The 144,179-nt window shown below is 43.3% G+C and overlaps 3 protein-coding genes and 1 long non-coding RNA gene across 11 annotated transcripts; all 4 read right to left on the minus strand.

Moving 5' to 3' along the window:
* Nucleotides 1-2,262: 2,262 nt before the first annotated feature.
* On the minus strand, nt 2,263-49,552 carry LOC101110131 (zinc finger protein 845-like). The gene is made up of 7 exons (XM_042231406.1): nt 49,462-49,552; nt 48,006-48,111; nt 47,521-47,590; nt 23,419-23,627; nt 18,512-18,587; nt 14,827-14,953; nt 2,263-8,367 (listed from the first exon to the last, which is right to left on the minus strand). The coding sequence occupies exons 1-7, from the start codon at nt 49,550-49,552 to the stop codon at nt 4,268-4,270; spliced, it is 4,779 nt and encodes a 1,592-aa protein (XP_042087340.1). The 3' UTR covers nt 2,263-4,267.
* On the minus strand, nt 11,579-13,588 carry LOC132657783 (uncharacterized). Its single transcript, XR_009596424.1, has 3 exons — nt 13,243-13,588; nt 13,020-13,071; nt 11,579-12,650 (listed from the first exon to the last, which is right to left on the minus strand). It is a non-coding gene; the product is annotated as an uncharacterized LOC132657783 (long non-coding RNA).
* Nucleotides 49,553-61,909: 12,357 nt separating the features above from the next.
* On the minus strand, nt 61,910-74,287 carry LOC105605861 (zinc finger protein 347-like). Its single transcript, XM_060398967.1, has 3 exons — nt 74,242-74,287; nt 67,828-67,954; nt 61,910-64,762 (listed from the first exon to the last, which is right to left on the minus strand). The coding sequence occupies exons 2-3, from the start codon at nt 67,899-67,901 to the stop codon at nt 63,802-63,804; spliced, it is 1,035 nt and encodes a 344-aa protein (XP_060254950.1). The 5' UTR covers nt 67,902-67,954; nt 74,242-74,287; the 3' UTR covers nt 61,910-63,801.
* A 5,825-nt stretch (nt 74,288-80,112) lies between these two features.
* LOC114117868 (zinc finger protein 665-like) lies at nt 80,113-119,702 on the minus strand. 8 transcript variants are annotated; one of them, XM_042231138.1, is made up of 5 exons: nt 119,602-119,702; nt 111,960-112,233; nt 99,613-99,683; nt 96,261-96,387; nt 80,113-85,330 (listed from the first exon to the last, which is right to left on the minus strand). In XM_042231138.1, the coding sequence occupies exons 3-5, from the start codon at nt 99,667-99,669 to the stop codon at nt 83,058-83,060; spliced, it is 2,457 nt and encodes an 818-aa protein (XP_042087072.1). In that variant the 5' UTR covers nt 99,670-99,683; nt 111,960-112,233; nt 119,602-119,702; the 3' UTR covers nt 80,113-83,057. The 8 variants fall into 8 exon arrangements, with proteins under 8 accessions (XP_042087072.1, XP_060254937.1, XP_042087071.1 ...); XM_060398954.1 differs by having other exon boundaries at nt 111,930-112,233; XM_042231137.1 differs by having other exon boundaries at nt 119,573-119,702.
* Between the last annotated feature and the right edge of the window lie 24,477 nt (nt 119,703-144,179).

The following is a 144,179-nucleotide window of genomic DNA, read 5'->3' on the forward strand; positions in this document are numbered from 1 at the left end:
ACATCAGTTTGGGTAGACTCCGGGAGTTGGTGATGGAAAGGGAGGCCTTGCATGCTGCGGTTCATGGGGTCACAAAGAGTCGCACATGACTGAGCGACTGAACCTAACTGTTGGATCATTGTAAAAGCAAGAAAGTTCCAGAAAAATATCTACTTCTGCTTTATTGACTATGCCAAAGCCTCTGACTGTGTGGATCACAAAATCTCAGGAAAATTCTTCAAGAGATGGGAATACCAGACCACCTGACCTGCCTCTTGAGAAATCTGTATGCAGGTCAGGAAGCAACAGTTAGAATTTGACATGGAACACCAAACTGGCTGCAAATAGGGAAAGGAGTATGTGAAAACTGTATATTGTCACCCTGCTTACTTAACATATGAAGACTACATCATGAGAAATCCTGGGTTGGATGAAGCACAAGCTGGAATCAAGATTGCCGGGTGCTGCTGCTGCTGCTGCTACTGCTAAGTCACTTCAGTCGTGTCCGACTCTGTGTGACCCCACAGACGGCAGCCCACCAGGCTCCGCCATCCCTGGGATTCTCCAGGCAAGAACACTGGAGTGGGTAGCCATTTTCTTCTCCAATGCATGAAAGTGAAAAGTGAAAGTGAAGTTGCTCAGTCGTGTCCGACACTTCGCAACCCCATGGATTGCAGCCTACCAGGCTCCTGCGTCCATGGAATTTTCCAGGAAAGAGTACTGGAGTGCGTTACCATTGCCTTCTCCGATTGCCAGAAGAAATATCAATAATCTCAGATATGCAGATGACACCAGCCTTATGTCAGAAAGTGAAGAACTAAAGAGCCTTTTGATGAAAGTGAAAGAGGAGAGTGAAAAAGTTGGCCAAAAGCTCAACATTCAGAAAACTAAGATCATGGCATCTGGTCCCATCACTTCATGGCAAATAGATGGGGAAACATTTCAAACAGTGGCAGACTTTATTTTCCTGGTCTCCAAAATTAATGCAGATGGTGACTGCAACCATGAAATTAACAGACACTTGCTTCCTGGAAGAAAAGTTATGACTAACCTAGATAGTATATTCAAAAGCAGAGACATAACTTTGCCAACAAAGATCTGTCTAGTCAAAGCTATGGTTTTTCCAGTAGTCATGTATGTACGTGAGATTTGGACTATAAAGAACACTGAACACCAAAGAATTGATGCTTTTGAACTGGTGTTGAAGACTTGTGAGTCCCTTGGAATGCAAAGAGATCCAACGAGTCCATCCTAAAGGAAATCAGACCTGAATGTTCATTGGAAGGATTGATGCTGAAGCTGAAACTCCAATACTGGTGGCTACCTGATGAGAACTGACTCATTTGAAGAGACTCTGATGCTGGGAACGATTGAAGGCAGGAGGAGGAGGGGATGTCAGATGAGATGGTTGGATGGCACCACCGACTTGATGGTCATGAGTTTGACAAGCTCCAAGAGTTGGTGATGGACAGGGAAGCCTGGCATGCTGCAGTCCATGGAGTCGCAAAGAGTCGGACACTACTGAGTGACGAAACTGAACAATGTGGAAGTCTACCATGATTCAACTAGAAAGCTTCAGCAGTTAAACATTCTCTTAAGACTTTAACGTATGGCTTCATCTATCTCAATATCCAAACTAAACTTTGGGTGTGGTTCCACCTTCTTTCAGTGACTGCAAAGTAATAAGAACCATGTTGGGAACTGAATATATGAAATTTCTAGTTTATCAAACAATAAAAATTCCCATCATATAGTGTGGATTGTAAACTATTTCCGGGTTTTCCTTGGTGCTCAGTGGTAAGGAATCCACCTGCAAAGGAGGAGACATGGGACAGATCCCTGGTCTGGGAAATTCCTACATACTTTGCAGATATCCCATGAGCCACGACTATATGACCAATAACAAGTGAATAATAAAAAATTTATTTCAGAATGCTCCCAGCTCCCTTTTAACCTTATTTCCAAAACTTTTTATTTCCTAATTTTTGTAGTTTTTATTCCTATTTTCACTTCATGTAAATTAGGCACACGCTATTAGTTTCATTTGGCACAAGAGGACTCAGGAAATATAACTGCACCATTATGTACAGAGTATGGAAAGAATAACTCAAGTGCAAATTATTAGAATATAATCCCAAAATTGTCTATTGTTTGATTTAATCATGAAAAGAAATTCTCATAGGTTCTTCAACCTTGAGAGCCTTTGGTGCATTGCTAGTTTCTGTTATGAAGTACTGAGATAGTGAAAACTGTGCTGTTGGAAGAAACATGATCCATTCAGGGTTATGGGGAAAATTACACAAATTTTATTAGAGCACAAGACTTATGATACATTCTGAAGAAAACAACGGTACAACAGAAATGGCAACAATCAATGATGAAACAGATACGCATACTTTTCTGGTTCTTTTGACTCAAGTTTCTACACAATAACTTTGCACAAATATTGTATTAGTGGTTTATCTCCAGGATATATGTTCTTAAATACCTAAAGAGTGAGCAGTAATTGTCACAACTGCCATAAAATTTGCATTCCTAAGTATCAAGTATTTGGTGAACACTGAGATACAGGGAATACCTAAAAGCCTTGCCACATATTCTACACTGGTAAGGTTCTCTAGTGTGGATGATCTGATGGATGCTGAGATGTGATCCGGAGTTAAGGTTTACATACTCATGTCACTTGTCAGCGTTCTCTACAAAAGTAGTTCTTTACTGAAGCCTGACTTCAGATTGTTGCCTAAAAACCCTGACACATTTATTATTACACTGATACAGGTTTTATCTAGTATGAATATTCTCAAGAAGCTTAAGGTATAAACAAAAAACCTGGCCATACTGATAACATTTGGAAGGTCTCTCAAGTATGTGTCACCTGATGTATTTAGGCCTGAATGGCACCTGAAGGAATAATGAATTTTCCTGATAAAGGGAATGATCCGCCCATTATTGAAATCCTGGCCACAGACATTATTTTTATATGTTTCCTCCAATGGAGGGATTGATTGTGCTCTGAATGTATGGATTCTTGCCAGTAGGTAGTTTCTCATGTTTTGTAAAAAACTGAACACCTTCCAAAAGACTTACCACATGCACTACGTGGGTAAGATTTCAATTCACATTAATTACCTTATGATCAGTTAGGTCTGAACACAAAATCAAAGCTTTACACATCTACCACATTCATGCAGTTTTCCTCCAGTTTGACTTTTCTGAAGGCCCAAAAGTTCATATACTTTACTTCATTCACTACATTTGTAAGTTTTCACTGCACTACTGATTCTCAGATGATCTGCAAAGTCATTCCTTGTGACTGCAGGCTTTGTCATATAAATCCCATTTATGTGGCTTCTCTCCTGTATGAACTGTCAAAGGGTCAGTTATGGCTGAACGTGAACTAGAAACTTTGCCATATTCATTTTTACACTTTCTATACAGTATGAATTCTCTGATGAATTATAAGGCCTGAGCTAAGATTAAAGGCTTTGCCATACTCATTACATTTGCATTAAAATGTCTCTCACAGTTGTTCCATTTGTAACAGTTTTCTCGACTACGAATTATCTGATGCTTCTTATGATGGTCATTTCAAGTAAAGCACACACATCACATTTCTATGCTTTCTCTCCTGTATGAACTCCCTGATGGTGAGCTAAGACTAACTGTCCATTAAAACGTTTGTCACTATTGTTTCAATTGTAAGGTTTCTCTCCAACATGAATTCTCTGATGAACCATAAGGTTTGCATTTAGATTACAAGCCCTGACCTTGAGATCATATTTATGTGTTTTCTCTCCAGTATGATTTCATCTCCAGATGAATTCCAAGTTGTGCACATCAAGGAAAGCATCAGCCACAAACATTTACATGGTTTCTCTCCAGTATGATTTTTGGATAAACTGCAAGCTTACCAATATGACTAAAGGCCTTGCCAAAGACAACACATTTATATGCTTTCTCTCCAATATGAATTTTCCAATGAACTGCCAGGAATGCAGTTTGACTAAAGGCCTTGCCACATACATCACTTTTACATGGTTTCTCTCAAATATTAGTTCTCCAACGAACTGCAAAGTAACAGCTGGAACTGAAGACTTTGCTCCAGATACATTTCTATGCTTTTCTCTTGTATGAACCGCCTGATGGAGAGACAAGGATGACAGTGCACTGAAACCTCTGTCACCATTGTTAATTTGTAACGTTTCTCTGCAGTATGAATTCTTTGATGAAATGCAAGGGTTGTTTTGAAACTAAAGACCTTGCCACATACATCACATCTATATGCTTTCTATCCAGTATGAATTTTCTGATGAGATGTAAGGCTTCCTTTTACTCTAAAGGCCTTGCCACATACATCACATTTGTATGGTTTCTCATCAGAATGAATTTTCTGATGATATGTAAGGCTTCCGTTTAAACTAAAGGCCTTGCCACATACATCACATTTATATGGTTTCTCTCCAGTATGAATTTTCCGATGAGTTGCAAGGCTTCCATTTATAGTAAAGGCCTTACCACATACATCACATTTATATGGTTTCTCTCCAGTATGAATTTTCTGATGCGATGTAAGGGTTCCGTTTACTCTAAAGGCCTTGCCACATACATCACATTTATATGGTTTCTCTCCCGTATGAATTTTCTGATGAGTTCTAAGGCTTCCATTTACACTAAAGGCTTTGCCACATACATCACATTTATATGGTTTCTCTCGGCAATGAATTTTCCGATGAGATGTAAGGCTGCCATTTACTCTAAAGGCTTTGCCACATACATCACATTTATATGGTTTCTCTCCAGTATGAACCCTCTGATGAACTGCAAGTTGTGTGCTTCGAGTATAGCCACGGCCACATACATCACATTTATATGGTTTCTCTCCAGTATGAAGGATCTGATGAACGGTATGGCTTTCTTTGCGAGTAAACGCCTGTCCACACACATCACATTTATATGGTTTCTCTCCAGTATGAGTTCTCTGATGAACTGCAAGATAACACCTGGAACTGAAGACTTTGCCACATAAGGTACATTTACGTGCTTTCTCATCTGTATGAACTACTTCATGTATTTTTAAGGACGCCCGAGTAAAAAAACGTTTGTCACAGCTGTTACATTTGAAAGGTTTCACTTCAGTATGAATTCTCCGATGAATTCCAAGTTGTCTGTTTCCCGTAAAGCCACGGCCACATACATCACATTTATACGAATTCTCTCCAGTATGAATTCTCTGATGAATTCCAAGCTTTGACTTTCGAATATAGCCACGGCCACATATATCACATTTATATGGTTTCTCTCCAGTATGAAGGATCTGATGAAGTGCATGGCTTTCTTTGCGAGTAAAGGCCTTTCCACAGACATCACATTTATATGGTTTCTCTCCAGTATGAACTCTCTGATGAATTTCAAGTTGTGATTTTCGAGTATAGCCACGGCCACATACATCACATTTATATGGTTTCTCTCCAGTGTGAAGGATCTGATGAAGTGCACAGCTTTCTTTGCGAGTAAAGGCCTTTCCACACACATCACATTTATATGGTTTCTCTCCTGTATGAGTTCTCTGATGAACTGCTAAACAACACTTGGAACTGAACATTTTGCCACACAAGTTACATTTACATGCTTTCTCATCTGATTGAACTGCCTGATGTTTATTTAACGATGACAGTGCAAAAAAAAGTTTGCCACAGTTGTTACATTTATAAGATTTCACTTCAGTATGAATTCTCTGATGATTTCTAAGTTGTCTCCTTCCAGTAAAGTCACAGCCACATACATCACATTTATATGGCTTCTCTCCAGTATGAACTTTCTGATGAATTCCAAGTTGTGACTTTCGACTGTAGCCATAGCCACACACATCACATTTATATGGTTTCTCTCCAATATGAATTCTCTGATGAACTGCTAAGTAACACCTGGAACTGAACATTTTGCCACACAAATTACATTTACATGCTTTCTCATCTATTTGAACTGCCTGATGTTTACTTAAGGATGACAGTGCAAAAAAACGTTTGCCACAGTTGTTACACTTGTAAGATTTCACTTCAGTATGAATTCTCCTATGAGTTCTAAGTTGTCTGTTTCCAGTAAAACCACAGCCACAAACATCACATCTATAAGGATTCTCTCCAGCATGGATTCTCTGATGAATTACAAGTTGTGACTTTCGAGGATAGCCACAGCCACACAGAATGCATTTATATGATTTCTCTCCAGTATGAGTTCTCTGATGAACTGCTAAATAACACCTAGAACTGAACATTTTGCCACACAAATTACATTTACATGCTTTCTCATCTGTTTGAACTGCCTGATGTTTATTTAAGGATGACAGTGCAAAAAAACTTTTGCCACAGCTGTTACATTTGTAAGATTTCACTTCAGTATGACTTCTCTGATGAGTTCTAAGTTGTCTCTTTCCAGTCAAGTCACAGCCACATACATCACATTTATAAGGGTTCTCTCCAGTATGAACTCTGTGATGAATTACAAGCTGTGACTTTCGAGTATACTCATGGCCACACGTATCACATTTATACGGTTTCTCTCCAGTATGAAGGATCTGATGAAGTGAATGGCTTTGTTTGCGAGTAAATGCCTTTCCACACACATCACATTTATATGGTTTCTCTCCAGTATGAGTTCTCTGATGATGAACTGCTAAATAACACCTAGAACTGAATATTTTGCCACACAAATTACATTTACATGCTTTCTCATCTGTTTGAACTGCTTGATGTTTATTTAAGGAAAACAGTGCAAAAAAATGTTTACCACAATTGTTACATTTGTAAGATTTCACTTCAGTATGAATTCTCCGATGAATTCTAAGTTGTCTCTTTCCAGTAAAGTCACAGCCACATACATTACACTTATAAGAATTCTCTCTTACATGAATTCTCTGATGAATTACAAGTTGTGACTTTCGAGGATAGCCATGGCCACATACATCACACTGATATGGTTTCTCTCCAGTATGAAGTCTCCAATGAATTGCAAGTTGTGTGCTTCGAGTATAGCCACGGCCACATACATCACATTTATATGGTTTCTCTCCAGTATGAAGGATCTGATGAAGTGCATGGCTTTCTTTGCGAGTAAACGCCTGTCCACACACATCACATTTATATGGTTTTTCTCCAGTATGAAGGATTTGATGAAGTGCATGGCTTTCTTTGCGTGCAAAAGCCTTTCCACAGACATCACATTTATATGGTTTCTCTCCAGTATGAACTCTCTGATGAATTCCAAGCTGTGACTTTCGAATATAGCCACGGCCACATACATCACATTTATATGGTTTCTCTCCAGTATGAAGAATCTGATGAAGTGCACAGCCTTCCTTGCGAGAAAAGGTTTTTCCACACACATCACATGTATATGGCTTCTCTCCAGTATGAACTCGCCAATGAATTCTAAGTTGTGACTTTCGAGTATAGCCACGGCCACATACATCACATTTATATGGTTTCTCTCCAGTATGAAGGATCTGATGAAGTGCACAGCTTTCTTTGCGAGTAAAGGCCTTTCCACACACATCACATTTATATGGCTTCTCTCCAGTATGAGTTCTCCCATGATTATGAAGGTGTGTCTTGTGCTTAAAGGAGTGGCCACATACATCACATTTATATGGTCTCTCTCCAGTATGAACTCTCAGATGAATTTGAAGGGCTGTGTTCTGTTTAAAGCTGTGGCTACATACATCACATTTATACGGTTTCTCTCCAGTATGATTTCTCCCATCAACGCCAAGTCTCTCACTATCATTAAAGGCCTTGCCACCTATGTCAGCTTTATATGGTTTTCCTCCTGTAAGGATTTTTTGATGTCTAGTGAGTTCTGAGTGCTGAAGAAAGGCTATGCCACACTCACGAGTTTTGTAAGATTTTTTCTTGTATGCTTCTTGGTCTGGGGCCTGTTCTGAGGGACGCATAACAGGACTCTCATGTTTAAAAGAAATGCCTTTGCGGACACTACAAGTTCTCTGAATTGGCAAAACTGAGGTGCTACTGTTGATATTCGTCACAATTTGACTACATTCAAAAATTGTCCCTTCAGACTGAAGCATCTGCAATTCATCATGAAAGCTTGACCAGAGCCTTTCAACAGGCTTATCTGCTGCATCATTTCTACTCTGATGATCTTTTCCATCAGTGAGATTTTTGTTATGGGATATAGATACTCCGATGTCACTTCTTTCATCATCTGTCCACAGACACTCAAAACCATGCACAGTTTCCTCTATCTTCCTAAGGAAAAAATCTTTGATTTCATGGGTTTCAGCTCTTCCAAACATCACTGTCTGCAAAATTTCTCCTTTTCCACTGTTTGCTTTTGCTTGTAATTTCTTGGTCATATGTATATGAGACACATCTACAAGATATAAAGAACCACAGGTATCCTATTAATTACAATTCATAAATAAATTCTTTCATATTGAACACATGATATTATACCAAAAGTCATACCCATCCTGAACAGAATTAAGAAACTTCCCAATGATAAACTTAGAAATATAAGCAACATTTACAAAGAAATAGAACTCGTTAACCAAAAAATAGTGATCAGACACAATTCAAATTAATTTTAGCATAGCCAAGTTTCAAAGATGCAATCAGGAAAATATTTATTTTATGCAAATTCATGTCAAGTCTCAAAGAAAAAGGTATTTTCCTACCATGACCTCAAAGCTCATTCTACTTGGCAGTAAACACGCTTCTGTCTCATAATTGAGGAGAAAAACACTAAAAATTCCATGGACAGGGAGATTGGCAGGCTACACTCCGTATCACAAAGAGTCAGACAGAACTGAGGGACTGACCAAGCAAGGATCAAAAAGGCAATACCCTGTAATGGTAAATAATCCAAAGGAAGCATTCTAACGAATATTGTAAAACATAAATGGCAGTTGACAACTGTTCAACAAGCACTGCATAGTGAAAATAAAGAATCTGTTAAAATAGCTCCACTAGACTGAACTGAACTGAACTGACCCGCCCCCTACTCCTTATCACAGGGCTCATGAGATCTTACTTCGTTAAACCCAGGATCTCTGCAGTGAAAATGCTGAATCCTGTCCACTGGATGGTCAGGGAATTCCCTAAAATAATTTTAGAAACAAAAGAAAGAACACTTTTCTAAATACCTCCTATAAATCTATAAGCAAACAGACGTATAGACATTTTATAACAAGAAGTGGTTCATGTCAGTTATACTGTGTAAAACATAAAGACCGTCATCTTTTAATGACAAAGAATTAAAAAAGTGAAACATTCTCTACTTAAATAACAGGCATTCAATATAGCAATTGCCTATCTATACAGAATCCTTAACTTACTCAGTTCATGAGCTCCAAGATACATGTAAAAGAACAAGCTTTGGGGACTTCCTTATGGCTCAGAGGTAAAGAATCCGCTATTAAAAAAGGAATATTATTTGAAAACTTATTAACTAGAGTCAGAGGGAAACTCTTGGGAAGGAAATATAAACTAACAATATATAATATGTAATGCAGACAAAGACGCATGCTACAGTAACCATAACATGAAGTAAATAGACATTTTATGTAAAAGTAACCTTTGAGGCAAATTTCCTGATGGTCCAGTGGATAGTTATCACATGCTTACACTGTAGGGTTACAGATTTCATCCCTGAATGGGGAACTATGATCACATCTGCCACAAGGTTCAGGGGGAAAAAAAAAAAAAGTAACTTCTGACCTTTTCAGTAAAACAGTCAAAATTCTATGACACCTCAGAGCATGAATTACCTCAATTTTTCAAATAAAGGTAGTGGATTCACAGAGTTCATGTACACAGCCCCATGGTACATGAAAGGAAAAGAGCAAAGCAGGACTGAAACCCAGACCTACAGATTCATACATGTTCTTAACCACCAGGGCCCACTTGGGCAGAGCAGATCACAAAAGGTTACAACAAACTCCAGGAGTTTAAAAAGATAAGGTCAAGTGAGACACAAGAACTGATCTGTGTAACTAACAGCCTTAATCAGCCATTTCACCTAGAAATGGTTTCCGAGGTACCACCGCCAACATTTCAATTCAGGTCATGTCCTGAAAATGTGGTTCAGTGGATAAGCATGGGTCACTTTGTACAGTATGAGCAAGGAGGGAACACACAGCCTGATTCATATATGCATCACGTGCAAGACTGGGGATCTGAGGACCTCAATGTCCACTGTCCTTACAGGTTTCCTGAGTTACAATCATAGAAGATCCAAACCACATTCCTGTTACACACACCTCTGAAGGTTGTAGTAAATGCAGTAACAACAGGAATAGCTAAGGGTTCTGAACAGGCAGACAGGTTGAAGGCAGCTCTGTGCAGGATCTGAGATACCAAATGCAATTGAAGAGCTGCCTGTCTTTCCCCTTCTTCCAATGAGGTCTCCTAAGTGCAGCAAATAGGAAGAGAACCAGGCTGGCTCCAAGGATTATGGCTCTGGAGGTGTTACCGTTGCTCTACATGGACCAAAAAGTGGACATCCCACGGAATCCAGCACAGAAGGGGGACAAAGAGGAAACAAATCCCTTTGAAACACCTCATTACATGCTCCCCAAAGTGAAGCAAGAACATTAACAGGAGTCAAATGACACACTGTAAAGATCATATAAAGACCTACCCTTTGGGACTTCTTTCTTTGGAATCCAATTTCCATAAACCTCTCACTCTTTTTTTCCTTAAATGACTTTTTTCTTTATAAACAGCCACTTATAAATCAGACCTAATTTGTTTTTCCCTAATAAAATATAATTTTCACATAGGAGACAGATGGGCTACAGGTTGAATATCTACAATCAGTCTCCTCATCTCTGCATTCGCTGAGATAAGACATAGCTGGCCTCCGGTTGAGGAATCTATAGGAATCTATAACAAAAACAGGATAAATGGCCAGTCTTTGTCTCTTACCTCAAGGAAATAATCATGGCAAGGACAAAGAAAGGAAAAAACCCTTTCTATTAACGGAGACACTACACATGTGCAGAAAAGTTCGTTGAGGTCAAGTCAGAGGATAATTCCAGGCCATAACAAGTCTTGGTCCTCCCAGAAACCTTCACTTTGAGATTCATCTTGGCTAGGGTATGCGTCTGCACCCCAGGGGAGAGTGCTGAGACAAATTAACCAGAGGGGACAAAGGAAGGTGACTGGCCCGAGGGGACACAAAGACCTGGAAAACTACCTTTCTAAAGAACTGACACTTCCCAAAGGTGGGGCTCTCTCTCTGAGCTAGCTCATGTGACTTTCTGCATGTACTTTTCCTTTCAATAAACTTTTTCCTTTACTCTTTACCTTGTGCCTCTTCATCTGAATTCTTTCTTGACTCAGCAGGCAAGACTAGGGACCTTAGCCCTAACTGTTGACTGCTGTGGTCCAATGATCAGGACTCTCGGTCTGGGAAACAAAGACATTGCTTCCAGCTTCTGCTCACTGCTATGAGCATCCAAACTCAATTTCATTTCTCATACCTTTTTTACTGAAAACACCCATCTTACTTTCCTTAAGCAACCATGAACTGTGCTTTCTATTAGCATTTTCTAGATTGGTGAACAAAAATACCAGTGATAGCTTCTAAAAAACATTTGCTTTATTATAGACAGCATCTCAGGATACTCATCAATAGTCCAAAATCTCTCAGTGCAATACAACAGAAGTACTACACAATGTGGATGACTCAAGATATGTCTTTATTACATGAGCAAACATTAATACTACATGTTTAATATTGAATATTTCTCAGTCCACGTGAACCTGATTTGTAAACACTGTTTCTTAAAAAAAAATTATTTATTATTTTTGGCTTCGATGGATCATCGTCACTGCTCCATCTTTCTCTCCTTGTGTCGAGCGGGGACTACTCTCTAGCTGTGGTGCATGAGCTTCGCATTGTAGTTACTTCTCTTGTGGACCACAAGCACTAGAGCACGGGGGGTTCAGTAGTGGTGCTGCACAGGCTTAGTTGCTCTGCAGCGTGTGCAATCTTCCCAGACCAGGGATCAAATCCATCTTCTGCACTGGCAGGTGGATGCTTTATCATTGAGCCACCAATGGTAAGCCAAGTGCTGACTTTCTTTTAAAGCCAATTGAGTAAGAGCTCATTTACAAATAAACCTCAGCAATATTATCCAAAATCAAAGACACACACTGAGACATGCATAAATCCAGACAGATTTAAAATGTCTCTCTGACACTACTGGAGTTGACTGCAATTGCCTCCTCCAGGTGATATTTCCTAGCCAGGGACTGAACCCATATCTCCAGTGTCTCATATACTGGCAGGCAGCTTCTTTACCACTAGACTCATCTCAGATCCCTGGTAAAGGTTAACTTCAAGCTTTTCTGTAGGCAGGGCTTTTTAAGAAGCTAGCTGTTTTTATTCCATATGCAAAAAGAAATTGTTTTGTACTCTCAAAAAAAAAAAGAAAAAAGAAAAATTTTAACCAGTATTCTCCAGACTCTAAAGAATATCACAGCAATCTCTGTCAAAAACGTTATCATCCCTTTCTATAGTCACAGTTTTATATCTAAAATACAGATCAAATAGTTCTCAAATTGACTGTGGTAACAGGGGCACATGGATGATGAAAATCTTGGACTGTCCCTCTGGGTAGATGTGGGTCTTCACTTGATCAGAAGAATCTGAAGGGGTAAAAAAATTGGCCAGAGTGGGGACAGCAGTGGGGGAAGCTGGGCCCCCCCCCCCCCCCCCCGCCATCCCCTCACTGAGAGACAAGGGGAAGTTAGCTTCATCAGGGGACTATCTGATGGAGAGGGAGACAGAGGGGTTGAGAGGGGTGAAAGGCCACAACAGGACAAAGATAACAGAGACAGAAAGGGCAGTGGTGGACACTGTTAAAGCTGTGGGCCAGCTCAAGAGGGAGCCCCCTTAAAAAGTGAGGAGCTGATCAGCTGAGATATAATTTGACATTGTAATATGGGAAAATCATCCTCACTAATTGCACAATTCTGTTTCCAGGTGTAACTTCTTTTCCGACAATTTTAATTTACCTTTATGTACCTCATGTTACTTCACTGGTGGCTCAGCTGGTAAAGAATCTTCCTGCAATGAAGGGGAGACCTGGGTTGAATCCCTGGGTTGGGAAGATCCCCTGAAGAAGGGAAAGGTTACGCACTCCAGTATTCTGGCCTGCAGAATTCCATGGATTCTATATTCCATGGGGTTGCAAAGAGTCCAACAGGACTGAGCAACACTCACTTTCATTTTATGTACCTTATGATAGGAGAGGAGGATTCAGACTCTCATCCAGCAGGGCAGATTCTTATCCTTTCTCAATGGGCGAGAGTCACAAATATTCAGTAACTTCTAAGGGTACAGCCCTCTTTATTTAAGGTTTCAATTCTCACACCATCCAGTGTAGATGTCCCATGTATGAGCTAACCAGCAGTAAGGCGAACTTTCACATTAGGGAATAAAAACTTCATCAACCTTAATCTCCTTTTTCCTGCGGAGTGGCATTCTGTCTCACAAATACTGCTCACAGGGCCAATTAAAGTTTTGCCAAACGTTGTCACCTTTGTCTCAGGTTCAAAGATTTGTTAACAAAATTAGCGACTTGTTCTGTAGAAATAAATATATACATACTTATAGAATTATCGAGCTGACTTTCAATATGCTAATAATAAAAGCAAAGAGAAGTAGAAACAGCAGAAGATACATCACCAAATTGGGTTCTGACCAACATCCAGACTCAAACAGTGCTGGGAAGTCCCGGGACACAGCCCATCTGGAGACCCAGTGGGGAAAAGGTCCCAGGCAGCATGTTACGGTCATGGGTGAGACTTCAAAGACTGCAGTTTCGGGTTCCCCCTTATAATCCCAGGATGCTATCTGTTATCATCAGCAATCTGTGAGCAAATAGCACCTCTGTTTTTCTGTTAATGCTATTTGTTTGTCTTAAAAAACCTATAATGTTGCTAAGCCTGCAGCTGAGTAGGCCAAGGCCCCTCCAAGGCCTTGACAATCTCAAGATTTGTCCCCTATCTTATCTTTGGTGCTGCAAGCCTTGCACTCACAGTAAGCAGTCAGGGCACTCACAGTCAGGGCAGTGTCCAGCCACATTAGAAGCAAGCTCAGAGGCCTGCTTTAGAGAGGACCCAGACCTTGTGCCTCCTGCATTGCCAAGTGTAGAATCCCACCTCTTTTGTCAGCCAAGAAGTGATGGACATTACAGAGAGACAGAAAAATATTCACAAATTAATTTACTATCTGCATCCTTCTGAATGCACAGGAAACAGTATAATATACAGTATAATACACAGACACCTGGGCTTCCCCGAGGCACAAAGGTAAAGTATCCACCTGCCACGCAGGAGATGTGGGTTCGACCCCTGAGAGGGAAGATCCCCCTGGACGAGGGCATGGGAACCTACTCCAGTACTCTTGCCAGGAGAATCCCATGGATAGAGGAGCCTGGAGGGCTACGGTCCACTGGGTCGCAAACAGTCAGGCACGACTGTACCAACTGAGCACACAGGCATCCATGTATCTAGTTCCTTTCCAAGAACTACTGAACCAAGAACACAGGGATAGAAAACGGGAATTGGATTTTTCAAAGTTGGAAATCAGCTTTATAAATACTCAAGCTGTGGAGAAACTTGTGTATCACACAGTGCACAGATCACCTGAAGAAAGGATGAGCTTAAACACCTGATGCCAGTCACAAAGTTTTTTCAAGTCGGAATCAACAAGGCTATGAACTCAGTCAAGCAAAACAGGGGCTCCCAAGAGACACAGAGGGAAAATACAGAGATACCCCCACACCAAATTCCAACTTCACAGGGAAGCAATCCTCACCCACAGACAGCAGGTTCCTGTAGGTCTCCTCCATCACATCCCAGTACAAGGCCCTCTGAGCAGGGTCCAGGCATTCCCACTCCTCTGGAGTGAACTTGATGTCCACATCCTCAACGGTCAACTGTGTCTGAAATGAAAGCACATTTCACTAACAGGCACTCAGGAGGATTCTTATTTTCACATGAAATGAGAAAAGGTGAGAGGGGTAAGGATCAATTCAGGTAATGTAACATTCTGATAGATCCATTAAAAGCTATTTGGAACAAACTGTGGCGCTCTAATTTCCTCTTGTTTCATAAGACTATGACATCTTCCAATCAATATGAATTTGTCACTTGTGTAGACAATACATGAAGAATATACAAATAAAATCCAATCAGTGAGTCGTGTATGCAGAAGTGTTACACTCTACACACAGAGGGACATTCACTATCTAGATGAGTTACAGCAAGACCGGTGTCTTCAGAGACGATAAAATCCACAGCGGCTTTCAAAGAACACACATTGTGATGATTACGATGTCATCACACTGATGACAGTGTTTCAGCACTTCCTACACACTAAGCAATACTCTAAAGATTTTACACAGATGAACTTATCATCAACATGACAGTATGTTAGAGAAAGATCTGTGTCCACCTTACTGGAGCGAAAACTCTGTCATTCTAAGAATTCGCTCAGATCACAGTTAAGAAATGAGACAACAGCACCTGAGATCAGGTGGTTGTGACTGATGACTGAACCTAAGGAATCAAGGAGTTAAGTACCAGAGCAGCAAAGTGCATCCAGAGAGAGTTCCCTGAGAATACCTGAAACAAGTTCAAGAAAGCTGAAGTGCAGTGGAGGTGTAGAATCCCAGATCTTTTGTCAGCCATGGAAAGACAGACATGATAGATGGACAGACAAATATTCACAAATTAATTTACTATCTACCTCCTTCTGAATGCACAGGGAGCACTATAATATGCAGTATCATATGTAGGTATCTGGGTTGCCCTAAAGCTCAGGGGTAAAGAATCCCCCTGAAACGCAGGGGACATGGTGTTGATATCTCCGGGGGGAAGATCCCCCTGGAGGAGGGCATGGCAACCCATTCCCATATTCTTGCCTGGAGAATTCCAGGGACAGAGGAGCCTGAAGGGTTATGTATGGCCCATTGGGTCACAAAGAGTCAGACACGACTATAGGATAAATGGTCACTGTACAGGGTCACCCGCTCCTCCCACCAACCACACAATGTCAATACTCTTACTACTGTTTCCATCATTCACATGATGAGGTAGAAAAAACTTAATGGAATGGAAAACACAAGATACAATTTCAACTGCTACAAAGCACAAACATGTTTATGAGATGACGTTCTGTAATAAAACCATGGAATTACAGATTCATGCACTCACACATGCAAATGTAAAACACAACTGGTTGAAACAAGGAAGACCTACTTTTTCTTTCAATTCAAATTTACTGAGTGTCAACGTGGGCCCCAAACTGGGAGTACAGCAGTGAAAATACGGAGCTTTCAGTCTAGCAGCCAGCCACCCAATTACATCCATAATTTTAAAGTTACTATTGCAACCTGTGCTCTGAAACAGGCCTAGTGCTAAGAGAAGATTTATCAGAAAGTCTTGACGTACGTCAAGAAATCACACAAGGTCTCCACAAGGAAGAAACACTTAGGATTGGCAAGGTGGGAAATGGAAGAATGTTGCAAGCAGAGAGAACAGCCTGAATGCTGGCTCTGAGGCAGGAAGGTATTTAGTGAACAGAAAGTCAGCCAGTCTAACTGGGACACAGGGAACAAAGAGGGGTGATGCCAGGTAGAGGCTGCTTTCTACAAGGTGTTTGGATTTAGGGCTTTATTCCAAAAGTAACTGGAAGTCACCAAAGAATCTGCAGGAGGTAAATCAGAGGTTTAGATTTGTTTTTCAGAGCTTACTCTGCTGTATGTGGAGGTTGTTGTTGCTTAGTCGCTCACTCGTGTCAGATCTTTGCAACCTCTTGGTAGCCTGCCATGCTCCTCTGTTCATGGGATTTTCAGGCAAGAATACTAGAGTGAGTGGCCATCTCCTACTCCAAGGTGATGCCTTTTGACACATTCTGGGATGATAGTCTCATTTTCTTTTATTCATGTGTATTTCCGCATCTTTGGGACATTAAAAATGAATCAATTGTACTTCTGTAATTTGTCCACATTCTATGTCTTTTTTGAAAGTTAATTATTTTGGTTTTGCTGGGCCTTTGTTGCTGTGAGGAGGCTTTCTGTATTTGCAGCTGCAGTGCACAGGCTTCTCATGTTTTGGAGCACAGGGTCTAAACTGTGTGGGTTTCAGTAGTTACGGCTCCCGGGCTCCAGAGCTCACGCTCAGAAGTTGTGGCACATGGGCATAGTTGCTCTAAGGCATCTTCCTGGACATGGGATGGGACCCGTGCACCGTACATTGGCAGGCACATTCCACTGTACCACCAGGGAAATCCTCAACGTTATCTTATCCTACTTCAAAAAAATGAAAAACAAGCAGGAAATAATATACAGAAGATTTATTCTAATCAGAATAAAAATACTTGTATTTACAAATAATATAAGGGCTTCCATGGTGGCTCAGTGGTAAAGAATCCACTGGCCAGTGCAAGAGACCCGGGTTTGGTATCTGAACCAGTAACATCCCACAAGCCAAGGGGCAAATAAGCCCGTGAGCCTCAATTTCTGAGCCAGAGCTCTAGAGTCCAGTAGGTGAAACTACTGAAGCCAGTGCGCTCTAGAGCGTGTGCTGCAAGATGAGAGAAGCCACCATAATGAGGGGCCCATACACCACAACTAGAGAGTAGCCACCACACGCCAGAACTAGATAAAAGCCACTGAAGCAATGAAGAGCCAGTATAGCAGCAAAGTATACTTAAATATAATAATATGATATTATTGCTAATGATACATATGTAGTTATTAACAAAATCCAAAGTTTATCTTTTTATTCCATGAGCAAATATTGCCATCAAGATTAGGAAAGTTGGAGGAATTCCCTATCAGTCCAGGGTTTAAGATCTCGCACTTCCACCACAGGGTTTCAGGTTCAATGCTTCCTCAAGGAACTAAGACCCTGCAAGCTGCATCGTGTGGCCAGAAAGGAAGAATGAATAATCAGCAAACTATACCTCATGGTTTAAAAACACTCTCTAGCCCTGAGGTCTGTTTCTGAACTTTCCATTTCACTCCCGAACACTTAAAATTTCAAGGAGGTCCTAATTTAGTTTTAAATGTACTATAAAAAGTCAGGACTGATTTCCTCTCCTTGGCCTCTTTTCCAGATTTCAGCATGTACTGTGCATGTTAGTACCTCACATCTACGTGCAGCTTCTTTACCCTGGTTGACAGAGAGCAGATAGCACATCCAGATGGGCCCTAAGCAATCCCTGCTGCCCAACAGCACTGAGACCCTGTCTCCAACCAGTGGGTGAGAAGTCCTTCCCAGAACGGTGGCCAAGGGAGCCTCCTTACAAGGGCCAGATCACCAGGTCATGGGGAGATGGGATCTAAGTGGAGACGACTGGCCCTGAGAGAAGGCACAGATGAGTATGCATGTTCAGGAGTCAGACAAGACACTTCAGAGTCAGAGAAGATTAGCCAGTCCAAAGACAGGTATTTCAGGAGGGACAGATTGAGAATCAACTGAGAATATGACCTTACCTGAGAAAGAGCCAGGCCTGACACGTTTTCTTTCATCTTCCTCATCTTCTGGGCTTCACCCTCAGGTAACACGAATCTTCAAGGCATATCAAAAAGGTGGAAAACATGGTGTTTAATGCTTAGAGTCAACACACCCCCTTCCTGAGCCCCAACCCCACACACAGGGAAGCCCCCACCATGACAAACAGACAGTCCTCTGTACCCACTATCTCAGGAGGGACTCAGGACAGTCAACTCCTGCAAAGAGTCCACAGGACTTTCCCACACTTTCCCTCGGATCACACTCCCCTCCTGGTGAGGCCTCAAGTACACAGCAGCAGGGGGCACCTCTGCTAACCCCACAATCCCCTCAGGTCACACAGCAGGCCCTGGTCCAGCCCCACTCAGAACTGAGCGCCCTCCCCTCCCCCAGGGCTTGATCTCAGTCTCAGAAGGGGAGGCTAAGAGCCCTGGGCTCAATGTAGATCGGAATCATCTGCGGCCTTGCACATTCCTGGGGCGAGGCCCCACACGAGAACCTGAGGACTGTGTCTGATAGGTGAAGGGCACAAAACATGCCCAGGCAAAATGCCTCATGATCTCATGTGAAGCCTGGGTTGAACACCACTCAAGGATTCAAGTCCAGCCTACATCCCACTTTCTTCTTTACCAGCTTTACTGACAGAGAACAGCCTATCAAGAAGGTGTTGTGTATACATTCCATGCACGTTGTGACCATATGACACAGGTATACACTTTGAAATATTTATCACAAACCACTAACCAGCACATCCATCACCTCCAAATTCCCATGGTTTGTGTGTGGTGACAACACTGACGATTTATTCTCCTGTCAAATTTCCAGTAACACAGGATTATCTACAGTCAGCATGCTACACAGACCTCCCCAGAATGCACTCATTTTACAACTCAAATCTGTACCTTTCGACCAACATCTCTCCATCTTCCCAGCCTCCCACCCCCAGATAACCACCATCCCACTGTCTGCTACTAGTGATTTTCACTTTCTCACATTTCACATAATGGAAGCACATATAGAATCAGTCTTTTCCTGTCTGTCTTAATTCACTTAGCACAATGTTTTCTATTCATCCAATTGTCCCAAGTGACAAAAATTGTCATTTTTATGGGTGCACAATATGTCATTATATATGTGTGTGTTCGCTTGTGTGTATGTTACTGACCTGGAACCTGGGCTCTTTAATCAACTGCATTAGTTAAGAGACCAAAGGAGAAATTCAGGGAAGGCTTTATTTTGACTCCTGCTGCAGTAAGGTGGAGCTAGAATAAGAAGTGTGTGCCCAGCCCACAGTCCTAGTGCCCATCGCACAGTCCTAGTCCTCACCCCGAGAGTGAAATGCTGAAAGCACCTTGGGAGGAACAGGAACACGGTGCACCCTCCATGAAGGGAAAACAGGAGCCATTCCAAATAATTAAAGGAGAAGGGCATGTCTGATGAGGGTGATACAGAGGCAGTAAACATGGCTAACTTGACAGCGAATATCAGAAGGAGATACGGCGACCTCCCTAGCCTAGAGCCAAAGGAACAGAAAGAGAGAGCCACGGTCACAATTTAATGACCAAAGGTATAAGAAAAACCTAAGATCCGAGACAGAAGGTTTTGGTGTCTATGACCAAGGACTAAGTGAATGTGACCAGGACAGACTGACCATGAGAATGGGGTCCGCTCCCAGGATGAGGCTGGAGACACTGGCAGTGACCTGAGGATGACAAAGGGCTGTGGAGCCACCTGAGGAGTCACGATGCTGCCCTGAAGACACGGGGAAGCCAGTGGAGGTGGGAGGCCTCCCTGTACATCAGCCTTTATTCACAAAAAACAGCTCATGATTCTCTCTGACTCTGAGCCCACGCGCCCACCTCCATCCTACAGTTGTCCTTTGCATTGTGGAAAACTGGGATTCATTTCAAATTCTAATAACGAGTGGGAACTCCCTCCCAGAAAAACTGCCACACACAGTCACACACCCAATTTGGCCACTCATTTCAGGAGTCACTTTTGCTCAGCTTCTGGACCTGAGTAAACATCATCAGATTAACTCATAGCTCACTAGTCACCAGACCACATGAGAGGAAAATGGACCATCATACTAACTGGTTAAATCTGGTCCTGATTCAAGAAAAAAGATCACCGACATCCTTACTAAGTACTCATCAAAATAGTTTACAACTATTTACTAGTTACCAGAAAAATGTTTCCAACATATAATGTAAAGAGAAGACAGGAAATGGGCTTCAAATAAATGTGAAACAAACCTAAGTTAATCAGATTATTAAAATTTTTTTCATTGAAAAACTCTGGTGCAAAGTGGAAGAAAATAAAAATCAATTGATAAGACAGCATATTTACAAAAAAATAACATGAACTAACTTCAGGAGACCACCAAATCTTTTCAGATGTGAATAATTGTTTACAACAAAGTAGATATTTAAATGAACTAATCTTTATCCCAAGCTAAAAAAGAATTAACTGTAAACAAAGGAGAAACCAAAAAAGGAAAACCATCACTAAGAACATGTTTAAAGTTCCCTGAAAAGGTACCATGTAGTAACAGACTGTCAATTCTTTAACCACTTCTCTCCCACAACCTCTACTCCACACCAGGAAAAGGGAAGAGGGTGACCCACCTCTCTGAGTCAAGTCACTGCCTTACTCCCCAGTTCAACAGACTCTGCACATGGATGTTATCTTTCAGTACAAATAATTACAACCACCACAAGACTTACAGACAGAAGTATTGCAATCCTCATCCTCCTCTGTATAATTTAAAGGAGCAAGATTCAAATTTATTAGATTATAAAGCTAAAAATCAATATATCATGACTTAATTATTTACTCAATTGATTCAGCACTCTTCTGGATTTAGTCCTCACCACCACCTGCACACTACTTGTTTCCACTTCATTTGGTTTATCTGTTTCCCTACTTCTTTCTGTCTCCCTTTGTCTTCTCCTCGGTTCTCCTGCTGTGCCGCTCCTCTCTACTTCTTCCCTGACTCCGGTCTGGCCTCTCTCTGCCATCTGTTCCCCATAAAGATGCTTTCTCTCCAATCTCCCTGATAATTCAAAATCTCCCTGTATTTCTGCCTTTCTTCCTCCACATCTGCCCTCCCTTCCTCCCAACTCTCTGGCACCTCCAAGTGCAATGCTTCCTTTCAGCTCACTTTCTTTCTCAGCTCCTCCAATCAATCACTCAGTTCTGTTGCTCAGTTGAGTCGGATTCTGGGATCCCATGGACTGCAGCATGCCAGGCTTCCCTGTCCATCACGAACTCCTGGAGTTTGCTCAAACTCCTGCCTATCCAGCCTGTGATGCTGGCCCCTTCTCCTCCCATCTTCAATCTTATCCAGCAACAGTCTTTTCCAATGACTCAGTTCTTCTCATCAGAAGCCCAAAGTATTGAACCTTCAGCTTGAGCATCAGCCCTTCCAATGAATATTCAGGACACATTTCCATTAGGATTGAGCCGTTTGGCCTCCTTGCAGTCTAAGGGACTCTGGAGAGTCTTCTCCAACACCACAGTTCAAAACCATCAACTCTTCAGCGCTCAGCTTTCTTTATGGTCCAGCTCTCACATGCACACATACCTATTGGAAAAACCATAGCTTTGACTTGTGGTGGTTTGTCGGCAAAGTAATGTCTCTGCTTTTTAATACGCTGTCTAGGTTGGTCATAGTTTTTCTATCAAGGAGCAAGCATCTTTTAATTTCATAGTTGCAGTCACCATCTACAGTGATTTTGGAGCCCAGGAAAATAAAGTCTGTCACTGTTTCTGTTCACTAGTACTCCCCTTTCTCTGCCAGCATGATATTGTCTGTAGGTCAAGGTTCCAACCCTTTTCCGGCTCTCTGTGTGAACTGCCTCTCCCCTGTCGCCCTCTTTAGGACCCGTGATTTACAGCCCGTCTCCCTTGAAGGATATAGAAGGAGCGGGCAGAGGGTCATACGTTACACAGCATCCCTGGACATGAATTTGAGCAGACTCTGGGAGATACAGGGGTCGCAAAGACTCACACTCAATACCACCATCTCCATATGTTGCTCACCTTTAACTTTCTGAAGATCCTGCTTTTCTCTAAATTTCTCTCATTTATCCACCGTTACCTTCAAGGCTCTTTCACGTTGCTATCTCTTCGCAAGTCTCCTCACCAATCCTCTTCATTGTCATCGCTTTTCCCTCATGATATTTTCAGTTTTCTATTTCTCTCGAGGTCGCCGTCTCTGCTTCTCTTGACCCCCACCCCCCCGGCCACCTATTTGCAGGGATGGCAACTGACTAAGAAGCCCCCTCCCGCAAGAGCCAAATTCTGGCAGGTTTTATTTGGGACACAGAACCTTGGGTGTCACGTGACTGGCCCAGGCACCTCCCCCGACACGGGGTCGGGGGAAACGGTCTAAGAAACGAATGCCTGAGGGGCAGAACTACCGGCCAGATGAGACGCGACGACTGAGCGGCTGGGAGTCTCAGGAGCGCGGCGGGCTCTCCAGAATCCCAGGACGTGGGAGAGAACCGGGCCTCTCCGGGAGCGGGGGCCGGCGCGGCCTCCTGGGAGCGAGAGCGCGAGCCTGGGGACCGCAGAGCGAGTAAACCCACATCGCCCAAGAGAATTTCACGCGGTGCAGGAAGGGCAGAGGAGTCACTGACATCAGAAATTGGTTTTAAGCAGCAGAGTTGCGAAATGAGGCGTCTCAGGGTTCAAACGCAGGCATCCGCCTCAGAGCGAGTTTAAAGCAAAATGGAGGCGCCTCTTCGCCACACAGGGACATCTGTGTGGGACGGGAGGTGGTGGGACGGGAGCGGAGATTTAGATGCAGCAGGGACCCTCAACCCACGGTACAGAGGAAAGACAACTGCGAGAGGAAGACTTGACTAGAAAAAGAGAAACTCACTTGGCGCTGAGACCTCTGCTCGCAGCTCTCCGCTTCCGGGTGTGTGACGTTCTGCGCACGCGCAGTGAAAAGGCGGAGCGGCCTGGATGCGGCCAGAGCGGAGCCCGGCGGTCAGGGGCCCGGGCCGGAGAGAAGTCAGGCCTGCGTAGGGACAGTGGGAGGATGAGGCGGCCGGGGGGCGACGGCCGGGGCCTCACTGCTGAAGGTGGCTGCAGTCAGGAAATGAAAAGACGGCCTGCTCCTTGAGAGGAAAGGTATCATAAAAGTAGACAGTGTATTTTAAAGCAAAGGTATCACTTTGCCAACGAAGGTCCCTAATGTCAAAGCTGTTGTTTTTCCAGTAGCAAGTACAGATGTGAGAGTCGGTCCATAAACAAAGTTGACCAAAGAACTGATGCTTTTGGATTGTGGTGATAGAGAAGAATCTTGAGAGTCCCTTGGACAACAAGGGGATCAACCAGTCAATCCTAAAGTAAATCAACCCTGAATGTTCACTGGAAGGATTGATGCTGATGCTGAAGCTCCAATACTTTGGCCAATTGATGCAAATGTCAGACTCATTGGAAAAGACAATGATCTGGAAAGATTGATGGCAAGAGGAGAAGGGGGTGACAGAGGATGGTTAGATAGCATCACTGACAAAATGGACATGAATTTGAGCAAACTCCAGGAGACAGGAGTCTGGGATGGGGAAGGACAGGGAAGCCTGGGATGCTGCAGTCCATCGGGTCGCAAACTCTGGACACCACTGAGCAAGGGAACAACAGAATACATATACATATATCCATTCTTTTTAAGGTTTTTTTTCTCCATATAGCTCATTACAGAGTATTTAGTAGAATTCCCTGTGCGATATAGGTCCTCATTCCTTATTAACTTTATGCATAGTAGTGAGATGAAGTGAAAGGTATGTTAATCCACATCTCCCAATTTATTCCTTCACCTCTCACGCCCTGATAACCATACGTTGTTTTGTATGTAAGCACCTCTATTCCTGTTTTGTAGAGAAGTTCATTTGTACCCTTTGTTTAGATTCCACAGATAAGTGATACCATATAATATATGTCTTTCTTTTCTGTCTCTTGTTCATAGAAAAGCTGAAGTCTCCCAGACCCCAGTGACACACAAGAGAAAGGCTCAAGCACCTACTGGTTAGAACAAAAGAACCACAGACTCAGCGTCTAATAAGCCCTTCTGCTACTGCTACTAAGTCACTTCAGTCTTGTCTGACTCTGTGCGACCCCAGAGACAGTAGCCCACCAGGCTCCCCCCGTCCCTGGGATTCTCCAGGCAAGAACACTGGAGTGGGTTGCCATTTCCTTCTCCAATGCATGAAAGTGAAAAGTGAAAGGGAAGTCACTCAGTTGTGTCCAACTCTTCGCGACCCCATGGACTACAGCCTACCAGGCTCCTCCATCCATGGGATTTTTTAGGCAAGAGTACTGGAGTGGGTTGCCATTGCCTTCTCCTAAACAGTGGCTAGTTTGACTCAAAGGCTGAGTCAGGAGTTAACCTCCTGGTAATGTCTGTTGAAAAGCTAAAAGCTGAGTCACATAGTTAATTTTAAAGCTTCAAGATCTGTGCATAAAAACAGTCTGTCATAGAAAGAATACCTTCTTAGTGGCAGTTCAAGTCCTCATTAAAGCTACAGGTAGAACTTTAAACCAACTGTCTTGTGTTTCCTGAGTTAGCTTACACAGATGCCTCTTAATAATGCTATTAGCCTTTTCAGCTTCTGAAGATTGGGGTCTCCAGGAACAGTGTAAGTGATATTCTATTCCTAGAATTTTTGACAACTCTTGAGTTATAGCAGCTTTAAAGATGGAGCATTGTTGCTCTGAACTTTAGAGTTTAAGATCCCACTTACATCAGGAGAAGTCAGTACAGTAAAATTTCACCCATTTATAAACTTTTGAGCTTTATGCATTAGCAAAACAATAGTAACAATTACTGCTAAACCATGTGGCCATAGCCTGTTTTTGTTTTTTTTTTTTTCCAGTAACAAACTCTGATCCTGTGGCAAGCTCAAAGTGACAGCCTGCAAGAGAGCAGTTTAAAGAGACTTAAAAGCCTTTTGAGTCTTTAGGGACCAAACCAGCTTGTTGGTTTGGGCCTGCTGAGTCCCAGTTATAAGTTTATATAAAGGACGGATAAGTCCCCATAACCTGGAATCCAAATGTGGCAGTAGCCTGTAATGCCCAGGATCCTCTCAATTGTCTTAAAGTCATAGGGAGAGGATGATCTAAGATAGCTTTAACTCTAGAAAGCATTCTTCAAATCAATGATTGAAACAGATTTGGCTCATCCAGACAGCCCCATTACTGTAGTAGATCAGGAGGAGCAGACCAGGGGCTTTAAGGAGCAGAAAGTTGCCCTGGTGTCCGAAAGAAAATTGACTGATTGGCCCTCCAGGTATTAATACCTGAGGTTCTTCAGGTGTTAATAGGTTGGGAGCTTGTGTGGGGACCCCCAGGCACCTTTGGTCCCAGTTGTCTTGAGAGTCTGACCCCTGGAACCTAAACCTTGGAGGGCACTCTCTTTTCCAGTGTGGTCCCTTGCAGACTGGACATGGAGCTGGGGGCAATTCTGCTTGAGATGCCCTTCCTTCCCACAGTAATAATAAGCTCATCCCCTTTCACCTGGGTCCCTCTGGACATTTTTCTCAGGCTATTTCAGAGCAGGTCTAACAGCCATTGTTGGGGCTTCAATCTTTTGCCTGGTTCTTTTTTCCCTCCTATTTTCCTCCTCGTATTCTCTACCATAATATACTGTCTGAGCCAGTTGCAACAGATTATCTAAAGACTGATTTGGTCCATACCCTGATTTCATAAATTACGGCAGATATCTGGAGCCTACTGAGAAACCTATCTTTAAGATCATTTCCCCATCTGCAATTTCGAGATCAACATCAGTAAATTTGTGGAGAGCCTCCCATTAGTCTATCTAGGAATTTACCAGGACTTTCTCTATCTCCCTGTTCTATGTCTCCCTGTTCTTTCTCTCCCTATTCTATGTCAAACAACTTAGCATTTGTCAGTCTTAGCACACACTCGCTTGAGTCCTTCAAGAATACATCTGAAAAAGTAGCTCTGTTATAGGAACTGCTTGGCTCCTAATAGGAAGGAGGGCTATTTCATGTTCCCTCTTGCCCTTGTTTTATGTTCAAGCCATTCATCTAGAAAAGTAGCATCTTCTCCAAAATTCAAGTTTTCGAGTCAGGAGTTAGCATCTGTCCCAATACATACATTCAATTCAGTTCAGTCACTCAGTCGTGTCCGACTCTTTGCGACCCCATGAATCACAACACGCCAGGCCTCCCTGTCCATCACCAAATCCCGGAGTTCACTCAGACTCACGTCCATTGAGTGAATGATGCCATTCAGTCATCGCATCCTCTGTTGTCCCCTTCTCCTCCTGCCCCCAATCCCTCCTAGCATCAGAGTCTTTTCCAATGAGTCAACTCTTCGCATGAGGTGGCCAAAGTACTGGAGTTTCAGCTTCAGCATCATTCCTTCCAAAGAAATCCCAGGGCTGATCTCCTTCGGAATGGACTAGTTGGATCTCCTTGCAGTGCAAGGGACCCTCAAGAGTCTTCTCCAACACCACAGTTCAAAAGCTTCAATTCTTTGGTGCTCAGCCTTCTTCACACTCCAAGTCTCACATCCATACATGACCACAGGAAAAACCATAGGCTTGACTAGACGGACCTTAGTCAGCAAAGTAATGTCTGTGCTTTTGAATATGCTATCTAGGTTGGTCATAACTTTTCTTCCAAAGAGTAAGCGTCTTTTAATTTCCTGGTTGCAGTCACCATCTGCAGTGATTTTGGAGCCCCCCAAAATAAAGTCTGACACTGTTTCCACTCTTTTCCCATCTATTTCTCATGAAGTGATGGGACCGGATGCCATGATCTTCGTTTTCTGAATGTTGAGCTTCAAGCCAACTTTTTTACCCTCCACTTTCACTTTCATCAAGAGGCTTTTTAGTTCCTCTTCACTTTCTGCGATAAGGGTGGTGTCATCTGCATATCTGAGGTTATTGATATTTCTCCCAGCAATCTTGATTCCAGCTTGTGCTTCTTCCAGCCTAGCATTTCTCATGATGTACTCTACATATAAGTTAAATAAGCAGGGTGACAATATACAGCCTTGATGTATTCCTTTTCCTATTTGGAACCAGTCTGTTGTTCCATATCCAGTTCTAACTGTTGCTTCCTGACCTGCATACAGATTTCTCAAGATGCAGGTTAGGTGGTCTGGTATTCCCATCTCTTTCAGAATTTTCCACAGTTTCTTGTGATCCACACAATCAAAGGCTTTGGCATAGTCGATAAAGCAGAAATAGATGTTTTTCTGGAACTGTCTTGCTTTTTCCGTGATCCAGCGGATGTTGGCAATTTGATCTCTGGTTCCTCTGCCTTTTCTAAAACCAGCTTGAACATCAGGGATTTCATGGTTGACGTATTGCTGAAGCATGGCTCAGAGAATTTTGAGCATTACTTTAGTAGCATGTGAGATGAGTGCAACTGTGTGGTAGTTTGAGCATTCTTTGGCATTGCCTTTCTTTGGGATTGGAATGAAAACTGACCTTTTCCAGTCCTGTGGCCACTGCTTGTAAGGTGAAGGTGAAGTTGCTCAGTCGTGTCTGACTCTTTGCGACCCCGTGGACTATAACCTACTAGGCTTCTCCATCCATGGGATTCTCCAGGCAAGAATACTGGATTGGATTGCCATTTCCTTCTCCAGAGGATCTTCCTGACCCAGGGATCGAACCCAGGTCTCCCGCATTGGAGGCAGATGCTTTAACCTCTGAGCCACCAGGGAAGTGCTGGCCACTGCTGAGTTTTCCAAATTTGCTGGCATATTGAGTGCAGCACTTTCACGTCATCATCTTTCAGGATTTCAAACAGCTCAACTGGAATTCCATCACATCCACTAGCTTTGTTCGTAGTGATGCTTTCTAAGGCCCACTTGACTTCACATTCCAGGATGTCTGGCTCTAGATGAGTGATCACACCATCGTGATTATCTGGGTCATGAAGATCTTTTTTGTAGAGTTCTTATGTGTATTCTTTCCACCTCTTCTTAATATCTTCTGCTTCTGTTAGGTCCAGACCATTTCTGTCCTTTATCGAGCTCATCTTTGCATGAAATGTTGCCTTTGTATCTCTAATTTTCTTGAAGAGATCTCTAGTTTTCCCCATTCTGTTGTTTTCCTCTATTTCTTTGCATTAATCACTGAAGAAGGCTTTCTTATCTCTTCTTGCTATTCTTTGGAACTCTGCATTCAGATGCTTATATCTTTCCTTTTCTCCTATGCTTTTCGCTTCTCTTCTTTTCACAGCTATTTGTAAGGCCTCCTCAGACAGCCATTTTGCTTTTTTGCATTTCTTTTCCGTGGGGATGGTCTTGATCCCTGTCTCCTGTACAATGTCACGAACCTCATTCCATCAGGCACTCTATCTATCAGATCTAGACCCTTAAATCTATTTCTCACTTCTACTGTATAATCATAAGGGATTTGATTTAGGTCATACCTGAATGGTCTAGGGGTTTTCCCTACTTTCTTCAATTTGAGTCTGAATTTGGCAATAAGGAGTTCATGATCTGAGCCACAGTCAGCTCCTAGTCTTGTTTTTGTTGACTGTATAGAGCTTTTCCATCTTTGGCTGCAAAGAATATAATCAATCTGATTTTGGTATTGACCATCTGGTGATGTCCATGTGTAGAGTCTTCTCTTGTGTTGTTGGAAGAGGGTGTTTACTATGACGAGTGCATTTTCTTGGCAAAACTCTATTAGTCTTTGCCCTGCTTCATTCCGCATTCCAAGGCCAAATTTGCCTGTTACTCCAGGTGTTTCTTGACTTCTTACTTTTGCATTCCAGTCCCCTATAATGAAAAGGACATCTTTTTTGGGTGTTAGTTCTAAAAGGCCTTGTAGGTCTTCACAGAACCGTTCAACTTCAGCTTCTTCAGCATTACTGGTGGGGCATAAACTTGGATTACTGTGATATTGAATGGTTTGCCTTGGAAACGAACAGAGATCATTCTGTCGTTATTGAGATTGCATCGAAGTACTGCATTTTGGACTGTTTTGTTGACCATGATGGCTATTCCATTTCTTCTGAGGGAATTCCTGCCCGCAGTAGTAGATATAATAGTCATCTGAGTTAAATTCACCCATTCCAGTCCATTTTAGTTCGCTGATTCTTAGAATGTCGATGTTCACTCTTTCCATCTCCTGTTTGACCACTTCCAATTTGCCTTGATTCATGGACCTGACATTCCAGTTCCTATGCAATATTGCTCTTTACAGCATCAGACCTTGCTTCTATCACCAGTCACATCCACAGCTGGGCATTGTTTTTGCTTTGGCTCCATCCCTTCATTCTTTCGGGAGTTGTTTCTCCACTGATCTCCAGTAGTATATTGGGCACCTACTGACCTGGGGAGTTCCTCTTTCAGTATCCTATGATTTTGCCTTTTCATACTGTTCATGGGGTTCTCAAAGAAAGAATACTGAAGTGGTTTGTCATTCCCTTCTCCAGTGGACCACATTCTGTCAGACCTCTCCACCATAACCCGCCCATCTTGGGTTGCCCAGCGGGCATGGCTTAGTTTCATTGAGTTAGATAAGGCTGTGGTCCTAGTGTGATGAAATTGACTAGTTTTCTGTGAGTATGGTTTCAGTGTGTCTGCCCTCTGATGCCCTCTTGCAACACCTACCATCTTACTTGGGTTTCTCTTACCTTGGACGAGGGGTATCTCCTCACCACCACCCTTCCTGACCTTCAATGTGGGATCGCTCCTCTAGGCCCTCCTGCGCCCGTGCAGCCACCTCTCTTTGTATGTGCAGCCACCTCTCCCAGCCGCCCCTGGCCTCGGGCATGGTGTTGCTCCTCCTGGCTACCGCCTCTGGCCTCGGGCACAAGGGTGGCTCCTCCCGGCCGCCACCCCTGACCTCTGACTTGGGTAGCTCCTCTTGGCCGTTCCTGTGCCATCGCAGCCTGGCACTCTCGGCTGCTGCCCCTGACCTTGGACGTGGGGTAGCTCCTCTCGGCCTCGCTTAGTGCACCGGTAGCAGCCGCCCACGCTTAGTGCGCCAGTCGCATCCGCCACATCTCTCCAAGTAAGCTCATAAAGTAAAGTTAGTCCCTTAAAGTCTTCTGTGTACTTTTTGGATCCTCTCAATAGTCTCTATTGCAACTGATACTATTTGAATTTCTACTGAGACTGAGACAACCCCTCCTGGAAGGGTGTCCCGACTCTCAGCCTGTTCAGTTGGGAGTCCCAGATACAGGAGCAAAGTAGGAGGACAGGAGGGAGATGAAGGTTTTACACCCAAATCTGCACCCTTAGGACACAAGTCAGGAGTGTCTCGCATAAAAATAAAGAGCGACACATATGGCACTTCTGCCCATTTCTCTTGTTTTCCACAGAACCGGTCTAGTAAAACAGTATTGTAATTAAGAGACCCTTCAACAGGCCAGCGTCCCCAGTCTTCCAAAGAATACTGTGGCCATTCAGTATCACAGAAGAAGATCAGGCATGTCTATTGAAACTCTGGGGATCAAACTTATCCCACTTTTTCAAATACATTTTAAATGAGTGTTTATGGAACTGTTAGCTCCCATCTGTGAGACAGAAACAAAGCAGCATTCACAGCCATGGCTCCTTTCCACCAAAGAGTCCCTCCCTGCTCTAGGTGGGGGTGTAGACAGACTCTCCACTGAAGCTTTCCTTCCCTGGTCGGACTTAGTCTGTCCCTTACTGATGCAGGCATCTTACTCGTCCCTCCCAGTTCTACCACCGAGGCGGACTGGAGATTCACCAGGGGTAGACCTGATGGCATCCCAGATTGATTTTCAGTTCCTTACCACCAAGACCTTTCTTTGATTTGCCAGAGTAGTTTCCCAGAATGTTTCCCAAGCTAGGACTACTAGCGAAAGCATCCATTTTACGTGTGTCTGGGCACATTCCTGAGTACAGTCCTGACCGCAGTAGAAGCTGTTGAGTCATAAAGGGATGAACAAGAACCAAGATGTCCCTTCTGAGTGTCACCACACCAGTATATTTGATCGCAAGAGAGGTGGTGGAGGGTTTGCGGGTGAGGAAAAAGTGATTTTTGTCCTCAAGCTACTAGGACCAATCCTTCCAGTTCATTCCCAGATTCCACAAAAGGAATATCTAGGGTGTTGAGACAAAAGCCACCAGAGCCTCCTCTGATCCACTAACAGTTACCACTACACCAAAGGAAGAAGCCCACTGTACTTCCAATCTGTTCAGATCCTGCAATTACTGATCTGCATCCTCAAAAACCTTACGGTCACCAGCAGTGACCACCAGCAGTGCTTCTATCCATATAGTTAGGAGGCACAGCCATGACAAAGACTCATTTTCAGGTCGCTGGCCCCTTAGGCAGGCAGGCAAGAGAGTGACCTCTAGCCTGAGAGACATTCCTGGAGCCAGAGTTCCACCTTGCTCCATACGTGCTTCTAGTAATTTTCGGCTCTTAGCAAGGCTAGGCACTTCCATACTTAGGGATCTAAGTAAAAGTACATAGTAACAGCATGGATCACAAGTCCCTTGAAAGTCTATGATCCGACAGTGGTTCTAATTCCCCATACAATTACAAAATGGGCAAAGAGACCAGGAAAAGACCAAGTAAGGAAAGTTCAGTCCACACGCTTTGCCCATCTCTGGCCTCTCCCCTCCCAGGGATGTTGGGTGTCTCGGCATTGGCAGGTCGGCACAGACCCCCAACAAGGCTTCCCTTTTGGGGGCTGCCTTCAGTCTTATGAGGCACCACAAAACCACAGAGCAGGGCTCATCACTTGCTTCGCGCAGGGTGTGTCATTCATTCACACAAGTACACCGTAGAGTTAGTAAAGTAAGGCAGAAAATGTGTATATTGAGAAGAAGAAAGGCTAGAGCTCTGAGCCTTCTTACCTTGTCCTGAAGATCCCGGACGAGCCTGCAGGATGACAGCTTACTGTGAACGGTGTCGGATTCTTGATCTCTGAAGAAGACTTAGCTTTGAGAACAGGGACCAGGCTTATTCACTCAAGAGCTTTTGTGCAGCAGAGTTTTATTAAAGTATAAACAGGGACAGAGAAAGCCTCTGACATAGACATTGGAAGGGGGTGGAGAGTGTCCCCCTTGATAGTCTTCAGCAAGGAAATTATTTACTCATTCAGTACAGTTCAGTCGCTCAGTTGTGTCCAACTCTTTGCAACTCCATGGACTGCAGAACACCAGGCTTCCTTGTCCATCACCAACTCCTGGAGCTTACCCAAACTCATGTGAACCAAGTCGGTGATGCCATCCAACCAATTCATCCTCTGTCATCCCCTTCTCCTCCCACCTTCAATCTTTCTGACCGTCAGGGTATTCTCCAATGAGTCAGTTATTCTCAACAGATGGCCAAAGTACTGGAGTTTCAGCTTCAGCATCAGTCCTTCCAATGAACATTCAGGACTGATTTCCTTTAGGATGGACTGGTTGGATCTCCTTTCAGTCCAAGGGACTCTCAAGAGGCTTCTCCAACACCACGGTTCAATACCATCAATTCTTTGACACTCAGCTTTCTTTATAGTCCATCTCTCACATCCATACATGACTACTGCAAAAACCATAGCTTTCACTAGACAGACTTTTGTTGGCAAAATAATGTCTCTGCTTTTTAATAAGCTGTCTAGGTTGGTCATAGCTTTTCTTCCAAGGAGCAAGCATCTTTTAATTTCATGGCTGCAGTCACAATCTGCAGTGATTTTGGAGCTCCAAAACATAAAGTCTGTCACTAATTCCATTGTTTCCCCATGTATTTGAGATGAAGTGATGGGACTGGATGCCATGATCTTAGTTTTCTGAATGTTGAGCTTTAAGCCAACTTTTTCACTCTCCTCTTCAACTTTCATCAAGAGACTTTTTAGTTCTTCACTTTTTGCCATAAGGGTGGTGTTATCTGCATATCTGAGGGTATTGATATTTCTCCCAGTAATCTTGATTCCAACTTGTGCTTCATCCAGCCTGGCATTTCACATGATGTACTCTGCGCATACGTTAAATGACCAGGGTGACAATATGCAGCCTTGATGTACTCCTTTCCCAATTTGGAACAGTCTGTTGTTCCATGTCCAGTTCTAACTGTTGCTTCTTGACCTGCATACAGAATTCTCAGGAGGCAGGTCAGGTGGTTTGGTATTCCCATCTCTTGAAGAATTTTCCAGTTTGTTCTGATCCACACAGTCAAAGGCCTTGGCATTGTCAATAAAGCAAAAGTAGATGTTTTTCTGGAACTGTCTTGCTTTTTCCATGATCCAGCAGATGTTGGCAATTTGACTTCTGGTTCCTCTGCCTTTTCTAAATCCAGGTTGAACATATGGAAGTTCATGGTTTACATACGGTTGAAACCTGGCTAGGAGAATTTTGAGCATTACTTTACTAGCATGTGATATGAAATAAATTGTGCGGTAGTTTGAGCATTCTTTGGCATTACCTTTCTTTGGGATTGGAATGAGAACGGATCTTTTCCAGTCCTGTGGCCACTGCTGAGTTTTCCAAATTTGCTGGCATATTGAGTGCAGCATTTTCACAGCATCGTCTTTTAGAACTTGAAATAGCTCAACTGGAATTCCATCACCTCCACTAGCTTTGTTCATAGTGATGCTTCCTAAGGCCCACGTGACTTTACATTCCAGGATGTCTGGCTCTAGGTTAGTGATCACACCATCGTGGTTATCTGGGTCATGAAGATCTTTTTTGTATACTTCTGTGTATTCTTGCCACTTCTTAATATCTTCTGCTTCTGTTAGGTCCATATCATTTCTGTCTTTATTGTGCCCATCCTTGCATGAAAATATTCCTTGGTATCTCTAATTTTCTTGAAAAGATCTCTAGTCTTTCCCATTCCATTGTTTTCCTCTATTTCTTTGCATTGATCACTGAGGATGGCTTCCTTATCTTGTTATTCTTTCAAACTCTGCATTGAAATGGATATATCTTTCCTTTTCTCCTTTGCTTTTTGCTTCTTTTCTTTTAATAGCTGTTTGTAAGGCTTCCTCAGACAACCATTTTGGCTTTTTGCATTTCTTTCTCTTGGGGATGGTCCTGATACCTGCCTCCAGTTCAATGTCACGAATCTCCATCCATAATTCTTCAGGCACTCTATTAGATCTAGTCCCTTAAAACTATTTCTCACTTTAACTGTATAATCTAAGGGATTTTATTTAGGTCATACTTGAAGGCTCTAATGGTTTTCCCTACTTTTTTCAATTTCAGTTTAAATTTGGCAATAAGGAATTCTTAATCTGAGCCACAGTCAGCTTCCGGCCTTGTTTTTGCTGACTGTATAGAGCTTCTCCCTCTTTGGCTGTGCAAGAATATAATCAATCTGATTTTAGTATTGACCATCTGGTGATGTCCATGTCTAGAGTCTTCTCTTGTGTTTTTAGAAGAGGGTGTTTGCTATGACCAGTGTGTTCTCTTGGCAAAACTCTGTTAGCCCTTGCCCTGCTTTATTCTGTACTCCAAGGCCAAATTTGCCTGTTACTCCAGGTGTTTCTTGACTTTGTACTTTTGCATTCCAGTCCCCTATAATGAAAAGGACATCTTTTTTGGGTGTTAATTCTAGAAGGTCTTTTAGGTCTTCATAGAGCTGTTCATCTTCAGCTTCTTCAACATTATTCGTCAGGCCACAGACTTGGATTACTGTGATATTGAAGGGTTGCCTTAGAAACGAACAGAGATCATTATGTCTTTTTTGAGACTGCATCCAAGTACTGCATTTCGGACTCTTTTGTTGACTATGATGGCTACTCCATTTCTTCTAAGGGATTCCTGCCCACAGTAGTAGATATAATGGTCATCTGAGTTAATTTCACCCACCCCAATCTATTTTAGTTCACTGATACCTAAAATATTGATGCTCACTCTTTCCATCTCCCATTTGACCACTTCCAATTTGCCTTGATTCATGGACTCACTGCAGGTTCATTCCTTGATTCATTCCAGGTTTCTGGCAATATTGCTCTTTACAGCCTCGGACTTTACTTTCATCACCAGTCACATCCACAATTTGGTGTTGTGTTTGCTTTGGTTCCATCTCTTCATTCTTTCTGGAGTTAGTTCTCCTGATCTCTAGTTGCATTTGGGTACCTACCTACCTGGGGAGTTTGATTTTCAGTGCCCTATCTTTTGGTCTTTTCATATGGTTCATGGGGTTCTCAAGGCAAGAATACTGAAGTGGTTTGCCATTCCTTTATCCACTGGACCACGTTTTGTCAGAACTCTCCACCATGACTTGTCCATCTTGGGTGGCCCTACACAGGATGGCTCATAGTTTCATTGAGTTAGACAAGGCTGTGGTCCATGTGATCAGATTGGTTAGTTTTCTGTGATTGTGGTTTTCAGTCTGTCTGCCTTCTGATGGAGAAGGATAAGAGGCTTATGGAATATTCCTGATGGGAGACAATGACTGAGGGGGAAACTGGGTGTTTTTAATTAGTTATTACAATAAATCAAAAACCAAGTTTGTGAAAATTTCACCAGACCCACACCCAAAATTTACATTTTATGATAATAGGATTAGAACTTAACAATAGAAAGAGCCTACTAGACCCACTCGCATAATATACATTCTAAGATATCAGGATTAGTCAGAAGGTTTTCAGGAAGAAGAAACAGTCCTCAAGCAGGATACTTTGTTGTTATATAATCCCTAGTACAGAGTTTAAACTGAGTTGTATGATCATCAGTTCCAGGCTTGAAGAAGAAGGAAAAAAAAAAAACCAAACCTCTTTTATGTGACTAAGACTGAGGAAAGCAGAGAGGGGGAAAAAAAAAAAAAAAAGTCCTTTCCTCCTCCTTGAGAATTCCAAACCCCTAGCTCCTCGTTGAGAACCCCAGATCCCTTTCTACTCGTGGACCCCAGAATTCTTATCAACCTGCCTAGGAACTGACTCTCAATAACATGTGGAGAGAAAAAAGAAAGGTAAGGAAAAATTTTTTTCACTCTCCTCTTTCATTTTCATCAAGAGGCTCTTTAGTTCTTCTTCACTTTCTGCCATAAGGGTGGTGTCATCTGCGTATCTGAGGTTATTAATATTTCTCCCAGCAATCTTGATTCCAGCTTGTGCTTCTTCCAGCCCAGCATTTCTCATGATGTACTCTGCATAGAAGTTAAATAAGCAGGGTGACAATATACAACCTTGACGTACTCCTTTTCCTATTTGGAACCAGTCTGCTATTCCATTTCCAGTTCTAACTGTTGCTTCCTGACCTGCATACAGGTTTCTCAGGAGACAGGTCAAGTGGTCTGGTATTCCCATCTCTTTCAGAATTTTCCACAGTTTATTGTGATCCACACAGTCAAAGGCTTTGGCATAGTCAATAAAGCAAAAACAGATGTTTTTCTGGAACTCTCTTGCTTTTTCGATGATCCAATGTTGGTGTTGATGATCCAATGTTCGATGTTGGCAATTTGATCTCTGGTTCCTCTGTCTTTCCTAAAACCAGATTGAATATCTGGAAGTTCACCGTTCACATATTGCTGAGGCCTGGCTTGGAGAATTTTGAGCATTACTTTACTAGCGTGTAAGATGAGTACAATTGTGTGGTAGTTTGAGCATTTTTTGGTATTGCCTTTCTTTGGGATTGGAATGAAAACCGACATTTTGCAGTCCTGTGGCCACTGCTGAGTTTTCCAAATTTGCTGGCATATTGAGTGCAGCACTTTCACAGCATCATTTTTCAGGATTTGAAATAGCTCAGCTGATATTCGGTCACCTTTGTTCATAGTGATGCTTTCTAAGGCCCACTTGACTTCACATTCCAGGATGTCTGGCTCTAGATGAGTGATCACACCATCATGATTATCTGGGTCGTGAAGATCTTTTTTGTAGAGTTCTTCTGTGTATTCTTGCCACCTCTTCTTAATATCTTCTGCTTCTGTTAGGTCCAGACAATTTCTGTCCTTTATCGAGCCCATCTTTACATGAAGTCTTCCCTTGGTATCTCTAATTTTCTCGAAGAGATCTCTAGTCTTTCCCATTATATTGTTTTCCTCTATTTCTTTGCATTGATCTCTGAGGAAGGCTTTCTTATCTCTCCTTGCTATTTTTTGGAACTCTGCATTCAGATGCTTATATCTTTCCTTTTCTCCTTTGCTTTTCACTTCTCTTCTTTTCACAGCTATTTGTAAGGCCTCCTCAGACAGCCATTTTGCTTTTTGCATTTTTTTTCCTTGGGTATGGTCTTGATTCCTGTCTCCTGTACAATGTCATGAACCTCCATCCATAGTTCATCAGGTACTCTGTCTATCAGATCTAGTCCCTTAAATCTATTTCTCACTTCCATTGTATAGTCATAAGGGATTTGATTTAGGTCATACCTGAATGGTGTCTAGTGGTTTCCCCACTTTCTTCAATTTAAGTCTGAATTTGGCAATAAGGAGTTCATGATCTGAGCCACAGTCAGCTCCTAGTCTTGTTTTTGCTGACTGTATAGAGATTCTCCACCTTTGGCTGCAAAGAATATAATCAATCTGATTTTGGTGTTGACCATCTGCTGATGTCCATGTGTAGTCTTCTCTTGTGTTATTGGAAGAGGGTGCTTGCTATGACCATTCAGAAATCTAAGACCATTGCATCTGGTCCCACCACTTTATGGCAAATAGATGGGGGAAGCAGTGGAAACAGTAGCTGACTTTATTTTGGGGGCTCCCAAATCATAGCAGATGGTGACTGCAGCCATGAAATTAAAAGACGCCTACTACTTGGAAGAAAAGTTATAACCAACCTAGACAGCATATTAAAAAGCAAAGACATTACTTTGTCAACAAATGTCCATCTGGTCAAGGCTATTGTTTTTGCAGTTGTCATGTATGGATGTGAGATTTGGACTATAAAGAAAGCTGAGCGCTGATGAATTGATGCTTTTGAACTGTGGTGTTGGAGAAGACTCTTGAGAGTCCTCTGGACTGCAAGGAGACCCAACCAGTCCATCCTAAAGGAAATCAGTCCTGGGTGCTCATTGGAAGGACTGATGTTGAAGCTGAAACTCCCAATACTTTGGGCACCTGATGCGAAGATCTGACTCATTTGAGAAGACCCTGATGGTGGAAAAGATTGAGGGCAGGAGGAAAAGGGGACGACAGGATGAGATGGTTGAATGGCATCACCAACTCAATGGACATGGGTTTGGGTAGTCTCCGGCAGTTGGTGATGGACAGGGAGGCCTGATGTGCTGCAGTTCATGGGATCACAAAGAGTTGGACACGATTGAGTGACTGAACTGAACTGAACTGAACTGAAGGAAAAACTATTGAAAAAAAATAATAGAGTGGTATGATTTGAGAGAATAACACTGGAACATGTATATTACCATATGTAAAATAGCCAGAGGGAGTTTGATTATGACAAAGGGCACTGAGAGCCACTGGTCTGTGAAGACTTGAAGGGATAGGGTGGGGAGGGAGATGGATTCAGAAGTAAGGGAACATATGTATGCTTATGGCTGATTCATGTTCTTGTACAGCAAAACCATCACAAAATTTTGAAAAAAAAAATTATTACAACTGACAATGAACCAAGGAACATATTATTTGTTTCTATAATGTGACATCAACACTGTAGTATCCTCTGGAAAACTAGACTTCTATTTAGTATTTATTATTTAATAAACATTTCCAAACATATCATGTTCATTCAGTTCAGTTCAGTCACTTAATCCTCTCTGACTTTCTGCGACCCCATGGACTGCAGAACACCAGGCTTCTCTGTCCATCATCAACGCCCAGAGCTTATTCAAACTCATGTGCGTAGAGTCGGTAATGCCATCCGATCTCTGTCGTCCCCTTCTCCTGCCTTCAATCGTTCTCAGCATCAGGATCTTTTCAAATGAGTCAGTTCTTTGCATCAAGTGGCCAAACCATTGGAGTTTCAGCTTCAGCATCAGTCCTTCCAATGAACATTCAGGACTGATTTCCTTTAGAATAGACTGGTTGGATCTGCTTACAGTCCAAGGGACGTTCAAGAGTCTTTTCCAACACCACAGTTCAAAAGTATCATTTCTTTGGCGCTCAGCTTTCTTTATAGTCCAACTCTCACATCCATACATGACCACTGGAAAAACCATAGCTTTGACTAGACTGACTGTTGTTGGAAAATTAATGTCTTTGCTGCTTAATATGCTGTCTAGTTTGGTCATAACTTTTGTTCAAAGGAGCAAGCATCTTTCAATTTCATGGCTGCAATCACCGAATGTAGTGATTCTGGAACCGCCAAAAATAAAGTCTGTCACTGATTCCATTGTTTCCCCTTCTATTTGCCATGAAGTGATGGAACCAGATGCCATGATCTTAGTTTTCTGAATGTTGAGTTTTAAGCCAACTTTTTCATTCTCCTCTTTCACTTTCATCAAGAATCTCTTTAGTTCTTCTTCGCTTTCTGTCATAAGGGTGGTGTCATCTGCATATCTGAGATTGTTGATATTTCTCCCAGTAATCTTGATTCCAACTTGTGCTTCATCCAGCCTGACGTTTTGCATGATGTATCTGCATATACATTAAACAAGCAGGATGACAATATGCAGCCTTGATATACTTCTTTCCCGATTTGGAACCAGTCTGTTGTTCCATGTCCAGTTCTAACTGTTGCTTCTTAACCTGCATACAGAATTCTCAGGAGGCAGGTCAGGTGGTTTGGTATTCCCATCTCTTGAAGAATTTTCCAGTTTGTTCTGATCCACACAGTCAAAGGCTTTGGCATTGTCAATAAAGCAAAAGTAGATGTTTTTCTGGAACTATCTTGCTTTTTCCATGATCCAACAGATGGTGGCAATTTGATCTCTGGTTCCTCTGCCTTTGCTAAATCCAGCTTGAACATCTGGAAGTTCACACACTGTTGAAGCCTGACTTCGAGAATTTTGAGCATTTCTTTTCTAGTGTGTGAGATGAGAGAAATTTTGCTGTATTTTGAGCATTCTTTGGTATTGCCTTTCTTTGGGGTTGGAATGAAAACTTACCTTTTCCAGTCCTGTGGCCACTGCTGAGTTTCCCAAATTTCCTGGCATATTGAGTGCAACACTATAACAGCATAGTCTTTTTTCAAATATAAATTTATTTATTTTAATTGGAGGCTAATTACAATTTTGTATTGGTTTTGCCATACATCAACATGAATCCACCATGGGTGTACAGGTGTTCCCCATCTTGAACCCCCCTCCCATCTCCTTCCCCATACCATCCCTCTGGGTCATCCCAGTACACCAGACCCGAGCATCCAGTATCATGCATCAAACCTGGACTGGCGATCTGTTTCACATATGATGTTATACATGTTTCAATGCCATTCTCCCAAATCATCCCACCCTCGCCCTCTCCCACAGAGTTAACAGCATCATCTTTTAGAATTTGAAACAGTTCAACCGGAATGCCATCACATCTGCTAGCTTTGTTCGTAATGATGCTTCCTAAGGCCCACTTGACTTTGCATTCCAGATGTCTGGCTGTAGGTGAGTGATCACACCATCGTGGTTTTATGGGTCATGAAGATCTTTTTTTGTACAGATATATAATGTTTATTAGGCTACTGTAAAAATGACTTAGGCAATACATAGTAAATAGTAATTTATCTATTTAGTAAGATAGATAAACAGTAAGCCACTACCATCTTCAACAACAGTATGACCAATGGAACATATGTGTACCATAAGGGAATGTTATAGATTCATAGTATGAGCAAACATTCAGTGTTTTCTTACACAGTCTCACTGTGGTTTTTCCATGTTTGACTCCTGACTCCTTTAGACTTCAAAAACAACCACCACTTCCTGTGCTGCCTCTCTGGGCAGGCTGAGACAAAAGACTAAGGCCCCCTTCCTTTGATACCAACTAGTAGCTCACCAGAGTAGGAACCCTCCCCTCCTTGCCATCCGGTAATCATCTTAGCACTCTGAGAATGTCACCATTCCTCATTAGTCAAGTTTTTTTTTTTTTCCCCAACAGCTTGGAAGTCTACTGTGCTCCCACTGGAAATCTTCAGCAGTTAACAAACCTTCTCATAACATTTTAGCATATGCCTTCATCTGTCTCAATATCCAAACCAAACTTTGGATTTGGTTTCATTTTGTTCTTTTGGTGACTGTAAAGTAACAAGAGCCAACATGTTGGGGACTGAATATATGAAATTTCTAGCTGATCAAGCAAAAAGAATTCTCATCATACAGTGTGGATTCTAAACTATTTCTGGGAATTCCCTGGTGGCTCAGTGGTAAGGAATCCACCTGCCAAGAAGGAGGCATGGGAGAGATCCCTGGTCTGGGAAATTCCTACATGCTGTGGAATTATCCCATGAGCCACAACTATTTGACCAATAATAAATGAATAATAAAAACTACATCATTTATTTCAGAATGCCCCAAGTTCAAAAAGAGATATCACTTAAATGTATTCAGGGTTATGGGAAAATGATACAAATTTTATTAGAGCACAAGACTTAAGCTACATTCTTAACAAAACAGAGGCACAACATAAATGGCAGCAGTTAATGACAAAGCAGATACACACTCGTACGTTTCTGTTTCTTTTGACTCAATTAAAAAAAAAAAAACAAACTGCTCTATTCAAGTTCCAAGAATCAGTTCAGTTCAGTTCAGTTCAGTTGCTCAGTCATGTCCAACTCTTTGCGACCCCATGAATTGCAGCACGCCAGGCTTTCCTGTCCATCACCAACTCCCAGAGTTCACTCAAACTCATGTCCATCGAGTTGGTGATGCCATCCAGCCATCTCATCCTCTGTCGTCCCCTTCTCCTCCTGCCCCCAATCCCTCCCAGCATCAGAGTCTTTTCCAATGAGTCAACTCTTTGCATGAGGTGGCCAAAGTACTGGAGTTTCAGCTTTAGCATCAGTCCTTCCAATGAACACCCAGGACTGATCTCCTTTAGAATGGACTGGTTGGATCTCCTTGCAGTCCAAGGGACTCTCAGGAGTCTTCTCCAACACCACAGTTCAAAAGCATCAATTCTTCAGCACTCAGCTTTCTTCACAGTCCAACTCTCACATCCATACATGACCACAGGAAAAACCATAGCCTTAACTAGATGGACCTTTGTTGGCAAAGTAACGTCTCTGCTTTTTAATATGCTGTCTAGGTTGGTCATAGACATAGCTTTTCTTCCAAGGAGCAAGTGTCTTTTAATTTCATTTGTGCGTTCATCATAAGCAGTGATTTTGGAGACCTCAAAAATAAAGTCTGACACTGTTTCCACTGTTTCCCCATCTATTTCCCATGAACTGATGGGACCAGATGCCATGATCTTAGTTTTCTGAATGTTGAGCTTTCAGCCAACTTTTTCACTCTCCTCTTTCACTTACATCAAGAGGCTTTTTAGTTCCTCTTCACTTTCTGCCATATGGGTGGTGTCATCTGCATATCTGAGGTTATTGATATTTCTCCCGGCAATCTTGATTTCAAGAATAAGTTTCCATTAATCATTTATATGCAAGAGCAATTGCCAGTCAAGGGAGAAAATGACCAACATTTCCCTGGTACAGTTTCTCCCATGTAATCAGTCTCCACTAAGCTGTCAACTCTCCTCCCATGAAAAGCCGAACTCCCTTAATGTACAGTTTGCTCTTTACATGGTCAGATGGTACAGCACTCAGTCCTATAACCACAGTGGCCAGTGTACAGAAGGGCATCCTGAACATAATGAGCATGCTGAGTCATGTCATGGTTTGACATGGTTCCCTGTCCCTTACTGATCCTAATTCACACTCCATTGTGTTTGATATTTTAGTGTCCCTGTTTACCCATGAAAGATGGATATTAATGATCCACATCTAATGAAGTCTGTCCCTCATTTTGCTGATTTCTTTGCAGAAACCATCATGAAATTCTCTAAGTTTTCAAACCTGTGGAAATGGCATAAAAAATAATGGTGCCTTCTCAAGAAAACTCAAGTAGTTAAATACATACTAAAGATTAGGGGTCATTTCCACTGATCGTGAAATTTCAACATACTTAACATAATTATACTGCCAGAACACAGTAGGTTAATTGTTGGGAAATTAAAGATTTATTTATTCCTAAAATGAATCGTCTCACGTGATCTATTGTAAAGACTGTCCCCAAATTTTATGAAAGTCATTACAATTCTAAGGATTCTCCCCAATATGAATCTTGAGTGGAATCTTGAGGAAAGACGTTTTCTTAAATGTATTTCCAAATTCAGTGTATCTGTAGTTTCTGACCTGCATAAATCACCTCATTATGCCCAAAGCGTGAATATCTCACGAAAAAATTCATTACCTGTGTAAGCTTACTCTCCATATAAAACCTCTCATGTTTCCATCGTTTTGATCTTTGTGTTAAAGCTTTAGCGTGCACATTACTTCTGTGTGGTTTCTCTGAAAGACATCTATTCTGAAGTCTAGTGCACTCTGAAGCCTGCAGAAAGCCCTTCCCCATCCAATTCCAAGACTCCTCTTTACAATGGAGTCTTGTTGTCTAATACTTCAACTCAAGCTGAAACTTTCTCCACCTCCATTGCATTTGGTTTTTTTGTTTTGTTTTGTTTTGTTTTTTTGTTTGTTTGGTTTTTTTTCTCCATTGCATTTGTAAAGCATTGTTCCAGAATCTTTTCCAACTTTGATGTTTGGGTAAAATTCTTTCCACAAATATTGTATTAGTGTGGTTTATCTCCAGGATATATATTCTTAGATGCCTAAAGAGTGAGCAGTAATTGTGACAACTGCCATAATAGTTGCATTTCTAAGTATAAAGTATTTGGTGAACACTGAGATACAGGGGGTACCTAAAAGCCTTGCCACATATTCTACACTGGTAAGGTTCTCTCTACTATGGATGATCTGATGGATGATGAGATGTAATCCCAAGTAAAGGTTTTACACACTCATGTCACTTGTAAGCTGTCTCTCCAAAATGACTTCTTTACTGAAGCCTGACTTCAGATTGTTGCCTAAAAACCCCGACACACTTATTACACTGATACAATTTTTATCCAGTGTGAGTATTTTCAAGAAGCCTAAGGTGTAAAGAAGAAGCCTGGCCACATTGATTACATTTGAAAGGTCTCTGGAGTATGGGTCGCCTGATGTCTTTTTAGGCCTGAACACTACCTGAAGGATCTGCCACACTCATATTTTTAAGGTTTCTCTGCATTATTAATTCTCTGATGGTGGGAATGATTAGCCCGTTACTGAAATCCTGGCCACACACATTATATGATTTCCTCCACTGGAGTGATTGACTGTGCTCTGAATGTATGGATTCTCACCAGTATGTATTTTCTCATGTTTTGTAAAAAACTGAATGCCTTCCGAAAGTCTTACTACATGCATTACAAGGGTAAGATTTCAATTCAGAATTACCTGAGGATTAGTTAGGTCTGAATACAGAATCAAAGCTTTGCCACATCTACCACAGTTTTCCTCCAGTTTGACTTTTCTGAAGGCCAAAAGCTTCATATACCTTGCTGCATTCACTACATTTGTAAGTTTTCACTGCAGTATTGATTTTCAGATAATCTGCAAAGTCATTCCTTATGACTACAGGCTTTATCATATAAATTCCATTTGTGTGGTTTTGTTTCAGAAACCAGTACTCAAGAAACCAAGCACCACATTCAGAGAGTTGGAGAACTCAAGTTTATTATGTCGGCAGGCCCAGAGGTTGTAACACCCTAAGCTCTGAGCCCTGAACAAAGGGGTTAGAGTTTTTCCACAAGGACAGGCATGATTAAGTAGGTTTGCAGGGACTAGGGCAATTGCAAAGAGCAGGACAAGGGTGAGAGAGATAAGCTCCAGTTCCTAGAACTGTGAGTCCCCAGTTTCTGAGACCTACATGATGTAGACTTTGCAAGGAGCAAGCTGAGTTACAAAGGCAGGAGGAGAAAGAGGTAAAACTTTAACTTTTCCTCTTCATTGCCTGCCGGGAGCCACCACAGGAGACCCCACCCATGACAAGGTCATGTGGAAGAGAGCTGTTAAGCAAGGCTTCAGAACTCAACGGGCTCCCTAGGCTTTCTCGAGCATCTACCCCCAAACCAGAATCTGTCTGTCTTACTATTTCATGACTTTCACCAACTCCTCTGACATTAACAGGGGGCTAACCTTGATCACCTTTCTCTGGAGAAAATTAACGTAGGGCTATAGCTAATAAGTCTCCTGGACATGAGAAGAATATTTCAAATCAAACCCCCTCTGTTAGCATTTTAGCTTGCTTGGCAGTTATATCCAGACTCTTGCAGCTACACATGTGATTATTTACAGCCTCCCAACTGTGAGAGGCACAGAAAGCCTAAAACATAGAGCCTTTCAAAGAGTTAAAAGTTATTAGAGTAGTGCTAATGTAAGATTTCATTATTTGGCCAATGCTTGTTGCTAAGTTCCCATATCTTTTATCCACTGTGCACCTGGGATTGCATTAGTTAACATAGTTGGAAAGTAAGAAAAACAAGTGTAGCCTTGAAATTAACCACATCAGACTTTTGAGTTAATTGGTTCTTTCTTGTAACTCACTGCACCTTTACTCCATGAGAAATGTAACTTGTTTAATACTTTTTGAGGCTGACATAGATTAGAAATATAAGAAAAAAACATTTCGGGGGAAAATAAGTTTTCTGGTTGAAAAGCCTTTATCAAAAGAGGGTCATAAAATGTTCACAGGCCTCCAAGGCCAGAAGATAATGTACACAATATTGTTTATGGGAAAGGTTTGCAGAAAAATCCTGGTTTCAATAAAGACAAAACAGATATAATGTTTCGGCTGACTCTGTATGACTTTGCATCTTTCATTTCCCTCTATGTACAAGTAAAGGTATAAAAGACCCTTTTAAAAATAAAAACAATGGGCCTCACTTGAAGAAGCTTGGTCACCCCGTGTTTTTCTTTTTCCTCTTTTTTTCTCTCTTACTTTCTTTTTCAGGCTTGGAGCATAGAGGCTCCCTGCGTTCACTTATTTGCCCGGGTTACTAAGACCTGAACGGGAAGACGTTCTGCGTCTTCACTCCCTCAGGAGACCGGGAAGGCACCTGTGGCCTCCGTGAACAGGGCAAACTTCTTGTCTCAAAGTTTTATTGGCTTTCTATGTAAATCAGCCTCTTTCTCTCCTCTATTTTCTCATCTATAATACTCTTTCCTTATCTCTCTCTAAATCATCCGCCGACGCGGTTTTTCCTTCAGGTTCCCCTGGATCCTGCGGGGGCTGGACCCCGGCAATTGCCCCTTCTTGATGCTTCTATCGCTCTTTGTACAAAGCATCATCTCATGTTTTGTAGGACATTCAGAGCTCTCCATTGTTTAGGGGGGCTATATTGAGCTATTGCTATTTGTAACTTTATGGATTCTTTCCAAGAGGCTATGAACTGTGTAATTTCATTGAGAATAAAAGGGCCAAACAAGAGCGCCACAAAGAACATGAAGAGAGGACTCGTTAAAGGGAGAAGCCACGATGCCCAGCTCCATATATTGTTCCAGTTAGCCTAGGAATTCGCTAGTTCCTGTCTCCTTTTTATGATTCATTCCCTTAGTTGTAGGGCTATGTCCCTGACTATTCCTGATTGGTTTACATAAAAGCAGCATTCTTCATTCAAGAAGAGGCAGAGTCCTCCCTGTTCAGCTGTCAGTAGCTCAAGCCCTCTCCTATTCTGTAAAACCACCTCAGCCAGGCAATCTAGTTGGTCTTGTAAAGCCACTAAAGATGTGGCTGCTCTCTCAATGTCTTCTGTGAAGTCCTTGGACAGTGTATGGTAGAAGGTGGTTGATGAAGCAATTCTTCCTATTCCCATACCTATCCCAGTCATAATTTCCAAACCAACTAGTAGGGGTATAAACTGGATGGCTCTTTTTGACTACAGATCTGCTGTCAGAGGTACGATGAGAGTCTGGTTGTTAGGGACAATATTCATCTGGGGAGTGAGGAAAGCTAAGGTGCAGATACCCATCCAGTTGATTGGTAGACATAAGCATCTGTCCCACAAACAAAGAAAAGGCCTTGATGGGGGCGGCACCATACTGTGTTTGTGGGAGGACGAGTTGGCCACTCATCCATGATTACATTGGTCCCTGGCTAAACTGCCTACAGGTTCAATTCCTCCATCATTTGTAAAGCATTCTGGAACTTTTTGAGTTTCATTGCCCTTAATGATAACCCTGTATGCAAGACAGCAAAAGAGACACAGATGTATAGAACAGTCTTTTGGACTCTGTGGAAGAGGGCGAGGGTGGGATGATTTGGGACAATGGCATTGAAACATGTATAATATCATATATGAAATGAATCGCCAGTCCAGGTTCAATGCATGATTCAGGATGCTTGGGGCTGGTGCACTGGGATGACCCAGAGGGATGGTACAGGGAGGGAGGTGGGTGGGGGGTTCGGGATGAGGAACACATGTACACCTGTGGCGGATTCATGTTGATGTATGGCAAAACCAATACAATATTGTAAAGTAATTAGCTTCCAATTAAAATAAACATAAAAAAAAAGACTGGCCCTTGTAAGGGTGGATCTATAGGAGTTCCCATGGCTGTTGCAATATTTAATGGTACTGGTATAGCTAAATACCGTGGAGCTCCTAAGGACAAGCAAAGCCAGCAATCCCCGGCCAGCTGGGGGTTGGTGTCATTAAGAAGGTGATGAATTGCGTTGAGAACTTGGTACAGACAAGGGCCTAAGGGGGAGTTAACTCTGTAACCTGCGTCATACTGCCAATAGGCAGAGGCTGACTTTTAGGGCAAAGTTGGTCCGTGATTTCATTTGTCTGCATTATTGTCCCTGTCCAGTAGGTTTTTCCATTTATTTGGCAGACAGACAGCTGTTCTGTGTTGTAACATCTGCTTGGCATTTGGGGGTAGATGGAGGTGCAGGGGCATGGTGGCGATGCCATGGTGTCAGAATACCACCCAGGGTTTGGATCCTCTAGTGGGGGAAATGTAGCAGCAGCGGGGAGCATAACTTGAAAACATTTTTGGCACCAGGGCCCTGGATATACATTGCACGGTTATGAAGGCAGTAGGTGATCAGCCTATGGGATTGGCTATCTATACATTGTTTTAGCTGATGGTTAAGTAAGCGATTTTCCAAGGGTTGACTGTAATGTTGACAGGTGCATGATGGATAAGGAACGGCTGTTCCAGCAAGGGACATCAAAAGGCTGCAAAGCAGCCTGCATATAACAGATAACTGAACACTAGCAAAATGTTTTCTCCGCATCTTTGGGTTGTCACGGCTATAGCAACTGAACCTATTGTGAAGGGGGGGGGGTCAGTTATACCGTGGAGCAATTTAGTTAGTAGGGAGAATTGATCATAAGAGACATCTAATAAGAATGAGGCTTCCCACTACGATGAGCGCTAACTGCAGCTTCTGACCCAAATCCCAGTCCTGGGCTGTGACTGAAGCCAGTCCTGTAGCAAAGAGCACAGCAATAATACCAATCAGATATAGAGGCCAGGGTTGACAATAAATATCCATTGATATTTTGATAGTCAGATCCTTAAGCTTCTGCTGTGTGTTGACCAAACAGCTGCTGGAGTGTGGCTGGAGCAAGGCTGAAGAAGTCTCAAGCTTCTGCCTTGCATGGACTAGTCAGCTTCTGGAGTGACTAGAGCAGGGCTCAGTGTCTTTCGTAGGTGAGGGCCATTGTTTTTGGAACCAGACCTTGAGGGGATTTTCAGGGTTCCGAACTGTTTTCCAGGTGTCCTCATTACAGGAAGCCGCTGTCTTCTTGACTCTGGTGTGGTGGATCCAAGGGATGATGCCTGTAACTTTAACAGCAGTAGGGGTTGCCAGGACAACCGTGTGAGAGCCTGTCCCAACTTGCTGACATGGTTGTTTTTTCCAATCTTTAACCCATACCTCATCTCCTGGGTGATTGGGATGAACCCAGTTGCCCCAAGGAACAGGTGTCCTTTCTAAGGTTTCTCAGGCAATATGGTGCAAGACTTTTGCCAGGATCTGGAGGTGTCGGGACATCTCCAGGTCAGCTAGTTGTTGGGGGTTTCCCTTGAGTTTTCCTAACCCTGGGGGTTTTCTCCATATAAGATCTCAAAGGGAGGATAGCCTGAGGACTCAGGGTGCATGGGGCTTTGAGTAAGGCTGGGGGGTAACATGTTGATCCAAGATAACTGGTCTCCTGACAGAGTTTAGATAAGGTAGTCCTGAGGGTACAGTTCATGCGTTCAACTTTCCCTGAGCTCTGTGGCCTGTAAGCAGTGTGAAGCTTCCACTTGATTCCCAGTGTCCTGGATAGAGTTTGGATTATCTGAGATACAAAAGCTGGCCCATTGTCAGACCCTATGGAGAGAGGCAGCCCATATCTCGGGATCATGTCTCTTCACAGGGCCTTGGCCACTTCTCGTGCCTGTTCAGTGCACGTGGGGGTGGCTTCAGCCCATCCCGTGTAGTAGACTACCACAAGGAAGTACTTATGGCCCCTATAGGGCTTGACTTCAGTAAAGTCCACTTCTAGATCTTCAAAGGGCAGTGTCCCAACAGTCAGCACCCCTGGGTTGGGTCTTGGTTGTTGCCTGGCATTGTTTTGCATACAAGTCATACATCTAGCACTGATCTAGGCACATAGGGTTGGGAGCTTAGAAAAGAAATGGTAGTGGCTCAGTAAGCTCTCCAGTGCAGTTTTCCCTAAACGAGTTTTCTCATGATGTTGTTTTTCCAGCTGGATTTCTGCATTGCTGGAGACAAAGAGTCTTTGGTCTGGGAGCTTCCAGCAGCCCTCCTTTTCTTTTATTCCTCCCTCATTTAGAGCCCATAGATCTTTTTCCTTGGTATATCTCGGGGATGGAGGCAATTCTGTTGCCAAGAGGGACTTAAAGATTGACTCGGGGCCCACTGTGGGGCTCGGATGGGTTGCTGCCTCCTTGGCTGCCTGGTCGCCAACCGATTCCCATTGCTGACTGGATCAGTTCCTCGCTGATGGCCTTTACAATGGATGACTGCCACTTGGGAAGGCTACCAGACTGCTTCTAACAGCTGAAGGATTTCTTTTTTGTATTTTAATCTCCTTTCCTCCCGCTGTCAATAGTCCCCTTTCTTTATAAATGGCTCCATGTACATGTAAAGTAGCAAAGGCATACCTTGCCTCAGTATAGAAGTTGACTCCTTTCCCTTCGGCATGCCGTAGTGCCTGGGCGAATGCCCATAGCTCAGCCTGCAATGGTGACCACCCTCGTAGCAAGGCCTCGGCCTTCACTATCTTGTCAGGTGTTGTTATGGCAGAGCCTGCTTTGTGCTGCTCGTCTTGGATGAAACTGCTTCCATCAGTGAACTGTTCCAGTTTTGGGTTCTGGAGGGGACTGTCCATCAGGTCCAGCTTGCTTGAGTAAATTTCATCTATGAGCTCCTCACAGTTACAATCGGGGTTTCCCGCTTCTGTAGGTAAAAAGGTGGCGGGGTTCAGTGTCTGCACAGTCTCGAGTTGGACCTGTGGGTTTTTGCAAAGCAGTTCTTCTTAGTGAGTCATCCTGGAGTTGGTCAACTACTTATGCCCCTGGCTATTCATCAAGGCAGTAACAGTATGCGGAATCTTTACATTTTGTCCTAGAGTAAGCTTATCTGCTTCTCTGACCAAAACCACAGTGACAGCTAATGCCCAGAGGCATAGCAGCCATCCTGCGGCAACTGGATCCAGTGGTTTGGACAGGTATGCGACTGGGCACTGCCATGGCCCAACTGTTTGTGTGAGGACCCCCCAGTGCAGTGTGATTTTTTTCATGTACAAAGAGGTTAAAGTCCCGTGTTACATCCGGCAGCCCTAATGCTGGAGCACTGGTCAAGACTCTCTTTATCTTCTTAAAGGCCTTTTCCTGTTCAGGTCCCCACTCCAGGGGGTCCTTATCAGACCCTGCTGTGGCTTTAAACAAAGGCTTGGCAATTTTAGAGAAACCCAGTATCCAGACCAGGCAGAATCCAGAAGCCCCAAGGAACTCACTGATTTCTTTCTTGGTGTTCGGCCGAGCTATTGAACAGATGGCTTGCTTCCTCTCATGTCCTAGCTCCTGATGCCCTTTTCCCATGACACCTTGTACCCTGTGGTGGAGAGTAGAGCCAGCAGGGCTTTGGTGCCTCCAGCAGTCCCCTGGGTGGGACTGGCTAGCAACAGCTCATCCACGTACTGGAGTGGGGTGCAGTTGAAAGTTTTTCCGGGAAATGCAGCAAGGTACATGGTAGGTGAGTTTTTGAAGCCTTGTGGCAGTCGGGTCCAAGTCAGCTGTGTCTTTCTCCCAGTGTGTGGATCTTCCCATTCAAAGGCAAACAAGGACTGGTTGGTTGGCTGGTTGGAGGCAGAAGAATGCATCCTTGAGATCCAGCAGGTGAACCAGCTTGTCTGAGCCGGTAAGAGACTCTGGAGAGTGTAGCAATTTGGTGATGACTGCATTGTTGACAGTGCAAAGGTCAACAGTGGGCTGGGTAGTAGTCGTTCCCTCCAGACTTTTTGACTGGTAAGAGCTGAGTGTTCCAGGGAGACTGACATCCGATTAGGATCTCGGTATCTCGTAGGTGCTGGATGTGGTCCCAAATTCCCAGGCGTGCCTCCCTTGGTACTGGATATTGTTTCTAACAGGAGTGGCTCCTGGCCTCAGGTCCACTACAATGGGCATATAGTTTCTGGCCGAACCTGGGCCCCTGCTGCCCAGACATCAGGGAATTCTTTTAGCAGTCTGGGGGGATTTATTTGTTCCCTCCATGAGCAATAGAGATGCCATTCATCTTCCCTGGGCATGGTCACGGCCATCATCAGAGCCAACTGTCTCCCCAAGGTCAGGCTTGCAGGCTTTCTGGGGGCAAAGGTGATTTCTGCCCTCAGTTTTCTCAGTAAGTCCCTACCCAGCAGGGGAATGGGGCATTCTGGTAAGTAGAGAAATTCATGAATCACCAGATGGCCCCCTACCTGACATGAATGGGCCTTGCAAAATGAGCAGGCTGCTATTTTCCCTGTGGTCCCAACAACAGTTGCTGTTTGGCCTGTGAGGGGAGCCACCGGTGTGATTACCACAGTGTTCAGCTCTGGTATCCACCATAAAAGTCATTGATTGGCCCCATAATTTCATTGTGACCCTGGGCTCCCAGGGGCCCAGGATCAGGGATCCCAGTCTTTCCTGGTCTGATTCTGCTCCAGCCAGGCTGAAAAGGTTTTGGACAGTTGGCTCAGGCTGGTACCTTTCTGTGCTGGGTCGACTGAACTTCTTTGACCCTTTAGATGCCCCTCTGCAGTGGGGGCACTCATTCCTCCATTGTCCGGTCTCTGCAATAGGCACACTAGTCGTGGCATAGAGGTAGACTTTTCTTAGTTTCCCCTTTTCGTGAGGAAACTGTTTCACTTGATCTGAGCTCCTCAGTGCTGCTGCTAGCAGGGCTGCTTTCTGTTTCATTCTTTTATCTGCTTCTTGTTGGGCTTCACAGTCTCGGTTCACAAAGACTTTATTTGTTACCTCCAGGAGCTGTATGACATTCACACCAGCCAAAGCCTTCCAGTTTTTGGAGCTTTCGTTGGATGTCTGCACAGGATTAAGCCACAAAGCCAGGGTTAATCATTCATTGATTCTCAGCTGTCTCAGCATCAAACGGGGTCTATGTCTGGAACACTTCACACAGTCTCTCACAGAAATCCGTGGGGGTCTCATGCACTTTTTGGATTATCGTTGTAATTTTGGACGTATTGGTGGGCTTTTTGACTCCTGCTTGAAGTCCATGTAGAAGGGCATCACAGTAGCGACCCAGGGTTTCTTGTCCTTCTCTGGTATTGAAATCCCAATTAAGTCTCATCTCTGGCATTGCTTCTCATGCCCATCCTTCTACATCTAAGCCCCCTGCGGGGGCTTGTCTTCAGAGCCATTTTCGGGCTTCTGTCAAAATGCATCGCCTTTCCTCAGTGGTGGAGAGAGACATAAGGAGCTGATCACAGTTGTCCCATGTAGGCTGATTAGTGTGGAAAATAGACTCCAGTAGGTCAATCATAGCCTGTGGTTTATCAGAGTACACTGGGTTATGGTGTTTCCAGTTTAGGAGATCAGTAGTCCTGAAGGGCTGGTAATAGAAGATGGAGAGGCCAGGCTGGACTAAGCCATCCTCCTTCACTTGTTGAGGACCTTGAGTTTCTTGCAGTGGCATCTGACGGGCCGTGGCCAGCTGGTTAGATTGTCTGTCTGGGCAGAGCCGCTTCCCTGCTGGCTCAGGGCTGGAGTCTTGCTCATGAGGTGATGTGGGGGACACGGAGGGAGGTGAACTGTCTGGCAATGGGCCCAGCACTAGCTGTGCCAGGGCTTGTGGAGTCAGGGGAATGTATGGTGGGGGCAGTACTGGGAGTTCCACTAGATCTCCCTGGAATATAGGGTTTTTTGGTGCTTCTTTTTTCTCAGTGGTTGGGCCACAAATACCCTACTCTGTTCCTGTATGTTTGTGCAAAATCTTGCCCATGGGGCCAGGGTGTGTGCTATTAGAAGCCAGGAGTCTGTGTATGGAAACTGATCTGGATGTCCTGGAGTCCCAGTGACTACCTGGTGCTTAGACAGTGGGCAGGTCGAGAAGGTCCTCTGGCAGCCATCCAATGTCAAAGGATGGCCAACAGAGCTCACATAAGTTATTAAGCTTCCTGGAGGTCATCTTGACTCGGTAATCTCCTAAGAAGCCTTTCTTAAAATTCTTTATCCTGCAATCTAAAACTGTTGGCTTAAAGGAACTTCCATCCATGTTGACAAATCTAATCTACCTGGCAGTGTTTTGAGGAAAACCTATTCTCTTAGATGTTCGCTCAAGGAGTCAGTCGACAGAATAACTGGTAACCAATAATTTTTTCCTCCCAGTGTATCCCACCCTGAGTTGGTGGCACAGAGACAAACAAGGGTGGGTGCCCCCTCAAAGAGACCATTTGGATGCCCATTTGGCTGCATTCCCAGGGGGAACTTAAGTGCCTCTTAGCATTGCCGGATCAGTGTAATGTACAAAATTCACAGTTGGATACATTACATTTTAAATAGTATAACAGGTATTATCCTGCTTTCTCCATATATCACAGTCACTTTTAAAATCTCTTTTTTCTGTCCCATACCCATAGTATAATGCCCATAAACGTGCTTAACCAGTTCTTTTCTTTTAAGGTCAGTATATTAGTTTGTGCTCTCAGTTATTTTCACAAACACATGCGGTCACAAGCTGATATCTGACATAAACCTGTGTACCCTATGCTCCATGCAGGCCCTTTCTTAGTCCTGACCATTCCTCACACCAGTTCAGTTCAGTTTAGGTCAGTTCAGTTCAGTTGCTCAGTTGTGTCTGACTCTTTGCAACCCGATGAATCGCAGCACGCCAGGCCTTCCTGTCCAACACCAACTCCTGGAGTTCACTCAGACTCACGTCCATCGAGTCAGTGATGCCATCCAGCCATCTCATCCTCTGTCGTCCCCTTCTCCTCCCGCCCTCAATCCCTCCCAGCATCAGAATCTTTGCCAATGAGTCAACTCTTCATACGAGGTGGCCAAAATAGTGGAGTTTCAGCTTCAGCATCATTCCCTCCAAAGAAATCCCAGGGCTGATCTCCTTCACAATGGACTGGTTGGATCTCCTTGCAGTCCAAGGGACTCTCAAGAGTCTTCTCCAACACCACAGTTCAAAAGCATCAATTCTTCGGTGCTCAGCTTTCTTTACAGTCCAACTCTCACATCCATACATGACCAATGGAAAAACCATAGCCTTGACTAGATGGATTTGTTGGCAAAGTACTGTCTCTGCTTTTGAATATGCTATCTAGGTTGGTATTAACTTTTCTTCCAAGGAGTAAGCGTCTTTTAATTTCATGGCTGCAGTCACCATCTGCAGTGATTTTGGAGCCCCCCAAAATAAAGTCTAACACAGTTTCCACTGTTTCCCCAACTATTTCCCATGAAGTGATGGGACCAGATGCCATGACCTTCGTTTTCTGAATGTTGAGCTTTAGGCCAACTTTTTCACTCTCCTCTTTCAATTTCATCAAGAGGCCTTTTAGTTCCTCTTCACATTCTGCCATAAGGGTGGTGTCATCTACACATCTGAGGTTATTGATATTTCTCCCAGCAATCTTGATTCCAGCTTGTGCTTCTTCCAGCCCAGCGTTTCTCATGATGTGCTCTGCATATAAGTTAAATAAGCAGGGTGATAACCAGTCTGTTGTTCCATGTCCAGTTCTAACTGTTGCTTCCTGACCTGCATATAGGTTTCTCAAGAGGCAGGTCAGGTGGTCTGTATTCCCATCTCTTTCAGACTTTCCACAGTTTCTTGTGATCCACGCAGTCAAAGTCTTTGGCATAGTAAATAAAGCAGAAATAGATGTATTTCTGGACCTCTCTTGCTTTTTCAATGATCCAGTGGATGTTGGCAATTTGATCTCTGGTTCCTCTGCCTTTTCTAAAACCAGCATGAACATCTGGAAGTTCACAGTTCATGTATTAGTGAAGCCTGGCTTGGAGAATTTTAGCATTACTTTACTAGCGGGTGAGATAAGTGCAATTGTGTGGTAGTTTGAGCATTCTTTGGAATTAGAATGAAAACTGACCTTTTCCAGTCCTGTGGCCACTGCTGAGTTTTCCAAATTTGCTGGCATATTGAGTGCAGCACTTTCACAGCATCATCTTTCAGGATTTGAAACAGCTCAACTGGAATGCCATCACCTCCACTAGCTTTGTTCGTAGTGACGTTTTCTAAGGTCCACTTGACTTCACATTCCAGGATGTCTGGCTCTAGGTGAGTGATCACACCATCGTGAATATCTTCGTCGTGAAGATCTTTTTTGTACACTTCTTCTGTGTATTCTTGCTACCTCTTCTTAATATCTTCTGCTTCTGTTAGGTCCATACCATTTTTGTCCTTTATCGAGCCCATCTTTGCATGAAATGTTCCCTTGGTGTCTCTAATTTTCTTGAAGAGATCTCTAGTCGTTCCCATTCTGTTCTTTTCCTCTATTTCTTTGCATTGATTGCTGAGGAAGACTTTCTTATCTCTCCTTGCTATTCCTTGGAACTCTGCATTCAAATGAGAATATCTTTCCTTTTCTCCTTTGCTCCTCGCTTCTCTTCTTTTCACAGCTATTTGTAAGGCCTCCTCAGAGAGCCATTTTTTGTTTTTGCATTTCTTTTCCATGGGGATGGTCTTTATCCCTGTCTCTTGTACATTGTCATGAACCTCCATCCAAAGTTCATCAGGCACTCATCTGTCAGATCTAGTCCCTTAAATCTATTTCTCACTTCCTCTGTATGATCATAAGGGATTTGATTTAGGTCAGATAGAATGTGGTCCACTGGAGAAGGGAATGGCAAGCCACTTCAGTATTCTTGCCTTGAGAACCCCATGAACAGTATGAAAAGGCAAAATGATAGGATACTGAAAGAGGAACTCCCTAGGTCAGTAGGTGCCGAATATGCTACTGGAGATCAGTGGAGAAATAACTCTGGAAAGAATGAAGGGATGAAGCCAAAGTAAAAACAATACCCAGCTGTGGATGTGACTGGTGATAGAAGCAAAGTCCGATGCTGTAAAGAGCAATATTGCATAGGAACCTGGAATGTCAGGTCCATGAATCAAAGCAAATTGGAAGTGGTCAAACAAGAGATGGCAAGAGTGAACGTTCACATTCTAGGAAATCAGTGAACTAAAATGGACTGGATGGATGAATTCAACTCAAATGATCATTATATCTACTACTTCAGGCAGGAATCCCTCTGAAGAAATGGAGTAGCCATCATGGTCAACAAAAGAGTCTGAAAAGCAGTACCTGGATGCAATCTCAAAAACGACAGAATGATCTCTGTTAGTCTCCAAGGCAAACCATTCAATATCACAGTTATCCAAGTCTATGCCCCAATCAGTAACGCTGAAGAAGCTGAAGTTGAACGGTTTTATGAAGACCTACAAGACCTTTTAGAACTAACACCCAAAAAAGATGTCCTTTTCATTATAGGGGACTGGAATGCAAAAGTAGGAAGTCAAGAAACACCTGGAGGAACAGGCAAATTTGGCCTTAGAATACGGAATGAAGCAGGGCAAAGACTAAAAGAGTTTTGCCAAGAAAATACACTGGTCATAGCAAACACCCTCTTCCAATAACACAAGAAAAGACTCTCTACACATAGACATCACCAGATGGTCAACACCAAAATCAGATTGATTATATTCTTTGCAGCCAAAGATGGAGAAGCTCTATAAAGTCAACAAAAACAAGACCAGGAGCTGACGATGGCTCAGATCATGAACTCCTTATTACCAAATTCAGACTGAAATTGAAGAAAGTAGTGAAAACAACTAGACCATTCAGGGATGACCTAAATCAAATCCCTTATGATTAGACAGTGGAAGTGAGAAGTAGATTTAAGGGACTAGATCTGATAGATAGAGTGCCTGATGAACTACTGAATGAGGTTCGTGACATTGTACAAGGATCAAGACCATTCCCATGGAAAAGAAATGCAAAAAAATCAAAATGGTTTTCTGGGGAGGCCTTAGAATAGCTGTGAAAAGAAGAGAGGTGAAAAGCAAAGGAGAAAAGGAAAGATATAAGCATCTGAATGCAGAGTTCCAGAGAATACCAAGAAGAGATAAGAAAGCCTTCTTCAGAGATCAGTGCAAAGCAATGGAGGAAAAGAACAGAATGGGAAAGACTAGATCTCTTCAAGAAAATTACAGATACCAAGGGAACATTTCATGCAAAGATGGGCTCGATAAAGGACAGAAATGGTCTGGACCTAACAGAAGAAGAAGATATTAAGAAGAGGTAGCAAGAATACACAGAAGAACTCTACAAAAAGGATCTTCACGACCCAGATAATCATGATGTTGTGATCACTCATCTAGAGCCAGACATCCTGGAATGTGAAGTCAAGTGGGCCTTGGAAAGCATCACTACGAACAAAGCTAGTGGAGGTGATGGCATTCCAGTTGAGCTGTTTCAAATCCTGAAAGATGATGCTGTGAAAGCGCTGCACTCAATATGCCAGCAAATTTGGAAAACTCAGCAGTGGCCACAGGACTGGAAAAGGTCAGTTTTCATTCCAATTCCAAAGAAAGGCAATACCAAAGAATGCTCAAACTACCGCACAATTGCACTCATCTCACATGCTAGTAAAGTAATGCTCAAAATTCTCCAAGCCAGGCTTCAGCAATATGTGAACCATTAACTTCCTGATGTTCAAGCTGGTTTTAGAAAAGGCAGAGGAACCAGAGATCAAATTGCCAACATCCGCTGGATCATGGAAAAGGAAGAGAGTTCCAGAAAAACATCTATTTCTGCTTTATTGACTATGCCAAAGCCTTTGACTGTGTGTATCACAATTAACTGTGGAAAATTCTGAAAGAGATGGAAATACAGACCACCTGACCTGCCTCTTGAGAAATCTGTATGCAGGTCAGGAAGCAGCAGTTAGAACTGGACATGGAACAACAGACTGGTTCCAAATAGGAAAAGGAGTATGTCAAGGCTGTATATTGTCACCCTGCTTATTTAACTTCTGTGCAGAGTAAAAACGCTGGACTGGAAGAAACACAAGCTGGAATCAAGACTGCCAGGAAAAATATCAATAACCTCAGATATGCAGATGACACCACCCTTATGGAAGAAAGTGAAGAGGAACTAAAAAGCCTCTTGATGAAAGTGAAAGTGGAGGATGAAAAAGTTGGCTTAAAGCTCAACATTCAGAAAACGAAGATTATGGGATCCGGTCCCATCACTTCATGGGAAATAGATGGGGAAACAGTGGAAACAGTGTCAGACTTTATTTGGGGGAGGCTCCAAAATCACTGCAGATGGTGACTGCAGCCATGAAATTAAAAGACGCTTACTCCTTGGAAGAAAAGTTATGACCAACCTAGACGGTATATTCAAAAGCAGAGACATCACTTTGCCGACTAAGGTCCGTCTAGTCAAAGCTATGGTTTTTCCAGTGGTCATGTATGGATGTGAGAGTTGGACTGTGAAGAAGGCTGAGTGCCAAAGAATTGATGGTTTTGAACTGTGGTGTTGGAGAGGACTCTTGAGAGTCCCTTGGATTGCCAAGAGATCCAACCGATCCATTGTGAAGGAGATCAGCTCTGAGATTTCTTTGGAAGGAATGATGCTAAAGCTGAAGCTCCAGTACTTTGGCCCCCTCATGTGAAGAGTTGACTCATTGGAAAAGACTCTGATGCTGGGAAGGATTGGGGGCAGGAGCAGAAGGGGATGACAGAGGATGAGATGGCTGGATGGCACTGACTCGATGGACATGAGTCTGAGTGATCTCCAGGAGTTGTTGATGGACAGGGAGGCCTGGTGTGCTGCGATTCATGTGGTCGCAAACAGTCGGACAGGACTGAGTGACTGAACTGAACTGAACATACCTGAATGGTCCAGTGGTTTTCACTACTTTCTTCTCTTTAAGTCTGAATTTGGTAATAAGGAGTTCATGATCTGAGCCACAGTCAGTTCCTGGTCTTGTTTTTGTTGACTGTATAGAGCTTCTCCATCTTTGGCTGCAAAGAATATAATCTGATTTTGGTGTTGACCATCTGGTGATGTCCATGTGTAGAGTCTTCTCTTGTGTTGTTGGAAGCGGGTGTTTGCTATGACCAGTGCATTTTCTTGGCAAAACTCTATTAGTCTTTCTGCCCCCTTCTGATGCCTATGTCAGAAGCTTTGTCTATCTCCTTTATACTTTAATAAAACTTTTATTACACAAAAGCTCTGAACGTTCAAGCCTCGTCTCTGGCCCTGGATTGAATTCTTCTCCTCCGGGGGCCAAGAGTCCCAGCGTCGTGATTCAACAACCTTTCATCTTGGGGGATCGTCCGGGATCCTTCTGGACAAGTTTGCTTGTTTTAATACCCTTCAGAGCTCAGGGGCGGTGGCCGAGAGTGCCAGCCTGTGACAAGGCAGGAACAGCTGAGAGGAGTTACCCCTGCCCGAGGCCGGGGGCAGTGGGTGGGAGGAGCTGCCCCACACCCAAGGCCAGAGGTGGCGGCCAGGAGGAGTGACCCCAAGGAGCGGTGGCTAGGAGGGCGCTGGAGGGCCTAGGGGAGCTATTCCACGTTCAAGGTCAGGAGGGGTGGCGGTGAGGAGATATCCCATGTCCAAGGTAAGAGAAACCCAAGTAAGATGGTAGGTGTTGCAAGAGGGCAAACACGCTGAAACCATAATCACAGAAAACTAGTCAATGTAATCACACTAGGACCACAGCCTTGTTTAACTCAATGAAACTAAGCCATGCCCTGTGGGGCCATCCAAGATGGGTGGGCATGGTAGAAAGGTCTAACACAATGTGGTCCACTGGAGAAGGGAATGGCAAACCACTTCGGTATTTTTGCTTTGAGAACCCCATGAACAGTATGAAAAGGCAAAATGATAGGATACTGAAAGAGGAACTCCCCAGGTCAGTGGGTGCCCAAAATGCTGCTGGAGAACAGTGGAGAAATAACTCCAGAAAGAATGAAGGGATTGAGCTAAAGCAAAAACAATACCCAGTTGTGGATGTGACTGGTGATAGAAGCAAGGTCCAATGCTATAAAGAGAGTAATATTGCATAGGAACCTGGAATGTCAGGTCCATGAATCAAGGCAAATTGGAAGCGGTCAAACAGGAGATGGCAAAAGTGAACGTTGACATTCTAGGAATCAGCTAACTAAAATGGACTGGAATGGGTGAATTTAACTCAGTGACCATTATATCTACTACTGTGGGCAGGAATCCCTCAGAAGAAATGGAGTAGCCATCATGGTCAACAAAAGAGTTTGAAATGCAGTACTTGGATGCAATCTCAAAAGCGACAGAATGATCTCTGTTCGTTTCCAACGCAAACCATTCAGTATCATGGTAATCCAAGTCTATGCCCCAACCAGTAACGCTGAAGAAGCTGAAGTTGAACGGTTCTATGTAGACCTATAACACCTTTTAAAACTAACACCCAGCCTCACAGGGAGGAATCAAATCCCCCAGAGACTGGCACCACCTTTCAGCCATATGAGGTCATCATGGAACCACAGGTTTTAGACCTTCTGAGGCTCCGTAGTCTGAGTGCTGTGGAGCTCACTTTTACTTCCTTCAGTCAGCAATCATGCATATGCAATCACTCAGTTTATCACAATATGTCCCTTTTCCTAAGTCCCCAGGTCTCCCTATCTGATGCTCCTTTTCCAAGGAGATGATCAGTCTCCTCTTCTACCCATTCGGGTAGGATCTCCTGACTGGGGACCGGCTCTGTGGCCTTACCTTACCCTGTGGTCATTCCTGGTGAGTCCGGTTGGGGTTTGGCCATCTCGAGTCAGAATGCCGGTCCAAAAGAGAACCTGGAATACCATGAGGTGGAGCACCTCCTCATTTGACTTGGGGCTCCTCTGCTCTGACCCAGCCAAGTCACCAGTCCAGCAACTCAAGGGGGGCTAGTGTGGGTGGAATCTAGCTGGGGCCTCTAGAAATGCTGCACAAACCAGTACTTGAGAAACCAAGCACCACACTTGGAGGGTTGGAGAACTCAGGTTTATTATGCTGCTGGGCCCAGAGGAGTTAACACTCCAAGCTCTGAGCCCTGAACAAGGGGGTTAGAGTTTTTCTACACGGACAGGCATGATTAAGCGGGTTTGCAGGGGCTAGGGTGATTGCAAAGAGCAGGACAAGGGTGAATGGGATAAGCTCCAGTTACTAGTATTGTGAGTCCCCACTTTCTGAGACCTACATGATTTAGACTTTGCAAGAAGCAAGCTGAGTTACAGAGGCAAAAGGAGAAGGAGGTAAAATTTTAACTTTTTCTCTTCAGTTTCTTTCCTGTATGAACTGCCTAATGGTCAGTTAAGGCTGAACATGAAATAGAAGCTTTGCCACATTCATTTCATTTGTATGCTTTCTATACAGTATGAATACTCTGATGAATTATAAGGCCTGAACTCTAACTAAAGTCTTCGCCACACTCATTAAATTTGTACTATTTCTCACAGTTATTCCATTTGTAACATTTTTTTCTACTGTGAATTATCTGATGCTTCCTATGATGGTCATTTCAAGCACCAGCCATACGTCCCATTTTTATGCTTTCTCTCCTGGATGAACTGCCTGATGGTGAGTTAAGGCTGACTGTGCACTAAAACCTTTGTCACAATTCTTACATTTGTAAGGTTTTGATAACTTATCATGAATAGTGTGGGATTTGTGATCTCTGAAGATTAGCTTTGGGACCAGGGACCAGGTTTGATCAATCAAGAGCTTTTGTGTAGCAGAGTTCTATTAAAGTGAAAAAGGGACAGAGAAAGCTTCTGACATAGACATCAGAAGGGGGATGGAGAGTGGCCCCCACTGCTAGTTTTAGCAAGCTGTGTTATGTCGGTTAGAAAGTCATTCATCAGATAAGAGAGACACCTCAAGGCTGAGGGAGTTTCAGCAGGCCCCTCTCCCATAATATGCATCTTTGAGATAGGAGGGCAAGAGGTGTGTCATCCCCCAGCCATAAAACAACTGATACGAATACTGTTTTGTTGAGCTATCATCAGCCCATGGTTTGATGATAGTCTTAGAAGGAATCATTTTGAAGAAAGGCCAATTCCAAAGCAAATACATAGTTTCATTAACATAGCTTAAGAAAAACATTTCCATAAGAAAAATGCTCAAGGTTTAGCTTGAGGTTAGAGAAAAGTTAAGTTCAGGTGGAACCAGGTGTCATCATAGCAACACAGAATTTTAAGAGACACTTGCAGCCTATTTCCTCTTTTGGAGACCCCTGACCTTCCTGCATGTTACCCTCTCAGTTTCTCTCCAGAATGAATTCTTCGATGAACTGCAAAGGATGCAGTTTGTCTAAAGGCCTTTCCACACACAACACACTTATATGGTTTCTCTCCAGTATGAATTCTTCGATGAACTGCAAGGCTTGCACTGAAACTAAAGGCCTTGCCACATACATCACATTTATATGGTTTCTCTCCAGTATGAATATTCCGATGAGATTTAAGTCTTCCATTTACACTAAAGGCCTTTCCACATACGTCACACTTATATGGTTTCTCTCTGGTATGTAGTTTCTGATGAGATGTAAGGCTTCCATTTACAATAAAGGCCTTGCCACATACGTCACATTTATATGGTTTCTCTCCAGTATGAACCCTCTGATGAATTGCAAGATGTGTGCTTCGAGTATAGCCACGGCCACATACTTCACATTTATATGGTTTCTCTCCAGTATGAAGGATCTCATGAAGTGCATGGCTTTCTTTGCGAGTAAAGGCCTTTCCACACATACCACATTTATATGGTTTCTCTCCAGTATGAGTTCTCTGATGAACTGCAAAGTTACCCTGGAACTGAATATTTTGCCACATAAATTACATTTACATGCTTTCTCACCTGTATGAACTGCCTGATGTATATTTAAGGATGACAGCGTAAAAAAACGTTTGTCACAGCTATTACATTTGTAAGATTTCTCTTTAGTATGAATTCTCCGATGAGTTCCAAGATGTCTCTTTCCAGTAAAGCCACGACCACATACATCACATTTATAAGAATTCTCTCCAGTATGAATTCTCTGATGAATTCCAAGCTTTGACTTTCGAGTATAGCCACAGCCACATACATCACATTTATATGGTTTCCCTCTCCAGCATGAAGGGTCTGATGAAGTGCGTGGCTTTTTTTGTAAGTAAAGGCCTTTCCACACACATCACATGTATATGGCTTCTCTCCAATATGATTTCTCTGATGAACTGCAAGGCTCACATTATCATTAAGGGCCTTGCCACACACATCACCTTTATATGGTTTTCTTCCTGTATGGATTCTTTGATATCTAGTGAGTTCTGAGTCCTGAAGAAACATTATATCACACTCATTACATTTGTAAGATTTTTTCTTGTGTGATTCCTGGTGTGGTGCCAGTTCCGAGGGATGCATAACAGCACTCTCTTGTTTATGAGAATTGCCTTTATGGACACTACGAGTTCTCTGAGGTGGCAAACCTGAGGTACTACTGTTGATATTCGTCACAACCTGACTACATTCAGAAACTGTCCCTTCAGACTGAAGCATCTGCAATTCATCATGAAAGCTTGATCTGTGCATTTCAACAGGCTTATCTCCTACATCATTTCTACTCTGATGATCTCTTCCACCAGTGAGGTTTCTGTTATGGGATACAGACATTCCTTTGCCATTTCTTTCAGCAGCTGTCCACAGACTCTCAAAACCATGCACAGTTTCCTGTATCTTCCTGAGGAAAAAATCTTTGGTTTCATAGGTTTCAGCTCTTCCAAACATCACTCTTTGCAAAATTTCTCCTTTTCCACTGTTTGCTTTTGCTTGTAATTTCTTGGTCATATGTATATGAGACAAACTACAAGATATAAAGAACCATAGGTAGCCTATTAATTACAGTTCATAAATAAATTCTTTCATGTTGAGCACATGATATTATATCAAAAGTCATATCCATCCTGAACAGAATTATTAATCTTCCCAATGATGAACTTAAAAATATAAGGAACACTAAAGGAATAGAATTCTTTAAAAAAAAAACAAAACAAAACAAAAAAACAGGAATCACATAGAATTCAAATTAATTTTAGGGTAGCCAAGTTTCAAAGACAGAATCAGGAAAACATTCACTTTATGCAAACTCATGTCAGGTCTCAAAGAAAAAGGTATTTTCCCACCATGACCTCAAAGCTCATTCTACTTGGTAGTAAATACACTTCTGTCTCATAATTGAGGAGAAAAAACAGTAAAAATCCATGGACAGGGAGATTGGAGGGCTATAGTCCATGAGATCACAAAGAGTCAGACTGGACTGAGTAAGCAAGGATCAGAGAGGAAACACAGTGTGATGGTAAATAATCCAAAAGAAGTATTCTAATATACTGTGTAATGAAAATAAAGAATTTGTTAAAACTGTCTCCCTGCCCCCCCACATCATAGGGCTTATGAGATCTTAGTTTCCTGACCATGGATTAAACCCAAAATCACTGCATTGAAAGTGCTGCATCCTATCCACTGGAATGTCAGGTAATTCCCTAATTATATATATAAAAAAAGAAAGAACACTTTTCTAAATACCTTCTATAAATCTATCAGTAGATAGACATACAGGCATTTTATAACTAGAAGTGTTTCATGTCAGTTATACTGTGTAAAACATAAAGACTGTCATCTTTAAATAACAAAGAATTAATAAATGAAACGTTCTCTGCTTAAATAAAGGCCATTCAATATTGCAATTGCCATTCTATACAGTAACCTTAATTTACTCAGTTCATTGGCTCCAAGATACATGTAAAGGAACAAGTTTTGGGGCCTCCCTGTGGCTCAGAGGTAAAGAATCTGCCTGCTGATGCAGGGCACACACCCGATCCAGGAAGCTCCCACATGCTTCGGAGCAACTAAGCCTGTGGGCCCCAGGTGAAGATCCTGTACTCTCAAGTTCGGGATTCACAACTACTGAGCACACTCATAGAGCCCACATACCACAAAAAGAGAAACCATTGGCATGAGGAGCCCGCACATACAACTAGAGAGTAGCCCTTATAACTTATGCCAAAGCTGAAATTCCAATACTTTGGCTACCTGATGCAAACAACCGACTCACTGGAAAAGACCCTGATGCTGGGAAAGATTGAAGGTAGGAGGAGAAGGGGACAACAGAGGCTCAGCTGGTGAAGAATCCTCCTGCAATTTGGAAGTCTGGGTCTGATTCCTGGGTTGGGAAGATCCCATGGAGAAGGGAAAGGCGACTCACTCCAGTATTCTGGCCTGGAGAATTCCATGGACTCGCAAGGAGTCCAACACTTGAGTGACTTTCACTTTCATTTTATGGTAGGAGAGAGAAGGATTCAGCCTCTCATCCAGCAAATCAGATTCTTATCCTTTCTCAATGAGTGAGAATCACAAACATTCAGTAACTTCTAAGGGTACAGCCCTCTTTAATTTAAGGTTCCAATTCTCACACCATCCAGTGAAGACGTCCCATGTATTAGCTAACTAGTAGAAAGGTGAATCTTTGAATTAGGGAATAAAAACTTCATCAACCTTAACCTCTTTCTTCTTACAGAGTGGCATTTTGTCTCACAAATACTGCTCACAGGGCCAATTAAAGTTTTGTAGAAGTTGTCACTTTCGTCTCAGGTTCAAAGATTTGTTAAAAAAAATAAGCCACTCATTCTGTAGAAATAAATAACACAAATTCTTATTATAGAATTATCTAGCTAACTTTCAATACGCTAACAATAAAAGCAAAGAGAAGTAGAAACAGCAGAAGATACGTCACCAAATTGGGTTCTGACCAACATCCAGACTCAAAAAGCGCTGGGAAGTCCCGCGGTACAGCACAACTGAAGACCAAGTGAAGAAAAGATCCCAGGCAGCCTGTTACAGTCATGGGTGAGACTTCAAAGATTGCAGTTTTGGGTTCCCATTTATAATCCCAGGATGCCAACTGATATCATCAGGAACCTGTGAGCAAATAGCAGCTCTGGTTGCATATTAATGCTATTTATTTGTCTTACAAAACTTACAATATTGCTAAGCCTGTGGCTGAGTAGGCCAGGGCCCCCCAAGGGCTCGACAATCTCAATATTTGTCCCCTATCTTATCTCTAGTGCTGTACGACTTGCACTCACAGCAGGCAGTCAGGGCACTCACAGTCAGGGCAGTGTCCAGCCAGGTTAGAAGCAAGCTCAGAGGCCTGCTTTAGAGAGGACCTAGACCCCTGTGCCTCCTGCATTGCCAGGTGTAGAATCCCACCTCTTTTGTCAGCCAAGAAGTGATGGACACTACAGACGGACAGAAAAATATTCACAAATTAATTTACTATCGGCATCCTTCTGAATGCACAGGAAGCAGTATAACATACAGTATAATATACAGTATAATACACAGATACCTGGGCTTCCCCAGGGCTCAAAGGTAAAGTATCCACTTGCCATGCAGGAGCTGTGGGTTCTATCCCCGTGTGGGGAAGATTCCCTGGAAGAGGGCATGGCAACTCACTCCAGCATTCTTGCTGGGAGAATCTCATGGACAGAGGAGCGTGGAGGGCTACGGTCCACTGAGTCACAAAGAGGCACGACTGTACCAACTGAGCACACAGGTATCCATGTATCTAGTTCCTTTCCAAGAACTACTGAACCAAGAACACAGGGGTAGAAAATAGGGAATTGGTTATTTCAAAGATCGAAATCAGCTTTATAAATACTCAAGCTGTGGAAAACTGTGTATCATACAGTGGGCAGATTACCTGAAGAAAGGACAAGCTTAAACTTCTGATGCCAATCACAAAATTTTTGAAGTCTGAATCAACAGGGCTATGAACTCAGTCAAGCAAAACAAGGGCTCCCAAGAGACACAGAGGGAAAATGCAGAGATACCCCAAACCACATTCCAACTTCACAGGGAAGTGATCCTCACCCACAGACAGCAGGTTCCTGTAGGCCTCCACCATCACGTCCCAGTACAAGGCCCTCTGAGCAGGGTCCAGGCATTCCCACTCCTCTGGAGTGAACTTGATGTCCACATCCTTGATGGTCAACTGTGTCTGAAATGAAAGCACATTTCACTAACAGGCGCTGAGGAGGATTCTTATTTTCACATGAAATGAGAAAAGGTGAGAGGGATAAGGATCAATTCAGGTAATGTAATATTCTGGTAGATCCATTAAAAGCTATTCGGAACAAACTGTGGGTCTCTAATTTCCAGATTGTTTTATAAGACTATGACATCTTCCAATCAATATAAATTTGTCACTTGTGTGGACAACACATGAAGAATATACAAATAAAATTCAATCAGTGAGTTGTCTATGCAGAATTGTCACACTCTACACACTAAGTGATATTCACTATCTCGATGAGTTATAGCAAGACTGGTGTCTTCAGACAACAAAGTCCACAGTGGCTTTAAAAGAACACACACTGTGATGGGGATGATTATGACATCATCACACTGATGACAGGTGTATCAACACTTCCTACACACTAAGCATTACTGTAAAGACTTTACACGGATGAACTTATCATCAACATAACAGCACATCACAGAAAGATCTGTGTCCATCTTACTGTGGAGAAAACTTTATCATTCTAAGGAATTGCTCAGATCAAACAGTTAAGAAATGAGACAACAGCACCTGAGGTCAGGTGGTTGGGAGAGACAACTGAACCTAAGGAATCAATGAGTTAAGTACCAGAGAAGGAAAGTGCATCCACAGAGAGTTTTCTGAGAATACCTGAAACCAGTTCAAGAAAGCTGAAGAGCAATGAAGGTGTAGAAGCCCAGATCTTTTGTCAGCCAAGAAATGATGGACATTATAGACAGAGAGAAAAATATTCACAAATTAATTTACTATTTACCTCCTTCTGAATGCCAAGGAAGAGTATAATATACAGTATAATATGTAGGTATCGGGCTTCCCCGGAGGCTTGGCAGTAAAAAATCTGCCTGCAATGAAGGTGACATGGGGCTGATATCTGCATGGGGAAGATCCCCCTGAGGAGGGCACAGCAATCCACTCCTATATTCTTGCCTGGAGAATTTCAGGGACAGAGGAGCTTGAAGGGCTATGGTCTACTGGGTCACAAAGAGGCAGACATGACTATCAGATAAATGGTTACTATATAGGGTCACCCCCTCTCCCCACCAATCCACACAAGGTCATTAATCTTACCACTATTTCCATCACTCATGTGCTGAGGTAGAAAAAACTTAAGGCCATGGAAAACACTTAAGATACAATTTCAACTGCTACAAAGCATAAAACGTATTTATGAGATGATGTTTTGTAATAAAACCATGGAATTACAGATCCATGCACTCACACATGCACACATAAACACACAACTAGTTGAAACAAGGAAGAGTTGTCTTTACTCTTTTCTTTCAATCAAAATTTACTGAGAGTGAACTCTGGGCCCCAAAGTGGGAATATAGCAGTGAACGTGATGGAGCTTACCATCTAGCAGCCAGCTGGCCAATTACATCCATAATTTTAATATCACTGTTGTTACACGTGCTCTGAAACAGGCCTGGTGCCTGTTTTTTTAACAGAAAGTTTTGACCTACATCGATAAATCAGAGAAGGTATCCGTGAGGAAGAAACACTTGGATTGGCAAGGTGGGAAGTGGAAGATACAACCAGGGAGTACAGCCTGAGTGCTGGCTCTGAGGCAGGAAGATATTTAGTGAACAGAAAGCCAATCAGTCTGACTGGGACACAGGGCAAAAAGAGGGGTGATGCCAGGTAGAGGCTGCTTTCTACAAGGTTTTGGATTTAGGACTTTATTCCAAAAGTACCTGGAAGTCACTGAAGAATCTGCAGGAGGTAAATCAGAGGTTTAGATTTGTTTTTCAGAGCTCACTCTGCTGTGTGTGGAGGTGGTTGTTGTTTAGATAATCAGTCATGTCAGACTCTTTGTGACCTCATGGTAGCCCACCATGCTCCTCTGTTCATGGGATTTTCAGGCAAGAATACTGGAGTGGGTGGCCATTCCCTTCTCCAGAAAGATGCCTTTTGACACATTCAGGGATGATACTCTTGTCTTCTTTTATTTATGTGTATTTCAGCATCTTTGGGACATTAAAAAGGAATCAATTACACTTCAGTAATTTGTCAGCATTCTCTGTCTTTTTTAAAGCTAATTGATTTTGGTTTTGCTGGGTCTTTGTTGCTGTGAGCACGCTTTCTGTACATACGGCTGCAATGCCCGGACATCTCATTGCAGTGGCTTCTCTTATTTTTGAGCACATGCTCTAGAGTGTGCGGGCTTCAGGAGTTATGGCTCCCAGGCTCTAGAGCACAGGCTCAGCAGTTGCGGCGCATGGTCTTAGTTGCTCTGAGGCATCTTCCTGGACCTGGGATGGAACCCGTGCGCCCTACATTGGCAGGCACATTCTAGCCACTGTACCACCAGGGAAGTCCTCAACATTATCTTATACTAGCTCAAAAAAAAAAAAAAAAAAAAAACAGAAAATAATATACAGATTTAAAAAATAATATGACTGGCACCTGATCCGGTAAGATCCCACATGCTGAGGGGCAACTAAGCCCATGAGCCTCAATTTCTGAGCAAGAGCTGTAGAGCCCAGCAGGTGAAATTACTGAGGCCAGCATGCTCTACAGTCTGGGTTGCAAGATAAGAAAAGCCACCGTAATGAGAGACTCATACACTGCAACTAAAAAGTGGCCACCACACACCAGAACTAGATAAAAGCCACTGCTGCAATGAAGATCAGTAGAGCCAATATGTATTTTTAAAATATATCTAAAAAAATAGTAATGTAAGGGATGTAGTTATTAACAAAATCCAATGTTTATCTTTTTACTCCATGACCAAATATTGCGTGAAGATTAGGAAAGTTGGGGGAACTCCCCGTCAGTTCACTGGTTAAGATCCCACACTTCCACCACTGGGTTTCAGGTTTAATGCCTCCTCAGGGAACTAAGACCCTACATCATATGGCCAAAAAAGAAGAAAAAATAATTAGCAAACTATATTTCATAGTTTAAAGTAGACGCTATAATGAAACACTCTCTAGACCTGTTCAAGAAGGTCCTCATTTAGTTTTAAATGTCCTAAAAAATTCAGATCTGATTTCCCGTTATTGGCCTCTTTTCCAGATTTTAGCAGGTACTGTGCATGTTAATACCTTACATCTAGTGTGCAGCTTCCTTATCCCTGGTTGACAGAGGGCAGACAGGGAATCGAGATGGGCCCTAAGCAATCCCTGCTGCCCAACAGCACTGAAACCCCATCTCCAACCTGTGGGTGAGAAGCCCTGCCCAGGACGCCACCCAGGAGAGCCTCTTCACAAGGGTCAGGTCACCGGGTCATGGGGAGACGGGATCTAAGTGGAGACGACAGGCCCTGAGGGAAGGCCCCGGGTGAGTGTGCATGTACAGGACTCAGACAGGACACTTCAGAGTCAGACACAATTAGCGAGTCCAGAGAAGGGCATTTCAGGAAGGACAGACTAGAATCCACTGAGAATATGACCTTACCTGAGAAAGAGCCATGCCTGACTCCTATTCTTTCCTCTTCCTCCTCTTCTGGGCTTCCTCAAGTAACACGAGTCTTCATGGGGTATCAAGAAGGTGGAAAACATGCTATTTAATGTTTAGAGTCAACAAATCCTCTTCCTGAGCCCCAACCACACACACACAGGGAAGCCCCCACCATGGGTAACAGACAGTCCTCTGTGCCCACTGTCTCAGGAGGGCCTCAGGACAGGCAACTTCCGCACAGAGACCAACACGGGACTTTCCCACACTTTCCCTCGGATCACACTCCCCTCCTGGTGAGGCATCATGCACACAGCAGCAGGGGCCACCTCTGATGACCCCATGATGCCCTTCAGGTCACACAGCAGGCCCTGGTCCAGCCCCACTGAGAGCAGAGCGCCTCCCCTCTCCCAGGGTGTGGTCTGAGTTTCAGAAGTGGAGGCTAAGAGCCCTGGTGCTCAATGCAGGATCCAGATCGGAATCATCTGTGGCTCTGTGCACATTCCTGGGGCGAGGACCCACACGAGAACCTGAGGAGCGCGTCTGATGTGGGAGGTGCGTGTCTGATGGGGGAGAACCGACTAAAGAAAGGGTTATGTATACATATACCATACACCCTGTGACACGTGTACACCATGAAATATTTATCACAAACCACTAAGCAACACATCCATCACGTCCAAAGTCCCATGTTCTGTATGTGGTGACAACACTGACAATGTACTCTGACGAATTCCCAGCATGCAGTAACAGAACAGGATTAACTATGGTCAGTGTGCTGCACACACCTCCCCAGGATGCACTCATTTCACAACTCAAAGTCTGTACCCTTTGACCAACATCTCCCCATCTTCCCCACCTCCTAGCCCCAGAGAACCACCATCCTACCTAATGAGTTTCATTTTTTTTACATTCTATATAATGGAAGGACGTATAATACCAGTCTTTCCCTGTCTGTCTTAATTCACTTACCATGATATTCTCTACATTCATCCAAGTTGTCCCAAGTGAGGCAAAGCTCCATAATTGCTTATAAGAAAGTCGCTATTGAACGAACAAATCTTTATCCCAAGCTATAAAAATAATTAAATGTAAAGAAAGCAGAAAGCCAAAAGTAAAACCATCACAAAGAACATCTTTAAAGTTCCTTGAAAAGGCATCATGTAGTAAGAGTCTTGCCGCATTTCTTCTCTCGCATAACCTCTACTCCTCACCAGGAATAGGGAAGGGGGGTGACCCACACCTGCGACCTCAACCAGCTCTACATATGCATGCTCTTTTAATACAAATAATTACAAAATACACATGCCTCACAGACAGAAGTTTTGCAATTCTCCGTCTTATCTGTAGAATTGAAAGAAGCAAGACAATAATTCTTACCCAACTGACTCAGCACTCTTCCGGATCTAGTCCCCACCGTCACCTGCACTCTAGCTGTTTCCACTCCATTTGGTTGATCTGTTTCCCTACTTCTTTCTACATGTCCGTTTCTCTGCTCTCCTGCTGTGTCTGTCCTCTCTACTTTTTCCCTGGCTCCTATCCCGCCTCTCTGCCATCTGTTCACCTTCAAGTTGCTTTCTCTCAACCTCCCTGGTGATCCTCAATCTCCCAGTATTTCTGCCTTTCTTCCTCCATCTCTGCCCGCCCTTCCTGCCAACTCTCTGGCACTTCCAAGTGGCTATGCTTCCTTTCAGCTCGCTTTTTTTCCTCAGCTCCTCCAATCTCTAGGAGTCCCCTTTCTCTCCCACCAGGATATTGTTGGTCTGTAAGCCAAGGTCCCAACTCTTGTATCCCCTTTGCGCGCTGTCTGTGCCTCTCCACTGTCGCCCTCTTTGGGACCCCTGATTTACACCCTCTCCCTTGAAGGGGGCGGCAGAGGATGAAATGGTGAGATACCATCCCTGGACTCAACGGATATGGATTTGAGAAAACTGGGAGATACAGGGGTCGCAAAGAGTCGGAATGAACAACCACACCTCCCTGTGTTGCTCACCCTTAACTCTCCGGAGACCCTGCTTTGCTCTGAATTTCTCTCCTTTCCGCACCCGCTCCCTTCAAGGCTCATTCTCTTTCATGAAGCTGTCTCTTCCAAGTTCCTCACAATCCTCTTCACTGCCATCGCTCGTCCCACAGGCTTTTCTCAATTTTCCATTTCCCTAGGAGTCGCTGTCTCTGCTTCTGATCCCGCCTTCCGCCCACTATTTACAGGGTAGGAGACTGAATAAGAAAGGCCCTCCCGCAAGAGCCAAATTCCAGCGGGTGCTATTTGGGGCCAAAGAACCATGGGCGTCACGTGGCTGGCTCAGGTCACCTTCCCCACCAGGGATCAGGGGAAAGGTCACTGAAGGGCAGAAGGACCGGCCTGAGGAGACGTGAGGACAGAGCGCTGGGAGGGAGGGGGTCTCAGCGCGGGGAGGGCTCCCCAGAATCCCAGGACCGGGGAGAGAACGCGGCCTCTCCGGGAGCGGGGCGGCCGGCGAGGCCTCCAGGGCCCGAGGAGAGGCTGAAGAACGTGGAGCGAATAAACCACCTCGCCTAATAGAATTGTATGTGGTGCAGAAAGGGCAGAAGGGTCCGTGAGGTCAGTAAACGGTTTTAAGCCAGAAAAAGTGCGAAACGCAGGGTTTCAGTGTTCCAAAAGCAGGAACGGGCTTCAATGAGACTTTAAACCGAAAGGCAGGCGCCCCTTCACCGCTTAAGGAGACGTCTGAATTTGCTGGGGGTGGTGGGGCGGGAGCGGGGATTTAGAGTCAGTAGCGACCCTCAGACCCGGGGTACAAAGAAAAGGAGACCGCGAGAGGCAGGTTTGACTCCAGACAGAAACTCACGCTTCGCTGGGACCTCCACTCGCAGCTCTCCGCTTCCGCGTGGGTCACGTTACGCGCATGCGCAGACAAATAGCTGACCGGCCTGCAGGCGGGTCCGGGCCGTCAGGGGGTTGGTGGTGGGGAGAAGCCGGACCAGCATAGGGCCTTTGAAAGGTGAGGCGGAGCCTCGCGGCGCGGCGGGGCAGGGCGGGGCGTCCTGGCCCGGCGGGAGGAGGGAACAATTCAATACTGTAATCACTGCTAAAGGGGACTGCAGCCAGGAAATAAAAACACATCTGCTCCTTGGAAGGAAAGTTATGATAGAACTAGATGGTGTATTAAAAAGCAAAGGAATCACGTTGCCAACAAAGGTCCCTATAGACAAACTATGGTTTTTCCAGTAGTCAGCTAGGGATGTGATTAAAAATGTGATGTGAGAGTTGGTCCATACAGAAGGCTTGTTGCAGGAAAGGGGACCCCTTCCAGGGCCCGAAACTGGGCTCTTGTCTAACACTCGGGAATGAATTGTCCGAGGAGACACACGTGCTGACAAAGCAAGAGATTTTATTGGGAAAGGGCACCCTGGTGGAGAGTAGTAGGGTAAGGGAACCCAGAACTGCTCTGCCGCTTAGCTTGCTGTCTCAGGTTTTATGGTGATGGGATTAGTTTCCGGGTGGTCTTTGGCCAGTCATTCTAATTCAGAGTCTTTCCTGGTGGCATCGCTCAGCCAAGATGGATGCTAGCGAGAGGGATTCTGGGAAGTGGAGGGACACACGGTGTCTCCTTTCGACCTTTCCTGAACTCTTCCGGTTGGTGGTGGCTTGTTAGTTCCGTATTCCTTATCAGGATCTCCTGTCATAAAACAACTCATGCAAATAGTTACTATGGTGCCTGGCCAGGGTGGGCAGTTTCAATCAGTGTGCTTCCTCTAACAGGCTGAGCATAGAAAAATTGATGCTTTTGGATTCTGGTGCTGGAGATCAGTTTTGAGAGTCCCTTGGAGAACAAGGAGAACAAATCAGTGAATCCGAAAGGAGACCAACCATGAAGATTCATTGGAAGGACTGATGCTGAAGCTGAGGTTCCAATATTTTGGCCACATGATGCAAATATCGGACTCATTGGAAAAGACCTCGAGGCTGGGAAAGATTGAAGGCAGGAGGAGAACGGAATGATAGAGGATGAGATGGTTAGATGACATCACCAACTCAATGGACATGAGTTTGAGCAAACTCCAGGAGACGGTGAAAGACAGGGAAGCCTGGTGTCCATGAGGTTGCAGTGAGTCAGTCATGACTGAGCGACTAAACAACAGCAACAACATCACATCACTGATAGGGCATAGACTGGGAATTTGTGGAGGGTGTGTCTGGTTTTTTCCCAGGGAAACAGGGGGCCTAGTGGGGGTCTCAAATCAGTGATAATGGGGAAAGGTGGCTCTTGGCAGTAACCCTTTTCCTGGAAGTGAAGTGGGACAATTCTTTAATCTTTGCTTTTTTCCGTAATTACAGGATCTGAAGTAAGCTTCAACTCTGTCATCATAAGCTATAATACCAAGAAAAGTCAAAGAAGATAAATACACATGTAATAGTTTAAAAATGGAACCTTAGGAATATTAACCCAATAATAATAAAAAAACAACAAAGGCCTGAGAACCTCGGTGTATGTACCTTAGAACGTCGGTGAGGGGTGCTGCATGTTCCTTTGGGCTGTGTTGTGTCTAGTCCTGTCACGTCTTAGAGACATCAGTACATGTTGAAAGACATTCCTCTGAATCAACAAGTCAGAGGTCTAGGTTGAACCAGAACCCAGAGGTTATACTGACGCCAAACTCTTGGCTCTCTCTGCACAAATACCAAACTGAAATACTTGAAGTACAAACACAGAGACAGTTATGGAGGAGTAAGAGTGGCTTTCTATATGTGCAAAGCTAAAAGGTAACACTTTAGGCCCCCTCCCTGGTGAGTAGGGAGAGGCTATATCGTCCGCTAGGGATATATGCTAAGGATCAGGGCAGTAACAGTCTTTTATTCTTGTTTCCTCTGCTAAAAGGTAACACTTTAGGCCCCCTCCCTGGTGAGTAGGGAGAGGCTATATCGTCCGCTAGGGATATATGCTAAGGATCAGGGCAGTAATAGTCTTCTATTCTTGTTTCCTCTGCAAAGTTGTAAAAGGATGGGGTTGGTGACAAGATGAAGTTTTGTGCAGGGTCTTAGTTGGTCTGGTCTCCTAATCAGTACGGTGGTAAAGAATCCACCTGCAAGTACAGGAGACTTGGGTTCGATTCCTGGGTCGGGAAGATCCCCTCAAGGAAGAAATGGCAACCTATTTTGCGTCCAATGGGTCACAAGAGATTTGGACACAATTGACCCGGTGTGAGCATCCTTGTTTGATTAGCAACTGTTCTGCCCCTTGGAACTCACAGAAGGTCATGAAGGCTGCAGTCCTGCCTATAAGAAATGGGAACCAAAAAGGCCTCTGTGCCCGGGAGCGCCACAGGGCCCTACTCTGCAGCTTCAATACTAGGAAAAATATTTTCCATTTTGCCATTTCTCTGGTGATATGGGAAAAAAAAGTCTTTGCACAGCATCCTGGATATTATGTGTATGATTAGACAGTAATGAACTATCATACTGATGTAACTAAATTATCCCCTCATCTCCTCTTTTACCAGCTGTGCTCTGGTGAAGAAATAGCTGGTGAGAATAAGCCTTTCTTCATTAATAAAGTGAAAAAGCAGTCAGTTGTTTTCTGTGCCCTGAGAAAGAAAGCTGCATGTGAATTGTCCACGTTCCACATGCAGACAGTACACACGGATGTGGACAGATGTGGTGTTACCTTAAAATGGTTTGGCCAAGACACCTGGGGGAAAGTCTTCATGAAATTCCAACAGTAGATGTACTGAGGATTTAGCACATATGAAGTAGTAAACACAAACTGAACTGAATTATCCAAGAAATACTCAACATTGTTGGGAAAACAAAACTAAACACCAAAGTGAATGGGCCTGGAAATGATCATACTGAGAGGGTAACACGCAGGAAGGTCAGGGGTCCCCAAATGGAGGATATAGGCTGCAAGTGTCAATGTTTTTTATCTTTCTCTAAGCGGCAGGAGGCAGAAGCAAACTACAACTGTCAGATATTTTTCCCTTGTCTATTCAAAATTTTAATTTTGTAAACAAGGTTTCTCTTAAAATTCTGTGTTGGTATGACGACATCTGGTTCCACCTGAACTTTTCTCAAACCTTGAGCTAACCAATTGATTTTATTATAGAAATGCTTTTATTAAGCTATGTTAATGAACTATGTACTTACCCTAGACTCTTCAAGTCGATTTGCTAAAGAGACTCAGAACAGATAATGGCTCAACAAACCAGTATGTTTTACTCATACAATTGTTCTCCTAATCTATGTCAATGAAACACTTTATTTGCTTGGAAACTTGCCTTTCTTCAAGATTCATGTCAATCGTTTTATGGCCCGGGACAACTCACCTTGTGCCAATGTTATCTCAAAATGCATGTTGTGGGTGAGAGACCTGGGGCCAATCTCTGAGTTTTGAGACATTTCCTTTCTCCAATTAGCAGCCTGCTAGTAGCTATATAACATTCCACTAAAGACTAGAAGGGAGGCACTCTTTCTGTCTCCTTCTGATGTCTATGTCAGAAACTTTGTCACTTTTATACTTTAATAAAACTTTGTTACACAAAAGCTCTAAGTGATCAAACCTTATCATTGGCCCCGGATTGAATTCCTCTCCTCTGGATGCCAAGAATCCCAGAGTCTTTCACGGCTCAGCAACCACCTTTCAATACTAAGTGAATAAGTCAGAGAAAGACAAAGATTAGACATCACATATATTTGAAATTTGAGAAGAGATACCAATGAACTCATTTACACAACAGCAACGTCTGATTGTATAGCACAGGGAGCTCTGCTCATGTTACGTGGCAGCCTCGATGGGACAGGAGTTGGGGGGAGAATGGATACATGCATGTGTGGCTGAGTCCCTCGGTTGTCATTTATCCCGACCCCTTGAAAGATCTGAATCCTCTTGGGACCCAGCAGTATCCTATACCCATACCCACCTCACCCCCCAGTATAAATCCGCCTCACCCCGACTCGTCTTTGCTCTTTTATTTAAATTTGAAAGGAGTAGAGTAGGTTCACAATGTTGTATCAGGCATAGAGCGAATTGAATCAGTTATATTTAAAAAATTATTAGAGGGGAAAAAAACCTCCTTTAATGAGAACTGCACCCTTCTTTATAAAAAGTGTTTCTGTTTCATGCTTGTGATGACATAGCTTCAAATACTTGAGAAAAACTTGTATAATAATATATATTACATAGTATATAATTATATATAGTAGTTATAGTTATATAACTATATAATAATATATAGTTGTCAATATTTCCTCAATGTACCAATGCCAGTAAAGTTGCTCAGTCATGTCCGACTCTTTGCGATCCATGGACGGTAGCCTACCAGGCTCCTCCATCTATGGAATTTTCCAGGCAAGAGTACTGGAGTCGGTTGCCATTTCCTTCTCCAGGGGATCTTCCTGACCCAGGAATCGAACCCAGGTCTCCCACATTGAGGGCAGACAATTCACTGTCTGAGATACCAGGGAAGCCCAATGTAATGGAATGTCAAATTACTGTATGACCATTTGAGGGTAATTAGGCAATTTACGGAGAAGGCAGTGGCACCCCACTCCAGTACTCTTGCCTGGAAAATCCCATGGATGGAGGAGCCTGGTAGGCTGCAGTCCATGGCGTCGCTAAGAGTCGGACATGACTGAGCGAGTTCACTTTCACTTTTTACTTTCATGCGTTGGAGAAGGAAATGGCAATCCACTCCAGTGTTCTTGCCTGGAGAATCCCAGGGGCGGGAGAACCTGGTGGGCTCTCTATGGGGTCACACAGAGTTGGACACGACTGAAGTGACTTAGCAGTAGCAGCAGTAGGCAATTTACTTTAAAAAAAAAATTGTAATCTATTTTTCTCGTTTCTTTGTTGTCTGGAAGCACTGTCACATGTAAACAACAAAGCAGAGTATAAAATATAACGTTTTCAGAAGACATTAGAATTTTCAGCAAAATTATCAACTATGCACTATTTGTAAATATTTCCGTGTATTAACTCAAGTCCTAAAGGAATTGTCTGTCTTCATAGTTATAGGGTACCTACTATGTCCCGTCAGTCTTATGTATGTGCATTTTTCATGTTCTAAAATCTGAAAACAACCCACTGAGGTGGATTTGTTAGAGTAAGTCAGGGAAGAAATGTAAACTAAACATTAAATCTTGGTCACAACATGTGGACAGAAAAAATTATGCTAAGGAAAAACTACTGAAAAAACAAATAGTGTGGTGTGATTTGAAACAATAGCACTGAAATGTATATTGCCATATGTAAAACAGATAGCCAGTGGCACTTTGATGTATGAAGCAGGGTACCCATTTTTTCCAGAATGCTCCAGGCTCCAAAAAACATGTCACTGTTACCCTTATTTCCAAAGTTTTTTATTTCCTAATTTTTGCATGTTTATTATTCCTATTTTCACTTCATGTAAATCAGGCACATACTTTTTAATTTTATTTGGGCACAAAAGATAACATTGGGAAATATCATGTAGTGCACATATAAACGGGGGGTAGGTTTTACAGGGCCAGAATCTATAATTGCTCTGCTATGGACAAAGTGTGGAGAGAATAACTCAAGTGTGTATTGTTAGTATATAGTCCCAAAATTGTCTATTTGATTTCACCATGCAAAGAAACTCTTAAGAGATTCTTTCCAACCTTGACAGTCTTTGGTGCATTGCTAGTTTCTGATAGGAAGTACTGAGGTGCATTAAAATTGTGTTGTTGAAAGAAACATGATCCATTCAGAGTTATGGATAAAATTTTATTAGAGCACAAGACTTATAATACATTCTGAATAAAAGAGACACATTGTAAATGGCAGCAGGTAATGATGAAGCAGATACATGGGCATCCTCTTTCTGGTTCTTTTGATTAACATTTTTCAAGAAAACTGCTTTCTTCAATTTCCAAGAATAAGTTTCCATTAATCATTTACACACAACAGCAATTGCTAGTTAAGGGAGAAAAGGACCACCATTTCCCTGGTACTATTTCTCCGACACAATCAGTCCCCAGTAACCTGTCAACTCCCCTCCCATGAAAAACCCAAGTCCCTCAATGTCCAGCCTGCTCTTTGCATGGTCAGATGGTAGAGCGTTCAGTTCTTTAACTGTGGTGACCTGTGTACAGAAGGGCACCCTGAACATAATGAGCATGCTCACTCATCTTATGGTTTTATACGGTTCTCTGTCCCTCGCTGATCCTAATTCACACACCATCGAATCTGATATCTCAGTGTCCCTGTTTTACCAGGATAGATAGATATAAATGAACCACACCTAATGAAGTCAGCCCCTTCATCTTACTCATTTCTTTGCAGAGACCATCATGAAAGTCTCTAAGAAAGCTATAAGAATTTAAAACTTTCAGGAAATGAAGAACAATAATGTGACATTCTCAAGAAAATTCAAGTAATTAAACACACACTGAAGATAATGGGCCATTTTCACACATGTGGTTGTTTCAACATACTTGATTATTCTGCAGTAATATCCTAGGTTAGTGCTGGAGAACTGAAGATTTATTCCTCAAATGAATTCTCTCTTCTGTGATCTGCTGTAAGAACTGTCACAAAAGATGGTCAAATTCATTACAATTGTATAAGGATTCTCTTCAATATGAATTTGGGGGGGGGAATCTTGAGGAAATATTGTTTTCTTAAACATGTTTCCAAATTCGGTAGTGTAGTTCCTGACATACATGAATCACTTCATTATGCCCATGGTGTGAATAGTTCATGGAACAGACCACACAATATTCATTACCTGTCAAAGTTTGCTCTCCATATATATCCTCTCATGTTCCAGAGTTTTGATCTTTGAGTTAAAGCTTCAGCGTGCACATTACTTTTATGTGGTTTCTCAGAAAGACATATATTCTGAAGTCTAGTGTACTCTGAACCCTCCAGAAAGCCCTTGCCCATCCATTTCCAAGACTCCTCTTCACTGTGGAGTCTTGTCTAACACTTCAACTCAAGGTGAGAATTTTCCACTCCCATTACATTTGAGCATTGCTCCAGAATGTTCTGAACTTAGACGTTCGGTAAAACTCTTCCCACAAATATTACATTTATCCTGTGGTTTAACTCCAGGATATATATTCTTACACACCTAAAGAGTGAGCAGTAACTATGAAAACTTCCATAAAGCATAAAGTATAAAACTGCCAAAGTATAAAGTATTTGGTGAATCCTGAGTTTAAGGCAGTACCTAAAGGTCCTGCCATATTCTGTACACTGGTAAGGTTCTCTCTAGTATGGATCATCTGATGGCTAGTGCAATGTGAGCCCCAAGTAAAGGTTCTACACACTCGTGCCACTTGTAAGCTTTCTCTCCAGAGTGACTCCTTTACTGAATCCTGACTTAGGATTGCTGTCTAAAAGCCCTGACACCCTCATTACATTGATATAGTTTCTATCCAGTGCGAATATTCTCAAGAAGCCTAAGGTGTAAACACGTGACAAAAGCCTGGACACACTGACTGCATTCGGATGGTCTCTCCGGTCCGTCACCTGATGTCTCTTGAGGCCTGAATGCCACCTGAAGGATTTGCCACACTCTTACATTTGTGTCTCTGCATTACAAATTCTCTGCTGATGGGAAAGATGAGACCTGTTATTGAAGCCCTGGCCACACACATTATATTTACATGATTTCCTCCAATGAGGGACAGACTGTGCTCTAAATGTATGGATTCTCACCAGTATGAATTTTCTCATGTGTTGTAAATAACTGAATGCCTTCCAAAAGACACCACATGCACTGTGTGGGTAAGATTTCCATTCAGAATTACATGATGGCTAGTTATGTCTGAACACAGAACCAAAGCTTTGTGCCACCTACCACATTCGTGGTTTCCTCTGGTTTGACTTTTCTGAGGGTCAAAAAGTTGATATACTTTATGACTGAAGGGTTTGTCATATAAATTCCATTTATGTGGTTTCCCTCCTGTATGAACTGCCCAATGATCAGCTGAGGCTGAATATACACTAGAAGCTTTACCATATTTCTTTCATTTGTATGCTTTCTATACAGTATGAATTCTTTGATTAATTATAAGGCCTGAACTCTGACTAAAGGCTTTGCTACACTCATTACCTCTGCACTAAAATGTTTCTCATAATTGTTGTATTTGGAACATTTTTCTCCACTATGTATGAATTATCTGATTTCTTAGATGGTCATTTCAAGCACTGCCCACATACATCACATTTCTATGCTGTCTCTCCTGTATGAACTGCATGATGGTGAGGCTAGCTGTGCAGTAAAACGTTTGTCAGAATGGTTACATTTGTAAGGTTTCTCTCCAGTATGAATTCTCCAATGAACTGCAAGGTTTGCATTTCAAGGCCTTGCCACTGAGATCACATTTACATGGTTTCTCTCCAGTATGAATTCTCTGATGAATTCCAAGCTGTGGGTTTCCAGTAAAGCATCAGCCACACACAACACATTTACACGGTTTCTCTCCAGTATGAATTCTCTGATGAAATGCAAGGTTTACTGTTTGACTAAGGGCCTTGCCACATACATCATTATTTATATGGTTTCTCTCCAATATGTTTCCAATGAACTGCAAAGACCTGCAACTGAAGACTTTGCCACATAAATTACCTTTCTACACTTCTCCGCCTGTATGAACTATCTGATGGCAATTTAAGGATGACTGTGCACTAAAATGTTTGTCCTAACTGTTACATTTGTAACGTTTCTCTCCAGTATGAATTCTCTTATGAATTGAAAGGATTGAATTTCGACTAAAGGCCTGTCCACATACATCACATTTACATGGTTTCTCTCCAGTATGAACTCTCTGATGAACTACAAGGCCTGAATTTTGACTGAAGGCCTTTCCACACATATCACATTTATATGGTTTCTCTCCAGTATGAACTCTCCGATGAACTACAAGCCTTGCATTTACACTAAAGGCCTTGCCACACACATCACATTTAAATGGCTTCTCTCCGGTATGAATTCTCCCATGAACTACAAGTTTTGACTTTTGAGTATAGCCACGGCCACATACTTCACATGTATACGGTTTCTCTCCAGTATGAAGGGTCTGATGCACTGTACACCTTGCTTTTTGACTAAAGGCCTTTCCACACACATCACATTTATATGGTTTCTCTCCAGTATGTACTCTCCGATGAACTATAAGCCTTGAATTTACACTAAAGGCCTTGCCACATAGATCACATTTAAATGGTTTCTCTCCAGTATGTACTCTCCGATGAACTACAAGCCTTGAATTTAAACTAAAGGCCTTGCCACATAGATCACATTTATATGGTTTCTCTCCAGTATGAACTCTCCGATGAACTACAAGCCTTGCATTTAGACTAAAGGCCTTGCCACACACATCACATTTATATGGTTTCTCTCCAGTATGTACTCTCCGATGAACTACAAGCCTTGAATTTAGACTAAAGGCCTTGCCACATACATCACATTTATATGGTTTCTCTCCGGTATGAATTCTCCAATGAATTACAAGTATTGACTTTCGAGTATAGCCACGGCCACATACTTCACATGTATACGGTTTCTCTCCAGTATGAAGGGTCTGATGAACTGTACACCTTGCTTTTCGACTAAAGGCCTTTCCACACACATCACATTTATATGGTTTCTCTCCGGTATGTACTCTCTGATGAACTACAAGCCTTGAATTTACACTAAAGGCCTTGCCACATACATCACATTTATATGGTTTCTCTTCAGTATGAATTCTCTGATGAATTAAAAATATTGACTTTTGAGTATAGCCACGACCACATACTTCACATGTATACGGCTTCTTTCCAGTATGAACTGTCCGATGAACTACAAGCCTTACATTTACACTAAAGGCCTTGCCACACACATCACATTTATATGGTTTCTCTCCAGTATGAACTCTCTGATGAACTACAAGCCTTTCATTTACACTAAAGGCCTTGCCACACACATCACATTTATATGGTTTCTCTCCAGTATGAACTCTCTGATGAACTACAAGCCTGTCATTTACACTAAAGGCCTTTCCACACACATCACATTTATATGGTTTCTCTCCAGTATGAACTCTGCAATGAATTCCAAGGTGTGACTTTCGAGTATAGCCACGGCCACATACTTCACATGTATACGGTTTCTCTCCAGTATGAAGGGTCTGATGAACTGTACGCCTTGCTTTTCGACTAAAGGCCTTTCCACACACATCACATTTATATGGTTTCTCTCCAGTATGAACTCGCCGATGATGTTGTAGGTGTGTATGCTGTTTAAAGCAGTGGCCACACACATCACATTTATATGGTTTTTCTCCAGTATGATTTCTCTGATGAACAATAAGGGTTGATTTATCATTAAAAGCCTTGCAACATATGTTACATTTATATGCTTTTCTTCCTGTATGGATTCTTTGATGTCTAGTGAGTTCTGAGTCCTGAAGAAAAGTTATGTTACACTCATTACAATTGTAAGATTTTTTCTTGTGTGCTTCCTGGTCTTGTACCAGTTCTGACGGATGTATAACAGCACTCTCTTGTTTATGAGAATTGCCTTTACGGACACTACGAGTTCTCTGAGGTGGTAAACCCGAGGCGCTACTGTTGATATTTGCCACAACCTGACTACGTTCAGAAACTGTCCCTTCAGATTCAAGTATCTGCAACTGATCCTGAAAGCTTGATCCATGCCTTTCAACAGGCTTATTTCCTGCATCACTTCTACTATCATGAGCTCTTCTATCGGTGAGATTGTTGTTATGGGATATAGAGGTTCCTCTGTCATTTCTTTCATCATCTGTCCACAGACACTCAAAATCATACATATTTTCCCGTATCTTTCTGAGGAAAAAATCTTCGATATCATGGCTTTCGGCTCTTCCAAATACCACTCTTTGAAAAATTTCTTCTTTACCACTGTCTCCTTTTGTCTGTAATTTCTTGATCATACGTATTTGAGACACATCTACGAAATATAAAAACCATATGCATTCTATCAATTACAATTCATAAATAGTTTCATGCTGAATACATGGTATTACACCAAAAGGCATATCCATGCCGAACAGAATTACGCATCTTCCCAATGATGATGTTAAAAATGTTTGAAACACTAAACAAATAGAACTCTTTAAAAATCAAAGAGCAATCACATGTAATCCAAATTAATTTTAGGGTAGCCTAGCTTCATAGATACAATCAGAACATATTGTTTCCAAACTCATGTCAGTTCTCAAAGAAAAGGGTATTTTCGCACCATGACTTCTAAACTCATTCTTCTTGGTAGTAAACACACTGTTGTCTCACAATTGAGGAGAAAATATAGCATATTGTACACACTTTGTGCATACTTATACATAAGCAAACGGTAGAGAACAGATAGGACTTGGTAGTAAAGAATTAGCCTGCCAATGCAGAAGACATAGGATAGGGAGCTTCAGTCCCTAGGAGGGGGAGATCCCCTGGAGGAGTAAATGGCACCCACTGAACTATTCTTTCCTGAAAAATATTCCATGGATAAGGAGCTTAGCAGGCTACTGTCCATCAGATCACAAAGAGTCAGACAGAACAATCGACTGAACAAGCAGTCATTAATAGGCAATACACTGCAATGGTAAATAATCCCAAAGAAGCACTATAATGAATAATGGAAAACATAAATAGCAGCTGACAACTGTTCAGGAAATTCCCTAAAATAATGGAAAAGAAAAAAAAAAGAAAACTTTTCTAAATACCTCTTATAAATCGATCAGTAGATAGACGTATAGGCATTTTATGACATTGACAAGTTGTTCATGTCAGTAACACTGTGTAATACATAAAGACCATCTCATCTTTAAATAACAAAATATTAATAAATGAAACATTTTCTACTTGAAGAACAGTCATTCAGTACAGAGATTCCCTATCTATACAGTAACTTTAACTTACTAAGTTCATTGGTTCCAAGATACATGTCAAGGAACAAGCTTTGGGGCCTCCCTTCTGGCTCAAAGGTAAAGAATCCACCTGGTAATTAACACAGGGCACAAGGGTTCCATCCCTCATCCAGGAAGTTCCCACATACCTTGGAGCAACGAAGCCTGTAGGCCACAACTCTGTGTTCCAGAGTTTGGGAGTCACAACTACTGTGCACAGGCATAGAGCCCCCACACGGTAACAAGAGAAGGCATTAGAATGAGAAGTCCGTGTACTGTAAGTAGAAGTAGCCCTTGCCTACCACAAGTAATGAAAAGCCCCTGAAGCAACAAAGACCCAGTGCAACCAAAAATAAAAACCATTTTAAAAATGTAATATATTGGTATGAAGAAAACCAATATTATTTGAAAACCTACTAACCAGAGTCAGAGACAACGCTCATAAAAATGAAAAGTAAAATAAAAACATACCAGATGTAAAGTAGACAAAGAGATGTCACAATAAGCAAGACAGGAAGTAAATATATTCTTTAAGCAAAAGTAATCTTTGAGGGAAATTCCCTGGTGGTCCAGTTGTTAGGACTACACACATACACTGGAGGGGGCACAATTTCAATCCAGGAATGGGGAACTAAGATACCACCTGCCACATGGCACAGCAAAAAAAAACAAAAAGACCCAGTGACTTCCGACCTTTTCTGTAAAACAGGCAACATTCTATGCCACCTAACAGCACTAATTACCTCCATTTTACAAATAAAGGTAGTGGATTCACAGGGTTCCTGTACACAACTCCATGGAATATGAAAGTAAATGAGCAAAAAGCAGGACTGAAACCAAGACTTATAGATTCATCCATGCTCTGAACCACCAGGGCCCACTTGGGCAGAACAGAGGACAAAAAGTTACAATGAACTCCAGGAGTGTAAAAAGGAAACTTCAGATCAGACACAAGAACTGACCTGTGTAATTGTGTTACTCAGCCATCCTTCATGGAAATTGTTTCCAAGGCACCAACAAGATATCAATTCAGGTCCTGTCTAAGAGAGGACCTCAATCAATATCCACTGTCCTTACAGGTTTCCTGAGTTACAATCACAGAAGATCCTAACCACATTCCTGTTACACACACCCCTGAAGGATCTGGCAAAAGTAGTAACAAGAACAGCTGAGGGCTCTGAACAGAAAGACAGGTTGAAGGCAGCTCTGTGTAGGATCTGAGACACCAAATGCAATTGAAGAGCTGCCAGTCTTCCCCTTCTTCCAGTGAGGTCTCCCAAGTGCAGCAAATAGGAAGCGAACCAGCCTGGGTCCGAAATAATCTCTGGAGGTGTCAGCGCTGTTCTACAGGACCAAAAAGCAGGCATCTGATGGAATCCAGCACAGAAGGGGGACAAAGAGGAAACAGATCCCTTTGAAACACCTCATCACATGCTTCCCATAGTCAAGCAAAAACATTGACAGGAGTCAAATGACAGATTGTTACAGATCATATAAAGACTTTGCCTTTTGGGACATCTTTTTTTAGAGGTCCACTTTGCATAAAAACTCTTTTTTTTTTCCTAATTAAATCATTTTCTTCATTTAGCAAGAGCCACTTGTAAGTCAGACCTGCTTTCTTTCTCCCTAATAAAATGTAATTTTCTGGTAGGAGGCTGATGGGATCCATGTTAAACGTCTTGAATGTGTCATCTCCCCCTTTACATTCCCTGAGATAAGAGAGATGTGGGCTCCAGTTGAGGAATTTACACCCAACAAAAACAGGGTAAATAGACAATAATTCTCTAATCTCAGGGAATAATTATGGCAAGAACAGAGAAAGGAAAAAACCCTGTTTGTTAAGGGAGACACTACACATGCCCAGAAAGGCTGCTTGGAGTCAAAACTCACAGGATAATCCCAGGCCATAATGAGTCTTGCTCCTCCCAGAAGCCTTCACTTTGAGATCCAACTTGGCTAAGGTGTGCATGCACACTCCAGGGAGGGTCCTGGGACAAATTAGCCAGGGCAAATAAACAAGGTGATTGGCCTGAGGGAAGATGAGGACCTGGAAAACTGCCCCTTTGTAAAGAATTTACACTTCCCAAAGGCATCTCTCTCTCTCTCTGAGGTTGCCCATGTGCCTCGCCACATGTACTTTTCCTTTCAATAAACTTTTTCCTTTACTCTTTATCATCTGCTTCATCATCTGAATTTGTACCTAACTAGGCAGGCCAGACTAGGGACCTTAGCCCTAAATGTTGGCTCCTGTGGTCCAGGGGTTAGGAGTCTCCATCTGGGAAATTAAGAACTTGCTTCCAGCTTCCGCTTGCTCCTACTCACTGCTATGAGCATCCCAAATCAATTTCATTGCTCATATCTTTTGTTACTAAAAACACAGATCTTACTTTCCTTAAGCAACCATGAACTGTCCTTTATATTAGCATTTTATTGAATGGTGACCATAAATACCAGTGATAACTTCTAAAAACATTTGCTTTCTTATGGAAAACATCTCAGGGTAGCAGCGAACATATTAATAACCCAAAATCTCTTTAGTTTCTCTATGACAGGAAATTATCAGTAATCAGTGCCTATGTGTGTGCTAAGTCGCTTCAGGCATGTACAACTCTTTGCAAACCCATGGACTCTTTTGCAAACCCTGCCAGCTCCTCCGTTGGATTCTCCAGGCAAGAATACTGAAGTGGGTTGCTATTTACTTCTCCAGGGATCTTTCCGATGCACGGACTAAACTCTCAGTAATCAGTGTAATACAATAAAAGCATTACACAGTTTGAAGACTCAACTTACGTCTGTCTTAGATGAGCAAACAAACGTTGTTACTAGATATTTAATGGTGACTATTTCCTGGTTCATGTGCATCTGAAATACATTTAGGTTAATTTCTCATAAGTGTTTGATTTGTAAGTGCTTAGTTTTCCTTTTTTAAAGCCAACTGACTTAGATCTCACTTACAAAGTAACCTCAGCAATATTATCCAAAAACAAAGACACACAGTGTGACATGCATAAATCCAGACACACAGATGGACAGACAGAGACCATAGTTTTCTGCTTGAGATTTAAAATGTCTCTTTGACCTTTTACTTTCCCCTTGGTTTGAAATTCTAATTTGTGCAAGGTTGAGGCCTCAGGCAAAGTGGGTTCCGTATGTCAAGGACTTGGTTGCGTGCTGTGCTAAGCTGCTTCAGTCATGCCCAGCTATCTGCGATCCCATGGACTGTATCCCGCCAGGCTGCTCTTTCCATGGGACTCTCCAGGCAAGAACACTCCGTGGGTTGCTATTCCCACCTCCAGGGCATCTTCCTAACCCAGGGATCAAACCCACCTTTGCCACACTTGCAGGCAGGTTCTGTACAATTAGAGTCATCTGGAATGCCCTGGTAAAGGTTACCTTCAAGCGTTTTTCTAGGCTAGCTGTCTCAACGGGTTAGTTGCTTTTAACTCCATATGCAAAAAGAACCAGTTGTGCACTTTCAAAAAGAAAAAAAAAAAAAAAAGATTTCAACCAGTTTTTTCCAACCAGAATAGCACGCTTATCCTATGTCAAAAAACTTTCCTTTCCTTTCCATAGTCATAGTTTTATAGCTAAAATACAGATCAAATAGTGCTGAAATTGACAGCGAAAATAACAGCAGATGGGGTGATAAAAATCTTGGATTGTCCCTCTGGGGAGATGGGGGTCTTGGATTGTTCAGAAGAAACTGAAGGGGAAAAGAAACATCCTAAAACAAAAAAAGAAACATCCTAAAGTGGGGGGCAGGACTGGGGTAAGCTGGCCTCATCCTCCCCCGAGAGACAGGCAAAGTTAGAAGAGGGCCAGCTGATGGAGAGGGTGACAGAGGGCTTGGGAGGGGTAAAAGGCCACAAAAGGACAACGAATGGAGAAAGAAAGGGCAGTGGGGGACACTACTAGAGCTGTGGGCTGGCTCAACAGAGAACTGACTTAAAAAGTGAGGATTTGATCAGCCAAAATATAATTTTCACACTGTAATATGGACAAACATCCTCACTAATCACATAATTATTTTTCCAGTAACTTCGCTAAGACAGTTTTAAGTTCGCTTTATGTACTTCATGGTAGGAAACAGGAGGATCCAGCCTCTCATCCAACAGGGCAGATTCTTATCCTTTCTCAAGGGGCAAGAATCATGAATATTCAGTAACTTCTAAGGGCTCAGCCCTGTTTAATTTATGGTTCCACTTCTCACACAATCCAGAGAAGATGTCCCATATATTAGCTAATGAGTAACAAGGTGAATTTTCCCATCCAGAAATAAAAACGTCATAAACCTTAATCTCTTGCTTCTTAACAAGTGGTGTTTTGTCTCACAATTCCTGCTCACAGCACCAATTCATGCCTTGCCAAAAGTTTTCACTTTTGTCTCAGGTTCCAAGGATTTGTTAATAGGACACTCATTCTATACAAATAAATATTCCAATGTTTATTAGAGAATTATCTCGCTGACTTTCAATATACGAAGTAATCCAACCAGTTTCTCCTCAAGGAGATCAGCCCTGGATGTTCACTGGAAGGACTGATGTTAGCTTTGTCTAATTCAATGAAACTAACCCATGCCGTGTGGGGCCACCCAAGACAGGTGGGTCATGGTGGAGAGGTCTGATAGAATGTGGTCCACTGAAGAAGGGAATGGCAAATCACTTCAGTATTCTTGCCTTGAGAACCCCATGAACAGTATGAAAAAGCAAAATGATAGACTACTGAAAGAGGAACTCCCAGGTCGGTAGGTGCCCAATAGGCTACTGGAGATCAGTGGAGAAATAACTCCAGAAAGAATGAAGGGATGGAGCCAAAGCAAAAACCACACCCAGCTGTGGATGGGACTGGTGATAGAAGCAAGGTCCGATCCTGTGAAGAGCAATATTGCACAGGAAACTGGAATGTTAGGTCCATGAATCAAGGCAAATGGAAGACGTCAAACAGGAGATGGCAAGGGTGAACGTTGACATTCTAGGAATCAGTGACCTAAAATGGACTGGAATGGGTGAATTTAACTCAGATGGCCATTATATCTACTTCTGTGGGCAGGAATCCATTGGAAGAAATGGAGTAGCCATCATGGTCAACAAAAGAGTCCAAAATGCAGTACTTGGATGCAATCTAAAAAATGACAGAATGATCTCTGTTCGTTTCCAAGGCAAACCATTCAATATCCCAGTAATCCAAGTCTATGTCCCAACCAGTAACGCTGAAGAAGAGGAAGTTGAACGCTTCAATGAAGACCTACAAGACCTTTCAGAACACCCAAAAAAGATGTCCTTTTCATTATAGGGGACTGGAATGCAAAAGTACAAACTCAAGAAACACCTGGAGGGACAGGCAAATTTGGAATACAGAATGAAGCAGGACAAAAGCTAATAGAGTTTTGCGAAGAGAATGCATTGGTCATAGCAAACACCCTCTTCCAACAATACAAGGGAACACTCTACACATGGACATCACCATATGGTCAACACCGAAATCAGATTGATTATATTCCTTGCAGCCAAAGATGGCGAAGCTCTATACAGTCAGGAAAAACAAGACCGGGAGCAGACTGTGGCTCAGATCATGAACTCCTTATTGCCAAATTCAGACTCAAATTGAAGAAAGTGGGGAAAACCACTAGACCATTCAGGTATGACCTAAATCAAATTCCTTATGATTATATAGCAGAAGTGACAAATAGATTTAAGAGACCAGATCTGATAGATAGAGTGCCTGATGAACTATGGACAGAGGATCCTGACATTGTACAGGAGACAGGGATCAAGACCATCCCCATGGTAAAGAAATGCAAAAAAGCAAAATGGCTGTCTGGGGAGGCCTTGGAAACAGCTGAGAAAAGAAGAGAAGCGAAAGGAAAATGAGAAAAGGAAAGATATAAGCATCTGAATGGAGAGTTCCAAAGAATAGCAAGGAGAGATCAGAAAGCCTTCCTCAGAGATCAATGCAAAGAAATAGAGGAAAACAATAGAATGGGAAAGACTAGAGTTCTTGTCAAGAAAATCAGAGATACCAAGGGAACATTTCATGCAAAGATGAACACAATCAAGGACAGAAGTGGTCTGGACCTAACAGAAGCAGAAGATATTAAGAAAAGGTGGCAAGAATACACAGAAGAACTGTACAAAAAAGATCTTCACAACTAAGATAATCACGATGGTGTGATCACTCACCTAGAGACAGAAATCCCGGACTGTGAAGTCAAGTGGGCCTTAGAAAGTATCACTACGAACAAAGCTAGTGGAGGTGATGGAATTCCAGTTGAGCTATTTCAAATCCTGGAAGATGATGATGTGAAATCGCTGCACTCAATATGCCAGCAAATTTGGAAAACTCAGCAGTAGACACAGGACTGGAAAAGGTCAGTTTTCATTCGAATCCCAAAGAAAGGAAATGCCAAAGAGTGCTCAAACTACCGCACAATTGCACTCACCTCACACACTAGTAAAGTAATGCTCAAAATTCTTCAAGCCAGGCTTCAGCAATACGTGAACTGTGAACTTCCAGATGTTCAGGATGGTTTTAGAAAAGGCAAAGGAACCAGAGGTTAAATTGCCAACATCCGCTGGATTATTGAAAAAGCAAGAGATTTCCAGAAAAACATCTATTTCTGCTTTATTGACTATGCCAAAGCCTTTGACTGTGTGGATCACAATAAACTGTGGAAAATTCTGAAAGAGATGGGAATAGACCACCCGACTTCTGTCTTGAGAAACCGGTATGCAGGTCAGGAAGCAACACTTAGAAATGGACACGGAACAACAGACTGGTTCCAAATAGGAAAAGGAGTACGTCAAGGATGTATTTTGTCACCCCGCTTATTTAACTTATATGCAGAGTACATCATGAGAAATGCTGGGCTGGGAGAAGCATAAGCTGGAATCAAGATTGCCGGGAGAAGTATCAATAACCTCAGATATGCAGATGCTGCTGCAGTTGCTGCTGAGTCGCGTCAGTCGTGTCCGACTCTGTGTGACCCCAGAGAGGCAGCCAACCAGGCTCCCCTGTCCCTGGGATTCTCCAGGAAAGAACACTGGAGTGGGTTACCATTTCCTTCTCCAATGCATGAAAGTGAAAAGTGAAAGTGAAGTTGCTCAGTCATGTCCAACCCTCAGCGACCCCATGGACTGCAGCCTACCAGGCTCCTCTGTCCATGGGATTTTCCAGGCAAGAGTACTGGAGTGGGGTGCCATTGCCTTCTCTGCGGATATGCAGATGACACTACCTTTATGGCAGAAAGTGAAGAGGAACTAAAAAGCCTCTTGATATAAGTGAAAGAGGAAAGTGAAAAAGTTGGCTTAAAGCTCAACATTCAGAAAACGAACATCATGGCATCTGGTCCCATCACTTTATGGCAAACAGATGGGAAAACAGTGGAAACAGTGTCAGACTTTATACTTTTGGGCTCCAAAATCACTGCAGATGGTGATTTCAGCCATGAAATTAAAAGACGCTTACTCCTTGGAAGGAAAGTTATGACCAACCTAGACAGCATATTCAAAAGCAGAGACACTACTTTGCTGACTAAGGTCCATCTAGTTAAGGCTATGGTTTTTCCAGTGGTCATGTATGGATGTGAGAGTTGGACTGTGAAGAAAGCTGAGCACTGAAGAATTAATGCTTTTGAACTGTGGTGTTGGAGAAGACTCCTGAGAGTCCCTTGGACTGCAAGGAGATCCAACCAGTCCATTCTAAAGGAGATCAGTCCTGGGTGTTCTTTGGAAGGACTGATGCTAAAGCTGAAACTCAAGTACTTTGGCCACCTCATGCGAAGAGTTGACTCATTGGCAAAGACTCTGATGCTGGGAGGGATTGTGGGCAGAAGGAGAAGGCGAGGACAGAGGATGAGATGGCTCGATGGAATCACCAACTCCATGGACATGAGTTTGGGTAAACTCCAGAAGTTGGTGATGGACAGGGAGGCCTGGCGTGCTGCAGTTCATGGGGTCGCAGAGAGTCAGACATGACTGACTGACTGGACTGAACTGAAAAGACAAGGAAATAGAAACAGCACAGGATACATCACCAAATTGGCTTCTGACCAACATCCACACTGGAGCAGCCCTGGGAAGTCCCAGGACACAGCACATCTGGAGTCTCAATTGCTAATAGACCCCCGGCAGCCTGTCCACTCCATGAGTGGGGCTTTAATACTACAGTTAGGGGTTCCTGCTTATCATCCCAGGATGCAAACTGATATCATCAATCTGTGAGGAAACAGCAGCTCTGGTTTCATCTTAATGCTGTTTGTTTTGTCTTATGAAACTTAGATGTTCCTCAGCCTGGGGCTGGGTTGGTCAGAGCCTCTTTGGACAATCTCAAAGGTGAACGAACAACCTTAAGATTTGTGTGCTAACTTATCTATGGTGCTGCAAGCCTTGCACTCATAGCAGTCAGGGTACTCACAGTCAGGGTGTGTTCAGGCAGGTTGGAGGCAAGCACAGAGGAATGCACTGCTTTGTCTTGAAGCCTGAACAGGACTATTTATTTAATTTCCCTAACACCCTAGTGGCCACATGGTAAAAAGTTAGGTTGCCAATGCAGGAGACATGGGTTCAATCCTTGTTCTGGGAAGATCTCACATGCCAGGGAGCAACTAAGCTGAAGGACAGATACTGAGCCTGTGTAGCGAAACTACTGAAGCGCGTGTGCCTAGAGCTGGTGCTCCACAACCAAAGAAGCCACCGCAACGAGAAGCCATGCACCCTGCAAGCAGGGAGTAGCCCCCACTTGTCTCAAATAGAGATATGTCTCAAATAGAGAAATGGCCATTCAGGAAATAGACACCTAGTACAGCCAAACAAAAAAAAAACCCAAAAGCCTTGCCTTTGTCTCTGGGGGCACTAAAGCACCACTGGAGGGTGATGTATATTTCACAGGTCAAAGAACAGAGCAGGAAGTTGAAGAGAAGAAAAATCTCCTGTGAGAGTTCACAAACACTAAATATCTGTTTTCTCACAGAACTCTCGCACTTCAAGAGTTTCCCAAACACAGTGAATGGTGTGGCTTCCTCTCTGTCCTTGTGACAGCTGACCTGAAATCACACTGTTGATCCTTTCCCATTCATCTGATTTTCTGCTACTTAGCACCTCATTCTCCACAATCCAGGGACCTTTGTCATGCTACAAAATAGTTATGATTTAGGTCAGAATCAGAAATTCCTGCTCAGAAGAAATGTCATACTTGGCTTCTTCCAGAATCCAAACTTTCTTTTTTTTTTTAAAAAAAAAATGCATTTTCTATCTTTAATAATTTTGCTTATTCATTTAATTTGGCTGGAGTGTGTGATCATTGCTGCTTGGACTTTTCCCCAAGTTGGGCAAGTAGGGGTTACTCTCCAGTTGCAGTGTTTGGGCTTCTCATTTGCTTTGGCTTCTCCTGGGTACCATGTAGTTGTCCTATGTGGGCTCAGTAATCACAGCTTCCAGGCTCTAGAGTGCTGCTTTAGTAGATCTGGCCCACGGGCTTAGCTGCTCTGTGATGTGGGATCTTCCAGACCAGGCATCGAACCTGTGTCTCCTGCATTGGCAGGTGGAAAATCCCAGGTCTTTTGTCAGTCAAGAAGTGAGAACATTATGACGGACAGAAAAATATTTCACAAATTAGTTTACTATTTGCCTCTTTTGGAATGCACAGGGAACAGTATAATATACAGTATAGTATGTATCAGATATCTAGTTCCTTTGCAAGAGTTACTGAACCAAGAACACAGGGGTATAAAACAGGCAACTGGATATTTCAAAGTTTGAAATCAGTTTTATAAACACTCAAGCTCTGGAAAAACTCCTTGTGTATCACACAGGGGGCAGGTCATCAGAAGGAAAGACAAGTTTGAACTCCCAATGCCAAACACAAAGCCTTACATGTCTGAGTGAACAAGGTTTTCAGCTCAGACAAGAAAAACAGGGCTCCCAGAGAAAATGCAGAGATACCCCAAAGTAGATCCCTACTTCAGAGGGAAGTGATCCTCACCCACAGACAGCAGGTTCCTGAGGGTCTCCACCATCACGTCCTTGTACAAGGTCCTCTGGGCAGGGTTCATACAGTCCCACTCCTCGGGAGTGAAATCTATGAACACATCCTTGAAGGTCAATTGGGCCTGAAATGAAAATACATTTCACCAGTGGGCCCTGAGGAGGGTTCTTATTTTCAAAGAAAAGGAGAAGTGAGACAGGTGAGGTCAATTCAGCTCAAGTAATATTCTGATAGATCCATGCAAATCTATACGGAGCAAATTGCTGCTCTCTGATTTCCTTTTTATTTTCATAAGATGATGATATCCTCCAATCAACATGAATTCATTATGGGTGTGGACAAGACAGGAAAAATATACAAATTCCAATCAACAGTGGGTTGTTGATGCAGAAGTGTTACGTTCTACACACTGAGTGACATTCCCTATCTACATGAGTTACAGCAAGACTGCTGTCTTCAGAGAGGACAAAGTCCACAGTGGCTTTAAAAGAACACAGACTGTGATGAGGATGTCATCATCACACTGATGAGAGGTGTCTCAACACTTCATACACACTAATATTACTCTAAAGCCTTTATCCATATGAACTTGTCATCAACATAACAGCAACAGTAGAGAAAGATCTGTGTCCATCTTACTGGGGAGAAAGCTCTGTCACTCTAATAAATAGCTCCCATCAAACAGTTAAGAAATAAGGCAACAGCACCTGAGCTCAGGTGGTTGGGAGAGACAACTGAACCTAAGGAATCAAAGAGTTAAGTAACAGCATAAAAGACCATCCCCAGAGAGTTCCCGAGAATACCTGAAACAAGTTCAAGGGAGCTGAAGTGCAATGGAACAGCATAGTCACTGTACAGGGTCACCCCCCCTACCCCCTCAACCCACACCATGTCAGTAATCTGACTACTATTTACATTATTCATGTGGTGAGGTGGAAAATATTAAAGGCCATGGAATACACACTTAAGATGCAACTGCTCTAAGCATAAACCATATTTATGAGATGGTTTTGTACTAAAATCATGGAGTGACATATCCATGCACTCATGCATGCACATGGAAACACACAATTGATTGAAACAAGAAGAGCTGTCTTTATTTTTTCCTTTCATTCAATCAAAACTTACTGAGTATCAACTCTGTGTCCCTAACTGGGAGAACAGTAGTGAACATGACAGAGCTTACCATCCATCAGCCAGCAGGCCAATTACATCCATCATTTTAACATCACTATTGTTATATGTGCTCTGAAACAGGCCTGGTGCTAAGAGAAGATTCAACAGAAAGTCTTGACCTACATCGAGAAGTCAGACAAGGTCTCTGTGAGGAAGAAACACTTAGGATTGGCAAGGTGGGAAATGGAAGAGTTTTATAAGCAGAGAGAAGAGCCTGAGTGCTCTGACACAGGAAGCTATTTACTGAACAGAAAACCAGCCAGTGTGACTGCAACATGGGAATGAAGATGGGGTAATGCCAGGTAGAGGATGATTTCTGCAAGGCATATAAATTGAGGATGTTATTTCAGAAGCAACTGGACATGACTTAAGAATCTGCAGGAGGAAACTTAGAGGTTTAGGTTTGTTTTTCAGCAATCACTCTGCTATGTGAGGAGGTTGGTGTTCAGTTGGCTCAGTCATGTCAGACTCTTTGGGACTCCACGGACTGTAGCCTGCCAGGCTCTTCTGTCCATGGGATTCTCCAGGCAAGAAAACTGGAGTGGTCGGCCATTCCCTTCTGTATTTAGGCATCTTTGGGACATTAAAAGTGAATCAAATGTAAGTTTGATTCAGTAACTTTGTTAACATTCTATTTCCTTTTTACAGCGTATTTGGTTTGTTTATGCTGGGCCTTCGTTGCTGTGATCCCGCTCTCTCTACTTGTGGCTGCACTGCATGGAGTTGTGTCTGCAGTGCCCAGGCTTCTCACTGCAGTGAGAAGACACTGTTTCGGAAGACAAGCTCAAGCATGCGGGCTTCAGTAGTTAAGGATTGCGGGCTCCAGAGCATCGTCACAGCAGTTGTTGGGCATGGGCTTAGTTGCTCTGTGGCATCTTCCAGGAATTGGGATGGAACCTGTGTCCCCTACATTGGCAGACACATTGCTATCCACTGTATCACCAGGGAAGTCCTCAACATTATTTTATAGTATTAAAAACATAAAAAGTAGTACAAGCAGAAAATAATACAGAAAATACTTTAACACCAATCTGTATAAAATACCTGTATTTAAAAATAATATGATGGCGTCCCCGGTGGCTCAGTGGTAAAGAGTCCACTGACCAATGTAAGAAACACAGGTTGTTGCCTGGTCCGGTAAGATCCCACATGCTGAGGGGCAACTAAGCCCGTGAATTCCAATTCCTGAGCCAGAGCTGCAGAGCCCAGGAGGTGAAACTACTGAAGCCGGCGTGCTCTAGCGCCTGGGCTGCTAGACAAGAGAAGCCACCACAATGAGAAGCATACGCATCGCAACCAGAGTGGTCACCACTCTCCAGAACTAGGGAAAAGACACTGAAGCAACGAAGTCAGAGTACAGGAAATTAATATATTTTAAAAATCATAATGTGATTTTTATCATTTATTTTAGGTATGTACTTATTAACAAACCCCAAAATTTATTATTTTATTCCACTAAGAAAATACTGAATCAAGATTAGTAAAGTTGGAATATTGTCTCATGGTCCAGTGATTAAGATCTATCACTTTCACTGCAGGCTTTCAGGTTCGAACCCTACTCAGCGAACTAAGACCCTGGAAGCTGAATCATGTGCTCAGAAAAGAAAGGAAAAACTTAGTAAGCCCGATTTCACAGTTTAAATTAGATGGTGTAACGAAACACTCCCTAGCCCTGACATCTCTTTCTGAACGTTCCATTCCATTCCCAAACACTTAAGTTTTCAGGGAGGTGCTCATTTATTTTTAAATGTACTATAAAAAGTCAGAACTGATTTCCCCTCATTGGCCTCTTTGGCAGATTTTACCGTGTACTGTACATGTTAATACCTGAGGTCCACCAAAGCTTCTTTACCCTGATTGACAAAGAGCAGAGAGTACATCCACATGGGCCCTAAGCAACCCCTGCTGCCCAACAGCACGAGACCCTGTCTCCAACCTGTGGGTGAGAAGCCCTGCCCAGGACGGCGCCCAGGGGAGCCTCCTCACAAGGGCCAGGTCAGGGTCATGGGGAGACGGGATCTAAGTGGAGACAACTGGCCCTGAGGGAAGGACCCGGGTGAGTGTGCATGTACAGGAGTCAGACAGGACACTACAGAGTCAGACACGATTAGCGAGTCCAGAGAAGGGCATTTCAGGAAGGGAGTATGAGAATCCACTGAGAATATGACCTTACCGGAGAAAGAGCCATGCCTGACTCCTGTTCTTTCCTCTTCTGGGCTACTTCATCCATGAGTCTTCACAGTTCTATCATGAAAGTAGAAAACATGCTGTTTAACGCTTAGGGTCAACACATCCCCTCCCTGAGACCCAACCACATACACAGAGAACCCCTCACAGTGTGGAACAGACAGTCCTCTGTGCCCACTGTCTTAAGAGGGACTCACGACAGTCAACTCCCGCACAGAGTCCAACATAGGACTTTCCCACACTTTCCCTCGGATCACACTCCCCTCCTGGTGAGGTCTTATGTACACAGAAGCAGTACATGGGGGCACCTCCACTGACCCCATGATCCCCTTCAGGTCACACAGCAGGCCCTGGTCCAGCCCCACTCAGAGCAGAGTGCCCTCTGCTCTCCCAGGGCTTGATCTCCGCCTCAGAAGTGGAGGCTAATTGCCCTGGTGCTCAATGCAGGATCCAGATCGGAATCATCCACAGCCTGTGCACATTCCTGGGCAGAGACCCCACTCGAGATCTTGAGGGGCGTGACTTTTGGGGGAGGGGTACAAAACATGCCCAGGCAAAATGCCTCATGATCTCATGAAAAGTCTGGGTTGATCACTAGTGAAGATTAAGGCCAGGCCACCTCCCACTTTCTTCTTTTCCAGCTTTACTGAGACTAACGAGAAGGGTTATGTGTACATACACCATACACCATGTGATCATGTGACACGTGTACCCTTTGAAATATTTATCACAATCCACGAAGCAACACATCCATCACCTCCAAATGCCCATGTTCTATGTGTGGTGAAAACACCGACGACGGGGTCTCCTGACAAATTCCCAGCATGCAGTAATAGAACAGGGTTAACTATGGTCAGCGTGCTGCACACACCTCCCCAGGACTCAGTCATTTTATAACTCAAAGTCTGTACCACCCTTCGACCAACATCTCCCCAACCTCCCCACCTCCCAGCCCCAGATAACCACCATCCCACTGTCTGGTACTAGTGAGTTTCACTTTTTTACATTCTACATATAAGTGAGCACATACAATATCAGTCTTATCCTGTCTGTCCTAATTCAATTAGCGTAATATTGTCTACATTCATCCAACCTCTCCCACGTGACAAAAATCTCCATCTACATGGGAAGGGATAAGAAAACCTTCCTCAGTGATCAATGCAAAGAACTTAGAGGGAAACAATGAACGGGAAAGACTAGAGATCTCCTGAAGAAAATTAGAGATACCAAGGGAACATTTCATGCAAAGATGGGCACAGAAAAGGACAGAAATGGTATGGACCTAGCAGAAGCAGAAGATATTTAGAAGATGTGGCAAGAATACACAGAAGACCTGCACAAAAAGGTCTTCACGACCCAGATAACCACGATGTTGTGATCACTCACCCAGTGAGAAATCCTGGAATGCAAATTCAAGTGGGCCTTAGGAAGCACCACTATGAACAAAGCTAGTGGAGGTGATGGAATTCCAGCTGAGCTCTTTCAAATCCTAAAAGATGATGCTGTGGAAGTGTTGCACTCAATACGACAGCCAATCTGGAAAACTCAGCACTGGCCACAGGACTGGAAAAGGTCAGTTTTCATTGAATCCCAAAGAAAGGCAATGCCAAAGAATGTTTAAACTACTGCACAATTGCACTCAGCTCACATGCTAGCAAAGTAATGCTAAAAGTTCTCCAAGCCAGGCTTCAACAGTATGTGAACTATGAACTTCCAGATGTTCAAGTTGGATTCAGAAAAGGCAGAGGAACCAGATATCAAATTGCCAACATCCACTGGATCATCAAAAAAGCAAGAGAGTTCCACAAAAACATCTATTTCTGCTTTATTGAATAGGCCAAATCCTTTGACTGTGTGGATCACAACAAACTGTGGAAAAATCTTAAAGAGATGGGAATACCAGACCACCTGACCTGCCTCCTGAGAAATCGGCATGCAGGTCAAAAGGCAACAGTTAGAACTGAACATAGGATAACAGACTGGTTCCAAATTGGGAAAGGAGTTCATCAAGGCTGCATACTATTACCCTGATTACTTAATTTACACGCAGAGCACATCATGCAAAATGCTGGGCTGGATGAAGCACAAGCTGGAATCAAGATTGCCAGGAAAAATATCAGTAACCTCAGATATGCATATGACACCAATCTTATTGCAGAAATTGAAGAACTAAAGAGCCTCTTGATGAAAGAGAGAGAGTGAAAAAGTTGGCTTAAAACCCAACATTCACAAAACTAAGATCATGGCATCTGGTCCCATCACCTCATGGCAAATAGCTAGGGAAACAGTGGAAACAGTGACAGACTTTATTTTGGGGGGCTCCAAGATCACGGCTTATGATGACTGCACAAATGAAATTAAAAGACACTTGCTTCTTGAAAGAAAAGCTATGTCTATGACCAACCTAGACAGCATATTAAAAAGCAGAGACATGACTTTACCAATAAAGGTCTGTCTAGTCAAAGCTATGGTTTTTCCAGTAGTCATGTATGGATGTGAGAGTTGGAGGATAAAGAAAGCTGAGTGCCAAAAAACTGATGCTTTTGAACTGTGGTGTTGGAGAAGACTCTTGAGAGTCCCTTGGACAGCAAAGAGACCCAACTGGTCAATCCTAAATGAAAGAATTCCTGACTATATATTGGAAGTACTGATGCTGAAGCTGAAACTTCAATACTTTGGCCACTTGATGCAAAGAACTGAGTCATTGGCAAAAACCCTGATGGTCAGAAAGACTGAAGGTGGGAGAAGGGGGTGACAGAGGGTGAGATGGTTGGATGGCATCACCGACGCAATGGACATGAGTTTGAGTAAGTTCCGGGAGTTGGTGATGGACAGGGAAGCCTGGCGTGCTGCAGTCCATGAACTGGCAAACAGTCAGACATGGCTGAGCAACTAAACTGAACTGAATATGCCATTACAAATATCTGTGTATATTTGCCTGGGTTACCAATGAGCTCAGAAGGTAAAGAATCTGCCAGCAATGCAGAAGACCCAGATTTGATCCCTTGGTTGGAAAGATCCCCTGGAGTAGGGAATGGCAACCCACTCCAGTACTCTTGCCTAGAGAATTCCATGGACAGAGGAGCCTGGCAGGGTACAGTCCCTGGGGTCACAAAGAGTGTGACATGACTGAGTGACTCACACTTACACTTACATGTTTTCACCTGGATCCTGGGGCTCCTTAATCAATAGAAATAGATATGAGACCAGAGGGGAATTTCAAGAAAGGCTTTACTGGGACTCTTGCTGCAGTAAGGAGAGACAGAAAAAGAAGTGTGTGCCCCTGCTCCTCCAAAAAAGGGGGGTGAGCTGATCCCTTTGGTTAAGGCTGGAAGGAAGCTGAGGTGATCTGCCTGGCCTCAGGCCCCCCCGGTGTTGCAGTCAGCAGGGATCACGGGAAATTACCTGATTTTGCTTCTGGAGCCTCAGAAATCAAGCTTGGTTTGTGGTCCTTTTACTTATTGTTCAGAATTGCTGTCTGCTCATGAATGTGGTTATAGTTTCTTTGTTCAATTACACATCCTTTGTGGTCTGTTGCCCGAGAAGAGGTTCATCCAGGTGCAAGAACTGCAGTAAAAGGTCCCAGGACCCAGCCTGTCTCATACACACATCACGGTTTCATCATCCACTCAGCTGAGAACAGACATTCAGGTTCTTTCTACAACACATGGCTGTTGTGAATCATACAGTATGGGTTACGGGAGTGCAGGTTACTCCTTCAAAATACTGATTTTTGCACAGGATTTCCCTGGTGGTCCAGTGGTGAAGAACCTGCCTAGCTCTGTGGGGGATGTGGGTCCAATCGCTGGTGGGGAATCTAAGATCCCACAGGCGGCAGAGCAACTAAGCCCAAGCACCACACTAGAATTTCAGTGCACAGAAACCAAAGATCCTAAAGGACACAGGCGAAGCCAAATACATCAACAGTTTTTAAATTTTCCTTTTCTTAGCTGCATAATTAGAAGTGAGATTGCGCGATCCTGTGCATGTTCTATTCTTAATCTTTGGGTAACTCTGTACTGTTTTCCATGTACCATTTGCATTGCCTTCAGCCGTTTACAACCATTAACTGTACTGTGCATGGACATGGCAGACGCCCGATTTCTGTAAAGATGATGAGAGAACAGTAGAGGAATCCACTGCGCTGGCAGCAACAAGTAGCAGCTGCGTCATCTCCAGAATAAGCCTCTGTACTACAGGTTGCTGTGGAGCTGATAATCCTTGGATTCTAAGAACAAGCCTTCACTGCATCATGAGAAACTTCTGCCATCAAAGCTGAGGCCCAACCATTACCCTCAGAGGCTGAAAGAAACTTCCAAACCTGCATCTGGACCAACACACTTCCCAGAGACCTAGTAATAATCCACCCATCCTGCTATGCAATCACCAGAAGGTTCTAAGCCTTAACAACTCCTGTGTTAATGATGGAAGAATATACACGAAGACGGCCAAACACCAACCAGACTCAAGACATCTATCAGTCATGGTGACCCCAGCAGCCCCAAACTGTCATCACCAAAATCTAATAATACAAGACAGACGTGTAGGCTGATGCACACGCCCCAGTGCAACTTCACCATCTTCCAAGGAACACGCCAACTTCTCTTTTTTGCCTTCCATCTGAAATCTTCTTAGCAACTCAACCTAACAGAAAAACTATAGGTAATCCGCAAAGTGATCTCTGGAATTTTAACGACAGTTATTCCTGGGTCTGATTCTAGCCCTCCCTAAAGACCCCACAGATCCACTGTGTGGAGGGGGTGCTGTGGGGCACCTCCTGGATCCCAAACTCCTTCCCTGCGACCACTGTGCCCATCCTCATGCACTCAGACCTCCCTATGGGCTCAGCTCAGGTCTTGATTCTAACACAGTGCAGGGTAACAGTCCTCAACCCACTTCCTTCCTTCCTCCACAGGTGTGATCATGTGTTTCCCAACGAAACCCAGTCATGCAACCCTCAGTCACAGCATCTGTGTCCCAGGGAAACTGAGCTAAGACACTATGGCATGTGCACCATTTCACACAGCCCACAATTGGCCATGAGCCCACATCCAGGTCCTCCAGGTAGAACTGAGACCACCTTTGTCAACAGTTCCACACACCCCGTGATCCCACAAGTATGAATGTCTCCCTCTTTCTCTCTCACACACACACATACACACACACACCCCCATTCACTGGGTTCATCCAGAGCCCTACTCTTGCTGCCGCAACCCTCCTGGAGACTCTGGCAAGCTCCCCTTCACTTTCCCCCACTTTTCTACCTCTTCATGCATGGTTGAACAAGAGGGCTAAACAGCAGAGACCAAGGGCATGAGCATCGCAACAGCGGTGCACACAGGCTGCAAATCCAAGGACGCTCGGCCCTCAGTACAGAGACCAAGGAGCCGGCCCTCCTGGGAAAGCCTGCCAGCAGCTTGGGACATCAGAAAACTTTACAGGCCCTTCAGATCTGGGTGGATTCAGCTCAGTGAAGAACTAACACAGACAGAGAGACCCCAGTCTCACTGACCCCTGTTCTCCCCAGTGAGAGCTAACTGGAAGATATCCCCAATCTTTAAGGAGGGGGGGACTCCTTCATATCCCCTTGGATTCCAAACCTTCTGGCCACTAACCACAGTAAACTCAGCAACCCCTGATCTGAGCAGATAAACTGCTGGAAGGCCGAACTGCTGTCTAAGATGGCAACCAGTCCCTGGGTGGACAGAGCTTAGAAGACCTGGGGGCTGCAGTGAGCAGTGACACAGCAGACTAAAACATGGGGACACCTCAAGACACTAGATCTATCGGGCTCATCAGGACTCCCCGTATCTTTTTGCTTTTCAGTGATTAAGTGTCTACATGGGGTAAGGATCAATTAGAGTTGAAATGTTCAGAACAGATACAGGAACCATCATCACCTACCCTGTCCCCTCTGTCTCCCCTGAGAATTCTTCAGCCCAGCCCACATTCCCAGTCCTCACTCCCAGAGTGAGATGCTGTGAGCATCCAGGGAGGAAGAGGAACATGGTGCATCCTTCAATGGAGGGAAAAGAGGAAAGACTCCAAACAGTCAAAGGACAAGGCCATTTCTGATGAAGGCAATTAATATAGAGGCAGGAAACCTGGTTAATGTGACAGAGAATATGGGAAGGAGACGGGGAGACCTCGCTGGCCTAGACCTGAAGGAAAAGAAAGAGCAAGGGCCACGGTGATTAATGACGAAAGGCAGGCATAGAAACTAAGATCCCAGACAGAGAAGGTGTTGGTGTCTATGAACAAGGACCATGTGAATGTGACCAGGACAGACTGACCATGAGAACGGGGTCAGCTCCCAGGATGAGGCTGGAGACACTGGCAGCGACCTGAGGGTGACAAAGGGCTGTGGAGCCACCTGAGGAGTCAGGATGCTGCCCTGAGGACATGGGGAAGCCAGTGGAGGTGGGAGGCCTCCCTGCAGATTGACCCTTATTCATAGAAGACATCTGCTGATTATCTATCTCACTCTAAGCATATGTTCCCGCCTCCATCCTACTGTTGTCCTTTCTCATTTTTCAAAACTGGGACCCATTTCAAATTCTAGTAACAACTGAGCTCTCCCTCCAAGAAGAACTGCCACACACAGTCACACACCCAATTTGGCCAATCATTTCAGAGGTCACTGGTGCTCAGATTCTGGACCCGAGGGAAACATCATCAGATCACCTCACTGCTCACTAGTTAGCCGATCACATAACAGAGAGGAAAACGGAGTATCAGACGAACTGCTTAAATTAGGTCGTGACTCTTAATATGAAAGATCACTGACATTCTTCCTAAGTACTCATCAAATCAGTCGACATCTCTTTACCAGTTACCAGAAAAATGCTTTGAAAATATAACATCAAGAAGAAACAGCAAATGGGACTCAAATAAACATGAAACAAGCCTAATGTGAATCAGCTTGTTAAAAATTTTTCCAGTGAAGAATTATGGTGTCAGGTGAAAAAAAAACTTGAGAACACAGCATACTTAGAAAACAATGACTTGAATTAACTACAGGAGGGCAACAAATCTTATTTCAGAAGCAAATAATTCTTTACTTCGGTACTGAATGATCTATCCCAAGCTACAAAAAGAATGAAATGTAAAGAAAGGAGAAAGAAAAAAAGGAAAATGATTACAAAGAACATATTTAATGTTCCTGGAAAAGGCACCATGTAGTAAGAGAGTCAGTCAGTTCTGCACATGGATGTTATCTTTTAATACAAATAATTACGAAAGGCACAAGCCTTACAGACAGAAGTTTTGCAATTCTCACCTGTATAATGTAAAGAAACAAGTTTTAAATTTATTAGATCCTAAAGCCAAAAATCAATGTGGTGGTTTTGTCACTAAGTCGTGTCAGACTCTTGCGATCCCATGGGCTGTAGCCAGCCAGGCTCTTCTGTCCATGGGATTCTCCAGGCAAGAACACTGGAGTGGGTTGCCATTTCCTTCTCCAGAGGATCTTCCCCATCCAAAAATTGAACTCGGGTCCCCTGCATTGCAGGCAGACTCTTTACCAACTGAGCTATGAGGTAAAGCAAAAATCAATGTTATCACGACTTCATAATCCTTATCCAACCAATTCAGCACTCTCCTGGATCCAGTCCCCTCCCCCACCTGCACACTACTTGTTTCCACTTCATTTAGTTCATCTGCTTCCCTACTTCTTTCTCCGTCTCCCTCTCTCTTCCCCTCTGCTCTCCAGCTGTCCTCCTCTCTGCTTCTTCCCTGATTCCCATCCGGCCTCTCGCTGCCATCTGTTCCCTGTAAAATGCTTATAATCCAACCTCCTTGAGGATCCTAAATCTCCCATGAATTTCTGCCTTTCTTCCTCCACCTCTGCCCTCCCTTCCTCCCAACTCTCTGGCACCCCCAAAGGGCTATGCTTCCTTTCACCTTGCCTGCTTTCTCAGCTCCTCCAATTACTGGATATGAGTGAAAGTCGCTCAGTTCTGACTATTGCGACCCCATGGGTGTAGTCTGAGGAATTCTCCAGGTCAGAATACTGGAGTGGGTAACTGTTCCCTTCTCCAGGGGATCTTCCCAACCCAGGGATCGAACCCAAGTCTCCCACATTGCCAGCGGATTCTTTACTAGCTGAGCCACGAGGGAAGCCCGATCACTAGGAGTCCCCTTTCTCTCCCAGCAGGATATTGCTCTGTAAGCCAAGGTTCCAATTCTTGTATCTGATTTACAGCCCCTCTAGTTGAAGGCTATAGAAGGGGTCGGCAGAGGATCAGATGCTTAGATAGCATCCCTGGACTCAATGAACATGAATTTGAGCAGACTCTGAGAGATACAGGGGTCGCCAAGACTCGGACTGAACAACACCTTCCTATTTTGCTCACCTTTAACTCCCCGGAGATTCTGCTTTTTCTCTAAACTTCTGTCCTTGCCTACCCGCAACCTTCAAGACTTCCTCTCTTTCATGTTGCCGTCTCTTCGCAAGTTCCTCACCAATTCTCTTGTCATCGATTCTTCCTCAGGCTTTTCAGTTCTCTCTTTCTCTCGATGTCTTTGCTTCTCATGACATGACATGACATACCACACCACAGCACACCACACCCCCCACTATTTATGGGAATGGCGCCTGAATAAGAAGCCCTCCTCCTGCAAGAGCCAAATTCCAGCTGGAATTTGGCATGGAAGAACCAGGGGGTCAAGTGGCTGGCCCAGGTCACCCACCCCGACAGAGGATCAGGGGAAATGTCATTACGAAGACAAGGCCTGAGGAGATATGGGCTCTGAGAGGGAGTGGGTCTCAGGAGCGGGGCGCGCTCCCCAGAATCCCAGGACCTGGGAGAGGACGTGGCCTCCAGGGGCCGAGAAAGCAAGGCTGAGGACCGCGGAGCGTAAATACCCACCTCGTGGAAGAGAATTTTATGCGCTGCAGCAAGTGCAGAGGGGACAGTAAATGGTTCTAAGACGGAAGGAGGTGCGAAATGCAGCGTTTCCGAGCTCCAAACAGGAACCGGCTTCAGTGCAGACTTTAAACCAAAAGGGAGGCGCCCGTTCGCCGCTCACGGAGGCGTCTGAATTTGCTGGGGTTGGTGGGGCGGGCGCGGGGATTTAGAGGCAGCAGAGACCCTCAGACCCGGGGTACCGAGGGAAGCCGAGTGAGAGCGGCACGTGTGACTAAGAAGGAGAGAAACTCACGCCGTGCTGCTGAGACAGCTGCAGGCCGGCTCTCCGCTTCCGGATGTGGAAAGCTGCGCGGCCGGCAGGGAAATGGCGGGGGCGGCCTGGGGAAGCGGCCTAAACGGAGACAAGCTGTCAGGGTGCGGGTGGTGGAGGGAAGCCGGGTCTGCCCCGCACCTTGGGAAGGTGACGCGGGCGGGGCTGAACAATTCAATAGTGTAATCTCTGAGGAAGGTGACTGCAGGAAATTAAAAGACTGCTTCCTGGGAGGGAAGTTAGATGTCCATCAGCAGATGAATGGATAAGAAAGCTGTGGCACATATACACAATGGAGTATTACTTAGCCATTAAAAAGAATACATTTAAATCAGTTCTAATGAGATGGATGAAATTAAAGCCGATTATACAGAGTGAAGCAAGCCAGAAAGGAAAACACCAATACAGTATACTGACACATATATATGGAATTTAGAAAGACGGTAATGATAACCCTGTATGCGAGACAGCAAAAGAGACACAGATGTATAGAATGGACTTTTGGACTCTGAGGGAGAGGGAGAGGGAGAGGGTGGGATGATTTGGGAGAATGGCATTGAAACATGTATACTATCATGTAAGAAACGAAGCGCCAGCCTATGTTCGATGCAGGATACAGGATGCTTGGGGCTGGTGAACGGGGATGATCCAGACAGATGATATGGGGTGGGAGGTGGGAGGGGGATTCAGGATTGGGAGCACATATACACCCGTGGTGGATTCATGTCAATGTATGGCAAAACCAATACAGTATTGTGAAGTAAAATAAGGTAAAAATAAAATTTTTTTTAAAAAAATTAATAAAACAGTGCAAAAAAAACCCCCAAACAAAACAAAAGCAAAGGCATCACACTGACAACAAAGGTCCCTATACTCAAAATAACGTAATGTTAGTAGCTCAGTCGTGTCTGACTCTTTGCGACCCCATGGAGTTGGACTCCTCTGTCCACCAGGCTCCTCTGTCCCGGGAATTCTCCAGGCAAGAATACTGGAGTGGGTGCCTATTTCCTTCTCCAGGGTATCTTCCTGACCTACGGATCAAACCATGTCTCCTGCAAAGCAGGCACATTCTTTACTGTCTGAGCCACCAGGGAAGCTCAGATATAATGTTAAGTGCAATGGAAATAGTTGAGATGAGTGGCAAATTCAAGTTGTGCTTTTTGGAATATCATGGAATTTTTCCCACAAATATTTTCCATGCTTCGATTGAATCAATCAATGTGCAGATATGAAGGGTTGACTGTATTTTCTTCTCTCCAAATATCAAATTCCTAGCAAGTACGTAATAGCATATACAGTTTCAAATTAAATTCACAGGTTGTTTGATTTTGCTTTAACTTGTCATGTAACATACTGCCGTTGAGTCTTTGGATGTGGCATCTAACCAAAAACAGCTGCACATGGTAACCTGCTGTATGAGAGGTGTAAATAGGTAAGACATTTTCATGGACTACATTTAAAACATGATAAATGGCACTGTCAACATTATTCACAACTTAAATATCATGTATACATTACAGATCATCTCCATTTCAACAATTATGTAAGGGGAACACTAGAAAATAAAAATTTTATCATGTTCTTATACAGTGCTTAAGCAACTGAATGTTTTATCTGAAGAGCCTATGATATAAAAATTAGAATCAAAGTTTTGCATTTTGAATGCTGGTCCATAAAGAAGGCTGAACATAGAAGAATTCATGTTTTTGGACTGTGGTGCTGAAGAAGACTCTCGAGAGTCCCTTGGACAGCAAGGCGAGTCGTCTAGGACCATCAGTCTCTTGGGGCTGCTTTGAGGAGGGCAGGAAGAACTCCATCTTGAGGCCTGTCACCCATCTTGAGACAGCAGCTGAACTGGGCCTAAACTTTGCCCAAGAATGCCCATCCTTAAAGTAAAACCAGGTCTCCTTGGAGACCTCTCTCCCCACAGATGACAAAGACTGGAGTTAAGGTCAGGATGCCCTGGTTAGATTAACAATGAAGATATCACCCTTGAAGTATAATCACTGTTCCCCTTTAACCTTAATTGTTAGTTCTCCCTACACCTACATGTTGTAAAACTAAATCATATACATCAAAAAAAGTTGCGAACATGTAAACACTCACTCAGTGAGGGGTATAAAACCGAGTCTCTTGAAAATGTCAGGGTCCTTGTTCGGAACCGATTCCCCTGGGACGTGCAGGGGTAATAAACTGTTCTCCACTGTCTTGACTGTCCTCCGAGGTGTGCTTTGCGACTCTGGATTCTCATTTTTCCATAACAAATCCTAAAGGAAATCAACCCTGAATATTCCCTGAAGGACTGATGCTGAATCTGAAGCTCCAATACTTTGGCTATCTGATGTGAAGAGCTGACTCACTGGAAAAGACCATGATGCTGGGAAAGATGGAAGGCAGGTGGAAAAGAGGATAGGATGGTTGGATGTCATCACAGACTCGATGGACAGGAGTTTGAGCAAGTTCCGGAGATGGTGAAGGGCAGGGAACCCTGCCTGGTGCAGTCCATAGGGTTGCCAAGAGTTCGACAGGACTGAGTGACTTAACAATGACCCACTCCAGTATTCTTGCCTGGGATATCATTGACACAGGAGCCTGGCAGGCTACAGTCCCTGGGGATCTCAAAGAGCTCTGACTGAGCACTGTGACCATTTTATATTTCTCTTTGATTCTAATGCTCATACAAGTAACCAGCATCACTGAAAATAATCTCCTAAAATGAAGTCTTTGTAGTCAATTTACTACCATGCTCATATAAAACAGAAAAGGACAGTAATACGCCTCCCTAACACTCGAGAAAGAACTTCAGCTCAAGCACCAGTCCCAAAGCTGAAATTCTAAACTAGTTCCTGAACACGTGATTTGATACTTATAAAATTATCAAGTGCCACATCATAATTAAAATGACTTTTTCCTTATAAATGACTATGTATTTCACGCACTGTATCTGTTACCTCAGGATCTTACATCCAGAGGAAATCAGACCCTGGGCCTCTCACAGCAACGGATGAATTTATTTGGGCTAGAGGAAGGGGTCAGGGAATAGGCAGGTGTGAAGTGACTGGAGACTATGGATAGGGAGGAGAGGGGACCCCACAGGCGCAGCTTAACAGCAAAAACAAGTACCTGACATTTCCAATGGTCAACCGCACCTACCAAGTCTCAGCTTCAGGAACTGGCTGTAGAACCGCTTGCATCGAAGTGAGGACGGGACACTCCTCAGCCATTGGTATCAGAAGAATGCCACAGCGAAGGGCGGGGCGTAGGGCACATGCCTGAGCCTGGGCCTGTGAGGGGCCCAGCGAGCCGGCCGAGCCTGGCCAAGGGGACACCTGCTGTGTTCTTCCTTTTGGCTCCCAGGTATCTTGTCAGGGTTTAGAAGTACATGAGGGTCTTTCCCGTCTTGTGTTGCATCACTGATTCCTCATAACTGTAACAGTTTTAAAGTAAAAACTTAAAATTCTGTGGGATAATTGCGCTGGAGAGAAAGGTTTCCTCTTAACAGGATTCCTGCTGATGAGGTTGAAGCAGTTCAGTATGGGAACTGAAACCTGGTGTGGTGGCCGGGCTGGGGGTGGGTAGGGGTGGGTGGGAGTTGATGTGGGGTGGTGGCTGGACCCAGAAATATTCCTGCAATTAGAATTTATTTAAGCAGTTTAAGTAAATAAGAACTGGCTTTGTGTAGGGATGACAAGCTGGAATGTGAAACACACAGCTCTTAGTAACACCTCATAGTAACACCCAGAAGGAGAAAAATATCTTGACATTTCACTTCTTCAAAGATCAAGCTTATTACTCACTGCAGCAGCCCAATGACAATGCACCCTGAGGGGAATGCAGGCTGGAGCAAAACAGGTACCATTCTGAGCTTCCGACATAGTAGCCTTGGTAAATCACGAACAGCCTCTTGGGCCCATCGTCCTCCTCAGGAAGTCCAGGTAAGTTTAGGGGAGTCTCTCCTGGTTTTCAGATCTCCCAGTTATGGAGTGAGGATCCCAAATTTTACTTCGCAGGGTATTAATGGTTAAAAGACACAGGAGGATCCTGGTTGAAAGATACTGGGATTTGCTCAGTTGAAAGCCACTCGGGGACACATCCCTGGTGGTCCAGTGATAAAGAATCCACCTGCCAGTGCATGGGACACAGGTTTGATCCCTGGTCTGGGAGGATACCATGTGCCTTGGAGCAACAGAGCCCGAGCAACACAAGTACTGAGCCTGTGCTCTAAAGCTTGTGCTCTGCAACAAGAGTAGCTACAGCAGTGAGAAGCCAGCACAGCAATTAAGAGTAGTTCCTGCTTGCTGCACCCAGAGAAAGCCCACGTGCGGCAAAAAAAGGCTCAGCACAGCCAAAAGAAAAAAGACATCGAGGGATCTGGACTGACCCAAACAAGGAGATTCAGAATGCCAGTCTCCAACCAAACACCAGCCACGTTTACGTATTTTATGTACAGAATTTATAGCCCCTGCTCGCCGCAAGGAGAGAAAAGCCAGGGCACAGTGAAGACCCAGCACAGCCAAAAATAAATTTTAAAGTTATTAAAGAAAACAGAAAAAATTTCCTGTAATGAGAATTGCATTCTTCTTTATAGAAAGTGTTTCTGTTCCGTGCTTTTGATGCTTGTGATGACATAGCTTCAACTACTTTTGAGAAAAACTTGTTTACATCATAATATATTTCATATACATATAAACATCATAAGTGAATACTTCCTCAACGTAATGGAATGTCAAAAATTACTAGATGATCACTTGACACTAATTAGGCAGTTTTAGTTTTTATTTTAAAAATTATATATTCTCTTTTCTTTGCTGTTTCCAAAAGCTCCATCAGATGTAGACAACAGAGCAGACTACAAAATAACATCTTGAGAAAACATTACAATTTAGTTTCACCAAAATTATCACCAACTTTGCACTATTTATAAATATTTCTATGTGTATTAACTGACTGAACTCAAGTCCTAAAGGAACTTTCTTCATGTTTATAGGGAGGCTACTATGTTCCCTGGCATTGTCTTCTGTGCTTTTTCACATTACAAAAGTCTCAAAATAACCCACTAACTTATGTATTTGTTAGTGTAAGGCAGAGAAGAAATGTAAATTAAACTTTAAATCTCAGTCACAACATGTGGACAGAAAAACTAACGCTAAGGAAAAAACTTGAAAAAACAAAAGAAATAGGGTAGCATGATTTGAGAGAATCGCATTGAAACATATATATATTACCATATGTAAAATAGATAGCCAGTGGGAGTTTGATATATGACTGGGCATCCAGAGCCACTGCTCGGTGACAACTTGGAGGGATAGGGTGGGGAAGGAGGGAGGGGACACATGAATGCCTATGGCCTATTCCTGTTGAGGAATGGCAAAACCCATCACAGTATTTAAAAAAAAAAAAAAAACTCAAGAACAAGGAAATTCTACTAGAGCTGACAATGAACTATGGAGCATATTTATTAATTCTATAATGTTACATTAACATTTTAATATGCTCTGGAAAACTGGACTTCTATTTAGTATTAATATTAAATATTTCTAAACATTACTGTTCACTAGGCTAGTGTAAAAATATCTTAAGCAATAGATACTAAACAGTAATTTTTCTGTTTAGTAAAACAGATAAATAGTAATTTACCACCATCTTCAACAACCATATGGAACAATGGAACATATGTGTACAGCAGGAAAAGGAATGTAACAAATTCATAGCAGGAGTAAACATTCAGTGTTTTGTTAAACAGTCTCACTGTGGTTTCTCCGATGTTTGACAACTGATACCTTTAGACTTTAAAGCCAACCGCTTCCTATGCTGCCTATCTGGGCAGGCTGAGAAATTCCCATCAGGTTGGAAGTCCATAGTGCTCCAACTAGAAAGCTTCATCAGTTAAAAAAACATTTTCATAACATATCATCTGCCCCAGTATCCAAACCCAACTTTGGGTTTGGTTCATTCTTGTGCTTTCGGTGACTTCAAAGTAACAAGAACAAACATGTTGGGGATTGAATGTATGAAATTTCTAGTTTATCAAACCAAAAAAAGATGCCACCATGTAGTCTGCATTCTCAATGATTTCTGGGACTTCCCTGGTGACTCAGGGATAAGGAATCGGCCTGCCAATGCAGGAGACGAGGGGTCAATGCCTGATCCAGGAAATTCCCACATGCTGTGGAGCCACTAAGCCCCTGAGCCACAACTGTTCAGCCAATAATAAATAAATAATCCCAAATAAAATCATTTCAGAATTCTCCAAGGTCAAAAAGAGCTACCACTTTTAACCTTAGTTCTGAAGTTTATTTCCTAATCGTTTACATGTTTATTTTCTTATTTTCACTTCATGTAAATCAGGCGCATACTATTGGGTTTATTGGGAACAAAACAGGACATTTGGAAATATCATACAGGAACATCCATAAACAGGGGAGTAGGTTTTAGGGGGCCAGAGTCTATAAAAGCTCCACTATGGACAGAGTGTGGAGAGAATAACTCAAGTGCAAATTATTAGTATATAATCCCTATATTAACTATCCTTTGATTTCACTATGAAAAGAAACTCTAACAGTTTCTTTCAACCTTGAGAGCCTTTGGGGCATTACTAGGTTCTGTTATGAAGAACTGAAATTGGATAAAACTGTGTTATTTGAAGAAAAATGTTGTGAATAAAGAAATATTGATTATACGAATGCAGGAAACTCCTTCAAAATACTGATTTTTCACAGGACATTCCTGGTGGTCACAGGAATTCCAGATTAAGAACCTGCCTTGCAACAAAGGGGACTCAATCCTTGTTCAATCCTCGGTTGGGGATATAAGATCCCACATGCAGCAGAGCAACTAAGCCCAGGTACCACAAAGACAGAGCAGGCATACTCCAGAGCCCCCTGCCAGGATGAAAGGGCCTGCCTGATGCAAAAAAGATCTCGTGATCCACAACTAAGGCCTATTGGAGTCAAATAAATAAATATTTTAAAAAATATACTGATTCTGCTTCCTTTGGGTATATAATCAGAAGTGAGACTCTGAGATCCTATGCATGTTCTCTTTTTAATATTTGAGGAACTTCTGTACTGTACTGTACTATTTACATTCACACCAACCATTCACACCAACCATTCACAAGAGTTCCTGTTGTCTGTATTGTGCAGGTATGTGGCACATGCACGTGATTTGGAAAGACACGGCGAGAACCCCACTGCACTGGCAGCAAGAAATAGCAGCTGCATCATCTCCAGAATAAGCCTTTGTACTCCAGATTGCTATGGAGCTGATGGTCCTCAGAGTCTACGAATAATCCTTCCCTGTGCCCGTGAGCTAAGTCACTTCAGTCATGTCTGACTCTTTGCGACCCTATGGACTGTAGTCCACCGGACGCCTCTGCCCATGGAGTAGGTTGCCATGCCCTCCTCCCGACTCAGGGGTCAAACCCGCGTCTCTTCTGTCTCCTGCATTGGCAGGTGATTCTTTATCACTAGCACCACCTGGGGAGCCTGATCCTTCCTTACATCCTGAGATTTAATGGCCCCTCCCTAATGAAATCCCTCTGCCATCAAAGTTTAGCACCATTTTCCTTCTAGGTTGAAAGACCCTTATGAAATTTCATCTGGTTCAACACACTCTCCACACATTCAGTAATAATCCATCCATCATGCTATGCAATCCGCAGAAAGATTCCAAGGTTTAACAACTCATGCATTTATGATGGAATAATACACATGAAGGCACCCAAGCAGCAAACCGGATTCAAGACAGCTTCTTATCAGTCACAGTGACCTCAGCCAGCCCAAAAACTGTCATCTCCGAACTCTAATAATAAAAAGATGTGTATGCTGATGCACATGTCCCAGTGAGACTTCAACAACCTCCAAAGATACACTCCAAAGTCTCTTTTCCCTTCCAAATCCATCGGAAACCCTCTTCATTACAACTCAAAATAACAGAAAATACTAAAAGTAACCAGCAATATCACCTCCGGGATTTTACCAACAGTTATTTTAAGGTTGTATAGTGATACTTGCCCTTCCAAAAGACATCACAAAATCCACTCCATGGAGTTGATGCTGTGGGGAACCTTCTGGATCCCACCTCCAGGACCAATGCACCCATCCCTCCCTGTGGGCTCAGCTCAGGCCTTGATTCTAACACACTGCAGGGTAACAGTCCTCTTCCCAATTCTACTTCCTTCCTTCCTCCACAGGTGTGACCATGACCTTCCCAATCAACCAACACACACAAACCTCAGTCACAGCATCTGTGTCTCAGGGAAACTGAGCTAAGACACTGTGGCATGCCCACCCTTCCAGGCAACCCACAATTAGCCATGAGCCCACATCCAGGTCCTCCAGTCAAAACTGAGACCACCCTTGCCAACAGTTCCACACAACGTGATCCCACAACTGTTGCAGGGAAGAGCCAATTCTGATTCCAAGTTGGAACGGTTTCTTTGCCTTGCTTTTCACTGCTGTGGTTATTGTAATCATCCATAATGGCTGGCCTCAGAGGACCCTACCTCTTGGCCTGTTAAACTAAAGTGCCTTTGTTGAGTTCACAGGGAGATGCTCTGACCTCACAACCTGTGAATGGCTGCAGGAAAGAAGAGATGAACACAGAAGGCTGGCTGTCCCTGAGATGTACTGCAAGACTGATGGCCCTTTACTGATGGCCCTTTTTACCTTACTTCCCCATGGCCTCTCCCTCTCGATCCTCCCTTCTGACTTTATTTCCTCACTGCTTCTTTCTCTGGTTTCATAAAAGAATCTGGCATCCAGACACCAACAAGATGGCTATTTCGAGATATTAGTTAGCTATCTTGGTCGGCTGGTTTTCAAAATGAAGTCCCATTGTTTGCCTCAAGAAGTCATCTCCCCGAAGCACTGGCCTCTCTCGCAGGCAGCAGAGCGAGCCTGAACTGGGTCACACCACTATGCTTGCAACACACGCATACACCATTCATAGGGCTCATCCAGAGGCCGAAACCTGCCTCCTCTCACAACTCTCCTAGACCCCCGATAGCTTCCTCTCCACTTTCCCACATTTTTTCACCACTTTTCTGTGCTCTGTTCAGCAACATGGCTAAACAGTAGAGACCACTGGGCCCAGGCAACACACAGAAAAACACAAGCCGCAAATGCAAGGGCACTGGGCACTCAGTATGGAGACCAAGAAACTGGCCCTCCTGGGAAAACATGCCAGGAACTGGGGATATCACAAAGTTTTAAAGGTCCTTGAGATTTGGCTTGATTGAGCTCAGTGAAGAAATCACATTGAAAGGCCCCAATTTCACTGCCACCTGTTGTCCCTGACTGACCTAGTTGGAAGATACCCCAGCTCTTTAAGGAAGCGGGGCCTCCCTCATAGCCACTTAGATTCCAAAGCTTCTAGCCACTCTAACCACAGTAAAATCAGTATCCCCCACTCTGAGTAGATAAACCTCTGAAAGCAATGCGTTTCCCCACTACAGCCCTCATTATGAAGTCTCCCATTAACAGGATTGCCAGTCCTCACAGGCTGCCATTCTTAAGATCTTATTATCCAATCAGCCCACATGTTGCACATCAAGACCTGAGCCTATTAATAACCCTGACTCTACATCCCACACAGCTGTGTACAGCACTCCTGTCACTGGCTTCACAATTCTAGGACAACCTCCCTTCTCCGATTAATTTTAATTAATGAAGACAACCCACTCCTACTCAACTCTATCAAAGATATGTTAGCTAGAAGCATTTTCAACCAATGTTTAATCTCTGACAATATTCCACCAGCAACATTCCCACAAATAACCAGGCCTCATTACTTGACGCTAACTGCTCCTTGTCCACCTGCCCCACATAATCATCTTAGGTTTAGTGTAGCACTGACAGTCAACCTTGATGCACAAAATCTGAAATTATCCCTCAAATGTCTTCAGATTCTCCGATCTCTTAAGATATTTTCCCACTATTATACACCACTTTCCACTGCACTTGTCAGCAGTCCATAATTCAGCGTTATCCACACTCGGTCTCACTGACTGGAAAACTACCAACCAAAACTCACTTCTTTAATTCAAATAAAACAATAGTATCAGACCAAAGAGGCGTCCCAGGTGGCTCAGTGGTAACAATCCTCCTGCCAATGGAGATGCAAGAGATGGGGGTTTTATCCCTGAGTCAGATGATCCCCAGGATTAGGAAATGGCAACCCACTCCAGTATTCTTGCCTGGGAAATCCCATGGACACAGGAGCCTGGCGGGCTACACTCCATGGGGTCTCAAAGAGTCGGAAATGTCTGAGCATAGAGACCATTTTATATTTGTCTTTGATTCTAGAGCTCATACCAGTAAGCAGCATCACTGAAAATAATCTCCTAAAGTGAAGAGTCTCTGTAGTCAGTTTATCACCCTGGTCATATAAACCAGAAAAGGACAGTAATACGCCTCCCTAATACTCGAGAACGAACTCCAGCTCCACCACCAGTTGCAAAGATGAAATTCTAAGCTAGCTCCTGAACAAGTGTTTTGGTATATTTACAAAATTATCAAGTGCCATGTCTCAATTATAATGACTTTCCCCTATAAATTACTATATATTTCGTGCACGATATATGTTACCTCAGGATTTTACACTGAAAGTAAATTAGACCACGGGCCTCTCAAGGTAACAACTGAATTTACTTAGGGAGGAAAGGCTGGGGGATTAGGAAGGTCCGAAGTGACCCGCGACCAAAGATATGGAGTAGAGGGGACCCTACGGGCGGAGCTGAACAAGACTGAAGCAAAAAACAGTACCTCACTATTCCCGGGTAGCCCGCACCTACCAAGCCGCGACTTCAGGAATTGCTGTAAACTCACGTTCTTCAAGTGGAGACACCAGAGACTCCCAAGCGTTAGGTTCCGGAGGAAAGGGACAACGAGGGGCGGAGCCTAGCACACACGCCCGCGTCTGGACGTGTCTGGACAAGTGAGCGGGGCGGGGCCGAGCGGGGCCGAGCGGGGCCGAGCGGGGCCGAGCGGGGCCCGAGCGGGGCCGAGCGGGGCCGAGCGGGGCCCGAGCGGGGCCGAGCGGGGCCGAGCGGGGCCCGAGCGGGGCCGAGCGGGGCCGAGCGGGGCCCGAGCGGGGCCGAGCGGGGCCGAGCGGGGCCGAGCGGGGCCGAATGAGTTTGAGGACAGGGAGGCCTGGCGTGCTGCAGTCCGTGGGGTCACAAACAGTCGGACATGGTTCTTTGTTTCAGCGACTGAACCAAACTGTCCTTGGAGTCCTGCTGCTGAGGCTGAAGTGATTCAGAGGCCTGGGAACTGAAACCTGGTCTGGTGGCCAGGTTGGGGTTGGGTGGGGGTTGATGTGGGGTGCTGGTGGGGTGGGGCTGGATGTGGGGTGCTGGCTGGACCCAGGAATATTCCTGCAATTAGAATTTAAGCAGTTTAAGTAAACAAGAACTGGCTTTATGTAGGGATGAAAAGCTAGAATGTGAAACACACAACTCTTGAAAGCGCTACTTCTAAGGAGAAAAAATGGCTTGACAGTCCACTTCTTCAAGGATCAAGCTTATTAGTCACTGCAGTGGCCCACCGAAAGTGCACCCTGAGGGGAAAGCAGGACTGAGAAAAGCAGGGACCATACTGTGCTTTGGACATTCTGGCCTGGGTATTTCAGGAAGGGTCTTATCGGTCCATCTCCCTCTTCAGCAAGTCCAGAGACGTTTGGCGGTGTCTCTCCTGGTTTTCAGATCTCCCAGTTATTGATTGATGACCCCAATTTTGTTTGGCAGTGTTTTAACACACAGAGCACCCAGTTAAAAGACACTGAGTAGAACTTCCCTGGTGGTCGAGTGGTAGGTAAATAATCTACCTGCCAATGCAAAGGACCCAGGTTTGATCCCTGGTCTGGGAGGATACCACGTGCCTCAGAGCAACTAAACCCCTGCAACACAAGTACTGAGCCTGTGCTCTAACCTGTGCTCTGCAACAACAGTACCCACAGCAATGAGAAGCCTGCACACAAGTAACTAGAAACTCCCTCCTTGATCAGTTCATATCAGTCACTCAGTCATGGCCAACTCTGCGACCCCATGAATCGCAGCACACCAGGCCTCCATGTCCATCGCCATCTCCCGGAGTTCACTCAAACTCATGTCCATCGAGTCCGTGATGCCATCCAGCCATCTCATCCTCGGTCGTCCCCTTCTCCTCCTGCCCCCAATCCCTCCCAGCATCAGAGTTTTTCCAATGAGTCAACTCTTCACATGAGGTGGCCAAAGTACTGGAGTTTCAGCTTTAGCATCATTCCTTCCAAAGAAATCCCAGGGTTGATCTCCTTCAGAATGGACTGGTTGGATCTCCTTGCAGTCCAAGGGACTCTCAAGAGTCTTCTCCAACACCACAGTTCAAAAGCATCAATTCTTCGGCACTCAGCCTTCTTCACAGTCCAACTTTCACATCCATACATGACCACTGGAAAAACCATAGCCTTGACTAGACGGAACTTAGTCGGCAAAGTAATGTCTCTGCTTTTGAATATACTATATAGGTTGGATATAGCTTTTCCTCCAAGGAGTAAGCGTCTTTTAATTTCATGGCTGCAATCACCATCTGCAGTGATTTTGGAGCCCAAAAAAATAAAGTCTGACACTGCTTCCACTGGTTCCCCATCTATTTCCCATGAAGTGATGGGACCAGATGCCATGATCTTCATTTTCTGAATGTTGAGCTTTAGGCCAACTTTTTTACTCTCCACTTTCATGTTCATCAAGAGGCTTTTTAGTTGCTCTTCATTTACTGCCATAAGGGTGGTGTCATCTGCATATCTGAGGTTATTGATATTTCTCCCGGGCAATCTTGATTCCAGCTTGTGTTTCTTCCAGTCCAGCGTTTCTCATGATGTACTCTACATATAAGTTAAATAAGCAGGGTGACAATATACAGCCTTGACATACTCCTTTTCCTATTTGGAACCAGTCTGTTGTTCCATGTCCAGTTCTAACTGCTGCTTCCTGACCTGCATACAGAGGCAGGTCAGGTGGTCTGGTATTCCCATCTCTTTCAGGATTTTCCACAGTTTATTGTGATCTGCACAGTCAAAGGCTTTGGCATAGATGATAAAGCAGAAATAGATGTTTTTCTGGAACTCTCTTGCTTTTTCCATGATCCAGCGGATGTTGGCAATTTGATCTCTGGTTCCTCTGCCTTTTCTAAAACCAACTTGAACATCTGGAAGTTCACGGTTCTCATATGGCTGAAGCCTGGCTTGGAGAATTTTGAGCATTACTTTACTAGCATGTGAGATGAGTGCAATTGTACGGTAGTTTGAGCATTCTTGGCATTGCCTTTCTTTGGGATTGGAATGAAAACTGACCTTTTCCAGTCCTGTGGCCACTGCTGAGTTTTCCAAATTTGCTGGTATATTGAGTGCAGCACTTTCACAGCATCATCTTTCAGGATTTGAAACAGCTCAACTGGAATGCCATCACCTCCACTAGCTTTGTTCGTAGTGATGCTTTCTAAGGCCCACTTGACTTCACATTCCAGGATGTCTGGCTCTAGATTAGTGATCAGATCATCATGATTATCTGCGTCATGAAGGTCTTTTTTGTACAGTTCTTCTGTGTATTCTTGCCACCTCTTCTTAGTATCTTCTGCTTCTGTTAGGTCCAGACCATTTCTGTCCTTTATCAAGAACATCTTTGCATGAAATGTTCCCTTGGTATCTCTAATTTTCTAGAAGAGATCTCTAGTCTTTCCCATTCTGTTGTTTTCCTCTATTTCTTTGCATTCATCGCTGAAGAAGGCTTTCTTATCTCTTCTTGCTATTCTTTGGAACTCTGCATTCAGATGCTTATATCCTTTCTTTTTCTCCTTTGCTTTTGCCTCTCTTCTTTTCACAGCTATTTGTAAGGCCTCCCCAGACAGCCATTTTGCTTTTTTGCATTTCATTTCCATGGGGATGGTCTTGATCCCTGTCTCCTGTACAATGTCACGAACCTCATTCCATAGTGCATCAGGCACTCTATCTATCAGATCTAGACCCTTAAATCTATTTCTCACTTCCACTGTATAATCATAAGGGATTTGATTTAGGTCACACCTGAATCGTCTAGCGGTTTTCCCTACTTTCTTCAATTTAAGTCTGAATTTGGTAACAAGGAGTTCATGATCTGAGCCACAGTCAGCTCCTGGTCTTGTTTTGGTTGACTGTATAGAGCTTCTCTTTCTTTGGCCGCAAAGAATACAATCAATCTGATTTCGGTGTTGACCATCTGGTGATGTCCATGTGTAGAGTCTTCTTTTGTGTTGTTGGAAGAGGGTGTTTGCTATGATGAGTGCATTCTCTTGGCAAAACTCTATTAGTCTTTGCCCTGCTTCATTCTGCATTCCAAGGCCAAATTTGCCTGTTACTCCAGGTGTTTCTTGACTTCCTACTTTTACATTCCAGTCCCCTATAGTGAAAAGGACATCTTTTTTGGGTATTACTTCTAAAAAGTCTTGTAGGTCTTCACAGAACCATTCAACTTCAGCTTCTTCAGCGTTACTGGTTGGGGCATAGACTTGGATAACTGTGATATTGAATGTTTGCCTTGGAGACGAATAGAGATCATTCTGTTGTTTTTGAGATTGCATCCAAGTACTGCATTTCGCACTCTTTTGTTGACCATGATGGCTACTCCATTTCTTCTGAGGGATTCCTGCCCGCAGTAGTAGATATAATGGTCATCTGAGTTAAATTCACCCATTCCAGTCCATTTTAGTTTGGGGATTCCTAGAATGTGGACGCTCACTCTTGCCATCTCCTGTTTGAGCACTTCCAATTTGCCTTGATTCATGGACCTGACATTCCAGGTTCCTATGCAATATTGCTCTTTACAGCATCGGACCTTGCTTCTATCACCAGTCACATCAGGCGGCTGCGACCTGGTGCACTAAGCGCAGCCAAGAGGAGTTACCCCATGACCCAGGTCACTGGCAGCAGCTGAGAGTGCCAGGCTGTGATGGCGCAGGAACAACCGAGAGGAGCTACCCAAGTCCGAGGTCATGGGCAGCGGCCGGGAGGAGCAACCAGAGGAGTGGTGGCTGCGCTGGTGTAGGAGGGCCTAGAGGAGCCATCCCACGTTGAAGGTCAGGAAGGGCGGTGGTAAGGAGATACCTCTCATCCAAGGTAAGGAGCAGCGGCCGTGAAGAGATACCCCACACCTAAGGAAAGAGAAACCCAAGTAAGACGGTAAGAGGGCATCAGAGGGCAGACACACTGAATCCACACTCAGAAAACTAGTCAATGTAATCACACTAGGACTACAGCCTTGTCTAACTCAGTGAAACCAAGCCATGCCTGCGGGGCAACCCAAGACGGGCGGGTCATGGTGGAGAGGTCTGACAGAATGTGGTCCACTGGAGAAGGAATGGCAAACCACTTCAGTACTCTTGCCTTGAGAACCCCACGAACAGTATGAAAAGGGAAAATGATAGGATACTGAAAGAGGAACTCCCCAGGTCAGTAGGTGCCCAATATGCTACTGGAGATCAGTGGATAAATAACTCCAGAAAGAATGAAGGGATGGAGCCAAAGCAAAAACATATATATTACCATATGTAAAAGAGCCTGTGGGAGTTTGATGTATGAGTGAGTGCTCTGGGACAATCTGGGGGAATACGGTGGTGAGAGAGGTGGGTTCATGAGGGAGGGGACATATGTACACTTATGGCCTATTCATGTTGATGTACAGCAAAAACCATTACAATATTGAAAAAGAAAATTAATTGATGGTGAGTTAGGCCTGAACACAGAATTAAAGCTTTCCCATACCTAACACATTTGTGTAGTTTTCCTCCAGTTTGAATTTTCTGAGGGTCAAAAAGTTGATATATTTTACCACATTCTCTACATGTCTAAGTTTTCACTGCCGTATGGATTCTCAGATGATCTGCACCGTCATTCCTTGTGACCGAAGGGTTTGCCACATAATACCATTTATGTGGTTTCTCTCCTGTAGGAACTGCCGTTCATGCTGAACATGCACTAGAAACTACCACATTCATTTCACTTGTATCTTTTCTATGCAGTATGAATTCTCTGAATTATAAGGCCTGAACACTGACTAAAGGCTTTGTCACACTCACGACATTTGCACTAAAATGTTTCTCACAACTGTCACATTTCTAATGTTTCTGTCTAGTATGAATTCTCCGATGGTTTCTAAGTTTGTCATTTCAAATAAGGCACTGGCCATATACATCATATTTATATGGTTTCTCTCCTGTCTGAACTGCCTGATGATGAGTTATGGATGACTGTGCCTAAATGGTTTGTCACAATTTTTATATTTGTAAGGTTCTTTCCAGTATGAATTCTCTGATGAACTGCAAGGTTTGCATTCACACTGAATAAGCCCTGCCACATATACCTCATTTATATGGTTTCTCTCCAGTATGAACTCTCTGATGAATACCAAGTTTTCCAGTATGACTAAACGCCTTGCCACACACATCACATTTATATGGTTTTTCTCCAGTATGAACACTCTGGTGAACAGCAAGGTTTGAACTTGCTCTGAAAGCCTTGCCACATATATCACATTTATATGGTTTCTCTCCAGCATGAAGTCTCCAATGAAGTCTACATTTGCAGTCTGATTAAAGGCCTTGCCACATACATCACATTTATATGGTTTCCCTCCACTATGAACTATCTGATGAACAGCAAGGCTTGAACTTACACTGAAAGCCTTGGCACATATACCACAATTCACAATGGTTTCTCTTTAGGAACTCTCCAGTGAACAGCAAGGTTTCCAGTACGACTAAATGCTTTGCCACACACATCACATTTATATGGTTTCTCTCCAGTATGAATTCTCTGATAAAGTCCAATTTTCGCAGTCTGATTAAAGGCCTTGCCACATACATCACATTTATATGGTTTCTCTCCAGTATGAACTCTCCGATGAACAGCAAGGTTTCCAGTATGACTAAAAGCTTGCCACACACATCACATTTATATGGTTTCTTTCCAGTATGAATTCGCCAATGAACTGCAAGGGTTGCAGTTTGACTAAAGGCTCTGCCACAAATATAATATTTGTGTGGTTTCTCTCCCGTATGGAATCTCTGATGAACTGCAAGCTTTTCAGCTTCATTAAAGGCCATGACACATATATCATATTTATATGCTTTCACTCCAGTATGAAGTCTCTGATGAACAGTAAGGTTTGCAGTATGACTAAACGCCTTGTCACACACATTGCATTTGTATGGCTTCTTTCCAGTATGAATTCTTTGATGAACTGCAAGGTTTGAAGTTTGACTAAAGGCCTTGCCACATACATCACATTTATGCGGTTTCTCTCCAGTATGAATTCTCCAATGCATTGCAAGTTTTGTAGTTTGATTAAAAGCCTTGTAGCACACATCGCATTCATATGGTTTTCCTCCTGTATGGATTCTTTGATGTCTAGTGAGTTCTGAGTCCTGAAGAAAGGTTATGTCACACTCATTGCATTTGTCAGGTCTTTCTTTTGTGTTTCATGGTCTGGTAACAGTTCTGAAGGGTGCATAACAGCATTCTCATGTTTATGAGAAAAGCCTTTGCAGACAATATGTGTACTCTGAGACGATAAACATGAGGCGCTGACGTTTGTCACAACTTAACTACATTCAAAAATTATCCCTTCAGATTGTACCATCTGCAATTCATCCTGAAAGGTGGATCCGGGCCTTTCAAAAGGTCTGTTTCCTGCATCACTTCTACTATGATGATCTCTTCCATCAGTGAGGTTTTGTTATGGGATGTAGACATTCCTTTGTCATTTCTTTCATCATCTGTCCACAGACAGTCAAAGTCATGTATGCTTTCCTGGATCTTCCTGAGACGAAAATCTTTGATTCAAGGATTTCAGCTCTTCCAAACATCACTCTTTGAAAAATTTCCCCTTTCCCACTCTTTGCTTTTGCCTGTAATTTCTTGGTCATATGTATATGAGACATATCTACAAGGCATAAAGAACCACAGATATTCTATTAGTTACAATTCATAAATAAATTATTTATTGTCAAACACATGATATTATACCAAAAGTCATATCCATCCTGAACAGAATTACAAATCTTCGTAATGATAATCTTAAAACTATAGAACACTAAAGGAATAGAACTCTTTAAAAAAGAGTGATCATATGTAATTCAAATTAACTTTAGGGTATAGTAGTTTCAAACACAATCAGAAAACATTCATTTTATGCAAACTTATGTCAGTTCGCAAAGAAAACATGTTTTCCCACCATGACCTCAAAGCTCATCGTACTTTGTACTAAACACACTGCTGTCTCATAATTGAGGAGAAAGTAATGGTATATTGTACACATTTTATGCATACTTATACATATTTAAAAGGTAAAGAACATACAGGACTAGAGAGGTGATTCAGTGGTAAAGAAACTGCCTGCCAATGCAGAAGACACGGCACAGGAGGATACAATCCCTGGGTAGGAAAGATCCCCTGGAGCAGGAAATCACAACCCAGTGCACTATTCTTGCCTGAAAAAAATTCCATGCATAGGAAAGCTTGGTGGGCTACAGTTCATGAGATCACAAAGAGTCAGACAGGACTGAGCAACTGAGTAAACAAGCATCAATCAGGCAATACACTGGAATGGTAAACAGTGCAAAAGAAGCATTTAATGAATAATGTAAAAAACAAATGGCAGTTAGTAACTGTTCAACAAATACTGCATTGAGAAAATAATTCTGTAAAATATATATATATATATATAACATTATATATATATATATATATATATATATATATATATATATTTTGCTGGACAATGTGGCTTATGGGATCTTGGTTCCCTGATCATGCATTAAATCCATCCTCACTGCAGTGAAACTACGGAATCCTATCCACTGGACTGTCAGGGAATTCCCTAAAATAATTTAAAAAATAAAAAAATAAACACCTTTCTAAATACCTCTTAGAAATCTATCAGTACATAGACATATAGGCATTTTATGACTATTGATAAGAACCATTAATAAGTGGTTCATGTAAGTTCTATTGTGTAATACAAAAAGACTGTCAGTTTTTAAAAACAAAAAATAAGTGAAACATTCTCTGCTTACACAATAATCGTTCAATACATCAACTCCCTATCTACACAGTAACCTAAACTCACCCAGTTCATTGGTTCCAAGATACATGTAAAGGAACAAGCTTTGGGGCTTCCCTTGTGGCTCAGAGGTGAAGAATCCACCTGCTAGTGCAGGGCACACAGGTTTGATCCCTGATCCGGGAAATCCCCACATGCCTGAGAACAACTAAGCCTGTAGGCCACAAGTGATGATTATGTGCTCTAGAGCTGGGGAGTCACAACTACTGTGCAAACACACAGAGACCACGCATTGCAACAAGAGAACCCACTAGAATGAGAAGTCCATGCACTGTAACTGGACGGTAGCCCTTGCTCGCTGCAAGTAGAGAAAAGCCCCTGAAGCAACAAAGACCCAGTGCAGCCAAAAACAAATAAATTTTTAACATACTGTTATGAAGATAAAGGAATGTGATTGGAAAACCTAGTTAACTAGAGTCAGAGACAACTCTCTTGGGAACGAAATGTAAAATAACAACATACAAGATGTAATGTAGACAAAGAGACATGTGACAATAAGAATGACAGGAAGTAAATATATCTTTTAAGCAAAAGTAACCTTTGAGGCAAACTCCCTGTGGTCCAGTAGTTAGGACGATGTGCTTCCACTGTAGGGGGCACAGATTCCATCTATGAATGGGGAACTAAGAACCAGACTGCCATGTGGCACAGCAAAAAAAATAAAAAATAAAAAAATAATAATAATAACTTCTAATTTTTCCTATAAAACACGCAAGAGTCTATGCCACCTAACAGCACTAATTACCACAGGAGGGGGACAAGGGGAAGTAAATGCCTTTGAAATAGCTCCTCACATGCTACCCAAAGTCAAGCAACAAAATTGACAGGAGTCAAATGACAGATTGTTGCAGAACATATAAAGACCTTGCCTTTGGGACCTCCTTTCTTGGAGTCCAGTTTCCATGAAACCTCTTTTTTTTTTTTTTTTTTAAATCACTTTGTTCATTTAGAAACAGCCATCTGTAGGTCAGAAGTACTTTGCATTTTCCTTAATAAAATGTAATTTTGAGGTAGGAGTTGGAAGAGTTGCAGGTTGGACATCTCCAATCAGCTACCCTCCTCTTGCATGCCCTGAGATAAGAGATAGGTGGGCTCAGTTGAGGAATTTACAGCCAACAAAAACAGGGTAAACCGGCAGTTTGTCTCTTAATTCAAGGGAACAATCATGGCAAGGACAAAGAAAGGAAAAAACCCTGTCTGATAAAGGAGACAATACACAAGTGCAGAAAGGCGCCTTGGAGTTAAAAGTCAGAGGATCAGTCCAGGCCATAATGAATTTTGCTCCTCTGAGAAGCCTTTACTTCAAGATCCAGGGTGTGCCTGTGTACCCAAGGGGAGGGTCTTGAGACAAATTAACCAGGGGAGACAAAACAAGGTGATTGGCCCACATTTCTCATACCTTTCTTACTAAAAACACACGTCTTACTTTCCTTAAGCAACCATGAGCTGTCCATTATATTAGCATTTTGTAGACTGATGAACATAAATACCAGTGATAATGTCTAAGAATATTTGCTTTCTTATAGAGAACATCTCAGGGTGGCACCAAACGTATTCATTAATAGCCCAAAATCTCTTTAGTTTGTCTGTAAGAGGAAATGAGTTTTCAGTAATCTGTGTTTCAGAATCTTATTTTATTTGGAAATGATCTAGATATTCAACCAACTTTCATCACTTAGTTTAGCACAACCCTAGAAATTCAGGTGATTCAAATCTGGAGAGATTATTTTAGACAGACATTTCTAAAGTATAATCACTGCTAACAGAGTTTATCTAAAAGCTCCAATTGTATTTGCATTCTTTCCTTAAAAGTTTCTTCACTCGAGTTACTTTGTGTTGACAAACTAACTTAACATTAAATCTAGGTACAATAAAAGTATTTGACAATGTTGAAGACACAAGACAAATCTTAATTAAGACATGTCTTAATTAGATTAGCAAACAAACATTAATATTAGATATTTAATATTGAATATTTCCCAGTTCACGTGAACCTGAAATACATTTAGGTTAATTTCTCATGTAATTGTTTGATTTGTAAGTGCTTACTCTTTTTTTTTTAACAAACAATTGAATTAGAGCTCATTTGCAAATTAACCTCAGCAATATTATCCAAAAACAAAGACACACCCTGAGACAAACATACATGCAGACCGACAGACATGAGAGCTCTCATACTCTCCTGCTTGAGATTTAAAATGTCTCTTTCACCTTTTTCTTCCCACCCCCCGCCCCGTGGTTTAAAATTCTAATTTGCCCAAGACTGACATCCCTGGAAAAATGGGTTATGTACTTCAAGGACATGGCATAGGTTGCATGCTATGCAGGGTCGCTTCAGTTCTGTCCAACCCCCTGCAACCCCGTGGACTCTAGCCCACCAGGCTCCTCGGTCCATGATGGGGCTCTCCAGGCAAGAATACTGGAGCGGGTTCCATTCACTCCTTCAGGGGATCTTCCCTACCCAGGGATCAAATCCACGTCTCCTGTGTCTCCCCCAGGGGCTGGCAGGTTCTTTACCACTAGAGTCATCTGGGAAGCCCTGGCAAAGGTTAACTTTCAGCTTTTTTTTTGGCAGGTCTTTTTAACAAGCTTGCTGTTTTTAATTCCACATGTAAAAAGAACCGGTTTTGCACTTTCAAAGAAAAAAAAATTCATCTTAACCAGTTTTCTCCAGAGTCTAAACAATATGGCTATCCCGTATCAAACAAGTTATCTTTCCTTTCTATAGTCATAGATTTATGGCTAAAATACAGATCAAATAGTGCTCAAATTGACTGTGATAACAGGGCCAGAAGGACTCATAAAAATCTTGGAATGTCCCTCCAAGGAGATGCGGGTGTTTGATCAGAAGAATCTAAAGGGGTAAACAAACTTGCTAGAGTGGGGGAACCTGGGCTCCCCTCCCCGCTCAGAGACTGGGGCAGTTAGAATGGGACCAGCTGATGGAGAGGGAGACAGAGGGTTTGGGAGGGCTGTAAGGCCACAACAGGACAAAGAATGGAGAGAGAAAGGCAGTGGGGACACTGTTGGAGCTGTGGGCCAGCTAAAGAAAGTCGACTGAAAAAGTGAATATTTGATCAGCCAAAATATAATGTGACATTGTAATATGGATAATCACCTTCACAAATTGCATAGTTCTTTTTTCAGTTGTAACTTCTCTTTAGATAGCTTTAAGTTACCTTTATTTACCTCACAGTAGGCAGAGAGGAGGATCCAGGAGCCAACTTGGATGGTGTTAAGCCTGGGGTTGGTTGGCAAGTTCAGTTCAGTTCAGTCGCTCAGTCGTGTCCGACTCTTTGCGACCCCATGAATCGCAGCACGCCAGGCCTCCCTGTCCATCAACAACTCCGGGAGTTCACTCAGACTCGCGTCCATTGAGTCAGTGATACCATCCAGCCATCTCATCCTCTGTCGTCCCCTTCTCCTCCTGACCCCAATCCCTCCCAGCATCAAAGTCTTTTCCAATGAGTCAACACTTCGCATGAGGTGGCCAAAGTACTGGAGTTTTAGCTTTAGCATCATTCCTTCCAAAGAAATCCCAGGGCTGATCTCCTTCAGAATGGACTGGTTGGATCTCCTTGCAGTCCAAGGGACTCTCAAGAGTCTTCTCCAACACCACAGTTCAAAAGGATCAATTCTTCAGTGCTCAGCCTTCTTCACAGTCCAAGTCTCATATCCATACATGACTACTGGAAAAACCATAGCCTTGACTAGATGGACCTTAGTCGGCAAAGTAATGTCTCTGCTTTTGAATATGCTATCTAGGTGGTCATAACTTTTCTTCCAAGGAGTAAGCGTCTTTTAATTTCATGGCTGCAATCACCATCTGCAGTGATTTTGGAGCCCTCAAAAATAAAGTCTGACACTGTTTCCACTGTTTCTCCATCTATTTCCCATGAAGTGATGGGACCGGATGCCATGATCTTCATTTTCTGAATGTTGAGCTTTAAGCCAACTTTTTCACTCTCCTCTTTTACTTTCATCAAGAGGCTTTTTAGGTTTTCTTCACTTTCTGCCATAAGGGTGGTGTCATATGTGTATCTGAGGTTATTGATATTTCTCCCAGCAAGGGCCCCTGCAAAGGCTGAACAATCTCAAGATTTGTCCCCTATCTTATCTATGATGCTCCAAGACTTGCACTCACAGGAGACAGTCAGGACATTCACACTCAGGGCAGTTTCCATGCAGGTTAGAAGCAAGGTCAGAGGAATGCACTGCTTTGTCTTGAAGCCTAAACAAGACTATTTAATTTCCCTAACACCCTGGTGGCTCCATGGTAAGAATCTGCTTAGTAATGCAAGAGACATGGGTTCGATTCTTGTTCTTGGAACACCTCACGTGTCACGGAAAATAAGTTGATGAGCCACAAATACTGAGCTTGTACGGTAGAACTACTCAAGCCCGTGTGCCTAGGGCCCGGGCTTCACAACAAAAGAAGCCACTACAATGAGAAACCGTGCTCCCCACAACTAGAGAGAAGCCCTCACTTGTCTTAAATAGACAAAAGTCCACACAGCAAAAAATACCCGGTACAGGCCTAAAAAAATGACCTTGCCTTCATCTCTGCGGGTGCTACAGCACCACTCGAGGGTGCTGTACATTTCACATGTCAAAGAACAGAGCCCTAAGTACAGAGAAGAAAAATCTCCTGTGAGAGTTCACAAATATTAAACATCTGTTTTCTCACGGAACTCTCCCCCTTGGAGAGTTTCCCAAACCCCATGAACGGTGTGGCTTCCTCTCTGTCCTTGTGACAGTTGACCTGTGATCACACTGTGGATACTTTCCCACTCATCTGGATGTTTGCTATTAGCACCTCATTCTCCACAATCCAGGGGTCTTCTTCCTTGTGCCACAAAAACGGGGATAACGTTCAGATCAGAAACAGAGCTTCCTACTCAGAAGTAACGCCATATACTGTAGCTTCTTCCAGAATCCAACCTCTCTCTCTCTTTTTTAAATAAATGTATCTGTTATTTTTCATACATTGGTGTATTCATTTCTTCTGGCTCGGGTGAGTGTTCGTTGCTGCTTGGTCTTTTCTGCAAGTTCAGCAAGTAGGGGCTACGCTCCAGTTGCAGTGCTCGTGCGCCTCACTTGCTGTGGCTTCTCCTGGGTGCACGGGCTTCAGTAGTTGTCCCATGTGGGCTCAGCAGTTGCAGCTTCCAGGCTCTAGAGTGCTGGCTCGTAGTTGAGACACATAGGCGTAGCTGCTCTGTGACGTGTGGGATCCTCCCAGACCAAGGATCCAACCTGTGTCTCCTGCATTGGCAGGTGTAGAATCCAGCTCTTTTGTCAGCCAAGGAGTGAGGACATTACAAACTGACAGAAAAATACGTCTCAAATGAATTTACTCTCTGCCGCCTTCTGAATGCACAGGGAACAGCAGGTATCGGCTCAGAGGTTAAAGTGTCTGCCTGCAATGTGAAGACCTGGGTTTGATCCCTGGGTCAGGAAGATCCCCTGGAGAAGGAAATGGCAACCCACTCCAGTATTCTTGCCTGGAGAATCCCATGGACGGAGGAGCCTGGTGGGCTACAGTCCACGGGGTCGCAAAGAGTCGGACATGACTGAGCGACTTCACTTCACTTTTGAAGAACTACTGAACCAAGAACACAGAGCTAGGAAACAGGGAACTGGATATTTCAAAGTTTCAAATCAGCTTTATAAACACTCGAGCTGTGAAGAAACTCATTGTGTAACACACAGTGGGCAGGTCACCTGAAGGAAAGACAAGTTTAAACTCCTGATACCAATCATGAAGCTTTACATATATGAGTCAACAAGCTTTTGAGCTTAGTCAAGAAAAAGAGGGGATCTCAAAAGGTTCAGAGGGAACGTGCAGAGGTAACCCAGGGCAGATCCCTGCTTCAGAGGGAAGTGATCCTCACCCACAGACAGCAGGTTCCTGAGGGTCTCCACCATCACATCCTGGTACAAGGTCCTCTGGGCAGGGTCCAGGCATTCCCACTCCTCAGGAGTGAAATCTAGGAACACATCCTTGAAACTCAACTGTGCCTGAAATGAAAACACATTCCACCAATGGGCCCTGAGGAGGATTCTTAGTTTCACACAAAATGAGAAGAGGTGAGAGGGGTAAAGCTCAATTCAGTTGAAGTAATATTCTGATAAATCCATTAAAAGCTGCTTGAAGTAAACTGTTGGTCTCTAATCTAATTTAAAATTCCCTCTTTTTCCCTAAGATTATGAAATCCTGCAATCAACATGAATTTGTCATGTATGTGGAAAACACATGAAAAATACACAAATTAAAACCAGCCCTGGGTTGTCTATGCAGAAGTATTACATTCAACACACTGAGTGACATAGTGTCACTATCTAGATGAGTTACAGCAAGACTGGTGTCTTCAGAGATGACAAAATCCACAGTGACTATAAAAGAACACACATTGTGATGACGATGACAACATCACACTAATGACAGGTGTTTCAGCACGTCCTACATACTAAGCATTACTCTAAAGACTTCAGACGGATGAACTTGTCATCAACAAAACAGCACGTTAGAGAAAGATCTTGTCCACCTTACTGGGGAGAAAATTCTGTCACTCTAAAAAATCGCTCAGATCAGTTAAGAAATGAGGTAACAGCCCCTGAGCTCAGGTGGTTGGGAGTGACAACTGAACCTAAAAAATCAACCAGTTAACTACCTGAGAAGGAAAGTGCATCCACAGAGAGTTCCCTGAGAATACCTGAATCAAGTTCAAGGAAGCTGAAATACAACAGAACAGCATAAATGGTCACAATACAAGGTCACACCCTCTCCCATGACAACCCACACAATGTCAATAATCTTACTACAATTTACATCATTCATGGGATGATGTAGAAAAATCAACGCCATGCAATACACTTAAGATACAACTGAAACTGCTACAAAGCATACACCATTATTTATGAGAGGATGTTTCTGTAATAAAACCATGGAGTTACATATCCATGCATTCATGCATGCGTGTGTAAACACACAATTGATTGAAACAAGAGTTGTCTTTATTTTTTTCTTTCGTTCTATCAAATTTCATTCAGCATCAGCTCTGTGCCTCAAACTTGAAATACAGCAGTGAACATGATGGAGCCTACAATCTAGCAGCCAGCCAGCCAATTTCATCCACAATTTTACTGTAACTACTGAAATAAGTGCTCTGACACAGGCCCGGTGCTAAGACAAGATTAAACAGAAAGTCTTAAGCTACATTGAGAAATCAGACAAGGTCTCTGTGAGGAAGAAACTTAGGATTGGCGAGGTAGGAAACAGGAGAGTGTTGCAAGCAGAGAGAACAGCCTGAGTGCCAGCTCTGAGGCAGGGAGATATTCACTGAACAGAAAGTCAGCCAGTGTGACGGGACACAGGGAATGTACATGGGGTGATGCCAGGCAGAGGCTAATTTATGCAAGATCTATGGATTTAGGACTTTATTCCAAAGCTACCGGAAGTCACTGAAGAATCCGCAAGAGGAAAGTTAGACGCTTAGATTTGTTTTTCAGAGCTCAATCTTCTGTGTGTGGAAGTTGTTGTTTACCTGCTTACTCATGCCAGACTCTGCAACCCCACTGAGGGCAGCCCGCCAGCTCCTCTATCCATGGAATTCTCCAGGCAAGAATACTGAGTGGGTTCCCATTCTCTTCTTTATTTTACTTTTTCATTCAGTAACTTTGTCAACATTCTATTTCTTTTTCAAGCTTATTTATTTTGCTTATGTTGGGTCCTTGCTGTGAGTGGGCTTTCTCTAGTTTCAGCTGCAGTGCCCGGGCTTCTCCTTGCAGTGGCTTCTCTTGTTTTGGAGCACAGGCTCTAGAGAGTGTGGGCTTCCGTAGTAATGGCTCCTGGGCACTAGGGCACAGGCTCTGTCGTTGTGGCCCATGGGCTTAGTTGCTCTGAGGCATCTTCTGGGACCTGGGATGGAACCCGTACACCCGACATTGGCAGGCACATTCTTAGCTACTGTACTACCAGGGAAGTCCTCAACATTATCTTATTCTGGTTCAAAAATAATAAAAAGTAATACAAGCAAAAAATAACATACAGATTTCTTCCAATCTTTATAAAATACCTGTATTTAAAAATATGTGGGCCTCCCTATGGGTAAGTGGTAAAGAATCCACTGGGCAATGCAAGAGATGTGGGTTGTTGCCTGGTCAGAGGTCCCACATGCTGAGGGGCAATTAAGCCCATGAGTCTCAATTTCTGAGCCAGAGCTGCAGAGCCTAGGAGGTGAACCTACTGAAGCCAGCAAGCTCTAGAGCCTGGGCTGCAAGACAAGAGAAGCCACCACAATGAGAAGCTGTGCACCACAACCAGAGAGTGGCCACCACTTGCCAGATCTAGGGAAAAGACACTCAAGCAATGAAGTCAGAGTACAGGAAACAAATATATTTTAAAAATCATAATGTGATTTTTATAATTAATTTTAGGTATGTACTTATTAACAACATCAAAAATTTATTATTTCATTCCATTAAGAAAATACTGAATCAAAATTAGTAAAGTTGGAGAATTCCCTCATGGTCCAGTGGTTAACATCCCTCACTTCCACTGCAGGGTTTCAGGTTCGATCCCTACTCAGTGAACTAAGACCCTGGAAGCTGCATCATGTGATCAAAAAAGAAAGAAAAAAAAAGTAGTAAACCTGATTTTACAGTTTAAATTAGATGACCTAACGAAACACTCCCTTAGCCCTGACATCTCTTCCTGAATGTTCTGTTCCATCCCCAAACACTTAAGTTTTCAAGGAGGTGCTCATTTAGTTTTAAATGTACTGTAAAAAGTCAGAACTGATTTCCCCTTGTTGGCCTCTTTTGCAGATTTTACCATGTACTGTACATGTTAATACCTGAGGTCCACCTACAGCTTCTTTATCCCAGTTTACAGAGAGCAGACAGCACATCCCGATGGGCCCTAAGCAACGCCTGCTGCCCAACAGCACCGAGACCCCGTCTCCAAACCGTGAGTGAGAAGCCCCGCCCAGGACGGCACCCAGGGGAGCCTCCTCACAAGGCCAGGTCACCAGGTCATGGGGAGACGGGATCTAAGTGGAGAAAACAGGCCCTGAGGAAAGGCCCCGGGTGAGTGTGGGTGTACACGATTCAGACAGGATATTTCAGAGTCAGACATGATTAGCGAGTCCACAGAAGGGTAATTCAGGAAGGACAGACGGAGAATCCACTGAGAATATGACCTTACCAGAGAAAGAGCCATGCCTGACTCCTGTTCTTTCCTCTTCTGGGCTTCTTCATCCGTGAGTCTTCACAGTTCTCTCATGAAAGTGGAAAACATGCTGTTTAATGCTTAGAGTCAACACACCCCCTTCCTGAGACCCAACCACACACACAGGGAAGCCCTCACCATGAGGAACAGACAGTCCCCTGTGGCCACTGTCTCAGGAGGAACTCAGGATGGTCAACTCCCGCACAGAGTCCAACATGGGACTTTCCCACACTTTCCCACGGATCATACTCCCTTCCTGGTGAGGCCTCATGCACACAGCAGCAGGGGGTACCTCTGCTCACCCCACGATGCCCTTCAGGTCACACAGCAGGCCCTGGTCCAGCCCCACTCAGAGCAGAGCGCCCTTCCCTCCCCCAGGGCCTAATCTCAGTCTCACAAGTAGAGGCTAAGAGCCCTGGTTCTCAATGCAGGATCCAGATAGGAATCATCTGCGGCTCTGTGCACATTCCTGGGGCAAGGCCCCACGCGAGAACCTGAGGAGTCTGTCTGATGAGGGAGGGGTACAAAACACGCCCGGACCCCAACACATACCTTTCAGTAACAGCATTGCAGGCGGATTCTTTACCAGCTGGGCTACGTAGCTCAAAACAGGTTCCAAATCTGGAAGAGCATCACGTAAGGCCTCAGTCTGTTTATTTGTAGCTAGACCCAGAACCTCAGTGTTTCGTACTGCAGCGTCTATTAAGTCTTTTATCTCAGTTATAGAGTAATCTGTTTTTTGGTTTTGTTTGTATCATTTGGTCATAAGGGTGGCTTCCTTGTCCCTCAAGAATCAGAGTGGAGCCTAATTTAAGTAGGAAGTCCCTTGAGTTAAAAGAGAGGTGACAGGCACAGAAATCGATGTAGAAACCACTGGCCACTGTTGGAGCATGAAGGGCGTTCCTGGAAAGTGGGCCCTGTGTTGGTGCTGATGTTCCCATTATGTATATTTTATGGCTGTTAAAATTTCCAGCCCTTCGGGTTAAGATGGAAAGGACTGCACTGGTGTCCAAGAAATTCCATCTCGGCCCCTGCTTCAGTGACCCCCCAAACTTCAGCACTAGTTATATACACGGTGCTGTAGGCAGAGCCATTTGTGACCTTGGGGCCCTGCAATGTTGGGAAACCATCCAAGGCCGAGGGGCCCCATGGATCTCAGGTGTCTGGGGCATTCCCTCCTCCAGTCCCCTGGCTGTCTATAAAGGGCAAGTCTGCCACAGTCTCTCCTCCAGCGCCCTTCTGTCCACACAGGGCATCCTGGGTTGGTCTGGGCACCTGTGGGCCATGTGGTCCACCACGGCCAGCTTGGCCGGTAAAGGCTGACCTCCCCTCTGGTGGTCTCTGAGTGGACAAAGCTACAATCATCATTTCAGCCCTTTGTGTATTTCTCTGGAAGAGTTCAGCCTTTCCAACCATGTCCCTATTATTGAAAACTGAATAAGCCACTTGGAGCAAATCGCTCATAGGCGTCTGAGGACTAGCAGTTGCTTTTTGAATCTCGCTCCTGATGTCTGTGGCAGGGTGGGCTATGAAATGCATAGCCAAAAGGGCCTGTCCCTCGAGGGAGAAGGGATCCACACTCCTGTGTATATATTTTGTCTATGCTCTGTCTTTGTTGCTTGTGGGCTTTTCTCAGCATGGGCTTCTCACTGCAGTGGCTTCTCTTGTTCCAGAGCACAGGCTCTAGGGCCTGGGCTTCAGCAGTGTCAGCTCCCGGGCTTAATTGCTCCATGACACATGGGATCTCCCTGGATTAGCGATAGAGCCCATGTGCCCTGTATTGGCACGTGGATTCTTTCCCAATGAGCCACCAGGAAAGCCCCTGCTATATTTTTTAAAGCTTCTATCAACCTCTCTTGAACTGCTTTCTGATTTTCATCTCACCCCTGTTGTACTACCTGCACTTTTTCATAACTGATAGGTTTAACTGCAAGTGTTTTCATATCCTCTGTTAAACAATCATGTAGCCACGGACCTGCCACAGGGACAGAAGCAATGCCCCCTTCCCCCAGCATGGCCCTGTTGGGCTCAGGCCACCACTGGGTCAGCATGCACCCTAGCTGCCTGTGGGAGAGTAAAATCTGTAAATCTCCCTTTGGGTGAGATCAAAAGATCTCATTAACTGGGTAAACTCCACCCTGGAAAGATCAGGGTTCTCAGAAAAATGTATCAATTTATCTTCTGCTGACTTATGGACAAGGAGATGGACAAGGAGAAAGGCGGAGAAAGATGGACATGGAGAAAGGGGCTTCTCACAGAGGCAGAGCCATGGGGCAGTTGGTCCATAACTTACAGGCTGCAGGTGCTGTCTGGGCTGAGATTTGGCCCTTGGGTAACTCGGGGTACAGAGAAGGAGCTCCTGAATATAGTGGGCAGTCTCCTCACCCTTGGGTGCCCTTGACTCTGGGCCAGTGGCCTTGGCTGGAGCCCCGGCTGAGACAGTCCTTGCCATTCCCCTCCCTCGAGCAGTAGTTAGCTATCCAGATGTTACGTTCCTGTGTCGCACTTCACTGTGCAGTTTAATCGGGACTTGTGCTTACAGCTTTAGATGTTATCCCTTCGGAGTAGTCTCTCAGCCAGGTGTGAATGGCTGAGAAACTGTCCCAAAGGAATAATACAGAGTGTGTGTCCAGTGGCCTTGACAGAGAGCTTTCAGGAACTGGTCTGGCTGCAAATTGGAAATTAAGGGTCAGGGGAAGAGGGTAAATCCTGGAAGCTGATTCCCTTCAGTGTCCTTGTGCAGAATGTTGAGAATACCTCATAAGAGGCATTTATCTAGATTGGACACAGTCCTTTAAATGATGTCTTATTTTTTTTTTCTAGGACATATAATGCCCTGATTATAGATTACGGGCATCTGATCTGCATACAAAGATAGCTTACACTGCTGGAGCTTCAGATCCAAGCCTAAAATGTCTTCCTAACAACTCAATTAAACCTTACAATAATTTGACAAAAGTGCTATTTAAAAGGTGAGTTTTAGACAGTAGATACTGATCTCAGCCAAACTAAAATTTAATATCTATTAAAACATAATTCCTTTCTTCTTAAATCACCCTCATTTGTCTGAAATGTAGCCAAGTTAAGATTAATTTGTTTGTAAAAATGAGTCTGGTTGATTGATAACATACGCTTGTAAAATTTGTCCAGGAAAGTGAGTGTCTTGATCACTAAAAATTGTACAAAGTACACCACAAGTGAAAAACACATTTCAAAAATATTTATTTATTTAATTTTGGCTGTGCTGGGTCTGCACTGCTGCTCGGACTCTCTATTTGAAGCAAGCAGGGGCTACTGTTTGCTGAGGTGCACTGGCTTCTCACTGCAGTGGCTTCTCTTTTGCAGAGCACGGACTCTAGGGGGCATGGGCTTCAGTAGTTGTGGCTTCCAGGCTTTAGAGCACAGGCTCGGTAGTTGGGTGGCATGGGCTTAGTTGCTCCACAGCATGTGGGATCTTCCCAGGTCAGGGATCGAACCCACGTCTTCTGCGTTCGTAAGGGGATTCTATACTGCTGAGCCTCCAAGAAAGCCCATGAGTTAATTTTCTTGCTGACAAACTTTACAACAAATATACTTACGGACTTTGAGTAAACCTGGGTACCATAAAAACATTGTGCTTAATAGTGATGTGTCTAAATGACATGTCTCTATTAAATAACAAGCAAACAACAAACTTTAATGCCACATGTTAACTTCATACTAAATGTTTCTTGGGTCATATGAATCCAAAATCCGTTTAGCTTAGTCTGTTATATTTAGAAATGTTTAATTTGTAAGCACTTTTTAAAAAGATAGTTAAATAGAACTCACCTACAAATTAACCTGAGAAATACATATATCTCAATAGAGATCTCACAGTTTCACTTTAAAACTTAGTCATAAAACAGGCATTGCAATGCAAAACTTACCAGCTAAGAGATATTTGAGGACATCTCTGGTGGTCCAGTAACTAAGACTCCATGCTTCCAACACAGTGGGCCTAGGTTCCATTCCTGGATGGGAAACTAAATCCCACTTGCCACAGCTAAGAGTCATTGCAGCCAAATACATAATAAATAAGTATTTATTTTTAAAAAATACATAAATAACAGGTAGAATAACCTAAATTTATAGACTTGAGTTTTAACAGTGTTAGACTTAGAACATAGGAGAAAAATCCTCAAATTAAGAATGTCGATTTTCAGAACCTGTGAACAGCACTCAGACAGTAAAATTTCTTCCTTCTCATATACCATCTACCCTGTCTCCTTCATTAGCAACAAGATCCTTTCTGTATCTCCAGACATTTATACCATATTTCTATGGCAGCCTGTGCTGACGGAAAAAAACGAAAAGATAGGACACTTGTGAGGCTTACAAGCAGAGGGGGAGAGGGTGCTGCCCAGAGTAATTAGCGGGGTACAGTTTTACAATAAAAGGAGAAGTGGGGAGGGGGAGAGTGTCCTTATCTCTCTCTTCTGCTTCCTCTTGAGTTGTTCAGCAGCTCAAGTTGTGTCCAGCTCTTTGTGACCCCATGGACTGCAGCACACCAGGCTCCCCTGTCCTTCACCATCTCCCGGAGCTTGCTCAAACTCATGTCCATTGAGTCAGTGATGCCATCCAACCATCTCATCCTCTGCCCCCTTCTCCTCCTGCCTTCAATCTTTCCCAGCATCAGGGTCTTTTCTAATGAGTCACTTCTTTCCATCGGGTGGCCAAAATATTGAAGCTTCAGCTTCAGTCCTTCCAATGAATATTCCAGGTTGATCTGCTTTAGGATTGACTGGTTTGATCTCCTTGCCATCCTAGGGACTCTCAAGAGTCTTCTCCAACACCATCACTCAAAAGCATCAATTCTTCAACACCCAGCCTTCCTTTATGGCCCAACTCTCACATCTATACATGACTACTGGAAAAACCATAGCTTTGACTGGGCGGACCTTTGTGGGCAAAGTAATGTCTCTGCTTTTTAATATGCTGTCTAGGTTGGTCATACTTTTTCTTCCAAGGAGCAAGTGTCTTTTAATTTCATGGCTGCAGTCACCTTCTGCAGTGATTTTGGAGCCTAAGAAAATAAAGTCTCTCACTGTTCCCATTGTTTCCCCATCTATTTGCCATGAAGTGATGGGACTGGATGCTATGATCTTAGTTTTTTGAATGTTGAATTTTAAGCCAGCTTTTTCACTCTCCTCTTTCACTTCAGTTCCTCTTCACTTTCTGCCATAAGGGTGCTGTCATCTGTGTATCTGAGGTTATTGATATTTCTCCCAGCAATCTTGATTCCAGCTGGTGCTTCATCCAGCCTGGCATTTTACATAATGTACTCTGAAGCTAAGTTAAATAAGCAGAGTGACAATATACAGCCTTGACATACTTCTTTGTACTCCATTCCCAATTTGGAACCAGTCCATTGTTCCATGTTTGGTTCTAACTGTTGCTTCTTGACCTGAATGCAGGTTTCTCAGGAAGCAGGTAAGGAGGTCTGGTATTCCCATCTGTTAAAGAATTTTCCAAAATTTGTTGTGATCCACACAGTAAAAGGCTCTAGCATAGTGAGTGACACAGAAGTAGATGTTTTTCTGACATTCTCTTGTTCTGTGAATTTTATTTTATTTTATTTTATTTTATTTTATTTTTGGTTCAATTCATTTTTTTTTATTTTTTAGTTTTTTATTTTTTAAATTTTAAAATCTTTAATTCTTACATGCGTTCCCAAACATGAACCCCCCTCCCACCTCCCTCCCCATAACATCTCTGTGGGTCATCCCCATGCACCAGTCCCAAGCATGCTGTATCCTGCGTCAGACATAGACTGGCGATTTAATTCTTACATGATAGTATACATGTTAGAATGCCATTCTCCCAAATCATCCCACCCTCTCCCTCTCCCTCTGAGTCCAAAAGTCCGTTATACACATCTGTGTCTTTTTTCCTGTCTTGCATACAGGGTCGTCATTGCCATCTTCCTAAATTCCATATATATGTGTTAGTATACTGTATTGGTGTTTTTCTTTCTGGCTTACTTCACTCTGTATAATCGGCTCCAGTTTCATCCATCTCATCAGAACTGATTCAAATGAATTCTTTTTACGGCTGAGTAATACTCCATTGTGTATATGTACCACAGCTTTCTTATCCATTCATCTGCTGATGGACATCTAGGTTGTTTCCATGTCCTGGCTATTATAAACAGTGCTGCAATGAACATTGGGGTACATGTGTCTCTTTCAATTCTGGTTTCCTTGGTGTGTATGCCCAGCGGTGGGATTGCTGGGTCATAAGGTAGTTCTATTTGCAATTTTTAAGGAATCTCCACACTGTTCTCCATAGTGGCTGTACTAGTTTGCATTCCCACCAACAGTGTAGGAGGGTTCCCTTTTCTCCACACCCTCTCCAGCATTTATTGCTTGCAGATTTTTGGATCGCAGACATTCTGACTGGTGTGAAGTGGTACCTCATTGTGGTTTTGATTTGCATTTCTCTAACAATGAGTGATGTTGAGCATCTTTTCATGTGTTTGTTAGCCATCCGTATGTCTTCTTTGGAGAAATGTCTATTTAGTTCTTTGGCCCATTTTTTGATTGGGTCGTTTATTTTTCTGGAATTGAGCTGCAGAAGTTGCTTGTATATTTTTGAGATTAGTTGTTTGTCAGTTGCTTCATTTGCTATTATTTTCTCCCATTCAGAAGGCTGTCTTTTCACCTTGCTTATATTTTCCTTTGTTGTGCAGAAGCTTTTAATTTTAATTAGATCCCATTTGTTTATTTTTGCTTTTATTTCCAGAATTCTGGGAGGTGGATCATAGAGGATCCTGCTGTGATTTATGTCTGAGAGTGTTTTGCCTATGTTCTCCTCTAGGAGTTTTATAGTTTCTGATCTTACATTTAGATCTTTAATCCATTTTGAGTTTATTTTTGTGTGCGGTGTTAGAAAGTGATCTAGTTTCATTCTTTTACAAGTGGTTGACCAGTTTTCCCAGCACCACTTGTTAAAGAGATTGTCTTTACTCCATTGTATATTCTTGCCTCCTTTGTCA

Source organism: Ovis aries, chromosome 14, assembly GCF_016772045.2.
Source record: "Ovis aries strain OAR_USU_Benz2616 breed Rambouillet chromosome 14, ARS-UI_Ramb_v3.0, whole genome shotgun sequence".
NCBI classification, from domain to species: domain Eukaryota; kingdom Metazoa; phylum Chordata; class Mammalia; order Artiodactyla; family Bovidae; genus Ovis; species Ovis aries.

What these genes read in the sequence shown, in the direction of transcription:
- LOC105605861 (XM_060398967.1), bottom strand. Translation starts at nt 67,901, where the DNA reads ATGCCTGGACCCTGCTCAGAGGGCCTTGTACTGGGACGTGATGGTGGA. An exon ending in CAGGAACCTGCTGTCTGTGG is followed by an intron (nt 64,763 to 67,827) that starts GTGAGGATCACT and finishes TATATCTTGTAG; the next exon opens with TTTGTCTCATATACATATGA.
- LOC114117868 (XM_042231139.1), bottom strand. Translation starts at nt 99,669, where the DNA reads ATGGATGAAGTAGCCCAGAAGAGGAAAGAACAGGAGTCAGGCATGGCT. An exon ending in CAGGCATGGCTCTTTCTCCG is followed by an intron (nt 96,388 to 99,612) that starts GTAAGGTCATAT and finishes TTTTCATTTCAG; the next exon opens with GCCCAATTGACCTTCAAGGA. An exon ending in CAGGAACCTGCTGTCTGTGG is followed by an intron (nt 85,331 to 96,260) that starts GTGAGGATCACT and finishes TATATTTCGTAG; the next exon opens with ATGTGTCTCAAATACGTATG.
- LOC101110131 (XM_042231406.1), bottom strand. Translation starts at nt 49,552, where the DNA reads ATGTTACCCCCCAGCCTTACTCAAAGCCCCATGCACCCTGAGTCCTCA. An exon ending in ATATGGAGAAAACCCCCAGG is followed by an intron (nt 48,112 to 49,461) that starts GTTAGGAAAACT and finishes ACTCCCCCTTAG; the next exon opens with GCCCTTGTCTGTACCAAGTT. An exon ending in AGCAGAGGTCTCAGCGCCAA is followed by an intron (nt 18,588 to 23,418) that starts GTGAGTTTCTCT and finishes TATGCCTTGAAG; the next exon opens with ATTCGTGTTACCTGAGGGTG.